This window comes from Patella vulgata, chromosome 8, assembly GCF_932274485.2.
Source record: "Patella vulgata chromosome 8, xgPatVulg1.2, whole genome shotgun sequence".
NCBI lineage: Eukaryota > Metazoa > Mollusca > Gastropoda > Patellidae > Patella > Patella vulgata.
Window position 1 is genome coordinate 9,806,994 of NC_065886.2, and position 144,179 is coordinate 9,951,172.

At 37.0% G+C, this 144,179-nt stretch overlaps 2 protein-coding genes and 2 long non-coding RNA genes across 4 annotated transcripts in view; all 4 read right to left on the reverse strand.

Moving 5' to 3' along the window:
* Positions 1 to 34,526: 34,526 nt before the first annotated feature.
* LOC126830967 (uncharacterized) lies at positions 34,527 to 83,881 on the reverse strand. Its single transcript, XM_050561564.2, has 8 exons — positions 83,669 to 83,881; positions 42,558 to 42,641; positions 41,785 to 42,121; positions 40,402 to 40,593; positions 39,194 to 39,483; positions 38,418 to 38,822; positions 37,470 to 37,813; positions 34,527 to 37,217 (listed from the first exon to the last, which is right to left on the reverse strand). The coding sequence occupies exons 2-8, from the start codon at positions 42,623 to 42,625 to the stop codon at positions 36,877 to 36,879; spliced, it is 1,977 nt and encodes a 658-aa protein (XP_050417521.1). The 5' UTR covers positions 42,626 to 42,641; positions 83,669 to 83,881; the 3' UTR covers positions 34,527 to 36,876.
* Positions 83,882 to 86,173: 2,292 nt separating this feature from the next.
* LOC126831016 (uncharacterized) lies at positions 86,174 to 89,142 on the reverse strand. Its single transcript, XR_007684089.2, has 3 exons — positions 88,960 to 89,142; positions 87,905 to 88,095; positions 86,174 to 86,975 (listed from the first exon to the last, which is right to left on the reverse strand). It is a non-coding gene; the product is annotated as an uncharacterized LOC126831016 (long non-coding RNA).
* Positions 89,143 to 95,152: 6,010 nt separating this feature from the next.
* LOC126831015 (uncharacterized) lies at positions 95,153 to 100,094 on the reverse strand. The gene is made up of 3 exons (XR_007684088.2): positions 99,933 to 100,094; positions 97,884 to 98,056; positions 95,153 to 96,695 (listed from the first exon to the last, which is right to left on the reverse strand). It is a non-coding gene; the product is annotated as an uncharacterized LOC126831015 (long non-coding RNA).
* A 30,996-nt stretch (positions 100,095 to 131,090) lies between these two features.
* Positions 131,091 to 144,179, reverse strand: part of LOC126830575 (BOS complex subunit NOMO1) — a 13,444-nt gene continuing 355 nt past the window's right edge. Inside the window, exons 2-14 of the mRNA XM_056102814.1 lie at positions 143,033 to 143,168; positions 142,090 to 142,190; positions 141,535 to 141,641; positions 141,308 to 141,380; positions 140,923 to 141,000; positions 140,322 to 140,396; positions 139,630 to 139,764; positions 139,011 to 139,100; positions 137,724 to 137,780; positions 136,606 to 136,805; positions 134,010 to 134,187; positions 132,601 to 132,742; positions 131,091 to 131,119 (exon numbers count right to left, since the gene is read on the reverse strand). Of these exons, the coding sequence (XP_055958789.1) occupies positions 131,091 to 131,119; positions 132,601 to 132,742; positions 134,010 to 134,187; positions 136,606 to 136,805; positions 137,724 to 137,780; positions 139,011 to 139,100; positions 139,630 to 139,764; positions 140,322 to 140,396; positions 140,923 to 141,000; positions 141,308 to 141,380; positions 141,535 to 141,641; positions 142,090 to 142,190; positions 143,033 to 143,168 (1,401 nt within the window). The remainder of the gene's footprint in view (positions 131,120 to 132,600; positions 132,743 to 134,009; positions 134,188 to 136,605; positions 136,806 to 137,723; positions 137,781 to 139,010; positions 139,101 to 139,629; positions 139,765 to 140,321; positions 140,397 to 140,922; positions 141,001 to 141,307; positions 141,381 to 141,534; positions 141,642 to 142,089; positions 142,191 to 143,032; positions 143,169 to 144,179) is intronic.

The following is a 144,179-nucleotide window of genomic DNA, read 5'->3' on the forward strand; positions in this document are numbered from 1 at the left end:
CTAACTCTAATAATAGATATCGGTGAACTAATGAACCCGCGGACTAGTGAACCGTGTATCTTATTACTCGTCACTTCAGTCAGTTATATAGAGGGATGACTCGTGTTTTCCTTTGGCGTTCGTCACTTCCGATTCAGGAAACCTGTATTACTCAGCTATCGTAGCAATGATCTCTGTGTTAAAATTATATTTAGACTCAGCTGATTTTCAAATTGGTGCCTGAAGACGGGATAAGAAGTTTGTTTTATTGTAATATAATGAATCTCGGGAACAAATCATTAAGCTAGCCTTGACCGTATTCTTGTGAATTTTAATGGTGACACGTGATGGTGGTCTGGAGTGAGAGGGGTCTAGAGTGTAGTAGACTTCTGTTGTGACCTCTTTCATTGACGTGATACGTTTTCGCAGCTTGGCTTTATGGTTGGCGGTGGGGTCTTTCCCGATTCTTTGGTAGGATTGGTGACTTGGAGAAGTCTGTTCACAGTACACGTATACCACGTTGTCACTGGTGTCAATAATCACTGTATTTTTGCCTTTGTCCCTAGGGATGATTGTGATATTGACATCTGCTTTCAATTGTTTCTGTGATAGCTGTTGGTATGTGGAGAGTCTGATGTCTTAAGGTTTAGTTGTAAATGATGCACCAATCAAAGGTCTTAAGTTTTAATTGTATTTAATTGTTATCCGTGTTACATTTTCTGTATATATCTGCAAACTATTAAATAAATCGTATATTCCTCAAATATGTCTACCATAAGCACGCGCTCCTATGTTCCTGATGGCTATCTTATCATACAACAATCGTTTGGTACCCTTTAAGGTATTCTGTTAATCTACTGTTTATATACAGACGACAGTTCTATAAAATATTCACCAACACCGATTCATTGAAATCAACCATAAATCCAATGGGATTTGATATAAAACATTTACTAATATTAGTTCAATGATATCAGCCCATGGGGAAAATAAACAAAAAGATATAAAAGAAATGCATCAGATATTTTCACATGTTTGTATATTTTATATATCTTGGGTTATCGGGTTTATGTAGAACAAATAGCCAGACAATTGTACAGATGACAGACATATCAAAATATTTATGACAACTTGGCTTACCATAACTTTTTAACTGGAGTCATGTGTGTGAGGGTTTTCGATCCTCCCACTATGCACGTGCGTCCTCCCCGCATTGGCCGATAAAGTTTCCTCTTGTCAGTGGTGCAGGACTGGGGGTCTGACAAGGACAACTGTCTAGTCAATCGGATGAAACGAATAACCGAGGTCCCGAGTATACAAGGAGTCCACGTAAAAGATCCCTTGGCAGTTGGAATTCCCTCATAGCATACTGCATGGCGTATGCCCGTCTTCATTAGCCCAGAAAGACGTTAAATTCCATTGCATTTTATTTCATTTACTGGTAAGCTGATACCTTTTGACTGATGAACCTGTGCCTAATTGTCATGAAATTGTTTGTCATTAAATCAGGCAAGTGATCATTAATCTAAACCAATGATAGTATGTATCGAAAATGGTTAAAAATTATACATTAATCATTAATTAGCAGGTGTGTAACTAGCTTTAAAAGATGTCACTTCTAGTGTAAAAGTGTCACTATTTATGCTGGTTTAATACCTCAATGCCAAAGGCGGATTTGGATGGCCTCGAGTACCGAGATTCGACCTCTAGCTTGCCGGTCACCTCTGACTTGCGGTTGTGGTTTCGATTCCCGGTGTTAACGTATGTGGCTTGGAGTATGCGCGCTAAGATAATGAAATAAGACAACTTGTCTGCGATATAACCATCGGTGGTAGCGGACGTTAAGCAATAAGAACAACAAGTCAATGCCACAAAATCAAACGGTGTTATGGCGGAGAAGTGTGGCTATTTAAAAGGATTATAGACTATATTATTATTACTGTCAATGGTTAACTATGTTAAAGATTAAAATATATGAGATAAGTTCGTGTGTCATCCTTTTACGAGTATCTTATCTATTATAGTTAGTGATCGAAGAATCGAAATGTAGACGGGATTAAAAGTGCTATTGAATATGCCGACGCTATTTCAACCAGAGAACTAAAGGACTGCGATAACACTGCGATGGAAGCTTAAATAAAGCTATTTCACGCACAGGACTAATTCATTTCAAGGACAACTGTGTTTCGTTTTTATCTCCTTCCGTTTGCATGTCGGTCACTACCCGAAAATAGGTTCGTGAGGGTCTATATCTAGTATATTTAAATACGCCGCAAAACTCTAGCAGCCACACACGACATAAGATTTAGATAAAGAGCTGACCGTTCTCTCTATAATAGTTAAAACATAGATAATAACTTCACTATATGAGCTGGGTTATCGTCGTTGGCAGAACTGTGTAGTCTGGATTGTCATTGCTACCGTTGTTACGATAATAAACAAATAAGTCTCGATTATCCAATTTTATATAAAGTCATTCCCTGTCAATCGTTTTTAAAGCTGTTGAATTTAAATACCATCCGCAGTTTTAAAGGGTTGATTATTGGCTTGACATGTAAATAAATGTCTAATTAATTATCTATAGAACCTTTGAGGCCACCAGAAAGATTTGCATTAGGCAGATTTACCTCTTGAATAATGCATAGTTAAATGACCCTTCTCTTATCTCCGTGAAGTGCTGCTTGCAATTGCTGGTCAGTTGGGGGCGAAGGGCGATACAACGACCCACATCGTCGCACATATCCTCGATCATAACGGAGGACTGATCATTGGGTTAAGGAAGTCCATGGAATGTGTGCGCTCGAGCTCATCATACTGAAAAGTGGGAAGATATTGATACCCTTTAGTCAGAGCCAAGTCGACGACAAACAGTGTGAACTAGCGCGGGCTGGCCATTCGAGCACTGTTGTTTTAGTTGAGGAAATGAAATAAAATGGGGTTTTACGTCCTACTATTTTGCTCCGAACTGGGCTAATAAAGACGGGCATATGCCATACAGTGTGCTATGAGGGAACTTTTGCCCGGACGGCGGCACTACGGCCTTCACTTATATCGAATTCCAACTGTCAAAGGATCTTTTACGTGCACGCCAATGTGTACACGGGACCTCGGTTTTTCGTCCCATCCGAACGACTAGACAGCTTTCCTTGTCAGCCCCTCCGTCCTGCATCACTGACAAGGGAGAACCACGCCGGAAAATCTGGATGATTTTTTCTCGGCCAATGCAGGGATCGAACACCCGACCACCAGGCTAGCGAGCCAGTGTCTTAGCCACTTAAGCAGTGAGCACATTAGCCGAATCGTTCGGCCGAATCAATCGGCGCCGAATTTTATTCGGCCGAATGGGTGGACACACTAGCCGAATGCTTCGCCCGATTCAACCTGCCGATTGCATCACCTTTCACGTCACCTTAAACATGGCGGCGTCTATGTCTTCAATCTATCACGTGACTTCTCGATATGAGTGATGATTGGCTAATGAATTCTATATTCGGCCGAATGCTTCGGCGAAGCGGACACACTAGGCGAATATAATTCACCCGAATAAATATTCGGCCGAATATATCAAACCTGTTTGATTCGGGCGAATCATTCGGCCGAATGACAGTGGACACACTAGGCGAATTTCGACGCCGATTGATTCGGCTGAACCATTCGGCTAGTGTGTCCACCGCTTTAGCCAATTCCCGTTTTAGTTGAGGAAGGCCATGGACTGTGTGGGCTTGAACATAAGATACTGAAAAGTGTGACGATCGTGATAACCTTGAATCAAAGCGGATTCGACTATGAACAGTTTGAGTACTAATGAACTCGTGCGCCCCCCCCCCCCGGCACAATGTCAGCAATACGAAGAGCTGTAACTCTGACGGTCTTGTCAAGGCGTTGTCACGCGTCGTCATATGGGTCATATTAGTAGCCTTTTGGTTGCAACGAAAACGTTGAAAGACAGCCCTAGTACGCGTGCGGTTTTGAGTTACCAAAATTATAAACGTGACTGTCGCTTGCTTCTTAAAATTATAATAGAGACCTTATATTGTCTTTATAATTTATTCACGTCTAATAAAATGAAAATAGATAAAATAAACAATAACTGATCGTATAAATAAAACAACTGTGCAGAAATAATGGTGGTGTAATATCAAAATATTATTCATAAATATATAACTCGCGTGTAAGAGATAATGACGTGATGTCTGAAACCCTATAAAATCTATTGTTGTAAAACAATTAAAATTCGATCGTAATAAATCGAACGTTTCAGATTAATGAAGGAAAACAAAAAAAATATAAATAATGTAATTAAAAAAAATGCATTATCATATCATAGAAATTTAAATATAAATAACTATTGACTCCATTTCCCATAAACCAGTTTTCGTTTATACTAATCAAATAATAAATTGATATTTGTCATTAAATGACGATTATTTTAATAACTTTGTACCTCCTAGGTGAACTTCATGTGTAGGCTACGGTTGCGACTACAGTCTGGACTATCCCGACCATGCTTTATCGTATTGTATGGCTGGTCACAACCACAGGTTTAACTATAGTACGAAAATTCGTGCAATCGAAGGTCCTCTTAGTAACGTGATATAAATCATTAAAAGAAGGTTATTTTACTTATAACTAAACAATAATCAGTTCATCGAAATATCGAAATAATATCAATTCTTATAACTGAATAATTCAAATGCTTTCAAATTCATAAAAATAATAAAACATTGCGCGTACAATAAGTTTAACTGTAAAATAAGGGATTCATTATAGCAGTTATTAGTATGATTTATTCAAGTAACGATAGAGTTGTTGTTGTTTATTACAAAGTTAACGTCCAATACATTGTACATGATGTTATGGACATATTGATTCAATTCAATTATTTACGTATTAAAGATTAATAGAGAAAATGACATAAAACATAAACATGTTCTTGTATATTTTTAAATAAAATAAAACCAAGTACGAACAATCCAAACCATAAGACAGAATTCGAAGTCCTAAAAAACGTTATAGGCAAAATAGTGTATTCAAGCAAAATAGTGTAATCAGCAAATGGACTGCTCCTCGTGTACAAATAAATGTTACTTTAAAACACGGTATTAAAATTCACATGTGAGAAGAGAGGGCGTGTCACCTTCTCTCCTGTCATAGTTAAATCAGGTTAAAACAGAAGTTCCGGCTATATGATGTACGATAGAACGACTTGAACATGGAATTTAACGGGTTGAAAATCCGAAACCGACATTAATAACACACCTACTTATTTATAATCATTTGATTGGTAGATGGTCGAATTCCTTTACTTACCACCTTGAGAAAATAGAGGCTTAGTTAAAAACAAACCCGGACTAATTCAAACCGTCAAGGTTCATATTGAGTAAGAATACAGTCCCCCAGTTAACACTCGTGTTTTGTTTTAAAAGAATTAATCGTCACCATTATTGTACTTAGAATTATACTAAACTGTAGTCCAAAATGGGGGTGACCTGTAATTGTACTTAGAATTATACTAAATGACATATAATAGAGGACTCGTCTGGTCTCTCTTCAATGCGTCAATAATATTATGTGTCATCGGCATTTTAGATAAGTTATTTTGTCATATTTAAAATTTAATATGTTTAGGAAAAATATTAAGCTAATCATAAATGCGTATATAGGTTTTATAAGATCTAAATGAATATACACACTACAACACAATGGCGCGTTCTCGTTGCTGAGCTGTTAAAGGACAATATTGTTGTCAGTCATTATAAAATATGTGATAGAGCTCGTTAAATACATCCCAAATATAATTTCAACACAGAGATCATTGCTACGGGAGACTTGTAACAAGCACGTGAAGAAACGGGAAGTGACGTCAAACATGACAAACATGAGTTGTCCTTCTATATAACTGACTAAAGTAACGAGCGGTAACAGACAAACGATCGAATTTCATTTCACTGATAATTCAAATATAATATATTGAGGTTTTAAAGCATTCTACCCTATTTAAAGGGCATATGGCTCTATATTTTGGAACTTTTAATGAAACTTTAAATTTATATTTATATCACAAAGATCTTGGTCCCTTTCGATACTCGCGAATACCCTGATTGTTGGTAAAATCGCATTTTTAGCTTGTGGACCCATTAGAAATCGCAATTTGTAGTCAATTTTAAAAACGTTTGAATATATCCCCGTTACACATCAATGAAAGTTGGGATCGAATTTCGTAAAAAATCTGACCCAAACTGCCGGACAAAATGACCGTTCATTGTACTCAAATAGTGTGACGGTATATAAATGAAATGAAATGAAATGGAGTTTAACGTCCTACTGTTCTGCTCCTAACCTGGGCTAATGAAGACGGGTGACGGTATATAATACCAAGGTTGTGGACACTCTAGAAGTCACAATTTTTATCGAGTTTGATGAAACTCGAAATGTATGATTATAATCCAAGGATATTGGTTCCTTACTATATGTGCGCATTTCGGACCTTAACTGTCTGGATTATCGCCCCTGGTTGTACGCAAAATCATGTTTTTAGTTTGTGGATTTTATCCCATTTTAATAAACGTTTAAATGTATCATCGTTACATCCTAATGACGTTTGAGTTTGAATTTGGTGAAAATGGGATCGAACTGCATGACACAATGGCCGCTCCTTGTACACAAAAAATGAAAAAATATGTAATACCAATTTTTATAAAGTTGTGGACCATCTAGAAGTCACAATTTTTATCCGAATTTGATCAAACTTAAAATATATCTTTATATCCCAAATATTCGCGCATTTCCAGACCATCACTTCTTGGATTATGGCCCATGATTGTACGAAAAATGTTTTAGCTTTTTCTCCATAAATCCCTTGCCAAATGTGGGTGTATCTTGCCTGGCAACCGCTGGTTTTATTATTAGTTTATAATTTGTGAATCAGTTATTACTATGTACTGCCGCATTGTAATTGAGGATATGCTTTTCTTTGTTCATTGGTTTTGCGCCCGAAACGACTCGTGTACAATATTTTAAAACATGCATTGTGTCTTAAATATTGGATATTAGGATCCCACATTTTCACGGTAACATAACAACATCAATATGGATTAAAATAGACCAATATTGAACTCTAATTTGTGTTTTTAATTTCGAACACCATATTCGGTTAGAGACTGAGTCCCTTTAATGTTTAGATATATAAAATTATTGAATCAATAATATAATCATTAGTTACCAACATATTGAAGTAATTGTTTATTCGTGTCTTACATCAAAACTACACATTAACTTTTCTGGCATCTTTTCAGTCGGTAAAATGTTCAAACGCATGAAGGTTCTGTAGCTGTTGATAATTCAGGAACTGCAAAATAAATGACCATTTTGTTTTCTTAGAAGCCCAGAGACTGATTATAGTCAATGTCGAAGAACAAAATTTTTCTAAAACTGATCCGAAAGCCATGATAAAGAGTTCATAATTAGACATAATTAGATGCACACGTGCATTGGGGCTGAATTCGGTGTGTGGACATGTGGACATTTCCTAATTGGTCGCTATATTTCGGATGCCTGCTTGTATGGACACCATGGACAGCCCCTAGTCTATCACGTCAATCGGAAGTACCAGGGCGCTGGGGTGGGGGGGGGATTCTCAGATATTCCTCGAATCAAGAATCATCTGTGTTCCACAAAGGGACACGAGCGCATGGAAAGAAAATATGCAATATATATATATATATTATGTGTTCATCTCCAACAGTTAGTTAAAGATCATCTGTCTCTAATAAGCAGTTTTGTTAGCTTGACAGGTCAGATATTGTCCAACAGAATAATATTTAGGTTTTTTTAGATTGCTTTGTAACATACCTGTCGGACAATCTACTTCCAAATTAAGCTGTCCGTCTGGAATACAACCACCGCAGTGACCATCACCTCTACCTTCAAATCTATAGGATGACCTTTCTATTATATCACAGTATCCATTATGACCCCTATATTTCCATTGACTCTATAATAAAATAAAACCAAGTACGAACAATCCAAACCATAAGACAGAATTCGAAGTCCTAAAAAACGTTATAGGCAAAATAGTGTATTCAAGTAAAATAGTGTAATCAGCATATGGACTGCTCCTCGTGTACAAAATACACGACAAACAGGGGTAACAGGTGTCGATTTATAGAAAAAACCCACAAATATTAAACATGCATTATGCAAGAGCTAAATCTGCCTATTGCAGGTCTTTCTTTAGGCCTGAAATGTTTTCTAAAGTATTAATTAGACATTAATTAACTGATCAAGGCCTTAATCAACTCTCGATGGCATCAGATTTCTCCGATATTAAATAGATTAGAATGGTTCAGCGATACTTTGATTTAATCAGATATGGAGGACCGAGACTTAGCTTCGATCAACCAGTACGGTGGTTGAAATTATTGCACACGTCTGTCAAACCTACAAAGGCTAATATCTTCGCTTGCAATAGAGTAATTTGAATCAAATTTTCAAATTATTCATTTTACATCATCTACTTTCGAACTATTATAGCAAGAATGGCTTGTTCTTTATCTAAATCTTACATAATGTATCTTTAATGGTAATTAGTTATATTACAAATAAATATATTCATTAAATAAGTACCGGAATTAAATCCCGTATCAATGATCTAAATGGTACTACAATCCACCGTCAATATTAGTGACAATATGCGTTTCTATGGCAATGTCCGTTCCTATGGAATAATGACATCAGATGTTACATATAGAGGCACCGACCAAATTAAAACCGATAGAGCCTATATGTACTGAAAAGATTTATTATGAAATGATTCTAAATTAACCGAAGATAGAAGATCGAATGATCATCAACATACTATGTAAGAAAGAAACTGTAACCTAGGAAACACAATTGTTATGCAACTCTAATTGCACCATTGTAAATCCTGCACTGTGGAAAAAAGCGGTGTGCTGAATAGATTACTAACCATGGTCACGCGGTTACCTCCACAAATTTGTTAAAACTAATATTTCATCTAATGCAGGTCAGTAGAACAATACAAGAGAACACTGCTTATTGCTTTACAGAATTTGTGTGTGTCTTGCGTAACGTGTTTGTCATACTTACTCAAGAACCGTACCCATAGATTCGTTTAAATATACCAGGGATTTCCCAGCTTATGAGGATATGAAGATATACTAACCGATGAACTCAACTTGAAACCAGTATCACGAACATCAACCAAAGCATAACCACGTTTGGGACAGGATTTGTAGTCGACTATGTTAGAACAAGCGTTGGCCACACCATATGGTCTTTGTATTGCACCGGTTTGTGTGGTAAACGTATGATCAGCCAGAACTTCCCCGGTCTACAATACAAGTAAATAAAATAAAACCAAGTACGAACAATCCAAACCGTTACACAAGTCCTAAAAAACGGTGTAGGCAAAATAGTATAATCAGCAAATGCCCTGTTCAACGTGTACAAAATACACGACAAACAATGGTAACAGGTGTCCGGAAGAGTGAGCGTACCCTGGCTGGTGCCTCACTCGCCATAGCTGCATTCAAACCATTAGACGAAATCGGGGTAAAATAGCCAGTGGACTATCCGTATGCAAAATGCACGTGACGAACAGAGTTGACATAATCGGGAAGATAGTGTACACGTCAATTAAATGCGGACATAAAGTAAAACACAATCAAATATATATGTTACACTCATTTTACTGTACAAGGGAATAAAAACAGAACAAAAGAACAAGGAATACTTTCTCCAAGTAGATGCAACACTATAACATGAACACCCGAGAGATATAGTTAAAAAGCGTCTGTGCTGGTGGAGCGGGCACCTGCAGAACTCTGTGTTAGTGTATAGGTTTCTCCCGCCAATCTAACAAATATTATAACACAATGAATACACGGTGACTACATACGTTAATATTCAGCCTGATTTTGTTCCACTCCGTCTCCCCGTGATGATATGGAAAGAGTCGTGCATTCAAATTGCAATTTTCCTTATACTCATAATGAGGAAATACAGCTTTGTTAAGGTGATGTAGAGTTACATATTCCTTTGGTTGTGACGATGACACTCCATAGCAATATATCTTCACTCTGGTATGATTATATATAACAGGATATAACCAATATTCACCATCAACATAAGATGGGTTACATCTCTTTATATCTTCACATGATGATATATCTATAATATAAAATATTATATATCTTCACATGGTGACATATTTATAATATAAAACATTATAATATCTTCACATGATCGTCTAACAATAATATAAAACATTATATATCTTCACATGGTGACATATTTATAATATAAAAAATTACATATTTTCACATGGTGACATATTTATAATATAAAGCATTATATATCTTCAAAAACACACTTTTATGGATAACAATTACTATGGTTTATTTCACTGCGACGTTTCAACAAGGTTTCACAAGTCGTTATCAAGCATATACCAGTGTGGTCCATGGGTAACTAATTCATGAGAAATAATTAATAGTCTTCTATGTTCTCGATCATTAAATCAAAGGAAATATTTTAATGATCTCAGGAAGATACAATTGTTTTAATAAATGGTGTATTGCTTGCCATAGAAGTATCGCAATAGGAGATAAAACAACTAATCCATTTTGATACACGAGTATCATGCACCAGCTGAGAAATTGAATAACATTTTGATTTTTTTACATTAAATAGGCTGACTAGATGGATATTTATAATTCACTTGAAAACGTGACTAGTATGTGTTACGAAACGTCTCTAAATAAAAGAGAAGTAGTTATATCCTTTTATACCATGTGTTGTGTTTTGTAATAAATAGTTACACAGTGCTTCTAGATGTTATTTAAAGATTTGATTTTGACTTGTAACGCTAACAACATCAACAGCTGTTCAGTGACGTGCTGAGGTTTGGTGAGTCCTGGGACAACTCATGCCCCCAGCAGGACGGAGAATATGGGAAAGGAATCTAATGGGCGTCCTCGCTAGAGATAAGGGGGCATAATTTATAGGTGATACCGTAGGGCAGGCGGCCCCACTATTTACCTTACAACATTGTTTTCCTGTACCTACATTACGTTCTGGTGTGCTGCCAAACTTTAGCTTGTGTCGTTAAAATGGAATTTAATCCCAATACGTAGAAATACGGTTCTCTCTTAGCAATTATAAGGACACGTTGAAACGAGTTTTTACTAGCGTCGCCTGGTTGTAATTCCTTCAGCGATGACGCACATTTAAATATAAAAATGAAACGGGGGTTTCACGTCCAATTGCTCTGCTCCCACTGGGCTAATGAAGACGGGCATTTCCCTCTGTACGCTACTGCAGCCTTTATCAAAGAAAAGCCATTTTTTGAAGCAACATGTCAGAAATACAATAAAACCTTCCAATATTATGAAGAAACGGAGCGACATATCTTTGTCTATAAGTTTATGTCAACTCTTGATCCCCCGCTACGTTTTCGTATGCCGATCTGTGTTGACATTTTCGTCACGTTACTGAAACAGTGTAGGACGCAGGATGTTTTTTCAGAGGGGGTCGGGGATCCTCAGGGTGAATTTAGAAGTTCGGGGTGGCAATGGTAATTTGTGTCGCAATTCTGGGCCCCTAATGTATCATTCAGTTCCATCCGATAAACACCCCAACCAACAAAATGGTCACATTTACACGTTCATAGAAGTTTCATAACACGTGGAAATGTTTATATATACTTTCATATTTGCATTTTCTTTAGTGGGGGATCCCTTACGTGGATTGTCCACGGGATTCACAGAAACTGGTGAGATAAACCTTACCGCTATCTATCCAATACTGAAATCCATCGCCGTAAACCAGATTCTGTGTCGAGTTTTCTATATTTGGTAGAGTTATACAAGCCCTGGTAACGCGATGATAGAAAAACGACCGATGTCCTCTACCTCGTGAGGTAATGGCACATTCTAATTTACAACTGGTATACAACACAGAACTTTGATCAGGTATAACGTAGTTGGATATAAATAAAATAAAGTAAAACTCTTTAAAAACCATCTTCTTCGTGTTTCAAATAATTATAAATCTATCCAAATGTTTTAAACACGCCTTGTATGTATACATACAAATGAAGATGAATGGACTATCAACACCTGGTCGACTCCAATATGGAAGCCTGTATCCAAGATTTGAAATCCTGCATGAACACAAGCAAGCTTAAAGACTAAATTCTGATAAGACTAAAATCATAATGGTAGCCGCTTGTCACTTCGATCGATTGACGTTTATCGAACTTATTATTTATTTATGTGTAATAATGTCTCGGAGTCTAACTTTTTGTGTATAGAACTAAATTGCGGGGCCTATAATAAGTGATTCCTAACGCGACAAGTGGATATAAACGTTACAAAATCTTTTCAACACGATCGATGCCATAACACCGACAGTGGTTGTCGGCTATCAGTTAAACAGTAGTCTACATTGCAATATTTAAAATTCACATATCTTACTACATCATATGGCTCTTCTATACGAAGGCCCATTAGTGCCAAACAAAAACCAAATATTAATCCGTTTGAACGAGTTAGTATGAAGGCCGATTAGTGCCAAACCCCCAAAAAATAATTAATTAATTCTTTCAAACGAGATACTAATTCGTTCAAACTAGATGATTAATCCGTTTGAACGAGTTAGTATGAAGGCCGATTAGTGCCAAACCCCCTAAAAATAATTAATTAATTCTTTCAAACGAGATACTAATTCGTTCAAAATAGATGATTAATTCGTTCAAACGAGATAATTAATTCGTTCAAACGAGATACTTATTCGTTCCAACGAGATACTAATTCGTTCAAACGAGATAATTAATTCGTTCAAACGAGATAATTAATTCGTTCAAACGAGATACCAATTCGTTCAAACGAGATACTAATTCGTTCAAACGAGATACTAATTCGTTCAAACGAGATACTAATTCGTTCAAACGAGATACTAACTCGTTCAAACGGATTAATATATATATATATATATATATTTTTTGTTTTTGCCACTAATGGGCCTTCGTACATATTTTTTCTTCACCAACTGGAATATGTTATCTGCCAAAAATGTCTGATAAAAAACATACTTACAACAATTTAATTTATTATGTAGGCTTATTATAAAACAATTATCCCGTGCTGGTATATATACAATATACAACTTATAAAATGCGTTATACATGGGGTTTGGGTGATCTAGTGGTTGAACGCGCGCGCGTAATATCACAAGATCTCTCATTGATTGATTCGATTCCCCGATTCGATTCCGTCGCCTGTCCAACGTTGTGGGTTTTCGCCTGGTACCCCAGTTTCTTTCCACTGGTAAAGATCCCTATGTGCAAGAGAGAGGGAAGGAGTGATGGAGTTTAACGTCCACTCGACACAAACTAGGTCATTTCGGGAATAACATATGGTTCAATTTTATTTAAAAAATTCGCTTCTGCGTAGGGGTCTTTAGCAGTGGGAGGAAACTGGAGGACCCGGAGAAAACCCACGAGGTTAGACACTACTCCATGTCACGTACAACCATTCGGCCATTCACCCTCACCTCACCCCCCCCCCCCAACACACACACACCCACCCATTTATTGAATCACATGTTAGTCTCGAAATGATTTAGTTGACACGTTAAACACTGTGTCTGTCTGTCTGTCTGTCTCTCTCTCTCTCTCTCTTTAAATTTACGATTTGCATGTAAAATAGGCCTATTTGTAAACTGCAGGTACTGTTCTTACGTTTACGGTGGTGGTATATATAATTTGAAATGAAATAGTAATATCCAATCGGGAAAATAAAATTCAATTAATGCGCGTATTCAAATTTGACCTTGAAAGTAGAGACTACATCAACTTCCGGGGAGCAAAGTCGACAAAGTCTAGCGAATTGCACGTATTCAAGTGTGACCTGGAATTTAGAGACTACAACAACTTCCGAGGCGAAACTCGGAAAGTCGACAGTACGACAGCAAGCCAAAATGATAGGTGGCTAATAGCGCGTTATGTTTAGTTCCTAATTTCTACTTTTCGAGTTGCATTATGGTTTGGTATGGGTGTTGTTGCCTTCTTACTGACATCAATAAAAACAAAAATATGACTAAGTCGAAAGTCGACAAGAGGATACACAAGCCAAATTGCATGTCGAAAATAAGAAATTAGGAAAAACGAGGGGCCCTATTATCGCAGTGTATTATTTCTTAATTTCCTATTTCGAGTCCATTTTGGCTTGTATAGCGTGCTGTCGCCTCACATTTTGTCGTATCTTCGACTTTTCGACTTTCGTGTGTTGAAGGAGCAAAACGTAGAAATTATGAATGGTAGTTATAGGCTTCTATATATAGTCATTACCACTGAAAGAATGTACCGTGGGCCGAGATATTCGCGACGCTTTCAATGCTAATCTTGATTGGGTCATAACATATATCAAGATTAGCATTGAAAGTGTCGAGAATATCCTAGAACTGACAACAAACCATGAGGACACCAAAGTAACCTACCTACTCCTCTTCGCATGGCCAATTAATGGAGGCGCTGAAACAAATTGTATTTTGCGTTCATGTTCGGGTGAAACAGACATCCCAAACATTCTCCTCGCAAACGATGATCCAAATATACACATTTTGATCGATATTGAGACTGGAAAAGGTAGAAAATATCGCAGAAGGCGACTTACATCAGTAGATGACGCTAGAAAAAAGATTTTCTGGCGACAAAAGAACAGACCTTTCTTTTGCTGCATTGTTGGAATGAAGATTTACAATGTGAATTGGGATCAGAAGCATATCCAAAGGATATGCAAGCTGTTGGTCAGCAACCAAGATAATATCTATCGCGCTCATATTATGAACTTCTGATGAAGACTGAACACTTTATTTAGAGACGGATAGTCCTAGAAATTTATGTTTTATTAATATATAACATGATCATCATTTATATCATTATGTCAATAAAATCACATTTTCTCCTAAGTCTAGACATCCGATGATCTAAGCAGTTGATTATGGGCATGTAATGTGAATACGTGTGTCGCTAATTTAAATAACATTTAAAGCCAAATGGCTCTTTATAAGATATTTTCATGGGTGTGTTTATGTCTTCTCCTCTGCTAAACAGCTGGATGCATGGCGTTTATTGGCGTGATAATTAATGTCGTAGATTGAACATCAAAGTAACTGGCAATTCAAAACTTTCAACATTATCGTATCTCATAAACTAGAACGGAAAGGGGCATTGTTATGTATGGACTAGTGGTAATAATTAATTCAGAAGGCACAAACCTTCATACACATTTACCTGACATGTAGGAATGCATAGTTGAAGTTGAAGTACAGCTAATTATAAAAAAAAGTTCTATCACAGTGGCCCAACAAATGAATTGTGTGCGCGGAACTGTGGGTAGGCATTCGCAGTAATAAAAACAAATCAAAGCTAAAGTTATTTTGCCGAATACCCCTTAAAACACCGACGCTGATTGGTTAATGGAATGACTTACATCATATTGTCAAAGCCGAGGTATGATCCCTGACGCGCCTGTCATTACAACCGGTCAGATCTTATGTAGTGGAACCATCGAAAGTATGCACAAGCGTCGGGTTAAAGGCGATATCTTGACCAACTATTCCAGTCTTGAGGATAGGTGTGGTCATCATACGCATGTATATATAGCCTCGCATTTCCAGACACTTTCTGATATGTGACATTAGGTTGTAACGAAAAGTCGGAAAACTGGATGCTCAATTACTGATTTATAACCTGCTTCGATAAGTAGTCCTAGTAATATAAGACTATTTTTTACACGAAACGAAAACTTATCAGACTGATGTAAAAGTATTTGTTTAGTGTGAATATCTAACGAACTATAAATTTCATTTGGTCTAAAGGATCAATTCCATAAACTAAATACATCAAGTGGTGGCTTTAGTTAATACGTCACAATAGATGGTCTCTGGCGCCATGTTGCCGTATATTTAGGGTAACTGGGGGTCACTTTGATAAAACACAGCGACATAGTGTAGATTTTCCGGCGTGGTTCCCCCTTGTCAGCGATGTCTAGTCGTTCGGATGTGACGAAAAACCGAGGTCCCGTGTACACATTGGCGTGCACGTAAAAGATCCCTTGACAGTTGGAATTCGATATAAGAGTAGGCTGTAGTGCCTCTGTCCGGGCAAAATTTTCCTCATAGCACACTGTATGGCGTATGCTCGTCTTCATTAGCCCAGTTCGGAATGGAACAGTAGGACGTTAAACCCCATTTCATTTCATAAATGATATAAACATATTGAGCCTACAGGGCCTACCCTGTTGTGGCAGAAAAAGTAACTACATAGGCCGGGCCTACCCTCGAAAACACCACTAAACATATGACATACCAAATGCGTTTTAATTGTACTGATGTAATTTTTACAGGGATCTTAAACAAGGTAACAAAATGTAAAAACAGCAACCGTGACAATCTGACGTTACAATAGCATAAAGAATTTGTTTTTCATTACGTTTTTTTTTTCAATACTCCAAATCATGTTGAAATGGAATCAACCGGAAGGGGCGGATACCCTGGCGGTGACGGGAGTCTAAAGCGGTACGAGTACTATCCGGGACCTCACGGCGCGAAGGCCCGGGCAGGTGGCTTATAGTTTTTAATACACCAATGTTTCCAAAGTAAATGGACTGACAGAATCCTACCCACCCAACTAGGTATCTACATTCACAATGTTCTTCTACTTTACGATAAAGTAGCAGTGTATATTTTAATACTTTATACTAACAATTTGTTTAGCATTTATAACCATCTCACGGGCTATAAGTAATAAAATTATCAACGTTTGAAATAAACATCTTATAGCAATGTAACACATACAAAATGACTTATGTCTATTGCAGTGGTTCTCAACCTTCTTTTGCCAACGGCACACCCTAGAACACGTGAAAATATAGCGGCACACCTGGCTAAATATATATGAAAAATATTTTAATTTGCAAAATAAAAACATAATAAGTCAGACGGCATACAACCGTAGACACCGACTAGTCATAGAAACATAGAATGACTAAATCTAAATAAAGAACAACACTGCTATGAACTTAGGAACACATGGTTTTTCGGTTTTCTTGGTGTGCCGTTTGAAATTTCGCGGCACGCTTAGGAAGACCTTGCGGCACACTGGTTGAGACCTACTGATATATTAACATGTACCAATGGATTTTCGCAGTCGGTATAAGATTGTACGTTTTGGTATACACTTCTGCAACATACAAGCTAGTATTTGTATCAACTAGACTGTATGTATAGGTTATTCAATTATTCACATGTTTCTATAAATAATTAGACTGTCAGTGTTTTTTATGTGTTAGGTTTAACGCACGGTGGTGTTGATATACTCCAGTATCAGATAAATAACCGTTTGTTCAAGTAGAACTCAATGTTTAAAAAAATACAGAACACTAAACACTACTGTAAGATGTAATTATAAAGCTGGTTTACCAACTACTGGTGGCACTCTGGTTATAAACAAAATGGCTGCCATGAAGATGGAGTATCAGTATATCCGGTGAAGGATATTTGTTATCCATTAACAGACAGTTAAAATAAGATTTGGAAAATATCAGGATTAATACCAAGTCTATCCAGGTATGTATGTCGTTTAAGAAATTCCAAATAAGTTGTAAAACATGATATCGGTAGTCGCAGTTCGTTGTGTCAAGTCATATTCTTCCCACTTATCCGTGCAAATTTGAGCTCCTAGAATAAACTGTTTCTTATTTTTAATACTAAAACGATTCACTGTTTCGGTTTAAAATAATCACCCTGAATGGTAGGAAAATTTGAAAAATAGTCTTGGGCCACATATGAGAGAAACGTTCTTTACACGGCGTATATTAATTGTTACAAGTATTAGATCTTGTATTTTATTACAATAGGTATCAGTGTGTGGTCCAGGTTATAATTTAGCTAAAGAAGTTTGAGTTACAGAGATCGGTTATAACCAGGCTAAATTAACGTGCACATAAGGTCCCCAGACAAAATTTTCAGTACTTGTAGCCAGTGGTTACTATGTGTACTTTACGGTAAGTTCACACCAATCTAATTAAAATTAAATCAGCCATCTTCACTCGAAGTCGCAAATATAGACCTCCTGTAAAAACGACTTTGCCAATCATCGAAAACACTCGTAATCCCCTCATACGCCAGTAACGTCACAGTGGCCGAATGCATATTCGGAATGTTTATTCCGTAATTACTAGTGTGCAGCCGGCGTGTATATTCGTTAACGCTTAGCTGATTCCTTAATCCCTAATTAAATAAAATAACTGACTACGGAATAATTTGTATTGTAATTTATTTTAATTTAAGATCCAATTTAGAATTTGTTTATAATACCATAACAAAGACAGTCCTTTTCATCGGAATAATTTGGAGTAAGCCGTCAGTAAAACTATACAATAATAGGCTTTCTATGAATACAACCAGATGGGTGTAAAATTGTTATCGAAGTCAAGAGATAATTAATTGTCGGCTTTTACGTAACGAAAAGGGGGATTAAGGAATCAGGCGTTAATGAATAATCACCCCGGTTGTACATGGGTAATTAAGGAATAAACATTCCGAATATGCATTCGTTCACTGTGGCGTCACTAGTACCTGAGGGGATTAAGAGAGTTTTCGATAATTGATAAAGTCTTTTTTACAGGAGGTCTATATTTGCGAATTTGGGTGAAGATGGCTGATTTAATTTTAATCAGATTGGCACGAACTTGCCGTAAAGTACATAACCAAAGGCTGTAAGTACAGAAAATGTCGTTTGGTCACTTGAGGTGCTCTTTAAACATTGCTGTTGAGCCAAAGAAGGAAGGCAATTTATTAATTTGGATACTTTCCTAAAAAACACTATCGATATGGCTGTTCCATTTACATTTTTTTAAAAATAAGTCCAGGGTATTTCTGTTCAGTTACTTCTTTTATTCTTATTGAGTTCACTAAAAGGAGGGGCCATGGTGGGTAAGGCGCCTGCTCGCCAACCTGGAGGTCGCGGGTTCGATCCCGGTGTTGGCCGAGAAAGTTCATCGGGATTTTCTGGTGTGATTTCCTCTTGTAAGTGGTGCCAGTCGTTCAGATGGTACGAAAAACCGAGGTTCCGTCTACACATTGGCGTGCACGTAGACGATCCCTTGGCAGTTGGAATTCGATATAAATATGTAAAAAAAACAACTACAATTCATTTCCATTGACTACAATGCTAAAATTTTAAAGTTCCACTAGTTGTAGCACATGACTACAATGTCGGCGGAAACTATGGTTTGCATCATATGTATTAAGATAACAATCCCTCGGTTCTGGTCCTACATGAGCACAGCCGTCAAAATTTCCCGGATATATCACTTTACAGAAATCCAGAATTTGATCAAATCTTTGACACGTTCTGCTTTTAATGTCAAATGTTTTCACTTGTACAGAATCATATTGCCATTATATAACCAAAAGATTTTGATTTAAAACTGGATAGGCAGTAGATAGTAAATTATTAGCATTGGAGATTAGGAAAAAACACTGATAGATTCGCAATAATTAATTATAGTTAGAAAGCAGTATAGATTCGCAATAATAAAATTGTAAGTAGTAAACACAACTTGCAGATTTGCAATAATTAAATATAATCAGTAAACGCAACTAGCAGATTCGCAATTATTATATATAATCAGTAAACACAAATGTTCCAATGCAATTCCAAGTCTGATACAAGAATCAAACAACAACAAAAAAAACCCATCTCTATTAGATACTTTTGATAACACAAATTTAAGTTTCACCCGCTCTTCCTTTCTCTTCCCGATCCAGATCTTCACAGCTTCCTAACGTCTTTACAGTCAGTCGTATCTTTTCGTCCAGCAGCTTTAACTCTCCTGGAAGAGGTACGGGTATTGGTGGAAGAGCTCGTTTCCCCACCTTGCCTTCGTCAATCATCTTTATGTCTCTCCTTGGCGGTACCGTTGGCCGACGATAGTCTGTCCATCCTATCTCGATACCTGGTTGTTGTATTCTGCGTCTTTGTCGTGCTTTTAGGCATACTAGTGTAGTAATAGCCATAACCACCAGGATACCAAATAATGCGGCAATTGTGAATACAGTAGAATAGGAAAGTGTAATACTAGTATTAACTTTTACGTCATTGGTAGAAGAAGTAGAAGATCCATAAGTAGAAGAATCCGAAAGAGTAGTGCTAGTAGTAACTTCAAGAACATTCCTCAAAGTAGAGGTGCTATAATAACCATTAAAAGAAAAAATATCCTCATAATAATCAAGAAAATAATCATTATAAAACATGTTGCTCTTGTGAAAGAAACTATTGGATTAAAAATGTAGACGTAGACGATATTCTCTCCCTCTCTCTCTCTCTGTAATGATTTCAGATTACAGTATTAGATTACTTATTAATAGCATTATATATAAAATATATGAGTTATTCAGATTAATTAGAGGTTTAATATATTTCTCCCGCTTTTACTCAAATTCCAAATGTCATGGGTTCTTTTAGTTGAACACCAGCTTATATATAATACCTCGGTTTCTCCCATCCGAACAACTAAACACTATTCTTTATCAGACCGGTTTAACAGAATAGACAACAATTCTTAACAATACCAGCTGCCTTAAGATAAAAATAAACCCATGAGACTATTACCACTATTCAAGATATGGCGATTATCAAACAGTGGTTGGTTTAAATTATAATTTAAACTAATCTATTTGTGTAAAGTTTGGGCTTTAAATATCCTGCCAGACAGTAAGCAACGCCCTAAAAAAACACAGGTAATTTGTTTAATGCTTCCTGTTTATAAGTTATATAAAATAATTCATTTACAAATCCATAGTTACAATACTTTAAAAAAAATTAAGACATTACTGTAGATGATTGTGTTAATAATAAGGGCGGTATTTTGTATGAATATGCATTTTTTTATGATAAACTTTATACCAAACAACCTGATTCACAAAAGTAGCTTTTTTCTTTCATTCAGTCAACTCTATCAGATAAGGATAGATTGTCACGTGATAATGATGAAATGAAATGAAATGGAGTTTAACGTCCTACTGTTCTGCTCCTAACCTGGGCTAATGAAGACGGGCATACGCCATACAGTGTGCTATGAGGGAAATTTTGCCCGGACAGCGGCACTACGGCCTACTCTTATATCGAATTCCAACTGCCAAGGGATCTTTTACGTGCACGCCAATGTGTACACGGGACCTCGGTTTTTCGTCCCACCCGAACGACTAGACAGCTTTCCTTGTCAGCCCCTCCGTCCTGCATCACTGACAATGGAGAACCACGCCGGAAAATCTGGATGAACTTTCTCAGCCAATGCAGGGATCGAACACCCGACCTCCAGGCTAGCGAGCTAGCGTCTTACCCATTTAGCCACGTGATCCCACGTGATAATGATAGATTGGCATGCGATAATAATAGAGTGTCATGATTAGACTCATGAAGAAAAAACGCTTCAAGCATAAGGCTTTATGCTTTAACACTAAAAACGGGACTTTCAATCCCCGCTCAAAAAAAAAATTACATGTTAGAGTCGACAGTTTTATAAGCGGTCGTTTTTTGCACAATACGAAGCTATTAATTATTACGGTTATCTCCTTTTCTGGCCATTTGGGAATAGGAACAACTGCTAGGGTATACCTCAGCTTCGATATCATCAAAGATTGCACTAAGATCACACAACCGCCTAATACTTTGTAGCTTTTCTCTCTAGTTGCGTTCTTCACACAAGTTCCCGTAAGGTCCAAAAAAACACCGAGAATCTTAGTAAAACCTTTAATGATTATAACATGCAAGTCCAAAGTCAGGAGAAGCTGCTGTACCAAAAGGTACGAGCTCTGATTTTTCTAAATTCATCTTAGCACCAGATGCCTTACAATATGTTAAAATAGTATTAAAAATAGACTGTACAGAATTAATATCTGTAAGTGTTATATTCGTATCATCTGCATGCTTATATATTAAAGAAACAGTTTGTGTATATTTAATAGGAATTCTCCTACAATAACGTAAGCATACAACGCTTCACGGTTTTGGACACTCCAGTCTGACTTAAAAAAGAATTTACAATTGTAAAATAAATAGTATCTAAAACATCCCAAAAATGTAAAACTCGGGCGTTAGTCCAGCCAAAGCTGGAGATCGATTGTTTTTAAACATTTCAATGCATTAGTGGTCTCATCATATAAGTAAAATCATTACAATCTATCATCCTCTGATAGTTAACTGAACTAAAGAAAAAAGCTTATTTTGTGAATCAACATCACCAGGTTCTTTAGTATAAAGTTTATCATAAAAAGATGCACATTCTTACAAAATACCGTCCGTATCATTAACACAACCATCTACAGTTTTAATTTCTGTTATTTTTTTCGTAGACAACTTCTTACTCACTGAGTCACCATGGCTCCAATGATGAAATAGACGATAGATTATCCGTCAATTCAACTTCGCACTTGAAGTAATCAAATTCGGTTAAGCAAATACTAATTAAATTACTAGTTACCTAAAAGTACTTAGAATTTAATATAATAGAAGAACTTTTACTATAAGCCTCGGGAATAAACCATATTTCAGATATGTCTGTTTTGCTCCATGTCTTTGTTCACTTCGCAAAGTACATCGGTGTTTTCCGGTTTGGTTCACCGCTGCCGGTGGTGCAGGACGGAGGGGCCTGGCTATTGACACCGTATAGTCGTTCGGGTGGTATGAAAACCTCAGGTACCACGTACACATTGGCGTGCACATAAAAGAACCCTTGACAGTTGAAATTTGAAATAAATGTAGGCTGTAGTGCTGCTGTCCGGGCACAATTTCCCATACAATACATTGTCTGGCGTATGCCCGTCTTCATTAGTTTAGTCGATGCAAAACATGACATTAAACCCGATTCCATCTCATTTCATTTCAAATCGGAAAATTTACCAGAAAATGTACATTCCCGGTAATATAACCGATCGACGCCTGAGACGGTAATCAATATGTGAAGTCAAATAATACATATTCCATACTAGACAGTTAGATTTTAATAATATGTATCGTATAACATTTTTAAAATAATGAGCAGTCCGGTGAAATTATGTACCAGACCAAATCTAATCTACGAGAAACCCAATCCAAATTAAAATTTTATATTTCTGTATATTACTGAAAACGTATCGCGTCACTATTAAACCAAATCGCACACCTACGCACACAATACTACCTACCCCACCCATGTCAGTATTAAACCATCTCACATATGTACAAAATACTACCTACCACCCTACCCCCATCCATGTCAGTATTAAACCAACTCGCACACATACGTACAAAATACCGCCTACCCCCACCCATTTTCATAGTATCAATTCCCACATCCCCCACTCACATGCACATACAAAGTCGGTATCAAACCTCTCACCCACATCACATACTCAGGGGCGGATTCAGGAATTTTTGCAGGAGGGGGTTTGCCAGGTTCCTGAGACAATGTATCTCTCTCCCACCTATCCCGCATGGTCTCTATCGTCAGTTTGGCGTATATACATTCACATTGAACTTTTTAAACAGAGAAATTCAACAACACGTTTGACGTCAATTTTTATTATGAATTAATACAATGACATTGTGATTCAATTTCATGGATGCAAAGCATTAATTGTGAAATCACATAATGTCTATATCATTATCTCGTGCTTTGAGTGCCCATCCTGTCCTACATCTGACGATAAAGGATAAAGCACACAGCCGAGAAACGTTTCTCATAAAAAGTGTTGATTTACAAAACAAAATTATGTAGCTGAGCGAGGGTGGGGGGTGTCGACCCCCAAAACCCCCTATGGATCCGCCCCTGCATACTAAGTCAGTATTACTCTAAGGCGTTTAGTAACTGGATAGAACAATAAACTATATACCACATATTTATGGAAATGCAGCTACTAGTTTATTTGGGTAACGTTTGAGATTATTCTCCCAACGTTATCAAGCTGATTGTAATAGAAAAATGTGAGGCAAAAGAAAGCAGCTACTAATTTATTTGGGTAACGTTTGAGATTATTCTCCCAACGTTATCAAGCGGAGAGTAATAGAAAATGTGTGACAAATATGCACAGAAAAAAATTATAGCAAGAAATATTGAACCCATACACGAGAACTGACCATAAAAACAATAGATATACATTGTCCGTCAATTTTACAGCATCCCTGAGAACACTTCCGCCCACCCCACCCCCCTCGTTGCTCTCAGCTAGTTACGTCCCTGTTATATAGAAGTTGAACAGTGTCTTCACGTAATAAGGTATGCATGATAAGACGATGGCATTTAAAAATTAAATTATCTTCAACACATAGATCTTCTCTGTAATTCCAGTAATCTAGAATTTTATTAGTTATAACTATACGTTGCCCCTTGCCAGGTTCCCCGCCCTGCACCACTGGCCCCCGCCATGTACTACTTTCCGATTTGTACAAGGACATAGAACAAAACAGACATATCTGAAATAGGGTTTATTCCTGTGGTTTATAGCATAAGTTCATAAATTATATTAGGGGGGTTGGATGGGCAAATGATTAGCGCGCGCTGTATCATACGGTCTGTCATTGGGTCAACTGGCGGGGTTTCGATTCCCCGGTTGTACGTGACAAGGAGTAGGGTCGCCTGTCCAACCTCGTGGGTTTTCACCGGGTCCTCCGGTTTACTACTACCGCTAAAGACCCCCACGTGCAAGCGAATTATTGAAATAAAATTGAACCATGTGTTAGTCCCGAAATGACCTGGTTTGTGTCGAGTGGACGTTAAACCCCATTTCTCTCTCTCTCTCTCTCTCTCTCTCTCTCTCTCTCCCCCCTCTCTCTCTCTCTCATAAATTATATTAAATTCTAAGTTCTTTTAGGTAACAAGTAATTTATTTAATATCTGATTAACCGTTGGGTCGCTTACCAAGAGGTCCCGTGTTGACCGAAAAAATGGCCTTTTGATACAGGACGGGCGACATGGCAACGTATAATCGTTGGGGTGGGATAAAAAGCGATCTTCCATGTACGTAAAAGAAACCTTTGCAGTTGAAATTTAATATAAGATCCATAATTTACCTGATTGAACACTGTATGGCGTTTGTCCGTCACCATTAACCCAGTCGGGCGTTAAAGCCCATTTCATTTCATTTCAATAGCTTTTGTGCTATTAAATGGAAGTGTTTTATATTTGAGAAAGTTTCTTATAAAAGAATGCTATTAAAGCGCTAAGCTACTTATCTTATAATATAGATATAGATATAATATTTTTGTTTAAGAGTGTCTAATGGAAGCAGGATGTTTACACCAATACTATAAAAGAAGGGTGGGTGAGGGTTTAAGAAACTATTGAACCAAACGCTAATGGAGTCACGCAGAAGAAACGAGAGTCGTATAATAACAACTGAGACGAATAGCTACTAGAGTCTTGAGGGTAGAACTCTTCTTGTACAGATAGCAACAACTGCGTCACGGGGTAATTTAACTCATCTTGCATAGGAACAACTAAGACCAAAAGCTACTAGAAACACCGACTATTGGAACAACTCTATATATGGTTATGGGAAAATTGGCGATTATTACCTGTATATTTCAGGTTATTACAGCCATTAAATATAATACAACGTTTCGATACACGTATTTTATACAAACTACAGTGCACGTAGATAGCTGTGATTCCAGTACGAAAATTCCTGGCGGTCCTATCATTGTGTCATCCGAGCGTCAATGTTTAAAAGAATGTATCGAAGATATCAATTGTAGAAAGGTGCTGCTATGTGGAGGATATTTGTGCTCTTTATATGAAGATGGGACGGATTGTGTTACATTTTCACCATTCAGTACATGTAAATGTTTTGCAAAGGTAGGCTTGTGTTGATACATTATATGTCTGGTATAATCACGTCTGATATTCTCAAGTACAATATAGAATTCAACCGCAACAAAAACTATGTGATTGACTTTTATTGCATTCCATATCTTGTTCGATATGCCTACTGTAACTCAACCAAATCGAAGCCAAAAGATGGTCGGCACCTAGGCAACAAAATATTTTATAATTTTCTCGAGAGAATTAATTGTCACGAATTTTACCCAACAAAATAACCGGAAAATGCCTCATGGTAGCCATCTTTATTATTTGAATTTCCGCAAGGGTGGCATTATCCGGATTCTGAATCTACAAATATTGAAATTAATCCATCAAAAACATTAGGCGGATTATATTCTTAAGTCAAGGCTCAAACTGGGGTTTGGCTGTCGGGCTACATGTAGTTTATGATTGATTCTGTGTAACTCGGATGTTACAATCATGTTTTCGATCTACAGTCCATTCCATTAAGATACGTATTAAACACCAGGGATGCACAAGCGGCGGGTTAAAGGAGATATATTGACCAACTATTCCAGTCTTGAGGATGGGTGTGGTCATTATACGCATGTATATATAGCCTCGTATTTCCAGGCACTTTATGATATGTGACACTAGGTTGTAGCGAAAAGTCGGAAAACTGGATGCTCAACTGATTTATGACCTGCTTCGATAAGTAGTCCTAGTAATGTAAGACTATTTTTAAACGAAACGAAATCTTATCAGACTGATGTAAAAGTATTTGTTTATAGAACGGAGGCTCAGTGCGCGGGGGTTTCCATCAAATGGACACTAAACCAGAACCAACTTTTCTAAAGTAAATTTTGCGTGGAATACGATGCCGAGTGGTAATCAGTCCGCAGTTGGGGCGTTGTCGAGATATTCGGGGTCAAAGGTCAAATGAGGTCATTTGCACTGAAAGAGAGTGCGCAGTCATTCTTGTATCATGACAATATGCTGAAAATGATCGAAAGTATTCACTCTTTCAATAAAAATGTAAACTGGCTAAATTCATCTTTTGTCTTAGTGACCCCGGAGGTCAAAAGGTGAAATTTTCCGTTTTTGCACTAGGAAGATTTAAAGCAATAAAATGTCAGCGTAAAATATAAAAAAAACTAAAGCGAAACCTGTTCTAATTAATAATAGGAACATTTAAAATGTATCTTTAGGGGGTCTTACCACCGAACTTTTACTTTGGAACGCCGAAACCTGTTTCAAAAATACGTAAAAACTTTCAAATCAAAATCTCTCCGAATTAGTTGGGTCTGGTTTTGTGCCCATTTGATGGACACCCCTCCGCACTGAGCCTCCAGACTATTAGTGTAAATTTCATTTGGTCTGAAGCACCAATTCCATAAACTAAATACATCAAACCAAACCAACGATTTTGAGAAGATTCATGTATGAATTCGATTAAAATACACGCAAAAAGATTCGTGTATATTAATTCATTAAAATGAAAATGAGAATTTGGCGTTGATGGATTTTGCTTGTTTAAAGAATAATGTAGTCGGATAATTTCGATCTGCATAGATTAATATAAATAAACAATGTTACATTGGACTGGCCAGGTTGTCAGCTTGCCTAATGGCAAGTGGGCCCCTGAGGAAGAAGGCCCCTTTAGACATTAGACAATATATTTAAAATATAAATTATCAAAAAATATAAAGAAAACAAAATCGGGAATATTCTAATTTCATCTTTTTGTTTCCACTTACATATTTTTTGAATTTTTTATTTATTTATGGGTATATTACAAATAGGTCTCATGGATTAAAAAACGAATAATAATATTTTACTGTATTCTGAGCATTTACTGTATTTGATCGAATCTAAAATGTGTTTTTTTTTCTAATAATATAGAGACAAAGTTGTACAGATAACGGTTGTTCCTGTCCGATTGGTTACTATGGAAACAACTGTGAAAACGTCATAGAAGGTAAATATCTACCGTCCAGGTAGAAAATATATTAGGGAATTCATCGACGCTATAAACATGTTGATAATGGATTACACGCGCTGTATGGATGCATTATTACATATATACATGTATATATATAATATATTTTCAGATTGTTCCCATGGATACCAACTAGGGTTTAGTACTCTGTATTCGACAACCAAAATATCTTATATTAAACCTATAAGTTCGAACAAGCCATTTCAAGTCATTTGTTACTTCGACTATGGTGGACTGACCATTTTCCAGAAACGAAATGATAAGTGCCTGCCTGTCAACTATAACAGAATGTGGAACGATTACGTCAATGGTTTTGGTTTTGTAACTTCTGAATTTTGGATCGGTTTGTCGAAAATTGAACAAATTTTACAAAATCATAATTCATATTTTCTTCACTTGACCTTATGGGAAGAGATTCCAAAAGGCTCAATATGTAATACTAGGTATCGAGGCTTGAGATTGGGAAGCAAGGCGAATAACTATACATTTCATGTCGACAGTAGCGTGGCAACCACAACACCATGTGGGGACTCCATCTTAGGTAACCTATCCATAAATGATCAACCATTCTCTACAATTGATAACGACAATACTGTCAATGGTTGTGCGACTATTATGGGATGTGGATGGTGGTTCAATCCTAGTACTGGTTGTACTGCTGCCAATCTAAATGGTCGCCATGGAAACATAACTTGGCTAAATGATTGGGTCGGAAAAGATATTTATCAGGTCTACATGTCTTTAATAAGAGAATAAGTCATATAAGGGCTGCTATATTTGGATCCCGACGTATAACATTAGGTTATTTCTTCGTTTGGATCACTACATATCGCGTTAGTTTATTCACCGTTTCCATCCTATTTACCTGAATATATTGTCCATTACATTTACCTGTACATGTTGTCCATCCTATTTACCTGTACATGTCCATCCTATTTACCTACACATATTGTTCATTCTATTTACCTGTACATGTGTTGTCCATTCTATTTACCTACACATATTGTCCATTTTATTTACCTGCAATATTATCCATTACATTTACCTGTACATTTTGTCCATCCTATTTACCTACACATATTGTCCATTTTATTTACCTTTACATGTTGTCCATTCTATTTACCTGTACATATTTTCCATCCTATTTACCTACACATATTGTTCATTCTGTTTACCTGTACATGTTGTCCATCCTATTTACCTACACATATTGTCCATTATAGTTACCTTTACATGTTGTCCATTATATTTACCTGTACATTTTATCCAACCTATTTACCTACACATATTGTTAATTATATTTACCTACACATACTGTTAATTATATTTACCTGTACATTATATTTACCTACACATATTGCCCATTCTATTTACTTGTAATACTGTCCATTACATTTACCTGTACATATTGTCCATCCTACATGTCGTCCATTCTATTTACCTATACATGTTGTCCATTCTATTTACCTATACATGTTGTCCATACTATTTACCCGTACATCTTGTTCATTACATTTACCTCTAATATTGCCAATTACATTTACCTGTACATGTTGTCCATCCCATTTTCATCCATCCTATTTACTTGGATATATTGGCCAGGTAAAAGGGTTTCTTGGTGTTAATAATCGTCGTATTATTCCTGTTAATAATTACTCATGATTTCTTGTGTTTAAGACAGAATAAAGGTTAAATATAGAGTTTAAGACTATACTCAATCAAATGTAATTTTATTTGAGAATTATTCATATCAGTCTATGTAAATGTATTATTTAATCAGAATAAGATATTGTAATAATTATTTTCCGCTTTAATTACTACAGACATTTAGAAGTTAAATCTACTGGGTTTATTGGCGCATCTTCCAGATTCACTAGTGTCATATAAAACAGGTGCGTTATATACTCTTCAAAAAAGTAGGGGATATTCAGAAACAATACAAAACTGCGGAAATGAACTACTGTTTTATCTGTTTTATTAGAGGTAACCAATGTATGTTAATAACAGGCCAACTGCCTACACATGAACATAAACAGTTTTATTAGAGGTAACCAATGTATGTTAATAACAGGCCAATTGCCTACACATGAACATAAACAGTTCATATGGACGACTTATCTGACGGCCCCATTTCACTCGCAAAGAGATACACCGTCAAAAGTGAAAATGGACGTTTTTGTTTTTTGTCTTAATAATGCTCCAGCAATTCGTCGTGGCATGCTCCTAATCAACCGTCCAATCACGATTTGGGGCAATCCGACCCACTCCTCTTGCAGTGACACGGCCAATTCTTGCAGTGTTGTCGGTTGAGGTTGACGTCGACGAACACGTCTCCCGATCAAATTAAACGTAACACACTAAAGCGAGAGAGAGAAATGGGGATTAACGACCACTCGACACAAACTAGGTCATTTCGGGACTAACCTATGGTTCAATTTTATTTCAATATTTCGCTTGCGCGCAGGGGTCTTTAGCAGTGGGAGGAAACGGGAGGACCCGGAGAAAACCCACGAGATTGGACAGGCGACCCTACTCCTTGTCACGTACAACCGGGGATTCGAAACTACGCCAGTTGACTCAATGATAGGGCTTATGATACAGCATGCACGTGCAAACCACTCGGCCATCCAACCCCCCTAACACTAAAGCAAAGATAAGCTAAACAGTAAATCTTATGGAAGAACCGATAGGAATGCAAACATGAATAGATAAACCAGCACGCGGCAGTTTTTACCAACCCGTCCTTGAAGTGTCAAATTTGACAATGAACCTCTCCCACGTGTATAGCGCTATTGCGTGTCGCATGTGCAGCTCAGTGGTTCTGTTGGTGCGATAAGTTCTTCATCTGTGAACTCAAAGCATGTCAAGTGTCCATGATTATTTATCATATCACAATCTGCATAGTTATTTGCATTTTAATATCCCCTACTTTTTTTTTGAAGCGTATATGCGAATTATTTTACATATTGTTTGGATTAAGGCATCTGTATGTTGGATGTGGTTGTATGAAAATCGACTTATTCTTCAGATACTGTAAGTCATCTGTCATTCAAACCTAAATCAATAATTTAAATTATTGTCAATCAGATAGCTGTTGTCACTGGCAAAACATCGGAAGACGTAGGCCTTATATAAGACTTATTATTAAGTATACCTCGCATTTGGGAAGACCAACAATTTTGAACAAGTTTTCCAATAGTTTTAAATATATACAAACATTTTGGTAGCGAGTAATTGATTTTTTATTAAAACCGGAAGTGATCCAATTAGTACACGTGGTTCACAACATTCCTTGGTCACTATGGATAGCACACAGATTTTGGGTACGATTAGCGTGGTAGTTTGTTCTCTTGTCGTCTTTTGGCTGAACATCTGGCCGACAAAAGGGACTGTTTATTAAGATATTATAAAATTATGTATTTAATACACGTTTAATACACTGAACGGTACTCCACGTAATTAACGGTTTACATCACGTGGTTACAGGGGTGGTTGTTTATAAATATATATTTAAAATTCATGCAGATCTCGGTGAAAATCGTTGATCTTCACCCTTAAGAAATAAAACATCCAATATCAGCTTTATGCAGATGTTAAGCAGCTGTATATTTCTTCCAAACAATTCATAGACAGATGGGGTCAATTTCAGTTGGAAGTGTGTGTTGGATAGGCGCGGGGGGGGGGGCTCTGAGGCCTTTTGTCCGAAAATTTTCTGTCGCCCGATTTTCAGAATGAATCAATCATTAACTGCAACGAATTTTCCACAAAACTGTGATGGTTGTTGTTTATTTTTAATTAATTACACAATTGCACAACAATATAAATTTACAAACTGGTAAGCAAGAACATCTTAATGTTCCCCTATTCTCTGATGTTTGTGCCCGAAAAATGGACGGTTCACCGAATCTGCCCCCTCCCCCTTCCTCCCGGCTCCCGAGCCCTTGATTTCATTTGGCATACTGTGTCAGTGAAATGGATGTCAAGTAATATTTGAAAGTTTAGTGATGATAAAAAAAAGATAATAGCGATATTTCTTTTGGTGACATGTCTGTAGCACTGGTAAAGGATCTAAATGTTTTAGTACCTTTTTACTTGTCTTTTTAACGATTTAAACGCTTTCTCGAAAGCTACTGTGACTTAACGACAAACTATATCGACCGAAAATACATGCAACCTTTAAAATTAAGGAGAGCGATATTGTTCATATCAAGCACCGCAGCAATGTAATTCCATCTGCTGTTATACCTCTTTAACAAATTTTAAATCTAAACTTTAAACATTTTTATTTAAAGGGGTTTTGAATTATCAAATTAATTCACCTTTTCCGTATTATCTATAATTTGTAGATTGTGTTTTTTATTGTTTACTGTATTGTAATAAATATAGTTCCGAATCTTGGTATTGGTTGTTGTGGTATGATATAGACCTGCACAGTGTGCATACACGAGACGGCAGTTGGTTGCACAATTACAGTTGAAATGAATACGCTAATTCTGAGTCAAATTTAACGGAACGGGTGATAACTATATAAACCCACATTACAAACGTAATTAAATGACGACATTGCGGTTACATTTGAATGACGGAACAGGTGATAACTATAAACACCGACAAACGGTAATTAAATCGTTCGTTCGTTCCTGGGGTTTTACGGCCACTTCCTCTAATAAGGATGATATCGTAGACAAGTCTTTCCTAAGAAACTTACCAGAGGAAGCCACAAAATAGGCTTGATCCAGCTCTTTTGGTTAAGACACAATGTCTTTGCAGGGCAGCGTCCAAGGTGAGTTTCATCCAAAGGAGAAGATCCGGGTGTAAGAAATGAAAGAATGACGAGCATGCGCAGTCTGGCCCGCTTTGCGATAAATGCTACGATCTTACGTAAGGTATGTAAGTTTAGATTTGACTGTCATCCGGGCCCGAGTGCTCGCCGCCTGTTCGACATAGGTTCGGGGATGAAAGCAATGTTGTCGTGCAGTTGGCCTTGTCAACAAAACAAAAAGCGGCCTCTGGGTAATTAAATGACGACATTGCGGTTACATACCAGGCCATTCCGTGATTTTTCTGATGTATGTGTGTTTATTGCCATGCATTCCACGCTGATCAGCAGTATATAATCGCTTGCGCGCTACTATCACCGAAAGTAGTGACACCGGGGCAAATTTATTAACCTTTCTGCAAATTAAATTCTAAAACAATTTTTTAAATTATTAACAACAAAAATATATGTGTTAGAAGTATATCTGGATATAAAAAAATTCTATTTTATTTTGTGTTTACGTCCATGCAGAACAGGTGGGGTGCATTCTTGGACGAATTAGTAAATTAAATGGGGTTAAACGGGATTCGCATGTTCGATCGCCAGCGTTGGCCGAGAGGAAACTTCATCGGGACTTTCCAGAGTGGTTTCCCCTTGTCAGTGGCGCAGACGTATTGTCGTTGGGACGGGAGGAAAGACCGGGGTCCCGTGTACACACTGGCATGCACTTAAAAGAACCCTTCATAGTTGGAATTCGATGTAAGATTTAATAGTAGTGTCTGTTTTGGATTATAAGAGTTAGTATTTGGTAATACTGAGTTTTGTGTATTGTTTAATATTAAGTTAGTATTGGGAAGCATTGGGTGGTATTGGGTAGCATTGGGTGGTATTGGGTAGCCTCGACTCGCCACTTTCAAATTAAAACATTAAATGGCGATCGCGTTTCAATACTTTTAAATCTCCGCCATCCGATAGTCTAGAGAGGGTGTTATAGACTTGTCATTTGAATAAATGTTTAAATAATAGTTTATATAACATTTAAAGCCAAAAAGGACCTGAGGTAGGCAGATTAAATTCTTACATAATGCGTCTGTAATCCGTTTTCTGTTCACGATCTCACTTATCAATTGGAAGGTGGCGCAGTGAATGGAGCACGGGCTTAATAAGTTCCATGGTTATAGCCCTGAATTTTCCGGCATGGATTCCCCGTGTCAATTAGAATTTGAAATAATAAGAGTTGCCGTATCTGTTCCCATTTGCTTCATCGCACGCGTCTTCATTATTCACGTTGAACAGGTGGTCGGGGCCTATTTAAGGTTTTATTGGTGAAGCAAGGTTTTCGGTCTTTCGGTGTTCCGTGAACATTTCCAGAATTTGATTTCCGATAGCATGATAATACGCTTACATTTTTATTACCAAAATATAACAGAATTAACATATTTATATTTATAACCGTGTCTCAGTATCATTAACAGTCCAAAGAAACATCCAAAGTCGATCAAAGGCCAAACAAACCTTCACAGTCACCTGCACCTGACGATGTTCTGCTTTGTAATTTTCGTGCTTTAGGTGGTGGTGGAAATACGTCAACAATACAGAACTTTTGAAACAGAAATCGAAAGTGGTCTTTGATCATAATGGCAGCTACGTTTCCCCAAACAATCCACAAGGCTACATAGTATTTTTTCAAAGCCCGGATTTCAAAGCAGGATGTTTTATTGAGGGGAAGATCGGTGGTAAAAATAAATCACTGCCAGATGACAACCCATGGGAATATGTACTTAAGATATAAATTATTTCAGTAACAACGTTTACCGTTAAAGTGGTTTATTTCTCAAAAAAACTAATTAATTCATGAAATCATTGAATAGCATTTCTCAATAAAATCATTAATTAATGAAATCTTTGAATACAGTCAGGTCTATTCAAAACAATAGCATTTCTAAATAAAATCATTAATGCATGAAATCTGTAATAAAGCCATGTCTATTCAAAGGTTACAGAAAAGTTAAAACAAAAACAAATAATTTTAAAAGACGACATACCAGTTTTGACAAGAAACCAATCAAATATTTCATTAATAAAATTAAAATTAGAAAAAGTCCGTGTATTACCATGTTTATATTAAGAACAGCATGAATAAAAACAGGGGAATGCACGGGATTTTTCTCGTTTTCTTTTATCTAGTGACAGGCAATTCTATTTTCATTTGTGGGATATCCTCTCGCCGTCTCATATAATAACTTTTCATCTTTAACGGAATTATCAGTGAAATGAAATCCGATCGTGTGTCTGTTATTGCTCGTTACTTCAGTCAGTTTGTCGTGACTTCCAGTTTATTCAAGCGTTTGTTATATTACACATCTCTCATTGCAATGATCTCTGTGTTAAAATTACATGTGGAATATGTTTAACCAGTTCTATCACATATGTAATAATGACTGACACCAATATTGTCGGTCATTCTGCTTAGTGTCGGTTCGCAAGAGGAGCTTATTGTAGACAGACAGCCCAAGTTTAGTATATTTCATTTTCTTCACAAAAACATATACAGTTTTAAATCCTCAAAATCCAAGACGATAAAAAATGATACCTAAATCTTTGATATGAATATTTTATTGTCAACAAAAAATCACCAATGATGATGAACAAACAGAATGAAAACATATAAGAATTATACACAAAAAAATTAAAGCACTTTTGCTAGACAATAAAATTTGTTTTAAACAAATGCAAAGATGTACAGTCGTTTAAAAATTTGACGAAAATATTAGGTTAATAATATAAAAAAGGGCATTTAAATGACAAAAATTGGACGGAAATGTTAAATTCAAAAAATAGACAATAAATGATAAAATTAAAATAGAAATGCAAAAATATTGTATAAACATTATAAACACTTGTTTATTTTATATTTCTTTTATCACAGACGTGTGTATATGTACAGACCATCAAAATATTCCCGATGGCTCATTACTGAACAGGAGCCATGGTGGTTCAGCGGGTGAGACGTTTGCTGGCTAACCTGGAGGTCGGATGTTTGATCCCGACAATTGGCCGAGAAAGTTCATCGTTATTTTCCGGCGTGGTTTCCCTTTGTCAGTGGTGCAGGACAGATGATACGAAAAACCGACCTCCAATGGACACATCGGCGTGCACGTAAAGGTTCCTTGGCAGTTGTAATTCGATATAAGAGTAGACCGTAGTGCCGCTGTCCCGGCAAAAATGTCCCTCAAGCACACTGTTTGGCGCATGTTTGTCTTCAATAGCCCAGTCTTTAGTGGCCTGCTAAAACATTAATATTATAGTTATGTCCCCTGAAACTTCTAAACAATACATTATTCATCTGTTATTTGACGTAAAAAGTTATAGAACAACTGCAGTCTGTATATTATAGTGTTTGTCAGCATGCGATATGGACCAGTCATCTTGGAATTTTGGCGTCATATAAAATAACGAAAGCTGTCATTCGATGCGCAATTGGCCAAGGAACAAGAATGTCAATGGTTATTTTATAAGTTTTTCCCCCCCGAAGAATGTCGTTCCAACCAAGAAGAAGCTGAACAACAACATTAGGAAAAAGATGAGTAACGGTTTGTGCCGAGATCCCTGTCCATAAAATAACATTCCATCTTGTTTGTATTTCTAAGGATATTAATAACAGTTAGTCTAATACGATACAATGACCAGATAAGATAATAAACTATTGGACACTTCATAATGCTGATAATATAGTAAAGGCTGCAAACGAATAAAAAACAAACAATAGGTAACTGTTGCATAAATAATAAAATATCTTACCAATAATTTTGCTTTTGTAGATAAAAAAAATAAATAATTCAGTTTCAAAGCCGCCCCCCCCCTCCTAAAAAAATAATAAAATAAAATAAAATAAAATAATAATAAATTAGCTTCAACTTGCGGTTTCAATGACAATATTATCTTTTGCTATAATTGTTCACGTTTTCAAAGCGGATAATAACTGATTGAAAGGGTAAGATACATTTTGCACGACATTAATGTTTGCTTTGAACGATGATAAAACACTGAAAATGTTAATATCAAATTCAAGGCGACAGACATTGCGATTTATACGAACGGGATTGGTTTAGATTATAACATGTAATATTATGATTATGATTACGTAAGGCGGGCAATGCATGAGGTCGTGATTTTTACAGTGAGTGGGACCGTTAATACACAGGATGCTATGACATCACATCCGGTTGATAATGATGAATACAACAGGATTAATACACTGCTTCGTTCAAATATTCCTCAGTTAGTTCTTTGTTATCTTTATGACACTGCAATAAAACTTCTGTGATATCCGGTCTGCCCATGGCGCTTAGAGCCTCTGCCAATTCATTTACTGCGGCATCTTTCTTATCTTTCAACTTCCGCTTCCAGTATAATAAAATCTTGTACGTTACGTCCGCCATGTTAAGACCGTTAGATATGGCGTCGAATCCAAGTCCGGTTATGGTACTATCTGGTAAATCGAGGTGTACGGCCAAGGTCAAACCTTCTGGTACTCGTCGGGATAAATTCATTAAACTCTTTCCGGTTATAACTCGAGCCTCTCGATCGACTGAAAAATAAAGATGACGTACTGTACGCATATTGCAATTTTTAGTTGTATAATAATGCATACTAAATTGTGTGTATGAAAAATGAAAAGGGATAAGAACCGCATAACAAAATAGTACACTAATTGTACAACATGGCGGCCATTCAGGACAAGAATCTATTCTCAAAGTAGAAAGTTCTCTATGTGCAGAATGGCTATTGAAGAAAGGTTTGATAGCATTTAGCCAAATTAATATTCAGTGAGTCAACTTACTTATTCTGGGTTTTCTAATTGGTTTTGTTAATCTGTCCATTACAGATGTCGATATGGTCTTTATTTTCTGCATTGGTGGTGCTAGAGGTTTCTCTTCTTTGATTGGTTGTAATTCAGGTAGGTCAAACGTCACTCGGATCTTCTCTGGTTCTGGGACATATTCTGGTTTGAAGAAGGCTCGAACAGTTTCTTCATCTATTTCAAACTCAAATCTTATGGTCATTTTCTGTTTTAAGTTTTCGTCCTCAACACCATTTGGAATCAGCTCAACAACACCCGTTAGTGTTCTCTCCTCGTTGTTCAAAGGTTCAAAGTCGAACTTCCGGTAGCTTTCTGGTAAATTCCTGAAATCAAAACATGTAAGTTTTATAATTTGCCCTCCATAAACCTGAAAGTTGTGCCAGGGGCTTCTCATAGAGCAAGCGTTGATCCAATACGGATAGCTGTGAGTTTTACGAGCAGACCAACAGAGAAACAGCTACAACTAGTTCTGCCAAATAGAAGATTCGTGTTACTAGAATATATAAAAGATTGGATTTGGACGTCATTCTAAGATTTGTCTCTTTAGTGTCATTTTGGTGATACATTGTTCGGACGCCGAGTCTGTTGAGATGTACATGTATAGCGTGGTATGCAAAATTCAAGTAAACATTAATTTTACAGTCAGTATGGGGACTTAACAAGGAATAATTCTAACCCAATTTCAAGGACACGGTAATGGGTCAGCTAGTATACAGATTTGATGGTGCATGGTTCTAATCTACTCACACAGACACAGTAATGGGTCAGTTAGTATAAGGACTTGAGGGTGCATGCTTTAAATCCCTTCCGACAGATACAGTAATGCGACAGATAGCACGGAGCGTGATTTTTCGTGATTCTAAGCAATCCCCAAGAACACTAAAACGCGACAGTCAGTATACGGACCCAATCCCAAGAGCTTCTTACCTGTAATAACGTAGTTCTTTGTCATCGAGTAAATCAGAATCATTGCTAACTTTTATGTCTGATCCCACGCCAATATCCCACGTAAAACCGTCATATATTTCTAAAATATCAGCTTCGGGAGGTTTTACTTCTGGCGGAGCTCGGCGTCCATAGTATCTCTTTTCTTCTGCCTGGGGTATCACCTTGACTTTATGTACGACCTTGAACCCTCTGTCTTTTCTATCGATGACCCTTGATTTAGACTTGGCGTCCGTCAAACATTCCACCACACCCACCCATGATTTTTCCTGTAGCGAAAGATACATCAGGACCTGAGCAACATCATGGTCACTGCGTCCGTCAACAACACGTACAGATTCTTTTAATCTTTGCGTCCTTTCTGGTTTGGATATTGCAACACAAAAGCTGAAAATTATAAAACATAGTACATGTACATGTATATAAAACGAGTATAAAAATTGGAAAATACGCATATATGACAACAACACAAACGCAGACTTCAGGACTTCCTTGGGAAACTGTACAAAGGGATATTAAACACTGTCTGTGTTGCACAACTTGAAAAGTTGGGTCGCCTATCTAACCTCGTGGGTTTACCCTGGAGTACCCGGTTTCTTCCCACTGCTAAAGTTCCATACCGAAAGCGAAGTATTGAAAACATTATTCCACAGGTAACCTATTTTGTGTCGAGTGGACGTTAAACCTCAGTCTTCACTCTATGAATGTACTGTTATATAATTTTTTTAAAAAAAGCATTAATTATATATACAACTGACCTTCCTAAATGTCTGACCTCACATGATACTGTAGTTCTAGTAAATTTATAATTCGATTCAACTGGTTCCCACTTGCCATCGTTTTTCAATAATACACCAACATCTGGTTCCTGTTCTCGCTCAATCTCAACACCAGAGGGCAGTGGTAGTTTGATTGTAACAGCTCGTCGGAAGTTACAGGGAATGTTGGGAGTAATATCTATGAATTCCGTTAACGTGACCAGGTCATTACATTCACGGTAATATTGCTGTTTCATCGATTGTAATTTTTCAGGGGATACTGGCGTTATCTGAAAAAAGAAATGCACGGCAATGAAATAGAATTGGTTTCCATCGGCACAGCACAAACATCGTACTCTGCGAACACTTCATGCCACATCCATCGGTATAGTACAATACTATTGATTGTAATTGTTCTGGTGATACAGGCGTTATCCCAAAACGGAAATACATTCTTCGATGTATTTTTTGTTAACAAGTCTTTGATACCATAATTACTAGCTTTATAAAAGCACATCGTTACAGAGACCTTCAATATCTAAAGGAGATCACTCTAATAGTAAGGAATTACACCATAATAAAAATAACTATTCTATTTCATGTATAGTATACGACAATATTGGATTATATTCAGCTTCCATCCACGCAAAACATTCTGGTACAAACAGTACACCCATGACATGTACATTGACACTACACAGTGGGGAACAAACCGTAAACTCCATAGGCAATGTCAAATCAATATGGTCCAACAACTTTTCATAGTCGATATGTTAAGAAGACCCCATTTCTGTTTTGGTAGTTGGGGGATATATAATTAGCTTTTACACAGATATACGGATTCAACCGAGTCTGAAATTCCAAATGATGATCAGAACCATTGCTGGGTTTAGAGGAAAAGAAGTACCTAGGCTATTCCACTTATGGGACCCCATCCCTATCCCCCATCCTCACTGCTATAGGTGTGGTTGTAACACAATTGAGCAAAGATGGGGACGGTAACGGATGTTCAAGACTACAGGGGGGTTTATGCCAGAGTCAAAACATACATACACCCTGTGAGAAGACCCCCTAGATCCCGGGCCTTAAGCTTGAGTCTGTCATTGACCAGGACCATTTAAACTGAACCTTTCGATTGAATCTGACAACTACAGAGATAATCAAGATCTATTATGATTTGCTTGCATAATTGAGACAAATGTACTCACCTTAATTGCACACTGTATACTTGACTCGATCGATTTCTTTGGGAAACGACAACTGATATATCGACTGATACGTGCGTTATATAAACAACCCTGTGGGGTAACATTAAATATTTCTTTCTTGGCTGTAAACGTCACAACAAATGAACCCAAACGATTGATCTCCAGCTCTACACTAGGTGGTGTTGTATCACTCTTAAAAAAGAAAGGGAAATGGCGTTTTAGTGTCGCAGTACTTGGATTGTTCAACATCATTGATTTGTTTTCAACTGAAAAACTGCAAAACAATGTCGACGCCAGGAAAATCAAAAATGTACAAATTGGTGTTAAAGCTGAACTTCGATTACAAAACTACAGAAATAATCAAATAAAAATAAATTAACACCCTAAATAATCGCCATACTTGTTTTCAAGTTGTAGAACAATCATGGACGATTGTACGGCGTAAAAAAACAAGAGGCAGGCCACGCCCACATCCAGTTCACGCCTTGTCAACCACACTGTCCACATCCGGCTAGCAATATTTCAGCTGACTGATTGACGTTTTTTCACTATCAGTTTACTGAAAATATTATTGCTAGACAATTATTATGTTTTGATCAGGTACATATTATTTTACTAATTAGACGAAATAAGTAAACCACGGTGTACTTTTGCTCTAAAAAATATGAGAAAAACTGCCTTAGGCTACCCCAAAACAATAACAAATCTATTTGATTATTTCTGTAGTTTTATAATCGGAGTTCAGCTTTAACTGTTAGTCTTGTATCATAGAGTGAAACTGGTAGTTGGGATATAATTTTCGACTTTCCCAATAATAGATTCTGCGACGGCTGCCAAGACTATATATTGTTTGTGGGTTACAACAAGGGAGAGAGAGATGGGGTTTAACGTCCACTCGACTCAAACTAGGTCATTTCGAGACTAGCATATCGTTCAATTTAATTTCAATAATTCGCTTGCGCGTATGGGTCTTTAGCAGTGGGGGGAAACCGAAGAAAATCTACGAGGTTGGACAGGCGACCCTACTCGTTGTCAAGTACAACCGGTTAATCGAAAGGGGTTACAACAAAGTTTGCCATATCTAGAAATTGTGGCACTGCACAATCGACAAATTAGCATAGTGTTGTATACAAATATTACATATTTTGGTATATATGACTATCCATACAACAAACACTATGTAAGTTTTGATCCCGGACAATGACTTCGTGCGTCTTCAAAAACGCAGTTAGTAGAATATATAACAACCCGTGTACGTTTCTAGTGGATAAGATGTTTCATGCACATACGTGTTTATTTACTGCCGGTTGCAATCAAATTTGATTCAGGACTTTTTTTTTAAATTTGACCTCCTCTATTAAAACTCATCAATGCTCTATTTACCTTCTGCAGAAATCCGATATCCACCCAATCAGTTTCTCCCCGCCATTTTCCCTTTACATTTATCTCTGAATGATCACTTTTGGTTGGGTAGTAAGGTAACTGTACAATAATTGGTGTCTTCATGATATGTACTGATGACGTCAGCTTAAACACTTCACTTGTTATACTCTCGTCTGCTGACAACACCGGAGAGTTCCGCCATCTTTGTGACGGCGGAATTACCTGGCACGTAATGCTCTCCTTTTTGTTGAAATCTCCTTCCGGCACGGTTAGCTTGGCACCAAGGGGCAAGCCGAAGTTACCTCCCTTTTTACCCGGTTGATAAGAGGCCTTTAAACTGTAAAATTCAAATTAAATTTATGTCAACGGAGAGTTGGTCTGGCATATTCCCTTGGCGAAATCCACGGACTGTTACACTCTTTGGCGGGTGTGTATTTAGAGGGATAGATAGTACTGTGGTTTCCGATGTGGTTTATCTTGTCGGTGGTACAGGACCAAGAGCCTGAAAAGCGTCAGAATCTAGTTGTTTGGATGGAACGGAAAACCGAGGTCCCGGGTACACTTTGGCGTGCATATAAAGACCCCCTTGACAGTTGGACTACGAAATAAGAGTAGGCCGTAGCGTCGCTGTCCGGGTAAATTTCCTTCCTACAAAGTCATTAGTCCAGTCGGTGAAAAATAGGACGTTAAGCCCCATTTACTGTATTTGTTATATTAGGTTGCTAAATGCTAGAGTTTACGTTTCCTCGTAATTTAATCAAATGTATACTTACTTTGCCTCTTCTACCATTTCGGGATGCTCTGTTCCCGTGGAAACATTACAGGCGATATCTTTCTTCATAGCGCTTCTTGCGTTACTGAAAAGATAAAAGTAAATCATTAATACTATTGTGAACTCACAACCAGGATGTCTCCGCGGTTCTTTTCGAGCCCTTACTTCGGCCGTTTTAAAACTAACATATAGTATAGACATATAATTTGGTTGTGAATCATAATAACGATGATACCCTAATAACAAACATGGTTTTCTGTCAAACTAACCAATTTCACACACAAACAACACAGAAACGACTACTGGCTTTCCATTTGACCACTCCTGACTCCATTATAGAATAGGTAATATTCAAATTTGGTAAAACAGTAACCGCTTATAACCATGTAAGTGATTCTTTGTCGGTGCGATACCCAAATCTAATAAATATTATATTATAAACTAATCCTTCTGATCCCTAGAAATTAATTCGTCTATTAATAGCGTATACAAGAATGTGATTTATATATTATTATTGATCTAGCTATATACAATACAGATATACCCACGATGAGATTATATTCATTGACACTTTGTTGTTAATAAAATTAGTGAATGATATCAAGAAAGTTGTCTGTTATTAGATAGTTTAACTAACTGTCCTCTAAAATATAATACCCAACAGACCTTTAAGCCGCTGACGTCATTAACAGTTTTCGGACAATATATAATTAGTATGTAATATTGTGTAATTAAGACAACAATACCAAAACGTCAACGGTAGATAAATCCCCCGGTTTTGATTCAATTTGATTAATAAGAGACCCATTAACATATTTTATCCCAACACTTGATATAATAATATACTCTACAAAGTATGCTGAATGTTATGTAATTTCAAATTCATCACATCTTTGTTAATACTAAATAGAATTGAAATATTTTGGACTCATATTCCTTAGAGCAACCCCCACCCACCCCCCTTCCGCACGCACACGCATGGCGTTTAAAAGTCTTTAAATCATTATTCTATGGCTTATTCGTATATGCCAGAACAAAAAGAAAGAAAATTCGCGAAAATTCACAATTTCATTTCAAATCGATATTGAGCTGAAACTGTTTATACATACAAAAGACAAAGTTTGCATGAGTTAATTGTCGATATGATCATCTGAAATATTTTCAGATTCTGACCATAATTACAGACTTTACTTTCAGACCCAGACTCTGGACAAACTTTCACCCCCTGACATGAATTTCAAATGTTGAAACATAAGTACAAAGTATGTTGGTCCTATACTCCTCGACTTGTCTTTCTTGTTAGAGATCAAATTAATAATACACCGATTTTGTACTCCACAACAGATCTTTCTTACTGTGGATAAAATTAATAATACACCGATTTTATTATACCCCTCGACAGATCTTTCTTACTGAACAATGATATAAGGTTAAGAGTTTAGTTCACCTTATGTAAATAAGAAACTAAGTTAAAAGAAATAGCTGACTAAAAGGTTGTATATCATAACGGTTGAACGAGCTATGTCTACCATTATGAGGTCACTAAGACCCCCATTTTTCGCTTCACGTATAGTGTATATATTGCACATTAAGAGATATTAAAATCGAAGTTTTACCTTAATGGAACACCTGTTTTGTTTGATGGCTACACCTTTACACCTTTCTCTTTTGAAAATATCTAATAAAAGGGCTAAATGGCGACGACGTGTAGCATAATAGTATATTAAAAACTCATTTTATAGTTGATATTATGGGCGGGAAGTCATGTGTTAATTTCGTTTTAAAAGTTCTACTTAGAGAGCTTTGTGTGACTTGGCGCAAGAAATACATATTTTTATTCAATAGATTCATGATTTCGCAATGAAATAAAGCATGTTCTCATGAAATTTGACATTTATTACTTGCATGGAATATGATAGAGTTATATGTTTAAATCACAAACCACCCACGGTTATTATTAATCCCAATAATCCCGATCGTACATCAAGAAATTATCGGACAATGTCTATTTTGCACTCGGATTAATCCACTCAAGGCGACTAAATCAACGCGAAATGTGCTTTATGCTTTAACAACCCGAAAGACCCGATAATTAGTAGATTCATTCCAGGCATGGATCCAGTCGGATTACAAAAGAGGTCCCAATAAAATTTTACCTGACATTTATCCTCTGGTGGCGATGTCCAATAATATCCTAGTAAATACTGAACGGATTTCAAACTATTTTTGAATGATATTCCTTTTAGTGCCCTAACTTTGTTTACAGGGGATTCAAGATTGTTCAAATGACCATAAGCAGATTTAATATTAACTCAAGTTATGTGGTGGGGCTCGGCATTTCACATTCTTCTGAAATAATTGCACCACTAATTTGGGAATATGCTTATTTCTATATTATACTTTATAATATATTTTAATGTTAACTTAAACATACATTATGCAAGAGATAAATCTGCCTATTGCAGGTCTTTCTTTAGGCCTCAAATGTTTTCTAAATTATTAATTAGACATTAATTAACTGATCGAAGCCATAATCAACTCTCGATGACATCGGATTTTCCGATATTAAATAGATTAGAACGGTTCAGACATACTTTGATTTAATTTAAAAATTGAGTAGCGAGACTTAGCTTCGAACAACCAGTACGGTGGTTGAAATTATCGCACACGTCTTGTCAAACCTTCAATGACTAACATCTTCGCTCGCGATAGAGTAATTGGAATGAAATTTTCAAATTATTCATTTTACATATTCTATTTTCGAACTATTATTATAGCAAGAATGGCTAAATCTTACATAATGTATCTTTAGGATTAGAGTACACGCTAAATTAAAAGAGATAAACACCTAACTCGAAATTAAAAACAAGAATTAGAATTAATTTCAATCAATTTTGATATTTTTATCTTATCGTGAAAATATGAGGTCATAACATCAAATATTTAAAATGCAATGAATATTTTAAAATCAATACACGACCTCGTGTATTCTATGGACAGAGTGGTTTTTAGCGCCATTTATTGTTACGAAAAAAGAAATCTTATTTCAGGAGACTATGATTGATTCACAAACGACAAAATAATAATTTTTAAAAAGCGGCATAGAATCGATTAAGAAGGCGCAAATGTCTGCCGTTTAATTCGATACTGTATTTCACCGAACATAAATGATTAGAAATTACCATAAATGTTTAAAACATTTAATGTAAATCATTGTATATACACTCATATTACATTCATGTGTGCTTTTAGATCCATTTCGTCTATCATAAGGTTCAAAAGAATAGAGATACACGCCCTTTAAGCAATCAACTCTTGGTTTAGAAATTCCAAAGGCTCTTGAATGCATTATCTTATTATGTTTACCAAAACCATGAAATTGAAATTTTATACATACAAAATGAAATGAAATGAAATGGGGTTTAACGTCCTACTGTTCTGCTCCTAACCTGGGCTAATGAAGACGGGCATACGCCATACAGTGCGCTATGAGGGAAATTTTGCCCTACTCTTATATCGAATTCCAACTGCCAAGGGATCTTTTACGTGCACGCCAATGTGTACACGGGACCTCGATTTTTCGTCCCATCCGAACGAGTAGACATTTGTCTTTGTCATTATACATACAAATTAATAGTAAATGAAATGAAATAGAGTTTAACCTCCTACAATTCCTCACCAAATGGACTATTTATATGAAGACGACAAATAATAGTACTGGAATTTACCATGAAAGCATGCCAAAGCCAGCGAACTATTGACAGGGAGGTATCAGCTTAGAACCACCTTGAGGGTTCATCGTGTTACTGGTGTCATAACCACACGACCATGCCGTCACTATTTATATATGTTTATGTGGAAAACAAACTCATAAAAAAACAACTTTATAATATTAAAACCCGGCAACTCAGGAATGATTTTTGATTAAAACTTACGTTGATTTCTTTTTAATGGTGGATTTTCGTGACGCCATGTTTAATGTTTGAGAAGAAGATACGTCGTGTGGTAATATGTCTATTAGCTCAGTGATAAATATGCCCTTTACTGTACAACTGTCTCTCGATATTAAATCCTCAATATTCCTTCCGTTGTCTAGATGTGTCAAGATATTAATCCTCAATTTTTCAATTTTGTGAAATATGATTGTTGCATTAATAGTTCAGTCCTAATTTGCTTCTTTTTCATTAAATCCTCAATATGCCTTCTATTGTCCAACGATGTCATAGGTATCATTAAATATTTCAAATTTGTGAAATACGATCTTTGCACTTTATCAATAGATCGATTTTCTTTGTCTCCTTGATACTGATATTTGATACTGATGTTTGATGATTTTTTCAGTCAGCTAAAACAGAATACTTCAGTCCAATCGTAAATATCCTCAATTCAAAGAGATTCACAATGAAAGCACATTTTACCGGTAATCAATTATCTTGTAAATAGTCATACAACTTGAAATACTCGGTGATCATACTTTTATCTTGTTTTTCCACTTCAACTTGGAGTCTTACGGTATTTTGTTACTTTGTTTAAGCCTTGAATGGTTTTAAAATTCCTTTAATGCTCTCCAATAACGTCACAAATTAGTTGAAAAAGATAAAATGTACACAAAACAGATTCACATCAGATCTGAAATAGTATCAGGGTTCGTTGAATGAATAAAACTATCCTGCCGTGTGTACTATACGCGTTGCTACCTGCCACTAAATAAAGTTACGTATAATTTACACGGGCGATTAAAGCAGAAAATTTTAATTTCGTTCGCGTTTTTTTAACTTCAATCCTCGCCCTTAATTTCCTAAACCCGGCAACTGTTTTGGATAAGTTAACAAAAGATCACAATTAGTATCCGTGTTTCGTGAAGGAAACTGACTATTCTTCTCTGTGTACTGCACGCGTCACTATATAGAGTGACTAATGTCAAGTATCTTGTGTTCGTGGAAGAGTCAGACTATTCTGCCGTGTGTACTACAAGCGTTACTAACTATCACCAAATGACGCGACAAGCCAATGTCAATTCAACAAGTATTTAATCCTTTCTCACAAAATAACTACACGACGTAATCCACATTTAATCACTCAAATATCTTCAAGTTTGAAAATGCCTATAATCCGCACCATTTAATCCCTTCACGTCAAGTAGAATTCTAAAATACCGACGAAGTTAATCTGTAACTTTTAAACAAATGACTTTTATCTACTGTGAGATAATCTTATCAAGTTTTATACAGGTAGCATGCTATATCTTATCAAGGTACGTTAGGGATTGTTTTACCTATACTCGACACTAACAGTAGATTGTCTTTGATCATACCGCCAGGTACATGGTAATACAGGTAATACGACCCTGCCTATCAGAGACAAATCTGACATATCAAATTACGCTGTTTTTATGAAGTTAATTTTTATGGCAAGCCTCAGTGGTTATGTAATACGAGCTTTATTGGAGCCATGAATTAATTAAATATCCAGTATTCGAATACCTATCGATATTTAATCCATTTGTACTGATAATATATCAACGTAGTTTAACAATATACAGTAAATAACTTAGATTATAAAACACCACACGGTCTCGTCTTTAGTCAGATACCTGTTTTAGCCAGACAATTGGACCTGTTTAGTCAGGTTATTCGACCTTTAGTCAGGTTATTCGACTTTTAGTCAGGTTATTGTACCTGTTTTAGTCAGACAGTTAGGCCTGTTTAGTCAGGTGCCTGTTTAATCATGCAATTGGATCAACCGAAATGTCGAACCCGATGTACTTTAACTATCCAGGAACTTGCTGAAACCAGCAACGTGGTCTTCGATTTACAAATAACCGGAAACCGATCTTATTCATTCACGAATTCTGAAAACAGAATCACTTCCAATTAAAATAGCCGAAAAACAACCAGCCGGATTTATTAATTTTAAAAGGTGTAACACGGTATCATTATTTCGTTCTACACCACCATTGAGTTTACACAATGAGAGTTAACTTTCTTTGGTGATTGACAGTTTCCATAGACGCCGGGTTCATTTCAGAAAATGAATGAACAATTTACACATACGTCCCGATTCAATTCTTAGATAACCTTAAACTAAACACAAACAGTCGTGTTTTCATAAGCTAGTATTTTTACTACATGTTTGAAATAACGCACCATTTCAATCACACCACATATCCAAGATGGTTAAAAAAATTCCAAAAAAACACATACGGTTTACAATCAATTCACAATTCCTTATAACGGGAATCTTTTTTCAACTAACAGTTTACGTGACTTTTGAATCCGGGTCCACGTTGCATAATAGATTATGTGATTTTTTAAAAACCATCCATTCTCAAACAATAATTAACAAACTACTGCCGGGACTCACAATAAATTCACAGTTCCTTAGATCTTAAGATTGTCCATGATCATAAAATAGTTAACAAATTACTGTACGAGTAATCCAGTAATATAATGAACAATTCTTACAATTTGTGCGAATCCCGTTTACACTCAATGTCTGTGTCTAGTAATACGTTTTTAAACCGTCTAAATGGTCTAATGATTGATGTTATAGTAGAAGGGACAAAGGGACCAGGGGGTTAGATCTTGAGTGCATGTTGAAACAGCTACTATAATAGATTATAACAATAATTGTCTAGTTGTCGAACCGTGGAGTATTGGTCACCATAACAGACTATTATATTCGTAATATAACGGTACTTATCGACCTATAGGTAACACATCACTGATCACACCCAATCTCTAATATCAACATCATAACACCTATACACATTACTTATAGTTCATGCACTAAATATACTCTTAAATGAAATGAGAGAGAGAGAGAGGGAGAGAGAGTTTCGATTGCCCGGTTTTACGTGACAAGGAGTAGGGTCGCCTGTCCAACCTCATGGGTTTTCTCCGGGTTCTCCAGTTTCCTCCCACTGCTAAATACCACTACGGGCAAGCGAATTATTGAAATAAAATTGAACCGAAATGACCTAGTTTGTGTCGAGTGGACGTTAACACCACCATCCTTCCCTCCTTCCCCTTCTCTCTCTCTCTCTCTCTTTTTCTTTCTCTCTCTCTCCTGAATGTAGTGTTAAATGTTACAGAAAATTTAACAAATTCCTTGCTGGCCATTCACAAGCCTTGTGGCTATCTCGAGTTTCAACAGCATGACCTTAAACCAAATAGTCAAAGCTTATTTACAGAATATAAATCGAAAATTGGTATTGACTAATCTTCAATATACATGTACATTAACACCCATACAAATTGCGTCTTGTGTATGTATTTTGTCCACTTTAATGTTTCAGACCATTGACTCGTAGAATGTTCTCGGAGTGGGATATAATAGATATACCACTAATTTCAATATTAACGGCTAATGACTCAATATATTAATGAATACATTTTGAAATGCTTCAACAAAATTTCATATTCCGTACACGACCACCTTACGTACCCAAGAGCTACTCTTTCATATTTCACATCTTACGATTGAAGAGTACCGCAAAATTAATTTATGCTAATGTATTAATTATACCAACCAAAAAGATCTACATGTTCGAAGGCTTATTTTTTAACAGCTGACGTTTGAATTTATCATAAAAAACAAACATAGTTATGTTGCTAGATCTTATATTCAGTTAATATAAATATAGAACAGTTTTAGATGACATTACTGATAAATTTCATAACTTAAAGATAATCCGCCAATGACTTCAACTGTTATATACATTATTATACAGACATTTCGTCACACGAAAATACAATAATCAACTCTCTAGACCACCGGGTGGTTTGGATATTAAGTGTATTAGGACACCAGCGCCATATGGAAAATCGAGACTTCGATTATTAAAGTTGCAATAATAATAATAATAATAATAATAATAATGATTTTATTTTCTGAGGGAACATATTTAGTACAGGAGTTCTAATTTTCAACGTGTCGAGAAAACGGTATTCTTGTCAAAAGTTCAATTATTCTTAACTTCGCTCAGAATAAAGTTATTTGACAGAAACTTTCAAGAATATTCATTTTTCAGCTCTTTATCCAAATCTTATATAATTTACCTTTACAAAATAAGCAAACAATAATATAAAAAGAAATGATCGCCTTCAATGAAATGAAATGGGGTCACTCGTTTTACTTTTCTGCAGCGACTAGGGGTTATGAAGACGGAACACCTTCTATGAAACGGTAACTGCAGGAGTACCTGGTTATACCAAATCTCTTCAAATTTAAATGTCGACACTTTTGCTTAGCGGGATTACGTTACTCATTTGAGCAATTTCGTTTTTCTATTATAGTGATAATCGCGATGATGACTCGCCCCGACCACTTCAGGAAATATTCAGACTTGGTTGTCCAGGTAATTAGAAATGGGGATACGCAAAAGTGATAAATTAATACTAGACCTTGAAATTACTCACAGACAGCTCGAGCCTCGTCGATCCCTCCGAGTTCAAGGATGACACACGAATAACACATACAAGTCAAAATATCGAATGCAAACCAGTTAGGGATTTAGAATAATAGACTCCCTAGGCATTGCGTGTAGGAAACGCTTATGAAAGTGTTAAAAATGATATACATCTGTGACCAAATGTTGTGGACCTTCACCGTGCAAAGCTTATGGGTAAATCCAGCACTGAGCAAAGCTATTGACAACCCGATATTTTAAACAGTAATATTATCGCACCAGTTAATCAAATATTCCGTGGTAAAATAGATATAATGCAACTCAAAAACGTAAGAAAGAAGAGTGGAGTGATGAGATTGGAGATTCAAGTACTCTGTGATACATAATACGAATCCGCTTATAAAGTCAACAATACTCAAGATCAGAATACTCTTCAATAAATTAAAGATGCATTATGCAAGAGCTAAATCTGTTAAATGTTATATACCTTATAAATTATAGGCATCTATTTACATGATAAGCCCACAATCAACTCTCTAGACCATCAGAGGGTTGTGCTATTGAATAGAATCACCATTTGATAATTAAAAGTTAAAATAGAAAATAAAGACTTTGTTTATTATCGTAGCAATGGTACCTGACAATCGACCGGAATCAAGTAATTTGACTGAAAGTTTTAATATATTCATTTTTCATTATCTATTTTTGAACAAGTACAACAAAAACAACCAGTTCTTTATCTAAATCTTACATAATGTATCTAAGGCGATAAAAATCGGATGGCTTTTCGTTTTGAACAATTCAGCTTGAAATCACGATTTCTGTCCCGGGAGAAGACGTTTGGGCAAAGATAACTTGGTTCAAAATTTAAAAATCACATACAGCTGAACAACCTAGAAAATACACACACAATTAAAATACAATAACTGCTATATGCAATGAACCCGTGCATTTACGACAACGAATAGAAGTAGATGATGTTTTTACCTTGTGTTCATATTGATGTTATCAAAACTGTAATTGGTCCAAAGAATTATAAAGATAACTTTAAGTATTGTTTCATTAAATAAAATATATCGTTAGAAGTGGATATCTTCCTCGTGTCCCTACGTATAAGATAAAGTCAGAAAGACACGAATATTAAGAGTAAGTAAAAACGCCATAAAAGATGATATCAAAATATAATCTCTTCCTGGTACAGCAGATAAAGTCAGAAAGACAGGAATATTAAGAATAAGATAAAATGCCATAAAAGATTTTATTAGAAAATAATCTTTTCCTGGTGCAACACTTCTCAACGATAACATCAGAAAGACATTTTGAAGACATAGTAAGATATATCTTAATCGATATTACTTGAATTCAATCAACATTACTTCAATATTATTTCTATCGATTGGTTCAGTGTCGGAAATGTATACCGGATAAACAGCCACACAGCAATTGATTTTGGAATTAGTGTTTCATATTTAAAACGTGCTTGTTTATCATTCGAAAATGATTTTAATGTTGATATTTGCTTATATTCATAGATTTCATTCGCGATATCTGAATAGGATTGTGAAACATTCTTGGTCTGTTCAAATAAAACTATGAACCGAGTTGTTTACTTTTTTTAGCTCTCCCGGAAGCGTACAAAGGGAAATGTCTTATATGTATCAAGAAATGAAATGGAAATGCAATGGAAATCAAATGGAAATGCAATGGAATTGGAATGGAATTGGAATTGGAATTGGAATGGAAATGGAATTGGAATGGAAATGGAATTGGAATGGAAATGGAATTGGAATGGAAATGGAATTGGAATGGAAATGGAAATGGAAATGAAATGGAAATGTTCTGCTCCGACAGGGCTTATATATAATGAAGACGGTATATACTCCATACAGTGTGCCATGAGGTCAATTTGGCGGGAACAGCGGTGCTACGGCCTACTCTTATATCAAGAATCGATCTTCTTCTATTAGTGTTTAAAATAGACAAGTTGTCTTTTTTTATTATGTTTAGCGCGAGGATCTTTCCTGTGGGAGACGACCGTAGTACCCGGAGTAAACACACGCGGTTGAGAAAGCTACATACGCTCACATCAGCGATCGAATCCACGACCGTTGAGATGACCGGCAAACTAGACCTTGAAGCGTGAGACTCTAGACCACTAGGCATCCCAAGCCCCAGTAGAAATCCTTAAAGTAATCTTTTTATAGAGGAACAACTGTTATTTAGTTTTCAAAAATAAATATTTATTTTTTCGTTCCGTGAAACAGCCATTTTTGTAATTTTGTAATTGTTTTTAACAAATGCGTATACATATAGGTATAACATGAAAGAGTATACATAGCCTATAGGTATAACATGCCAGAGTATACATATAGGTATAACATGACAGAGTATACATATAATTAGATGATGGATACCGCTCAACAAGATTTGACTTCAAATATAGACGTTTTAAAAAAAAAGAAATTTATTTTAAGTTAAACTTACTTTTCAAATTTTGACAGTAAATCCTACTGATCGATATCTTTTCACATTCTCGACAAAGGAAAATCAAAGTCTTCAATGGTTAAACGTTGTTTTTTTTTTAAGAAATCCGGGTACAATTGTTTAGATTATAGAAGATGATAACACGGGTTTTTAAAACCAATTCCGTGTATAATTTTACATAGGACAACTCCACAACACAGAATAACTACACAACATGGGCGAGCTAAACCTTATACACCAATGTCACAATGTCCGATAGGTTACATCTCAAACTTCAGAATGACCACTCCAGGACAATATGGCTATCGTAAGAAACGACCCACATATATACGTATCATTGTTAATAAGCCGGTGAATCAGCGATTAGTCAACTTTCTTAAAAGTTAATCCAGATTATGGGCATTACGGGGGAGAGTTGCGCCCCTTGTCGAATATGTTCGTTACGAATGAATGATAATTAAGTAAAATACGGACAGGGGTTATATTTATTTCGACACATCGAGGCATTAAATAAAGCTATGTATAATACAAAAGTTACGCGTCGAGTTCGCTAATCTGGATTGGGCCTACTAGAGATTAATATGAGGATAGTTACGTCCCCTTGTTAAAGGTATTTAATGTAATGTCATTGACTCCCACACAGTAACTAAGTACTATAAAACGAATCTCTGTATACACAAATAACAGTGGCTTATTTCAACATACTTATTTGATTCGAGAAAAAATATGATTTGATATATTGAGTCAGACAATTGCCGAGACATGAATTAGCGTGGTTTATGATTTTTGTAATGCGAGAGATCATTTTTGAAATAAAATGAAATGGGGTTTAACGTCCTACCAACCGGCCTAATAAAGACAATATATTTGATATGAGGGAATTGTTTTGAAATATTACATTACAGGAGCTAGACCTCGAACTACATAAGAATGTTGGATTATCATTAGGTGTGCTATGTTGTGTGCATTTTAATACTAATATTTTGTAATTCACTTAAATATGGCTTAACCATTTAATCCCTATGTAGCTCACTACTCCTCTGATGTTTTCGTAACATGTATGGCTTCCCTTTTGTTTGGTTTAATGGTATGTTTACCCCTATTATCAGTCCTTTATTATTCCCTTGATGTACCCTCACCTAGCCAATCACATCATATATGGTTTCTCATTTGTCATGATTGGTTGTCCAATTAAAATTATTTACCCCTATAATCCGTCATATGTATATTGCCTTTGATCATGTTGTTTTTTAATCCTTTGATCTTGTTGTTGTCATGCATGGTTTCTGAATTGTTGTTATTGCTTGTCTATATATAATTGCTCTACACATTTGTTACTGTACTTGCTTGAAATCGTTGAGAGAATACTCTTCGAAACGTCGCCCAAATAAATCAGTAATTGTTCTTCCATAAGTATGTGTTATAGTTTATTACATATTACCCATACTATAATTTGAAATTAAAAACAAGAGTTAGAATTCAATAGTGGCCGATTTCAATCAATATCGTTATTATACCGTGAAAACATGGGATCCTAATATCTAAGACACAGTGAACACTTTAAAATCAGTACACGATGTCGTTAACTCCATGAACAAAATGGTTTCGAACGTAATTTATTATGAAACAGGGAAAACATACCCCAGAAGACAATTCGGAAGTTATTAAAAATGAGGATAATAAGGATAACAATTTTACCCTTGTCGAGAATTAGTAGGACCGAATTAAACAAATTCGGAATCGTATCACCCGTCTATGGGGGGACGGGTGTTGAATGGTTAGCGCGCGCTGTAATCATAAGGTCTGTCATTGAGTCAACTAGCGTGGTTACGATTCCCTGTTTGTGCGTGGCAAGGAAATAAAATTGACTATTTGTTAGTCCCGAACGCTCTAGTTTGTGTCGAGTGGACGTTACACCCCCCCCCCCCCATCCCCCTCTCTCTCAATCGTCTATGACTATAGTTGATTATCTTAAATTGTCGAGAATTACCACCATTACTACTGCTGACACCAATATTATTATACAACGAGATCAGACACGGAGGTCGTTAGTTTGTTTAAACAATCATAAAAAAACTCATAGATTATCACAACAGATTTACACAGCTAGAATGGAGATTAATACTGACCACCGACAAATTAACCTAATCTCAACTGACTATACTTAAATTTACGTACATTTGCGATCTGAAAACCAACCAAAGCAAGTGTATACGTACTATCAATATGTAATGAGGCAAGTGTATACGTACTATCAGTATGTTATCAAGCCAGCGTATTCCCGCTATCAATATGTAACCAAGTTAGCGTATTCCCTCTATCTATATGTAACCGAGTCAGCGTATTCCCACTATCAGTATGTAACTAAGCCAGCGTATTCCCACTATCTGTATGTAACCGAGTCAGCGTAAACCCACTATTAATATGTAACCAAGCCAGTGTAAACCCACTATGTATATGTAACCTAGTCAGCGTATTCCCACTATCTATATGTAACCGAGTCAGCGTAAACCCACGATTAATATGTAACCAAGCAAGCGTATTCCCATTATCGATATGTATCCAAGCCAACGTATTCCAACTATCAATATGTAACCAAGCATTGTGGCATTACATGTCTCACAATGCATTGTATGTCTCACAATGCGCTGATATGTTTTAATCATTCGTGTCTCTCATTCCGCTGAGCTCTTTTAGTCATTTAGTGACATTACGTGTCTCACCTATTTTAAATGCAGTTCGTGGCATTACGTGTCTCACACTGCGATGAGATATTTTAATCATATTGTGGCATTACGGCCTGTCATTGCACCCGATTAGATTTTATTACATACTTCGAGAAGGTATTTGTTGAGTAATAAAACCTTCTAGTAGTTTATCGAGGGCTGGCCGTCCTTACCGCACGGTACAAATATTATCACCACTAGAAGCAACAAATTCCAGAACAAGCCAGAACTCATACCAAAATGGCCGCTTTATACAAATGAGTATTTAGGGGAATACTAACACGAACCCTAACCCTAACCCTTTTAAGAGAAGTAAAAACTAAATTAGACCCAAGTTGAGTCTTTTAAAAAGGGTTAGGGTTCGGGTTAGTTATCCCCAAAATTCTCATTTATATAAAGCGGCCATTTTGGACTCCGGAAGCACCCGAACCTCGATAAACTACTAGAAGGTTTTATTTCTACCGTAAGGACGGCCAGCCCTCGATAAACTACTAGAAGGTTTTATTACTCAACAAATACCTTCTCGAAGTATGTAATAAAATCTAATCGGGTGGTCATTGCGCTGTGATGTTTTTATTGTTATAGGACATTACATGTTACACATTACACTCGGATGTTTAACCTCTGTCTAAAATAACAACCGAAGTCTGTAAAATAACCAACATATTCATTCGAAACTTAAAAAAACTGATTAAATACTGAGTCATAGCAAAAATACGTAGACATCGAATATAGCGACCGGAAATACTGGCTACGTGTGTTCTATTGTCCCTGGCAATACAGGGGGCATTGTTAGCGACATGAATGGAATTTCAAAGGCCAAATGTAATTAAGGACGTGACTAACTACGGACGAGGTACATTCGTAACCAGTATCTCAAACGTCACAACGTAACCAGTATCTCAAACGTCACAACGTTTTTTTTTTCATTCCTCATGAGCCATTTCCGACCTCTATTCCATGTTTATGTCAGCATTATGCTAGCGATAAACAATACCGAAAACAACAAAGACATGACACGTTGGTAAAATATTTTTCGAGAGATGCATGTGATTGCTTTCCTTCTCGCATGAAAAGTCTATTTGAATATACCGACCGGAACCGGAAATGAAGTTTATTGTCCATGATATGCAACGTAGGAGAAATTGTTAACAAAATGGATGTAATTTCAACATCTAAATGAAACTTGAGAATATGACGAACTACGGAATGGGCGAGAGAGAGAGAGAGAGAGAGAGAAAGAGGGGGGGGGCTTTTAGCTGTAGGAGGAAACCGGGGAACAGGGGAACTAGGAGAAAGCCCACCAGGTTGGACAGGCGAACCTACTCCCTGTCACGTATAACAGGGGAATCGAAACCTCGCCATTTGATACGGAAGAAGCACATCCTTAACAATTTGCTCAAAAGTCGTAATGTGGTTGTTTCATTATTGATAATGATTTTGTGACAATTGTTCTTGTTAGCATCGAGTATGTGATTGACAAGACGGAAACTCTAAAGTGTTAAATATTGTTTCATACTTCTAAGAAAGGTGGATGGTAACCCTATTCATTAATAGCTCTAATTCTCCCGTTGGAGGTGTTACGATTGAATGTCACTTGTTAATTAAATCCGAAGTTATATTATTCAATTTGTACATCAAATGTGTTAACAATTAATAGAGCAGAATTAACACGGTTGTGATATTGAGTAACGTAGGATATAGTTTATGTTATTAGTACATACACAGACAGATTAATAGAATGAGTGAGAAATGGGGTTTAACATCCACTCGACACAAACTAGGTCATTTCGCGACTAACATATGGCTCAATTTTATTTCAACAATTCGCTTGCGCGTAGGGGTCTTTAGTAGTGGGGGTGGCGGAGGACCCACAGAAAACCCACGAAGTTGACTCAATGACAGCGCTAACCCATCGGCCACCCTACCCCACATATCAGCATGTGGAGATGGCAACAACCAATCTCAATAAAATAGCAATCCCACTCTTGGTATACAGAGGTCTGCAATGAAAATCATTTATATCCATGAGAGGAATAGAAATCTTTAGATGCGTCATTATGTTCGTCTGGGTCAGTGTTGGTTTACTGTTTAAGAATTAATCTAGCGAATGGAAACCATATTTACTATATTGATTTCTTATTGTCGGTTCAGTAAAATAAACAAATATGACATTGATCTAGGGTTAATAAAAACGGGTATTGATGATTCCGCCCTGCATCACTGACAAATCAAAACCCCACTGTAATATCTCGAGGAACGTTCTCGGCCAACATCTGGATACAACCGCTGTGTCTCCCAAAGGACGTATGCCCGTCTTCTTTGGTCGGGTCGTTGCAGAAAATAAGACGTTAAATTTGTTTTCATTTCATTTTCGCAAACAGCGAGCCTCTTTCTCAATCAAGTAGAAAACTTAACGGGTCCAAGAAACCCCCAAATCCTGGGAGCACATTTAGAGTTAATTGAAATGGGTGGAGATGTTATCATTACAGCATATCATGTCGTGTGTACGATACGTTACAAGGATGATATTTTATTTACAGCATATGCATTAGTGGCCATTGTTCAGAATAGCAAGTTGCTTCCTTTTCGGTAATCCACGTTGTATGATAACTGTTTACAGAAACACCTGATGTCACGTCTCACGAACAGTGGGGAGTGGGGAGGGGGTAAGTGTTTATATATTACACGAAACCACACTAAAATGGCATGCACCGAATACTGGTATTCAACAATAATTTAAAGTCAACTTACTGTGAGTTGGGTGGCCGAATGGTTAGCGCGTGCGCGTTGTATCATAAGATATGTCATTGAGTCAGCCGGCGTGGTTCCGATTCCCTGGGTGTACGTGACAAGGAGTAGGTTCGCTTGACCAACCTTGTGGGTTTTCTCCGGGTCCTCCGGTTTCCTCCTACTGTTAATTAAAAGACCCCTACGCGCAATTGAACCATATGTTAGTCTCAAAATGACCTAGTTTGTGTCGAGTATGGGTAGACGTCTCTCTCTCTCTCTCGTCAACTTACACCAAGGTGATATTGCAGACAAAATCATGAAAGTAGACGTAGCTTAGGGTTTATGTTACAAGCTTGTATAACGTCGAACCTCATTCAAGCCAATACATGATATTCACAATAATTTACTACAAGTTAATCGACTGTTTATTTAACATCCGCTCCCGCCGAGGTGATATCACAGACAAAGTCAGTTGATTAACTTGACATTGTTCATATAGGTGAGACTAGCTATTGTATGTGATAATCACTATGGATTGTCTCTAGATCAAATATCTAAACGATATGGTGGTAATGTAAATAATACAGTCACCACTTGACTGGTTAGACTTACTAACACACATAATAATAAACTAACAATGGCTTCTCAATAAGCAGGGGGCATATGTTGCGTAACATTCACTATAATATCGAGGTCCGACTGGGGAAAAAATCATCGGCGATGTGGAAATAAACAAATTTTCTCCAGATGGCTCCCGATGCTCGGAGAAAAAACGTCGGAAACACATCTGGAAAAACTGAAAATTTTCTCAGCTCTCCCGAGGCCTTCCGATGGATGCACATGCCTCGTGGCGCCCAATAGCTTTCCCAGGACGCGGGGAACATGTTTCCCGACGCCCCAATGATTCATCAATTTCCATCGGTAGGACATCCCCGTGGTCACAAATGCTTACTGAGGGGACATGTCGTAGTTGTAGACCCAGATAATCGTGTATCACCCGTAAAACAGCGACCACAAATTCGTGGGTGGTGGAATTCAGCCAGTGAATAACAGAACTGTCACACGTTACATCTCGCTGATGTGGGAACGAAGCCCCACCGCTCAAACATCGCCGCCCGCTCTTAAATATGATATCGGGAGCCCAGTCTATTGGATACAAAGTTGGCCACCAGCCCAGTATTGCAGTTGCCTTCCATTGGCGTCAAGGAGAGATTATCAATTTCAACAAGTAAATAAATAATATCATATTCACTGTGACTCCAGTTAGCTTTGACCTAGATTTTCGTTGAATGGCTGAGCGTTTAATTCCGATGGCAAACGAGAGAGAGAGAGGTGGGTTTAACGTCCACTCGACACAAACCAGGTCATTTCGGGACTAACATGGTTTAATTTTATTTCACATAATAAAGAAAACCCACGAGGTTGGACAGGCGACCCTACTCCTTGCCACGTACAATCGGGGATTCGAAACCACGCCAGTTGACTCAATGACAGATCTTATGATACAGCACGCACGTGCTAACCATTCGACCATTCAACCCCCTGATGGCAAAACGAACTTCCACTAGAAGAGAGGAAGGGAGCAAGGTATCGTGTACAAGTGTCCACAAAAAGTCTATAAGCCTTTAATGTGCGCGATCCGTACACGCACAGCTCAGAGATGTATTAACAGATTTTGCTCAATTGGTGCATAAATTTTAAATTGAAATGACATGGGTTTAACTTTTCTGCACCAATGGGATAATAAAGATGGTGGCAAAAGTCATGCATTGGGCTATGAGGTAAACCGTGGCCGGTCAGCAGCGTTTCCGTTTGCTCGCCAGCTAATTCTATGGGTAAACGGGGACAAACAAAACGCTGACTCTTGCCAGGCCCTGCGTCCCACACCAGTGACAAGTGGATACCACGCTGGAAACTCCTGGGGGACCTTCTCTGCCAATACCGTGATCGTACCCCGGAACTCCTGGGTAGTTACTCACCAAGCCTCCGACTGAATGTAATTTGGACTGAAGATAAAACAGTTTAAAAGTCAATAATAAATGTTACTAAATGCTGACTAATCTAGACTGATATTTACATTGGGTCTGTGTTAAAAGGATTACCATGTGGTCATTTGTTATCAGAGGTTACACTTAACTTTCACTTTCATCCTAACACACGCCATAAAATACCACGTGGTACACTGCTCTATAAATACCATTAATATAAATACCTAATCTCTTATATCATCAATATATTATATACACCCAATTTCCTATGGAAGACTAAACAGCTCTTTATTCAGTGTTCTCAAGTCTTAGTTCTTAATTCACAGTCCTTAATTCTTATTTCTTCATTTGTTGTCGTATTCCGACATTTGTACACTAAAATTAGTATTGGTGTCTTAAAATCAATATTTGTTTTACAAATCAGACATTTGTTATAAAAGATTTGTGAATTGTATTTTGTTTAATTTAATTTTAGTTATATAAAGATAAAATTTATTTTAGAAAATTAAAATATCAGTCTACATTTACATTTCATCAGAGACATTCAACGAAAAACAAATCTCGAACAACAAATTTCCAAATACAAGTCTTGCAGAACATTTCTCAAAAAACATTTCTCCAAACACATTTCTCGTAATTCATCGAACCGGAACATTATGACGAAATAAGCGGAAATCAACCGAGTATACAATACGTCAGCATGCAATAATGGAGAATCAGCAAGCATACAATAACAATACAATTTACCAATCTTTTAAGATACAAATGTTAATGTTAGTGAATAAAGAGCTGTTTTTTCTTCCATAAATTCCTGGCGTGTGTCGTGAGGTGGGGGTCAGGGTTCCACCACCACCATTCCTCGAAATAACATGGAACAAACAAACGTCCAAAGCATTGTCTCCGTATTGGCCTCACTCCACGCCTATACATATAATTATTTGCACCTAAATGATATTGTCTCAGTGCCTCTGATTTTATAAAATTCTCGAGCAATCACGAGGTTAACATTCGCCCCCTTTCACATTGTATAACTGAACGCCTGGATTTGTCGACCGAAAAGGGGACTGGTGTTTCAGCTAGAATAAACCGGCTTCAAACTCTTGAGTGAATTAAGGGAATCTCTGTATTTCTCAGGCCGGGTTCGGTGTAGCGTTGCCTTGTCGTTCAGGTGGTACCTCAAACTGTGGACGCTGGTTTGTCCACACTTAACGGTTGGAATTCAACGAAGAGTAGCCGGTGAAGCCGTAACCCGGAAAAAATTCATCTCCCAAGCATGGCACGCTTGACAAACAACAAATAATCGTGGGTTAGATTCAAAATATATTATTTAAAAGAACTTTTTGATTTCTATTTTCCTCGGCGATCCAATCTTCATTCTTCATGTGATAGTAGCTTATTGTGGATTCCTAAATATAATAAACGTTCTGGTGAATATGCTCTCTGCATCAGAGCAGCTAAAATATGGAATGATCTTCCAAAAGCTGTTCGAGAGGTCCTCTTTCATCCAGCGATTTAAGTCTAACTTTTTGAACTCTTTTGTTGTGAATGCCCCCCACCACCACACACACACCCACACACAGACACAAAATCTGATGAATGAACGAATTCGACAAATTCAATTAATAGTCCATAGACCTTCCACATAGTAAAAATCACAGATGACTTTTAATTCAAATATTACAAACTAAAATTAATTTCTTATAAAAAAATAGACTTACCACTAATCGAGATGTTATTGAATGGCCACAACACGAGCATATATTAAATATGTTTAACGCAATCAGGTATAAATGTCCACCGTGGAGTTGATCTCTAATCAACCTAACAATATACTGACTAGGCTATTGTGTTAGTAGAAACCAGTAGAAGTGATTGCTAAATCTCTTTTATGGCTTTATTCACAAAAACAACCATAAATACCTACCACAATCATTGACTATATCAATACTAACACCTTAATGGTCTACACTGACGTCCGCCATTATAATATAATATGGCGGATTTATGTAGGACTTAATAATGAGAGGATGTTTTGTTGGCTGACACTTTATGAATACAATAATGTTTTTCAGTAAAAACAAATAATAATGGTTTTCCTCAAGGACAGCGTGATGTTTTTCCCACAAAAAGCTTAAAATATATCTCTGAAGCCAAATATGTATGCCTAAAAAGAAAACATCTGCAACGATTATAACGAATGAACCCAGAAACATACTCTGCACTAACCCATTGACAAATCATGACACCTAAATAGCGAATTTGTCCGTATTGACGGTCTGTGAGTGCGCTACCTTAGATGGTGTCCAAGGTTTGGATATTTATAAAACTTCTTTAAATGATCTGATCGAAAATATGCCATATCAAACGACCGTGGGATTTAACGATAGATTCCTGAGCTACTTGTACATTCTCTTCCTCTTGAGTGACAGATGATAGCAGGTGTACTCAGACTGTGCCTAAGACAACTACTAGTCTACGATTCCTCATTTACAGTGAGGTTTCAAAATTCCATTCACAACATTTCATGGTCTATCGATTGTCCGGTTTACCCCTGGAGTAAGGTTGACAGGAAATTCGGAAAACAAAATAAGGTACAAACGAAATATTATATTTGTCGTTAAACTTAGAACAAATAGAAAATAATGAATAAGCTGTGTTTATAATGGTGTGGGGTATCATAGAATTTCCTCAATAATTACAACTTTAGTAAACAGTTGGTGTAGTTTAATTCGTTTTATCTGCTTGTCAACAAATGTTCGGGAAGAATACAAATACAACTGGATGCAACAGTGCCATAGAAACCGATAGGAAAAGGACAACAGACGCAATTGTCACTATATTGGAAATACAGGTCATTATTATAATTTCCCACATAGGCATTTATAGCCACAGAAGGGCAACAGAAACAGTTTCCGTCGTGTGTTGAAAGTCCAGTCATCCACAGAAAGTGAACTAGGGTTACTGGCAGAGCCAGCGTCACCATATACAAGTTTAAACTTAAGATAACTTAGAAACAATTCGCCGTATAGCATGACAAGCCCAGATGTGATTAAAAAAAACACAGATTTTATACAAATTGGACAGAAATAATCTATGAATCGTTTTGTTTTCTGATAACTGTAGCCAGTGCCGGGCATAAGATTGTCTTCATATTGTGGGCAAAAAATGAACAGACATGCGAAGAACAATTGCAACTTTCTTTGCAGCACGTTTAGTCTGTCAATTTAAGTTGACTTACCTTATAGATTCTAGCGCTGCTTCCGCCATCTTTATCCAAAATAATTCGTTGTGTTAAACAGATATCACTGTTGTTATTTGTAGGCTAATCTATATATATCTTGTTTACTTTAAACATCAGTTTTAATTAGGAATAGATGTCAATTATGCAGAAAGTCCTGTTTTTGCTTCAGTATGTCAAACTAGCAGCATATCGAACCCAAAGGTATCCACTGGTACGAGAATCTAAGTCCATCTAAGACTCTAAGAAAGATGAACCACAGGTGTCGAATGTTCAGGGTAGACAGTTAAACCGAATTAATAGACTGGTGTTATCCACGTGGAAGACTGATTCGTGTTGTGATTTATTTTCAAACACACTGTATATCATTTTAAGCTGTGCATTGGTTGATTAATTAATAAGTCAAGCTTTGTCCTAGAGAGAAGTACGGGTTCAACCATCACACACATTTAAACTCTTAACCGTTTCTCTACTGAACCAAAAAGGACGAACTCAGGATCCCAGAAGAAATAAGAATAAGGAAACTATAATCCACAATAACAAGACTCCGCCATTTTTATTTTTAGCATTGCAGTTTAATTCTCATATACATCCTACGACACGAGATTGGAAGCGATCTATCGCTGGCGACAAATCTCACGGTCAAATAAAAACAACCGAACTAACGCAGCTACACTTTGAGAAGGAAACCACTCACCAATCAGCTAACATTTGTCTTGCTGTTCCTGGACAAATTTAACACAGAATATGCATTAAGGCTTTTTTATGGAACATGACCCGTGTTATCAGTTTAATTGTTTATTGACTTATGAATATATCTTCCTGCACGTGGGTAATCTGGGCTCTTACAATTAATCTCTATGTACATAGATTTATGGTGCGTTTTAAAATGTGTTGTAAAAAGGCTATCCACGTACAGCTTAATCTTTCTTATAATTTATAGAACATTTCAAATTTGATTGAGCTTTGGGCGGTAAAACAAAATAAGACTATTAGAGTTATTAGTAGTTTACTGGGCAATTTAAGTTGTCATGAAAACTCTTGAAGGTTATAATTACTTATAATAAAACGACTTTTAAAGCAAAAGGGTGGTTTTCAGTTGTGAAACATTTCATTGCAATAAACCTGTTTAGATAATTAGATAGTCGTTCGGGTGGGCACGTAAAAGGTCTCTTAGCAGTTGGAATTCGATATATGAGTAGGCCGAAGTGCTGCTGTCCGGGCAACATTTAACTTGGAGCACACTGCATGGCGTAAGCCCGTCTTCATTAACCCAGTCGGAGCAAAACAGTTGGGCGTTAAACCCCATTTCATTTCAATCATTTCAGTTCATATCATTGTTAATTCCTGTTTTTCTGAATCAGATAATTTACGATCTAACTTCGACACTTTTATCTTTGTGTAAATTATTACTTGTACCCGATTACCTAATATACACGTCACTTGTCAGGAATGCTATAACACGATAAAAATAATTACAGTTGCGCGGTAAATATGCATTTTGTCACGTTCAGTTAAAACAATAATTAAATGGATGCAAGTTTTGAACAGGTCTTTTAATGAGATTGTGGGGATAAAGCCACCAGCGAACTAATACTTTGTTAACTTAAAACTTCGACCCAATAAATCAGTAGTTGTTTTGCATAAGTATGTGTTATAGTTCATTTCTCTATTGAGTTACAAATATCTCTATCATTTCTTTATCCAATTACGAAATGCCCCTAAGAGCCTGAAATTATAACGATATATGTCTAGATATCGGGATTGTTTGGGATGTGATTGGCCGACTCCAGATCTACCGACCAATTAAAACCCATAATGCAGACATTTGCATCTTCCCGGAGATACTGCAACTTTTAAATGGAGAAATTGTTCAGTATTTAGACAATCAGTACTTTATCGCTATTATGCCCTCTGCATAAGTCATGTCTCTGATATAGGAAAATTCAGGGTATTTCTAATTGTTTGGTGCTTTTGTCCGGAAAATTCAGTCTTTCTCCTAAGCTATCTGACTATATGTAATTAAGCACCTTCACAAAGAATTATCTGACTTGTATGAGTGTGATAGAAGATTTATTATTACTTTATTGGTCTACGATAGCGGTGTGGAATCAGTACAAAACCAATATTTACTTTAAATGTTCATAAATTCAAGTAAATATGCGTGATTTGCATATTTCGGAAAATAAACGATTTCTAATCCGTTTGGTTCACGACAAATAAAGATGGCTGCCGTCTAGTGACAAAGAACAGTATAGATCGATCGACTGGATTTTCAATTCGTCATATCTTTGTAAATAATGAACGGAATTGAATCATTTTTGAACTGATATTCATTTTAGAGATTTAACTTCCACAATAGTGTAGTTTGGCTTCGATTCTATAGTGCTAAAAATTACCTATAGAGCCAGAATAAATCGACCTGAATATTTATTTTAACCAAAATGAGATTCTTTTAGTATAAGTTCATTCTAGTAATGCATAGTGTATGGCCTTAAAGATACATTATGGGAGATTAGGTAAAGAGCTGGTAGTTCTCACTATAATAGTTAAATACTAGATAATGTAAAGGCAATTTGCTGAAAATTCCATTCAAATTGATCCACTATGAACCGAGAAATAAGCGACTGAAATTTTCCCCTAGCCTCTGTCATCATTACTAAAGTCAGTACAATAAACAGCATAGTCTCGATTATCCACGTAATCGTTAAATCGAGAAGGAAAGCTATGAAGTAAATCGGCTCACAATCCACTTAAGATCGCAAGCTAGCGCTGCCATCTAGAGTTGATTATGTCCTGGATAGGTTAATTAATGTCTAATTAATAATTTAGATAACATTTCAGGCCTAAAGAAAGACCTGCAATAGACAGATTTGGCTCTTTCATAGTGTATGTTTAAGTTTTATTTTTAAAATTTATTCTGAACTATTGGACCTTTAAAATTAGACAACTCTCTAAAGAGAAACGTTAAATGGCTATAAATCATATAAGAGTTGGTCGATCGAAAACGTCTTTAACAAAACTGTTGTTTTTAATAATACAAGTTCTATTGATTGTGTATGGTCTTAATTTCTATTTTTAGCTTTCGTCTGCTATAATGTGGCTTTAAGACCCCCTCTCCGCCATCTTTTAAAAGACCTTGAAAAATTGAAATTTTGAAAAAAACTGTATGTTGTTCTATTTTATCTAATGTTGTTCCATATTAGGGAGCCAGTGGTGCAGGACGGAGGGTCTGACAAGAGCAGCTGTCTAGTCGTTCGTATAGGACGAAAAACCGTCGTTACGTGTACACATTGGCGTGAACCTAAAAGATCCCCTGGATCCCGTCTCCTTTAGCCCAGTTGGAACATAACAGTAGGACGTTAATCCCCATTTCATTTCCTTCCATTTTAAAGTTGTTCCATATCAATATGGGTTATAATGGCAGGTGTAAAATTTTATGTTCTATATTATGGCACTCCATACATGATATAGTCACTCAAGTGTCTGCGATAACAGATACGAATAGCATGTCAAGTTGGGTTTAGTTGGGGTATTAGTAAATACTTCAGCTGCACATACTGCAAAATATAGCCACTCTCTTTTGATAGCATGGGGATTCTTTCGTTCGCCTTATTGCCATAAAAAACGAGGGGCCCAAATATATGATTATTTACCAGTAATAAAATTATCATTATTAAATGCAAACGCATAAATGTGAAATATGAGTGCAGTCAATTCTATGATAATATCTTGCTAAATGATAACAATGTTATCTATAAATATAGAAGGGACGGGGTGGGGACGAGTGGTCGAACGAATGTGCTTTAGACCAAGTTGAGTCAAGTGGCGTTGTTTCGACCAGAAGGACTATTATCACCTGCCCTGCAGCCTCTGGGGGTTTCTTGGGGTCCTTCACCCCCCACCCCGCCCACTGCATATTATTGATATAAAAGAGTACCTTATGATATTCAGTAGACTTTAAACCAAATTTCCTCTCTTTAATAAAGTTAAAAATAACCCCGAATACACCTACGTAATAAAGATCTTTAATTCGTTTCGTGAATTGAATAGATCGATCCATCTCTGTATAATAAATAATAGTCAATAAGTCTGTATTTACCTTGTTGTAGACACGGATTAACATCATATAGTTTACCTAATCAAACCACAGAGTCAATCAAACTAATTAAAATAGTCTTCTACACGAATTGGTGACACTTAAATGTTTAGTTCTTACTTCATATCTAACAAAACATATAAGTTAAGTAAATATATTTATGACGGTTGTTATAAACAAAACGTTGTCTCCCGAGTTCTCGATATGTGCCATAGCATAATTAACCTGTTCTACGTGGACTATGAAGTTTAAAGTATAAACGCTGTTTTTTACCACGCGTTCTACATGGGAAATAACACTGTTTTTACCAAATGGTCTACATGAACTATAAACACTGTTTTTTACCACATGTTCTACATGGTCTATAAACACTGGTATTTACCATATGGTCTGCATGGACTATAAACACTGTTTTACCACATGTTCTGCATGGTCTATGAACACTGGAATTTACCACATGGTATATGCACACTACTTTTCATCGCATGTTCTACATGGTCTATAAACACTGTTCTTACCACGTGTTCTACATGGTCTATAAACACTGTTTTTACCACATGCTCTACATTGTCTACAAACACTGTTTTTACCACATGCTCTACATTGTCTACAAACACTGTTTTTACCACGTGCTCTACATGGGCTATAAACACTGTTTTTACCACGTGCTGTACATGGTCTATAAACACTGTTTTTACCACATGTTCTACATGGTCTATAAACACTGTTTTTACCACGTGCTCTACATGGTCTATAAACACTGTTTTACCACATGGTCTACATGGTCTATAAACACTGGTTTTTACCACATGGTCTACAAGGTCTATAAACACTGGTATTTACCACATGTTCTACATGGGCTATAAACGCTGTTTTTTACCATATGGTCTACATGGACTATAACATTGGTTTTTACCATGTTGTCTACATGGACTATAAACATTGGTTTTTACCACGTGGTCTACATGGACTATAAACATTGGTTTTTACCACGTTGTCTACATGGACTATAAACACTGTTTTTTTTACCACATCGTCAACATGGACTATAAACACTGTTTTTTTACCACATCGTCAACATGGGAAATAAACACTGTTTCTTTTCCACATGGTCTAGTTTTTTTACTGTATTTACTACATGGACTATTAATACTGGTTTTTACTACATGCCCTACATGGACTATAAACGCAAGTGTTTACCACGTGGTCTACATGGACTATGAAATATATATAAACACTGTTTTTTACCACATGGTCTACATCTAAACGTGCTATATCATAAGGCCTGTCATTGAGAGAACTGGCGTGGATTCGATTCCCCGGTTTTACGTGACAAGAAGTAGGGTCGTCTGTCCAACCTCGTGGGTTTCCTCCGGTTTCCTCCTATTGCTAAAGACCCCTATTATTGAAATAAAATTGAACCGTGTGTTTGTCCCGAAGTGGCATAGTTTGTGTCGAGTGGACGTTAAACCCCATTTCTCCCTCTCGTATGATTATGTGTTATGATCCGCTTAACTGTTTAATTTCCTGACAAATAATCGATTTATAATTACCTCCATACGAGATTGTTCAAAAAGGCTTAAATGTATTTTTATTAGATCTCGTGGCCATTTGATTATATATTTACAAAGTAAAGTTAAACAAATAAACGAATTAGCTTATCTCACCAGTCAGAGATTAAAGTGTCATTTGCTCTTTCAATATTCTTCCGTCTTTGATTTTAATATTTCATTTCAACAAACTTCAAATATATTTGAGTGTTTCGTAATGAGTTGTTGGGATTTAAATGATTACATGTTGAAGATACGTGGTCACTTTTATTTGCACTGCACTTGAAATCACTAGGAGGTACCTGCAGGTTTGACGTAAACAGTTTATGCGTAGTTATTTACATAAAATTGAACTATGAAACTTCCACAAATCGTCTAATGTAATGTACATTTAGATAAATGAATTAAATATTTTTTGGGGAGCCACCAGAAGGTTCAGTTCCTTGGGAATATTCAGCCTGGTATCCGCGTGTCACTAGTACAGGGCGAAAGGTCGGGGATAGAATAACGTTCGGGTGGGACAAAAAAAACGAGGCTCCGTGAATACGTTAATGTGCACGTAAAAAAAACCTTGGCTGTCTGAATCCGTGTACAAATGTGGACGTGGGACTGTTGATCAAAAGAAACGACTAGACACTCATAATCCATGACAGTCCATCCATATCTAGTGAGAACTCTACTTAAAAAAATTCCGAAGGTTCTTCTCGATCTATGCCAGGATTCTAATTGACAGGCCAGGGTTCTACAACTCGACCACCACTACCCCTGTATATTGGTATCTGGCTTATTGTCAGAATATAACATTGCTTGTCAGGTGATAGGATGTATTAAAGTGTAAATCTGATGTGTGTGCTGTAGATTACAAGGTTAGTCATCTATGCTAAATTCGTGATACGTGGCAAGAAGTTAGGGTTTCTTGCCTCGCCATCCCGCCACACACAACAACAAAGTACGGGCATACTATGGACCAGAAACCGAACATGACGTGACAGCTACCATCTTTGAATTGTGACGTCATAACAAAGTCCGTCAATCGATGCGCAATTGTACAAGGAACAAGCATGCCAGAATTAATAACGAAGATCGTCAAACTCATGAACAAGAAGAACAACTAGTATTCCTTGTTTATAAATGGAAGTGAACTTTGAAAATTATAACATTCGCAGAGCAACAACGCTAAGAAAATGAAAACCAACACAATCTATACCAAATCTAAAAATAATACCCGCTGTCTCTTAAATCGTATTCAGAACAGTGTCACTTCGGTCTAACCAATTGTTATTAATTTATTAGTTATGCAAATTCTAAATGCGCCATTTAAGATGTTAATCAGAATGTTCTAGTGTTAACAGGAAACGGCTACTTAATGTACTCTATTTTAGAAACAGTTTTAATACACTCGGTTAATGATTACATTAGGATCTGATTTTATACCACAGTATTTTGAAATGTCCTGATATAATTTGATTAGTCGTTTGATTAGTCGACAGTTTTCATATCCATTAAAGTAGCCATGTGGTTATTACTTTAATAAGAGAGAGAGAGAGAGAGATGTGGTTTGACGTCCAATCGACACAAACTAGGTCATTTCGGAGCTAACATATGGTTCAATATTATTTCAATAATTCTCTTGCGCTTAGTGGTCTTTAGCTGTGACCAGGGGACTCGGAGAAAGTCGACTAGGTTGGACAGGTTTTCTCCGCGTCCACCGGATTCCTCCCACCTGGTTCGACAGGCGACCCTACTCCTTATCACGTACAACCTGGGACTCGAAACCACGCGAGTTGACTCAGTGACAGACCTTATGGTAGAACACGCACATGCTAACCATTCGGCCCCTCCCCCTTCAATAAAAAGACAAACACAAACACATCCGGTCTTCACAAGGATATGGCTAAACGTCCTGGGGGGGGGGGGCACTTCCCAAATTTGATGAAATAGCCTGAAGATTTTGTCTGGATGTTTTAAATTTAAATATCGACAGACTTGTTTGTATCTTGATAATCGTGACTATGAATTACTACAATAACATCGTCAAGCATATAGGCTTGGTTTACCCAGACACTTGGGATTTGGGGTTTTATCTGATATATCTTTTGGGCGAGGATAAACAGTTTTAACAGTCAAATATTTAGAATTAACCAGTTTTGTTCCCTAAAATATATTTGAGACTTCTCGTTATATAAATCTAGATATCTTCCAGTATTTATTTAATCCCTGTGAGTTAGATATACTATATAGCAAAATGGATCGTAAAGGTCAGTCAAATTCGAAATTCAGAATATTGAATTGTTGCTAAGATTCCCATGTATCTCTAAAACATCGAGACTCCTGTACCCACACACAGCGTTGGTTGTGCCGCGACGTTGCATTACTTAATCATACAAGCAAATAGCAAAAACAGTAGCGATCCATATCATTTTCTTAACGGCTCACGCCCCACTTATTTTTGCGGCATCATCTCATTACTAGGGTGACCCACCATAAATAAATATCTCCAAATATCTCGACAATTACGCCACAATATTTATATATATGCCAAGCCTCAAATCAGTTTCACACAATTATAGTCACTAAATAAACGATCATGTTGTACTTAATAAGCTATGACCATTAATCATCTATAAATAATAGACTGAAAACTGGTTCCAAGTTGCGTCCATAACATCCAGACACTTTTGAGTAAAAGATAGGTTACGTGCCCTTGTTTTGAAATTAGTCTCGCTTCAGCAGTCTATCGACCATTCTACGTCTGATTGACAGGTCGGGATAATCAAGACTACTTTTTTACGAAACATAACAGAAAGCTAGAACAAGAAATTGAATTTAGAAATAAGCACTTTAGACAACTCAACAATTGTTTTAAGAAACTTGTAAAAGTAAAATGAAACTACTGCTAGTATCATGTTCCTGCTAAAGAAAGTGATTCAGAGATAGTATTTGTACTAAACCAAAAGATGCCGCTCTTAACGGTACAGTTAATGATAAAGCAATTTAAAAAATAAAACAAACGTAATTACTGAAGCTGCTGTAATAATCAAGAAGCTAAATTTTACTGCTATTCAAAATCGTCAACAATAGATTTTTTACGGCTGTAATAGTTGATATATTTGTAGAGAATTGCACGTGCCATGGCTATTTATCGACTCAAAGCGAGTGCGGGGTAGTCAGAAATCAGTTCGAGACACGCAACTGAAGCGTGCACATTTAGCCGTGTCGAGACCAACTTTCTGTAAAGTGCACGGGTCATCCTATCATTACTAAACTATACAAAAACTCACAAAAATAGAAGTGCTCCTAATTATTTGTTTATAAGTGTGTGGGTAAGACAATGGCCGCCGCGGTTGCTTAGCGAGTTAGATGCTGACTCGCTAACCAGGAGACCTCTGATTAGCTCCAGCTGTTGGTTGAGAAGGTTCCTCGGGATTCCCCAGCGTTGTGAAGGACGAGAGGCCTGACAAGTAATACTAGGACTCTAGCTAGACGTTCGGATAAGACGGAAAACCGAGGTCCCGGGTACACAATTCTATGCACATAAAGAACCTTAACAGATGGATTTCGAAATAAAAGTAGGGCGTAGTGCCACTGTTTGGACAAAATTGCCCTCATAATACACTGTATGGCGTATGCCCGCCTCCATTACCCCAGTCGGCCCAGAAACGTAGGATGTTAAACCCCATTTCATTTCATTATTGACTGGCGGCCTTTTCCCTAACTCCATGATGTTTGTAATACTACGCCACTGCCCTCACTCTCCTCGCGCACTATTATTTCTTGTCTCGCCAATAATAGCACACACTCCCAATACCTATTGATACGAACGATTAAGTTTATCAATCAAGCCTCCTGGATGGCTTTTATAAACATATTGATTGTCAATTACACTCAATCAAAAGAACCAAGATCAATGAGCTTTTAATGATGCCGTGCAAAATCGAAATAAATCCGCCACAGCAGTCATTTTACATAACCCATGATACTTCAGGGAGGTGTCGTTATTGATGTATATCGTTCCCTTGAGGGAGAACTTATTATGTCGACACTGTTAAGAATGATCTTGACGTATAATTGTTGTTGTTTATTTATTGATTATTGGGAGATTACTGGTAGTGACAGAGTGGAGACAATAAGATCGATAGTTCAATAACCTATGTGTATGATTATATTCTGTACTGTTACCCTCATTTGTATTCATAACCAGACTCCCTGGTGTCCCAATTATTCACTTTATATGGGCAATATTACAAAACTAGGCCAACCTTAGGGTCCCATTAAAACCACATGTTGATACTAACATTAAGGAACCAATATAAGGTTTTCAGGGTAAGGAGCAGAATTTCTTGGGTTCATTCCCGGTGTTGGCCGCGAATCTTCCTGTATTTGTTGGTGAAACAGTTGTCCCACCCACCAAATAAAACTTCCATCATACTGGTGGTTCAGTCGCGTAATTGAACACCTATACAGTCATAATTTACTCTGTATCAGTATGCATTTTTAGTGGTCTGACGTGTCTTGTGTCCCAAGTCCGTATTGTGTGCGCCTATTCGCTAAATGTTGTTAGTTGTTGTGGTTTATAAAATGTAATAGCATCCGACGTACAACTCACCGTGTGTGAATTCAGACTCTCTGTGACAGACAACTCAGCGCCATTGAGCAGTTTACTGGATAATGGGTGCTATATAAATACATTATTATTATTATTATGTTAGATAGAAACACCCCAAATACGTAGTCGTTCACCTGATATCAGTCAATTTGATCCGCCTAAATATAAATTTTAAGCTACGACTGGATAATGTGTCTTGTTACGTGTTTCCATGGGCAAGGCATTAGATTAGATAATGATGTTGAAAGGTTCCTTCAAACACTGTCTCTAACAAGACACTAATGTGCCTTTAACTACATGGATGGGGTTTCGAATCAGCCCTTTCGTCCTAAACTTGTCTTGCCTATGAATCACGACTGCTTCTTTGGGCAATTCTATCGGGAAACATTTTTCGACGATATCATTCTCAGTGGAAGCGTAGGTTAACCCCAAGCTAGTAGTAGTAATCTGTATAACATAATGACTTATGTCATAGAGGCGTCCTGCCATATTAAAATACGTGTTAGTGATTGTAACATAAACCTGTCGCTATCAATACCCGGCTGGAGATCTTGGTAGTATTCCTTATGTCATTGCGTAACTATAACTTGTTGTTGGCATGTCTTATCTAACTTTCTTTGTCTGATAAACTATATTGAATGTTAAACCTTCATATGATGCTTGATACATTAGACAGGTGTCTAATGAGCTCCTTTGTCTCGAATACGTTTATAAACTCAGAACAGAAACGAATCTTCAGGCGGGTCCAGGAGGCCATGCTAGGCGGGTGCCTAGATCAAGGTACCTAATGGATACGAGAGAGGTCCAGGCAGGGCTAGGAGTTAGGTCCGGCCAGGACTGAGCTAAGGCCATGGGCGCCTTGGCACGAGACGGTACGAGACGACAGCTTCTGGAGTTAGCACACTCATGCTAAGCCAAGCTAATTAAGTCATGACTCCTTCCATATAGTTAGTTCTACGGTCGTTTACATCACGATGTTTGTACCTAATATTGTAAGAAGCAGAATAAAACTATTATTAGATGTATATACCAGTGTTGTCATCCAAGAACCCGATTTAAGAATCAATACTGTCACATATTAATTGATGCCGTAGACCAGAGCAACGCTTGAAGTCTTATACCACTAGACGACCACAGGCCACAGATTTTAGTATTCACAGGTAATTCTTTTTCTAAATCCTACCATGGCGACGGTTCATAAAATGACATTAGTGCTATGTATTATAATTTAACTGGAAATCTGCAGTTTATCATCACGCGTCATTAAATATCATGGTGTAGTTACTAAATTTAATATATTGCCTTTCAAGCTAGTAGTGGAACAGGAAAATGGCTAAAACAAAATTGTATATATATTATTTGTTTTAAAATGCGTCATGTTGTTTTTAAAAGATTATGAATTATCATTGGTTGTTTTGAACACATATTTTGGCTTTTAAATTTAGTAGTAGCTAAGTATTATCAGGCTAATAACTGCGAAGTGAAATGTTTTATGATTGTTTAATTATCTGGAATAGAGTTAAGCGTATCCTAATTGAGAGATATAGCTCTTTAATCACACGGTATTAACGGTTTTATCTCTTATAATTTTTTTTGTTGTTATTTTGTCTATATATATTTATGCCCCGAGGTTTACGGGAGACCCGATATTTACGGTAGAGAGTTTTATTTGTAATACCCCAAAGTTTTATTGGGAAATGCCCCGATATGTAACGGGAGAAGTTTATGTTAAGTGGTTTAACCCCAGGAGGGTTGTGCTCGGATTTAAGAGCGAACGTATCGTCTTATTTTGTGTTGTGTTTAAAAATTATAGAGATAAACCGTTAGTTCTTTCAAAAATATCTTATTTAAGATTGGTTAAATGTGTTCAGATCATTCATTATTCTTGAGATAAAACAATATGACTCCCTAATTTCAATTGTATCCATGTAAATAATACTGTAAATATCGTTAGATCGATATCTAAAGTCAAATCTGTTCCACTTGCTAATTTGATTAACTATTAATTAAGTTCACTCCATGATATATATGATAAGCAGATGATAAAACTTCGGCACGGGTGGCAGTTAATACTCTTCATATGCACATGTCATAACACGCCGTTTTGCCAGACGGTATGGAAAATGAAAAGACTACCGGTCAATAAGAAGAGCTGAACTAAACGGAGCAGGGAATATTCTGACCCCTCAACATTACTGGAACGAGGAAGGGCATCATATGTACCCCACCCCTACAGTTGGCTACGACAGTGCAGTAGCGGCCTAAGAAGATAATTACAGTAGTTTGTGTTCGCGATTCCACCATTTATGTGAATAATAAGAGTAGTCTGTGTTTGTGATTCCAGGATCTCGTTTGTTTTTTTTTTTCATTGACTCGCGTGTGTGACCGATTGTGTGTATATAACTTTTAAGTTCGTGTGTTTTTCATTGACCTTTTCATTTTGTTTAAAGACATTTTTGGATATTATGACATTTTACATGTATATATAACTTTTAAATTCGTGTGTGTTTCATTTACCTTTTCTTTTTGTTTATAGACATTTTTGTATACGACATTTTACGAGTGTTGTTTGTTTTTATATATTTTTTCATTATTATTATTGTTGTTTATATCTTTATAAGAGTAGTAATTATCGACTCCATAGGTATCTAATTTTGTAATAGTCTTTAAAAGTTATTTCATATAATTCATAACTTTATTCAAACAAAGAGAGGTATATAACATAATGACTTATGTCATAGAGGCGTCCTGCCATATTAAAATACGTGTTAGTGATTGTAACATAAACCTGTCGCTATCAATACCCGGCTGGAGATCTTGGTAGTATTCCTTATGTCATTGCGTAACTATAACTTGTTGTTGGCATGTCTTATCTAACTTTCTTTGTCTGATAAACTATATTGAATGTTAAACCTTCATATGATGCTTGATACATTAGACAGGTGTCTAATGAGCTCCTTTGTCTCGAATACGTTTATAAACTCAGAACAGAAACGAATCTTCAGGCGGGTCCAGGAGGCCATGCTAGGCGGGTGCCTAGATCAAGGTACCTAATGGATACGAGAGAGGTCCAGGCAGGGCTAGGAGTTAGGTCCGGCCAGGACTGAGCTAAGGCCATGGGCGCCTTGGCACGAGACGGTACGAGACGACAGCTTCTGGAGTTAGCACACTCATGCTAAGCCAAGCTAATTAAGTCATGACTCCTTCCATATAGTTAGTTCTACGGTCGTTTACATCACGATGTTTGTACCTAATATTGTAAGAAGCAGAATAAAACTATTATTAGATGTATATACCAGTGTTGTCATCCAAGAACCCGATTTAAGAATCAATACTGTCACATCTGTTATTTCACTCTCCTTGGAAGCCTGCGTTACCACAAACCAACGAACGAACGACGTGTTTTTATTCTGCTCTACCACCCTAGGTAAAAGCGTACGTTAACCCTAAGCTAGAAGTAGTAATCTGCGTACTTCACTCTCGGTGGAAGCGGTCAACTCCAACTAACGAAATGTCTTGTCTGCTGTAAGCACCTTACGCGGAAGCGGGCCTTACAATCTGGATAAATACAGATCAATATTTCGTTTCGTTTTTTTATACTTTCGATGGCCTACACTACATGAAGATTTGCCCAGTTGTTTTGGGAGGTCGCGTTAGAGATCATACGAGCGGCTTTTAACCCTATGACGTCAGATATTTGATTAACCAAACAGCATTGATGTTTCTAGTGGATTACCCATAACAACCCGTTCCATTGGCTAATCCCTCACAACATCCAGAACACCTGAATGATAACAATTCTTCTAGATCCTAATGTAGTAAAGACAAGTAAAACGAAATTTTGAACTATAAAAAAAGGAAACGAAATATGATCTTTGTTTGAATCAGATTGCGGGCGTTAACACACAGCTAGCAATAGTAGTCGTGATATTGTTCAACATTCTATCAATCGGCCAACAACATACGGTCAAGTGTTGATAAAACAATGTCGCACACAAGTGGGTAAATCAAGCCTGGTCCAACAGATAGTTAACCTACTAGCATATATAAACATAAACAGGTTTTTTATAGATCAATTGACCTCTAGTTGAAACAATGCTGTCCGTATTATATCAACACTATTACGATATACAACAGGATAATAAAGTTTAGGACATAAACAAAATTTTGGCGGTTTTTTTATCGGTTGTCTTCCTTCACCGGTTGTAAGCTGTCTAATAATTAAAAGGGAGAGAACTTGGGGTTCAACGTCATTCCGAGACTAACATAATATAGTTAAATTTTATTTCTACAATTCGCTTGCGCGTTGTGGTCTTTAGCTGTGGATGAAAATATGACAATATGAGATCCAGGAGAAAACCCACGAACTTGGAAAATGAAATGAAATGAAATGGGGTTTAACGTCCTACTGTTCTGCTCCGATTAGACTAATGAAGATGAATACGCCATACAGTGTGCTATGAGGGACATGTTGCCCAAACATCAGCGCTACGGTCTACTCTTATATCGAATTCCAACTGTCAGAGGACCTTTTACGTGCACGCCAATGTGTACACGGGACCACCCGAACAACTATACGTTGTCCCTTTCCATGTCCTTCCTCCTACATAACTGAAAAGCCGAATATGACGTGAGTTAAACGTCTCGTCAACACAATCAAAGCGGAAAAGACCTTGATACCTATGAAAAGTTTAATCCAAAACAACAATGTGAAGACGATTTATCCCATTTTATGTTTGAACGTTGTAAAACGAAGCATATAAGATCGGTTTCTTTCGATACTATTGATTTGTTCTATTTAAATCGAAATAATTATTTAAGCTTGTCAAATACCAGTGATCCTCATATTTTGTACCTCAATTCCTATGTTTATCTATTATGTTACAAAATATCGCAAAAGTTTGCTCTATCAAATCTGTTCTAACATTATATATTATTTATTATAAATTATTTATGTAATCTATTAGTAATGTCACCAATTCATGATTTATGATGTAAATATTGTTGCACATATATTTGTAACTTTCGAAATACGTTTCTTGTCAGTATGGTTAAAAAAAAACATTGATTGTGGCTGACAATTGTATTTTATCGGCCTAATCCATAGAACATTTGATCTGTCATGTTTTAATTTGTCACACCTTCATAGTTTATAGATTACCATAAAACTACTTAACTGATCAGATTATTCTGTGTCATGCACCCAGCAATTAGTCATTCAATATTTTACATGACATTAAACATCGAATCAAATGTAAAATGTGAGATGTTAACGTCCACTTAATAGGGCAGGATTAACACGGTCGTGATATTGAGTAACATGAGATATATTATATGCAATTATTACATACACAGACAGATTAAGAGAGAGAGATAGAGAGAGATAGAGAGAGAGGGAGAGAGAGAGCGAGAGGGGGGGGGGTTAAACCATTATAACAAGAAACTGTCTTCTCATTAATGAAATGATAGAAAGACATGATCTTTCACACGGCCACTTGTATCAAGTAATAGTAAATACATAATCAAAAGAGAGAGAGAGAGAGAGACACACACACACATACACACACACCCACCCACACACACCCATACACACACACACACACACAGAAATGGGGTTTAACCTCCACTCGACACAAACTAGGTCATTTCGCGACTAACATATGGTTCAATTTTATTTCGATAATTCGCTTGCGCGTAGGGTCTTCAGCAGTGGGAGGAAACCGGAGGACCCGGAGAAAACCCACGAGGTTGGACAGGGGACCCTACTTCTTGTCACGTACAACTGGGGAATCGAAACCACGCCAGTTGGCTCAATGACAGACTTTATGATACAGCACGTACGTGCTAACCATTCGGCCATCCAATCCCCCAAAACATGAAGGAGTGGGACTACATTATATACACCTGGGCCTCACTATGGCGTGATTCATTAAACGGTGGTTTTTGTATTAAGTGAAGTTTGTGTGGGTCTCTCAGTTGTTTAGTAAAGTAAAATGAAATCGAGTTTAACGTCCTACTGTTCTGCTCCGACTGGGGTAATGAAGAATTACATATGTCATACAGTGTGCTTCCAGCTTGGGTGAGATCGCAGACAAGTGTTTCCAAAGAAACTAGCCAGAGAAACCAAATAGTAAGCATAGTCCAGCTTGGATAGGAGTCGCGAGATTGATTAGTAGGCCTATTCGATTGGCTTTTGCAGGGTGGCGTCCAAGGTAGCATTTCAACCAAAGGGGTTGCTCCGGGTACTAACAAGAAAGCTGGCGAGCGTGCGCAGTATACCCAGCGTTGCCATTAGTGCTATGATCTTGTCGAGGCTAAGTTTATAGATATGACTGGCAGCGCACCTAGGTCCAGGTGGACCAAGCAAACATTCACCGAACCAGGCATTGCCGTGCCATTGGCCTTACCAAAAGCCAAAACGGCCTCCTCCAGGACCCCCGGCATCCTTTCACGTGGGTATGTCCGACTAACAGTAGCCCTCTCCATGATTACTTGTGATAAAGCCCAAGTCGTTAGACAGTAGAACACTCGTCTTGTCCCTACGAGGACAACCCATAACATCTTGGATACCAAACTCGCGAAATAGTAGATTAGATCTCATGTCTGCCTACCCTGGGATCCGGACAGCACACTGTGGCCTACTGTTACCTCGGTTTACATCCCAGCCGAACGACTATACGTTGTCTCTGGCCAGGTCCCCCGTCCTGCATCACTGACAATGGGGTGGGTGGTTGGACGACGCCGGAAATACCGATAAACTCTCTCGGACAGCGTAGGGATCGAACACGGGATCTCCAGGTAAGCGAACCAATGTGTTTAATATAATACAAGTCCTTCTAGAGTTTGTAGTAGGAATATTAATTAAAATATTTATTTTAATATTTCCCTCTTTTATTCAGGTGCAATTCCAGTATGAGAAGTATTATTCAACTATACGAAAACCCCATATGAGAAGTGCTATTTAGCTATGTGGCATTTTCATATGAGGAGTGATATTCAGCTATGTGAATTCATCATATGAGAAGTGATATTCAGTTATGTGAATTCATCATATGAGAAGTGGTATTCAGCTATGTGGAATTTTCATATGAGAAGTGATATTCAGCTAGCTATGTGAATTAGTCATATTATTTGAAAGCCTCATGTGAGAAATGGTATTCAACTATACGAAATCCTCAAATGAGAAGAGATAATCAACTATGTGAAATCCCCATTATAAGGAATGGGATTCAACTATTAGAAGTGGTGTCAGGTGTCTATAATAATGCACGAAATGTCATGCATTATTCACACTTATTGTCAAAAAATATTTTTGTCTAGACATTAAATAAATCTACAACTATTCGTGTTTATTATCATTACCAAGACATAAAGTTGTTAAAATCATCCTCATATATACCTAACAAGCAAGCAAACAGTAGTGACCCTTGTGGGATACCTCTTCATAACGATGTTCATTGAATATTCAGCATAATGCTAAGACATGCCTTATCGAGGCCCCATCGTAAAGGTCTTTTGTTAAATGCAGTATATAAGTATTGTGTACATTACCATGATAATATGTCCACAAACGATAACAAAGGTCGTATTATAACATACTGTACAACTGACAGCTTTATTAATAAGATCAACCTTGTCCTGACATGTAGGGACAAACGCCGTCGATATATTATGTATGATGAAAATAAATATAAAGATCACATTGTTATTCGGATTCGAGAAATTTCATATTTCAGAGAGAGAGAGAGAGAGAAAGAGGGAGGGAGAGATAGATTATTCCCCTTTATATATCGAGGGAGGGAGAAGGAGGCTATAAAGGGATAAAGGGGAGAGAGATATGGGGTTTAACGTCCACTCGACAAAAACTAAGTCATTTCGGAAATAACATATTTTTAGGTTTTATTTCAAAAATTCGCTTGCGCGTGGGGATCTTTAGCCGTGGGAGGAAACCGGAGGACCCGGAGAAACCCCATGGGGCAACCCTACTCCTTCTTTAACGTACAAACGAGGATTCAAAACCACGCCACTTGACTCAGTGACAGACCTTGTGGTCCTAGGCGCACATGGAAACCAATCGGCCACCCAACCCCCTTCTTTCATATATTACATTTCAAGCCTGGAAGTAAAAGTTAGGAAGGCTACTTGATCATCAAGCCCAGCGATTGCAAAATTATGATTGATGGGACAAACAACCTTTTCCCGATCATATTGTCCAAATGGTGCTATTATGATAACGTTAAACAGTTTGAACATGTAGGAATCCCACCACGGCAGTAAGAATACCCTCTTACCACCGGTGTACACATTGACAAATAAATAGTCAATATTATATTGTTTAAGTTGAACTATTCTGTAAGTCAAGTTCTAAGTATGAAATGTACTAAATGTGTATTACTGAATATTACTTGTTTTTTAAAAGCTCAGTATGAAGTGGAGTAACGGTGTTACAATGAAGTTCTCGTGTATAAGTTATAGTGTTGTTTGCTGTACCTCTAACCTCGTGGGATTTCTCCGAAATGACCTAGTTTGTGTCGAGTGAACGTTAAACCTAATCTCTCTCTCTCTCTCTCCCTCTCTCTCTCTCTCCCTCTCTCTCTCCCTCTCTCTATCTCTCTCTCTCTCCCTCTCCCTCTCTCTCTCTCTCTCTCCATCTCTCTCTCTCTCTCTCTCTGCTCTACCAATCCAAACCCTAAAATCAACATATAAGAATCCTACATATCAAATTTTGGCATATTTAGAGATATACACAGAAAACAACTGAGAATAAAACGTAACATAATCACATGTTAGTTTGATATTATTTCATGCTTCGTTATCTTGTCATTGCTAGTTAACAAAGGAGAGAACACTCGACGAAACATATCCAGAAATAAACATCATATTATGAAACTGTGTCTTGTTTTAAAAGCCACTGTGGCAATGGTAAAAATTATGTCAAACCATAAACAACTTTTTTTACATCCTCTACAAAATCTAATCATATAAATAAATAATGTCCACTTTCCGAGACATGTAGGTTACCCATTGGTTAGAATAAAAGAGGTACCGACTGTAATAATTGTTAATGTGTGTGAAACATGTATATTTAACGTCCGCTACCGCTAGGTTGATATCGGATCAAGAATAATCGAAATTGAATTTCTGGAAATCTATATCGCCGTATCGGTAAAGAAACGAGAACCAATTTCGTATTTGTAGAGGGCACGGCTCAGACACTATTGTGTGATAATAATCATTAATCATATTTTAAGTGAAAGTAAAAAAATGACATAACTTACCTCAGCCAGTTAAAGATGTTTTCTATAGCATATGGTTACTTGGCTGTTTTAAGATAAAAATGATCACTACCGCGACATTCGATAAATCCCTAGATTGCTATCACTTTATCGCCATATTGATTTCAATGAAACCGGTTAGACACACAATATATGTCGTCTGCTATAAGTTGTCGTTTGGTCGATTTTTGTTTGACTTGCCGCCTGTGACGAAGGGGAATAAACAGCGATAACATGTTATTAACACACTTATAATCCTACTACTGTTTATGGAACGACTGCACCGACAAAAATCACGTAGTGGTAAATGACATGGGTTTTGACATGTGTCATGTAAAAAGCGGGGTATTAATTCTACTACTGGTGTATGTAATGACTACACCGACAAAAATTACGTCTAGGTAATTTCAAGGGTTGCGACATGTGCCGTGTACGAAGCAGGGTATTAATAAACCCCTAATCCTACTACTGGTGTATGGAACTGCACCGACAATAATCACTTATAGGCAATTCCATGGGTAGCGACATATGTTTTGTACGATGTAGGGTATTAATACACCCATAATCCTACTACTGGTGTATGGCACGACTGCACAGACATGGGTTGTGAAATGTGTCGTGTACGATGCAGGGTATTAATACACTCATAATCTTACTACTGGTTATGTAACGACTGCACGGATTATATCACTTATGGGCAATTCCAAAGATTTCGAAATGTGTTTTCTACGAAGCAGAGTATACCGGGATATTGATGTATGGAAGGAATGCACCGACAGAAATCACGTCTAGATAATTCCACGGCTTGTGACATCTGTCTATAGTAATCCTACTACTGATGTATGGAACGGCTGTACTGACAAAAATCACTTATGGGTAATTCCATTGGTTGTGACATGTGTCGTATACAATACAGGGTGTTAATACACCCATAATCCTATTATTAGCGTATGAAACGACTGCACGGACATAAATCACTTATAGGCAATACCACGGATTGTGAAATGTGTCGTCTACGAAGCAGGGTATACTCGTGCTATTGATGTTTGATGTACGGAACTAATGCATCGACCAAAATCACGTCCAGATTATAGTTATGAAGTTCATATTAAAAAGAAAAACACGATTACACGGATTGTGAGATGTGTCGTGAACGACGCAGTGTGTTAATACACTCATGTGTCGTGTACGAATCAGGGTATATCATTCTATTATATCATGTTATAGTATTCATTTCTGTTCATTAACCATCATATTTTGTAAACTTTGGTATATTACATATCATGGATATCTGATTTCCTTTATTTATAAGATCTATAAATTAGCGTATTGTCAATGGATAATTCAGTGAAATCTTTTTGCTCAGGAAACAAAAATTACAAGGATTCCTTTTTCTGTATTTGAAAATGGAATTTATGTTAATTGAAGGAATTTCTGTAAATTACAGGAAAAACAAATGCGGATAGAATTTTCCTGGTAATTTTTGTTTCGGGAATTTTTTACGTTTTTTTCACGGATTTTGTTTGTTACAGTGCAGGAACATAAACGTTAAAATTAACATGTTACATTAAGACAACCATTTTGTCCTTCTGAAAAGTCAATATCATATATTATCAAAAACCAGATGGGGTCAATAAGTTCTAAGCACCTAAATTATCGTTCAATTTGATAAAAGTTATAGAGTACTTTGTCACACAAATCCCCCATTTTTACACGGATTGTGATTGAAGCTTGACGTATTCCTGCTACTGATGTATGGAACGACTACACCGACAAAATCACGTCTAGCGAAATTACACAGTGATCCATGAGGAAATTTTGCCCGAACTGCTCTTATTTCGGATTCCAACGTGTATACGGGACCTCTGTTTTACGTCCCATCCGAACGACTAGAAGATGTCCTTGTCAGACGACCCGGGAATTTCTCGACCAACAACGGGATCGAACACATGACCTACTTATTCACTGATCCACATCGCCTCGACACAACCACCCCCATACACCACCCACACTACCCTGCACCAGTTGTCTGTTATGAGAAGTCCAGGAATGAGGAAGGAGGATAACTGGTATTGTAGCAAGTTTAAGAATATAATATACTCTTAATAGACAGATAAATAGATCAAAAGTTTTGATCTTGATTGCCGACAACCATAACGTTAGGGGCCGTGGCTACCAGTACTTGCCAACCTAACAGGAAATGAAATTAAAAGGGGTTTAACGTCCTACTGTTCTGTGTCGACATTCGCCATACAGTATGCTAAGGACTATAGTTGTCCCTTGCAAAGCCTTATCTCCATCATCAACAACGAGGGAGGAACCAAGTATGAAAATAGTTCGTATACAAACGTACAGTGTGAGTTTGTTAACTATGTGAAAGTACCAAATGAGAAGTTCTAGAAATAATAGACAGCGCGTATACGGTCATTACAGGTCTATGGTTATTCGTGACGCAATACTGTTCAGTTTGTTTTTACTTTATCATAAGACAAAATGGTAGAAACCACATTATTGAAAACAACTTTATATTTCCGAATTCTTATACAATATAAAGCAAACATAATATAAATTAAAAATGGGTAGTTTTAAAAAATTTATGTCATTTTTACATTGTCTCTCTCTTCTTACTTTTAGGAACTGTTTTTTTTTTTAGGAACTTCTATTTTATTATAAATTGAATTTTTAGAAACTTCTTTTTATTATAAATTGTATTTTACTTTGTTATTGTTAAGCGCATCTGAACACTTTGGTGAAAGATGCGCTATATAAATGTATTAAATAATAATAATAAAAATAATAATAAATTTTAATTTAGGATATTTCATGCAATACATGATATTTTATCATAAGACACAATGGTAGAAACCACATTATTGAAAACAACTTTATATTTCCAAATCATAATATAAAATAAAAAGAAGCCATTTCAATTTAGGATATTTCATGCAATACATAATAAAAAATATAAAAACAATCGGGTCTACGACTCATATTAAGAATGTCCACTTGACCCTCTAACACGTCTCTGTTTTGAGAAGTATAAAAGCGGCGTCAAAATTACCAATAATGAACATATCTCCAATAGGCCAGGGTTTGGTTAGATCGAAATCCCCAGTCGTTTTCGACAATCCTACGCCTAGCAGCATGGGTAGTTTTATTCGGTCCTGTCATTATTCCAACACTTACGCCATCACCAATTACGTCACCAATTAGGGGACTGTAAACATTTATCCAAGAAGGAGAAAACCCTAAATAAAAAGACCATCGACTTCCCCATTCACCAACTCCAATAACTCCTCCATAAAAATACCTAAAGTAATATAAAAACAAAAATCCAATCATTTGAAATTTTACCAATTTCTGAGTGGCGCGAGGGATTTGAAGTTAAAAGACCATCGCCTTCCCCATTCACCAGCTGCAATAACTCCTCCATAAAGAAATTTTGAAAACAAAATCCAATCGTCATTTGAAGTTTCACCGATTTCTGAGTGGTCCGAGTGATTTGAAGTTAAACGAATCTTACGTGTACATTTCTAAATGTCAATTCAATGGCTTTTCTGGTCTGTTCTCGGCCATCCATTCAGTTATCCAGTGAATAAACATGGTTAATGTTGTGTAACTACCTCAAGTTATGTGATGCCCCTTCTAAGTTTCAAAAATCCCTGGGAGACACGGTGGCTATGTAAGTAAGAAGCTGGCTCGCTAGTCAGGGGGCTGGCAAGGACAGTTGTCTAGTGGTTCGCATGGAACGAAAAACTGGGATTCCCTATACACATTGGCGTGCACACGCAAGATCCCGTGGAAGTTAGAATTTTATATAAGATTTGGCCGTAGACAAAATTTTCCTCATAGCTATATCCCATGGTGTTTCAGTGAGTCTGAGTGAGCGAGCTGTTGCATTGTTAACCTGGTGGTCCTGTGTTTGATTCCGTCCATATGGACTTTCAAACATGGTTCCCGTTTTCAGTGGTACCCTCGTGGGTTTTCTGCGGTTCCTCCGGTTTCCTCCCACTGCTAAAGACCCCTGCGCGCAAGCGAATTATTGAAATAAATTAAACCATATGTTAGTCCCAAAATGACCTAGTTTGTGTCGAGTGGACGTTAAACCCCATTTCTCTCTCTCTCTCTTTCAGTGGTACATGACTGAGTTCCTGGCAAGGGACAACGCATAGTCGTTCGGATGGGACGATAAAACGGGGTTCAGTGTACAAACATAAAGGCCAAATATATTTAAATTACCATGTCGGCACAGAACCTCCAGCATCCTTTATGACGTCAGCGACGAAGATATGACTTTTGTCTGTATTAGGGCCTGTTGAGTAGTTTGAAGGTCTACCCCATTTTGTATGTCCAATAAATGATCTGGCTTTTTCAGCTATTTGAGTTCCAATAGGTGATGGTTCTGTTTCTAGAGCTTCACATCTACTGAACTGCAATATAATACATTACAATTTAAACCACAAATCATTACAATTTAAACCACAAATCATTAAAATTTAAACCATAACATAATACATTACAATTTAAACCACAATTTAATTCATTACAATTTAAACCATAATATAATACATTGCAATTTAAATCATAATAAAATTACAATTTAAACCAGAATATAATATATTAGAATTTAAATCATTATATTGTTTTTTAAAAAAAAGCCGACGCTAAACAGTAACCCGGGCGATACGTGAATGGGGGATTGGGGGTGCAATGACGGACATTCCGTCATGACTCATGGCTTTGAGGATAAGTAAACTAGACACTCACCGTTTCCGCCAAGTTAACTGAAAGGCCGCAACTAGTCGGAAGGAGAAATGGTGTGTAACGTCCATTGGATACAAACTAGGTCAATTCGTCACTAACATATGGCACGTACAAGCAGGGAATCGAAACTACACCATTTGACTGCTTGGCAAGCCTTATGTTCTAAAGCATATGCGCTAGACAACACCCCCCCCCCCCCTCGCAATTGCGGATACTTGATGTCCTGTGCTGATGTGCTAGTGATGTTTCGGTTATGCACGTTCCAACCGGTCATGCTTATCATCGACAAGAGTCGACAAGGTCCGAAAAGAGAGTTTCTGTTGGCAGTAGCACCCAAAGTATTCCAAAAGTAACAGAGAAGGAAAGAGGTGTTATAGATATGTACATTCTACTCGTCATATCTAAAAATTAAATGATTTTATGGACAAAATTATGGATAATTGAATTTAATTGAATGACAGACCCTGTGATACAACGCACACGCGCTAACCATCCGGTCATCCAACTTTAAAAAAACAAAACTAGCTTACCGCTTGCAAAATCAAACAGCACACAATGGTAATGCTCGAAATCCCCATTTCGTCTACGGGTAAAGCTTCTTCTGACGACTTGGTAAGGCTTCTTCTAACGACTTGGTGAGGCTTCTTCTGGCGAGTTGGTAAAACTTCTTCTGGCGAGGTAGTAAATAAGCTTTCCGCGACTTGGTAAAACTTCTATTTATATCAGTAATTCGGTGTTTCTTGCCAAAAGTACTGGACCAATAGAATGGCAGCATCCTCATCATACATTGTTATTGTCAAGTACTTCCCGTTCACATTCTCAGTAATCTTCCTCAATTGGTTTAAATTTAGCCCATAATCTTCCTCAATTAGTTTAAATTAACCACCGTACCATGTAGTAACTACTTCAGTTTTCAAATTGTTAAAATAATTGATTTAATCTGTCCAACAATCCTTCCTATTTATCCATTGATCATAATTATAAATTGTCTAACGCGTTCGCTTTAGATAATAGGGTCTGCCATTGAGTTACGTGGCGTGGATTCAATCCCATAGTTGTACGCGACAAGGTGTATAATCTCCTGCGCAACTGCGTGGGATCACACCGGGTCCTCTACGCTCAAGCGAATTTTTGAACTGAATGTTAGTTCTGAAATGCCCCCCCCCCTTCTCTCTCTCTCTCTCTCTCGCTCTCTCTCTCTCTCTCCCTCTCCATAAATAGGTTGATGTTATGTTGTCACTAGTACTTTTATAAATGCGCCGCCGGGGCTCAATAAGTGAGACACTGGCTCGCGAGTCTGGGGGTAGCAGGGTAGCTCCCGGTGTTGGCCAGGGAAGTTCATTGGCCAGGGTTTCCCATGTCAGTGGTGCAGTACGGGTAAAGAAAAACCGAGTACCCGTGTACTCATTGGGGTGCAGGTAAAAGATCCCTTGGTTGTTGGAGTTCGATATAAGAGTGGGCTGTAACGCCACTGTCCGGACAAAATTTCCCTCTTAGAACACCATGGAGTACGCCCGTCTGCAATATCCCAATCGGAGCAGAACTGTAGGACGTTAAATCAAATTTCATTTTATTTCATTTCTTTTTATAAATGAGCCACCGTGTGCACATTGGTGGGCACGGAAAATAAGCACAATGTAATCTGGAAATGGATGAAGAATATAAGTAAACACGGCTGTTCGAAATCTAGTCCCGCGGCATTGCGTATATGTACCAGTCTCCATTTGCCCCGTAGGTTCAACAGTTCGATATGTTATAAATCCAATTTCATGTGATGCAATTTGTTATCAAATAAAATCTCGGAAAACTAGGGTATTAGGGTATTCATAGCCTTTGGATTTAAATTGTCCCGTATCTAGGTTTAAAAGATTTTAATGAGTTCAAGCAAAATTGGTATTATGACCACCGGCAGTAATAAATTATTGTATTAACTTTATTAAACTTTTCTTATATTCTAACATTATGCTGCAATCTTTGTCAGTAATCTTTTCATTGTGTACCTAGGGCATTTTCTTTCGTGTGATTACAGTCTCGTATCATTTAGTTTTCGTTTCTTGTTTCTTTTGTTACACACTTTTTTATGTTATTTGAAGTAAATTTTATTTACTCCCTGTTCTAGGTGATATTCCAACTCGAAAATTTCTTGCCATTTCTTCAATTTTTTATTTAAATCGCGACAACTTAGTGACATACTATCCGATTAAAATGCAGATCTATATTTCTATTTATTTATACTTTCGATGGCTTCCGCTGCATAAAGATCTGACCGGTTATAGTTGGAGGTGGCGTCAGGGGTCATACGAGCAGCCTTTGACCTCATGACGTCAGATATTTGATTAACAAATCAGCGCTGATGTTTCTAATGGGGTGCCCACAGTTCCGTGCACCGTACGTCAAAAATTCGCCGCAACAGGCCGTTTCATTGGCTAATCTCTCACATCAACCAGAACGCGGATATAACAACACTGCCAGATCCTAGCCTAGAAAACACAAGTATATAACGAAAGATTGAACTATAAAATCGAAACGAAATAGGATCTGTGTTTTATTCAGATTGCGGACCATAACGCCTACAAGTTCGATAAAATCCATTATTCTCTTGTAAATTTCATATAATACATATAGTGACATCAGCTATAATATTTATTGATACAAAAATTATTTTTATCTCATTTTAACTGATAAATCTGGATAGCACGAGTAAATGAGCAGAGCAGGGCGAGAGCAGATTTTCGAATTTCGTTTTCCCTCAATTATGACTTAAGCAAGGCTGACACTTGCACGATTCCGTGGCACGCATTGGCACGACTCGAGTCGTGCCAGTACGGAAACTAGTCGTAAACTGGCGTGAAGTGTGCGTAAACCCGTCGTGACTGCGTGCCATGTCGGGACGTGTTTACGCATATGCGCAAACTGTTCGTGAACTCGTCGTGAACTCGTCGGGACGATGCGGGAGGAAGCGTGGCAGTGCGTGGCAGTGGCTAGAGCAGCTGCTGCCAGATATAGGCATCTTCTCTTCCCTGCAATGATTGTGTCTCTGACATTCAGCATGATGTCTCTTCCACAGCCAATTCAAAAATGACCAGGAGTTGGGGAGGCCCCCTTTTTATATGGCGTGTCCAAGACGGCACGACAGCGTCCGAATTGCGCAAACTCGTCGTGCCAATGCGGGAAGTGCGTAAACAATGCGTAAACTATGCGTAAACTCGTCGTGCCAGTTCGTGTCAATGTGGACACTGATGGGCACGCATTCGTGAACTCGTCGTGAACTATGCGTGAACCAGTCAGTGAACAGTGCAAGAGCCTCCCAGTTCGTGCTAAAAAGGAACCAAACCTCTATTTATTTCAATATTTTCCATAATTTCATCAATTTCTAAGTGTCCCGAGTGATTTGAAGCTGAACGAACTTTAGGTGTAGATTTATAACAAACGTATTATGAGCAATTCAATGGCTTTTCCGGTCTGTTTTCGGCCCATTATTCAATTATTTTGATTTATCCAGTGAATTAAAATGCTTCATTTTCATTAAAGATGCATTATGTAAGATTAGATACAGAGTTATGCATTCTTGGTGTAATCTACATAAACAATATCAGAGTGTATATGTGGTCAATTGCATCTTTAAAGTGTCTTAGTAACCTCTTCTGGCAACTTGTTTAAACTTGTTAAAACTTCTGGGGGCGAATCCAATTTAAATAAGTGTCTCCAATTATAGCCACACTTGAATCTGGCTTTATACCAAATAATCCCTGATGTTTTGCCAATAGAACTACATCAACATTTTTATATATTTTTTATGTCAAGCACTTCCCAGTTAATGTCATCAATAATCTTCCTGGATTAAATTAAGTTAACCCAGTGTAGTGCATTCAGTTTTCAAATTGTTAAAGCAAAAATCTCAACTTAAAAAAACCAACCTCACAACAATTGTTAATAAATTCCTTATCATCCATTGATCATAAAAGGGGAATTCGGTGTTGATTTGACTAACGCGTGCGCTTTAGATCGAAGGGTCTGTAAATGAGTCCAGTCCCAGTCTTGACAAGCGAATTATTGTATAATAGTTCCAAAATCGCCTTGTTTGCGTCAAGTGGACGTTAAGATTGAACTTCCGGTGAAAGCAGCGTCCAACAAAACTTTATTAGCGCTTGGCAAAGAACAAAAAATAATCTTTCGGGTAGGATGAAAAACAGAGGTCTCGTGTGTACATTGACGTGAACGTAAGGGAACCCTTGACAGTTAAGATTTGTTCATCACAGATTTTGTACGCTTTTCTGCTTCCGAAATTTATAATTAGAGTGACAAAATGTATACTCCAGCGGTTATAGGAACCGAATTAGAAGGGAAATAATTTCTCTCCATACCGCGTAGTGATATTTGATGTATGAAGTCTTCTGATTGGTCAGACTTTTACAGAACTAGGTAACATCAGATTGACTGATCAAGTTTTTTTTATGTTTGGTTTAGTGGCCAAGAGCAAGTGAAACAACACGAGGGACGCCAGTCCAGAGGTGTTGTTTCAATACATTACGCAATGACTTAAGCTCGAGACCATTAAACGACTTAAAATACAGACACGCGCACGTGCTTTGCAATGGAAATACGTCACGCGAGTCCTAAATATTAACTAGTTTAAAAAGATATATGCTTGGAACATTATTTGAAATAATGGTACGTCAACATCAAAGGAAGATGTCACATCTGTATTTTAAATAAGATTAATGATTCAGAATACGTATTTACCTACGGCAACTGTATACATTTTAAAACAATAATTTATTCAGAAATTAAAAGGCATTAATAAACAGGCATAGCCTATATGACCTCCCTCCTAGATACAAGAATGGATATGTAAAAAAAATAAGTGAGTAAACAACAAAACAATACAACGAATACTTAATAATACTTAGTCAACAACATTTTGTATATACATATTTACACATTTGCTACGCAGTTTGATCGATATTGATGTTACACTCTTTTTAAAACTTTCGCTAATGTCAAAAAACAAGTGGATCTTTTCAAAGATAGCTAACGAAGTATGACCAATGCTTACACCGTATAACAGATTATGTGTATTTTGCGTGCCTTAGAATGTAAGGAGCAATGTAAAAGAAAATGGTTGGTATCTTCGAAGAAATGACCGGAATCACACGCGGGGCTGTCCAAAATAATTAAGCCTTAAATATTTATGCCCATTTAGGTCACTGCAAACTGAATAAAAAAAGGAATACCTATATTTAATGTGATGATTGTAATATATTACTTATCAATTTTGTATTGGAATTATTATATTATTTTGTTAAATATTTAACTATACCCGCCGGCATATAGATCCAGAGACAATAATTGTTTGAAGACGGACACAGATTTCATAATTTTTCCCAACAGGTTGTTTCTGGTTGACATACTAATGCAAAATATTTAAATTTCAAATCTTCGTGTCTACTGGTTTGAAAAAATATATCTACAAATTCCCCACCAAGCGATGGCTGGGCTGTCAAAATTAACAAACATATCTCCAGCAGGCCATGGATTGGTGAGGTAGAAATCCCCAATTGTTTTCGATAACTCTCATCATGGTAGATGCACTGGTAGTTTTATTTAATCCTGTCAGTATCCCAGCATGCAAATCTCTTCCATTACGTCACCTATGTGGGGACAGGCAAGATTTAGCCAACATGGAATGCTACTCTCATACAGTAAAGAATTTTTGGAGAGAAATTGTTCGTTATTAAATCCTATTTAGTTTATCGAATAAACACTGCTATCATTAACTATTGATGTTTTTCCATAAAGGGAGATAACTCCTTGTACCGTGTGGGCTCAGCGTAGCAATTGAAAAATCCAGGGGAAGGATCTAAGTCACATTTTTGTCGAGTAAAGTTAAACCCATTTTAGGTTCTACTCTGGTTTCGTCCAGGATCGGGTGGGTGACATAGTATATGGTATAAGTTCGATGTTTCTTCTAAATAATGGTTAGTAAATACATACCAAAAATTACGTCCTCTCTCGAGCTGTGGTGGCTCAGCGGCTAAGGCGTTGACCGAGAAAGTTAATCAGGATTTTCAGGCGTACCCCACCCCCACCCACCCCTAACACTTGTCAATGGTGCAGGACGGGCCGCCTGTTAATGGTCATTGTATTGTCGTTCAGATGGGACGAAAAACAGAGGTCCCGTGTACACATTGGTGTGTACGTTAAAGAACACTTTACAGGTAATAAGAGTAGACCTAGGTGCCGCCCCTCCCTTCTCTCACCGTTCAGCCTAACCATGATATAGGGAAAAGTTAATGATAGACAAAGAGACAGGAATTAACAGTGAAGACCATGGGAACATCTTTGGCTCAGGGGGCCACCAACCCTGCGATTTAAGCACAATAGTTCAATGAATACCTATTGGCTCTGTGCACATTCTAAACGATGTGTGTTACCAGGTGTTCTAGAGAGAGAGAGAGAGAGAGAAATTGGGATTAACGTCCACTCGACACAGACTAGGTCATTTCTGGACTAACATGGTATAATTTTATTTTAACAATTCGCATGCGCGTAGGGGTCTTTAGAAGTGGGAGGAAACCGGAGGACCCGGAGAAAACCAACGAGGTTGAACATGCGACCCAGTTGACTCAATGAACATTAAACCCCCATTTCATTTCAGTTCTAGAAAAAATAACCAACACAGTACACGATCTCGTTTTATGTATCATAAAATAATGATGGAAGTAAAATTTCTGAAAAAGTTTATTTCAGAATAATTCTACAAGTTTAAGCTGAGATAATACATAAAGCAAACGACTTCTATACATATTATTATTCTTTTATAGTTATAGAAAAGTATATAAAAACATGACTTTGTTATTTAACATTTAAAGACATACCAAAATTCATGTTTTACAGTTATAGAAAGATATACAAGACAAACAAGAGCTTGTGATTGACATTTAGCATTTAAAGACGTAACAGTGGACCCTATTCTTGGAATAGATATTAGTTCGAACATAACATCCAACCCAAAGCATGTAATCTTTGGCGTACAAGTTTCTTTCACCAGAATTTAGCCTATGAAGCATATTGCACGAATTTTGAATTTTTACTTGAGGCGACTAGATGTTTTCGAAAATTTGATCTGGGTAAATGCCATTTTAAATCCATTGTTGGATTATAAAACCAAATGGACCCTCTCCCTTTAACTTATGGGCCATCTCCTTTAACTAAAACTCGCTAAATTGGAGATTAAAACGAAATAAGTTCACTAAACAAAAAAGGGCCGATTGCAGAAGCAGAATCTAACACTGATTTCAGTGTAAAAAGGGCGCTTTTGTGAAGGGGGACATAAGCCTGTTGGGCTGCGTGGAGGCCCAATCGGAATATACTAATTATATTTTCAAACACAAATTAGTTTTGAATGAGTATAGACCCCCTTCTCTCCAACCTCCAACGGTTATCTTGTTTTATTAAACATACATCATGCAATAGCTAAATCTGCCTATTACAGGCCTTTTCTTGAGGCCTGAAATGTTATCTAGATTATTAATTAGACATTAATTAACTTATATAATTCTTAATCGCTAGCCTGGATTAGGATCCGATTTGCTGCTCAAGTTTCATTTATGATTTAATCGAGGCTATGTTTTTTTTTTATCTTACCGACTTTAGTAATGATGATCGAGGCTAGGCTGAAAATTCAATCTCTAATTTCTCGGTTCAGAGTCGATCAATTTGACTGAAATTTTCAGCAAATTCTCTTTATATTATCTAGTTTTTAACTATTCTAGTGAGAACTTCCATCTCTTTATCTAATCTCCCATAATGATGTATCTTTAAACGAATCAAAGATTCAGTAAGACAAGGTGATTTTTTTTTAATTAGTCTAGAAACCCTAAAAGGGTTTCAACTATCAACGAGACAAGACAGATTAAGGCAAAATATTTCAATTTCAAATCTGCATTCCTAGCTGTTTTAAAGAGTATATCAACAATAACAGTACAACCCCACCAAGGGATGGCTGTGTTGTTACAATTAACAAGTATATCTCCAGTAGGCCGGGTTTTGGCCAGATCGAAAACCCCAATCGTTTTCGACAACGCTATATGTTCCAGCACTAGTAGTTTTATCCCGTTGTGTCATTATTCCAACATGCCCACCTGCGCCAATTACGTCACCAATATTGGGACTTCTAACATTTCTCCAACATGGAGAAACCCCTAAATGAATAGACCATCGACTTCCCCATTCACCAGCACCAATAATTCCTCGAAAACCATACCTAAAACAAAATGTCATTTTGAAATATACCTGTAAATACTTCTCAAATAGTTCTGTAGCTTTTCCTTTCTCCACTTGGGGGTTGGGTTTCTGGTCAAAAATGGATTTAATATCTTCTTCATTTCTGGTGAAAACCGATTTGATTTACCCCCCGTTTATGGTTAACAATGAAAGGGTATCCCCTCCCCATCCGTGCCTTCTGGTAAAATATGATAGGATCTCCCCCGCGATTCTGGTCGAAAATGATAGGAACCTCCACCAGGGTTTTGATAAAAATAAATTGCAGGATTTCTCCCGCGTTTCTGGTCAAAAAAAAAAATTCTTCCCCTGCGTTACTGGTCAAAAACGTCGATTGGTCGAATTTGTTTTGTGATATGACGGAGTGTTTTCATTCCAAAATAAAAACGAAGGTGAATTTTGTGTGGAGATGTATATAGCTTAAAGATGCATTATATAAGATTTAGATAACCAGCTGGTCGTTCTTGCGCTAAAATAGTTCAAAAATGATTAATGAAAATTGTATATATATATATATATATATATATATATATATATATATATATATATATATATATATATATATATATAGTTAATGTCGGAGAGAGAGAGAGAGAGAGAGGGAGAGAGAGAAAGAGAGAGAGTTTATCTTCCACTCGACACAAACTAGGTCATTTCGGGACTAACATATGGTTCGATTTTATTTCAATAATTCGCTTGCGCGTAGGGGTCTTTAACAGTGGGAGAAAACTGAAGGACCCGGAGACAACCTACGAGGTTGGACAGGAGACCCTACTCCTTGTCACGCACAACCGGGGATACGAAACCACGCCAGTTGACTCAATGACACGTGCTAACCATTCGACCATCCCTTTTTCCGTGGTGTCTAGTCATTTGGATGGGATTAAACCCGAGGTCCCGTGTTCATATTGGCGTGAACGTAAAAGAACCATTAACAATTCAATTTCAAAATAAAAGTTATAGGCCGTAGCGCCGCTGTCCAGGCACAATGTCCCGCATAGAACAAGATATGACGTAGGCCATAGTGCCGCTGCCTGGGCAAAGTTTCTCTCATAGCATACTGTATGGCGTATGCCCGTTTTCATTAGTCCAGTCGATGCAGAAAAGTAGGGCGTTAAATGCCAATTCATTTCATTCTTGTCGGTAGTAGGTTCATAAATATTTAAATTACCTTGCGGGTACAGATCCCCCAACTTCATTCATGACATCAGCCACGAAGATATTACATTTGGGTTCACCTCTTAAACCTTGGTAGTTTGATGCTTCACTCCATCTTGTGTTACCGATATATGATCTGGCTTTACGAGCTATTGTACTACCAGATACAGCATCACATCTACTGACCTACAATATATACAGCATCACATCTACTGACCTACAATATAATATATGCAGGAGGCTACATAAAATTAATTGTAAAACAACACTTTCTATGAGGAAAGTGTAAAGGGCGTGTGCTTTATAATTTACCATCAGATCGTACGATGGGATGGGCATTCAAAGCGCAAGATAATGCTATAGACACGGAGAGATCGGTCGGTAACGTCGCTGTCCGGACACGGCGTATGTCCGTGTTCTTTTACCCTTGTATGCAGATATGTTTGACGTTCAACGGCATTTCGGGGGGGGGGGGGCGAATGGTTAGCACGTACGTGCTGTATCATAAGGCCTGTCATTGAGTCAACTGGCGTGGTTTCGAATCCCCGGTTGTACGTGACAAGGAGTAGGGTCGCCTGTCCAACCTCATGGGTTTTCTCCGGGTCCTCCGGTTTCCTCCCACTGCTAAAGACCCCTACGCGTAAGCGAATTATTAAAATTAAACCATCTGTTAGTTCCGAAATGACCTAGTTTGTGTCTCTCAACGGCATTTCATTTCATTTACGTTCTCTGTAAAAGCTGTCATACTCCCAACATCATTGTATTGTACATAAGCTATATAAGAGTAGGTCTTAGCGCCGCTGTCTTGGTAAAATTTCCCTCATAGCACACTGAATAGAAAATGGCGTATGCCCGTCTTCATAAGCCAGTTGGAGTAGAACTGTAGGACGTTAAACCCGATTTCAATTATTGTCCTTGGAGATTCTGAACGTATAGTCAAATATCATACCATCACAACACCCGACAATACCTGTAGACTGTGTAATGGCATCATTATTTCCTTCAAAATGTTTAAAGATACATTATGTAAGGCTATACTATTTTAAAAAAAATAGATAATGCAAAATGATATAATGTGGCATAGATTATTTATCAGCGTAACAACGGTACTGACTTGTTTTTCTGGGCTAAGCCATATTCGACATTTTTTAAACATGCATTATGCAAGAGCTAAATCTGCCTATTGCAGGTCTTTCTTTAGGCCTGAAATGTTTTCTAAAGTCTTAATTAGACATTAATTAACTGATCCAGGCCTTAATCAACTCTCGATGTCCTCAGATTTATCCGATATTAAATAGGTTAGAATGGTTCAGCGATACTTTGATTTAATCAAATATGGAGGACCGAGACTTAGCTTCGATCAACCAGTACGGTGGTTGAAATTATTGCACACGTCTGTCAAACCTTCAAAGGCTAATATCTTCGCTTGTAATAGAGTAATTTGAATGAAATTTTCAAATTATTCATTTTACATCATCTTCTTTCGAACTATTATAGCAAGAATGGCTAGTTCTTTATCTAAATCTTACATAATGTATCTTTAATTAAATCATTAAATGGTGACCGTGTTTTAATTCATTTAAATCTCCGCCATCCTACGATTTATAGAGTTAATTATGGGCTTGTCATGTGAATAAATATCTAAATAGTTTCTATAACATTTGAAGCCACAAAATAGGTCTTCAATCGGGAGATTTAACTCTTACATAATGCATCTTTAAGGATTGCCTGAACTGTGTTTACTCCTGGTGAATTACACCTCTCTTTTAAATTTGTTGGTATAAAGAGTTGATTATACATGCAGGACTGTCGTGTGAATTAATGTATAAATAATAACTATATAAAATTTGAAGCCAAAAAATAGACCTACAATAGGCCGAATTAGCTCTTGCATAATGCATGTAAGCTTGCCGTGTGCATAAATGTATAAATCATAGTTATATAAAATTTGAAGTACAAAAATAGACCTACAATAGGCCGAATTAGCTCTTGCATAATGTATCTTTAATGTTAATTTTATGAAGTGGCTGCACAGACATTTCAAAGCGAAAAAATAACTTACCGCTTGCAAAATCAGACAGAAAATAACAACAATGCATTGGTCCCTCATTTCTTCTGTTGGAAGCTGCTGACAACGTCTAAAAACTTCTTAAAATAAATGTCTGCACCCCGAGTTACTACTTTCAGCTTCTTTGGTAAATCAATGACAATAACTGGATTACATGCTTGTATTTATATCAGTAACTTGGATTTTTCTTGCTAAAATCCCCTGAATTTACTGACCAATAGAATAGCACGAACCTTATTACAGACTTTCAGTGTCAAGTACTATCTCATAAACATCTTCAATATTCTTCCGGAATAAAGACACGCTATTTAAGATGTAAGTTGTTAAAACAAAACAACAAAATAAAAAAAAAAGATTCATTTGTCGATGTCAAGTACTTTTTCCCGTCAGCGTCCTCAAGAATCTTCCGGAATAAAGTCACATTAACCCGTAGTAATGTTGGGCATAAAATTAAAAGCTCAATATTTTTAAAATGCAATTCTACATGAAATCGTGAATTTGGTCTGTATATAAAACATGAAACGAACAAGTCATCTAAAGTTGGACAGGTGACCCTACTCCTTGTCATAGTAAAGCATAGTTGCATAGTAAAGCAACCCTACTCATAATAAGACCTGTCAAGTCAACTTGTAGTGGTGTTTATATGCCATGTGGCTCTACAAATCCCCTGTCTAGTCATTCGCATGAGCCGAGAAACCAAGGCCCCGTGTATACATTGTTGTGCACGTAAATGATCCATTTGGCCGGGCAAAATTTCCCTTATAGCACACTGTATGACGTATGCCCGTCTTCATTAGCCCAGTAAGAGCAGAACAGTAAGATGTTAAACCCCATTTCATTTCATTTTTCTACAAATCTCCGAAGAATTTGGGGGATCACGTGGCTAAGTGGGTAAGACGCTGGCTCGCTAGCCTGGAGGTCGGTTGTTCGATCCCTGCATTGGCCGAGAAAGTTCATCCAGATTTTCCAGCGTGGTTTCCCCTTGTCAGTGATGCAGGACGGAGGGCCTGACAAGGACAGCTGTCTAGTTGTTCGGATGGGACGAAAAACAGAGGTCCCTTGTACAAATTGACGTGCACGTAAAAGATCCCTTGGCAGATGGAATTCGATACAAGAGTAGGCCGTAGCGTCGCTGCCCGGGCAAAATTTTCCTCATAGCACACTGTATGGCGTATGCCTGTCTTCATTAGGTCAGTTTAGGAGCAAAATAGTAGGATGTTAAACCCCATTTCATTTCATTTCATTTCATTTCCGAGTATTTGATGATGCATTAAACCATAGAACTAGAATACTATTTAATTACCGGTGATGACTTTAATACCGACTTTTCTAGAATCTCTCCAACAACTGAACGGTTACAAAACTTTTTAGCCTTACTAATCTGAAATACATGTTAGATCATCCAAATTCTTAGGTTTTATACACTTATGAGAGTAAAAACAACTGGTTATAGATCACTTTTTGACCATATATTTATATCCCCTAATCTTTATGACTATGTTAAAGACTACGTCTCAATCCACGATGGGGATATACTGTCTGATCACGCAGCACTTCGTCTGTATTGACTATTAAAACCAGCATTATCCTTAGTGGTTTAAACCCTCTGATATTCATATTCAACAATATCAGGTAGAATTAGACTACAGATTAAAATGTGTTGGCATTCTTATAGATGAAGCAGGCATTTGGATGGGGGCGGTGTTGGATGGCAGAATGGTTAGCACTTCCGAGCTGTATCATAAGGTCTATCATTGAGTCAATTGTCGGCGTTTCAATTCCCCGGTTGTACGTGGCAAGGCGTAGGGTCGCCTGTCCAGCCTCGTGGGTTGTCTCTAGGTCCTCCGGCTTCCTCCCATTGCTAAAGACCCCTACGCGCAAGCGAATTATGGAAATAAAATTGGACGATATGTTAGTCCCGACTAGTTTGTGTCGAGTGGACATTACCCCCTCACCCCCCCCCCCTCTCTCTCTCTCTTTCGCTCTTGTAGATGGTATAAATTGTAATTGTTTTCTTTGTAAATCACATTTACAACATATTAATGATTACTACAACCAACTTATTGGGGTTAGTATATCACCTGCTGAGCATACAATTCCCAAAGTCTAAGCATAATAAGAACAGTAGCCCCCCAGTTCCCGACTGGAAAGATCATGTCGAAAACAGTAGAAACGCGTCTATATTTTAGCACAACATATGGAAAGACAATAATCATCTTCGATCGAGAATCATTACCGATATATATGTAATCGTACAGGGGTCCATTCATTAGACGCTGATATCCTGTGAGGGCTAAGCAGGATAATATAATAGCAGACATCTTATCTGAATCTCTACTAAACGATAGAACTAGAGATTTTTTGGTAGAAATTGGCATCATCAAGGGTAAAGCAAAACCCATAGCCACTAATTGATGGTATGTCGGAGCTTGTGATATTGCTAAATGTTTTACACATAAATATAAAGAATTGTATTTCTTACGACAATGCTAATGTGGAAAGATTAATTCGCGACATTTATTCCAACAGCATGCACTTTGTTACAGAAATACATACAATACGAAACATTATATCTCTAAATATATAATGTTTCTGAAGCTAGACAAACTGAAACATATTTAGATCAAAGTATTGATCATCTTATATACTCCTCAAATATAATGTATATCATGTCCATTCATCAATGTTATTAACTGCCGTGATTCAGCATGATGGCCGAATGGTTAGCGTGTGCGCGTTGTATCATAAGGTCTGTCATTGAATCAGCTGGCGTGGTTTTGATTCCCCGACTGTACGTGACAAGGAGTAGGGTTGAATGTTCAACCTCGTGGTTTTTCTCCAGGTCTTCCGGTTTGCGCCCACTGCTAAAGACCCCTACGCGCCAGCGAATTATTGAAATAATATTGAACCATATGTTTAGTCCCGAAATGACCTAGTTTGTGTCGAGTGGATGTTAAAACCTCATTTATCTTTCTCTGTTGTCCATAATCATTTTGTTGGTCAACGATTACATCCATACCTAAAAATCGTAGACAATACTTGAATAGCTCTAGTAACTACAGAGGAATATCACTGAGTAATATTATAGGTAAATTAATTGATTTGATATTATTAGATAGTTATCCTCATATATTTAACTCCTCACAATTACAATTTGGTTTTAATAGTGAACACTATTATTAATAACCATAATTTATGTGATATATATAGGCATAAACATCCGGACCAAGTTCAATTCACAAGACGAGCAGTCAATAACAACAGACTTCGTACGAGTCGTATAGATTATATTCTAGTGAGCCGGTCGGTCAAGACAAATGTCAATGTTTATATAACACATACAAAGTTTTCCGATCATAGCCAAGTGATTCTAAAGGGGCCCATACATGTTCAATAATTCCGTCAATATTATTGACCCAATATATTGACTCAATATATTGACTCAATAATATTGAACGTGTGTGGGCTATATTCATGTAAAATATTGTCAGTAACCATCATTGCGTCAATATATTGACGGATCAAAAATATTTTGATTTTTATTGATGGTTCATCAATATATTGACGGATGGTCAATTTATTGAATGACAATATTGATCGTGTGTGGAGAATCTGTCAATAATTGCATTAATATTTTCATTCCATCGTCCACCTTGGAAGAGTAAACATGGCATCCATTTTGAAAAATGACCAAAAAATGATGAAATTATTGATGGAAATATTAAATCGTGTGTTGGCGATTTCTGTCAATATTATTGATTTAGGATATGATGGTACACTCGGTAAAACTGCTCAGGGCGCACAAAGTGATGTTTAAAATACTTTTTACAAGTTAAAAGAAAAACTTAGTTTAAAAGGTTAATGATTAATAGCACTGTAAATATATTTAAATCACTGATTAAAAGCCATGTATTAAAATAGTGTGTTTTGCGGTATCAGTGTCCGAAAAGTTTCTGATTCTGCCGATCCTATAAAGATGGAAGTTCGCATTCTTGCAGATGGTAGAAACCTTACTGTTTCATTTCAAATTCTCATCCATGTGCACTCCAAGAATAATGACAAAGTTATGCAAAGACAGTTCTGTTTTCAAAAAGAAGATAGACTCCGTTTTGTCATCACTGAGCTTGGGAAGTTAGACTGCATCCAACTACGAAGGTCTTCTATACATACCTCTAGTTTCTTCAGGGTTTTGTTGTTAGCACTACCTCCACATAAAGATGTGGTCATTCGCATAGATATGGTAGTCGAAATCGTTGCCAATCTTGTACGAAGTGGTCGCCCATGTGAAAATGCCGTCCCATTACTCAGACCTATAGCAAGACACTTTCCCCAAAGAATTGTTCCAACAGGGGCAAAGAAGTGTATCTCTAGGTCTTGTGCTGTCTGTGTTCCTGGCCAAGAGTGAAATGGGTGTACAACAGGGAGTAAAAAGAAAGCACCCTGGTTGAGACTCTGTATAACAATGTAATGATTGTAATAAAACACTTTGTGTTGACCCTTGGTTTGAACTATATCATACTGCCGAGAACTACAAACTTATAGATAAAAATTAAACAGATATTATTAAACCAGAAATTAGAAAACATTAACAAAATAAATGAGAATTAGACAAAACAATATATTTCAATTATCATTAAATGGTTGAACTGTTCTTATCTATTTAAAAGCGAACCTATCCGATGGCATTGAGACTTGGTTATGATATTTTGATGTTGATAGATATCTAATTAATAATTTATATAACATTTAAGGGCCAAAAGAAAGACCTCCAATTGGTAGATTTAGTTCTTGCATTATGCCTCGTTTAATGTTTGTTCTTTTTTTGCTCTGAATGTTAGCAATAATTGTGCTGTTTTGGGTAAATACATAGTTAGGTTGTAATATAGATCTACCAGTAGTACTACGGTCGACCGATTGTTAAAAATCAATTTAGATATTAGTAGGGTAATGTTGTTCTATGATATGCTCCTATGTGGGCCTTATGGTAATAATTTATTATTATTATTATTATACATTTAAAATTGTTAAATATTTTAACGTGTTACTAATAGATTATAGTCTTAAAATTTTTATAACCCAAATTGCATACTCTGATAGCTACATTTTAATATAGATCTAGGTCATAACCAGTAGGTCTAATGCATTTGTTCAAAATTTAAATAATGTAAATATTATTACTGTTATCGTATTGTTGTAAGATATGCTCTTATATGAGACCTTTAATGGTATAAGGTTATAAATTATTATTGATATTATTATTATCATTATTATTATTATTATAAATTTAAAATTGTTAAATATTTCAACATGTTACTAATAATAGATTAAAATCTGAGAATTCTTTTTTATATTAATTTTAATTACCCAAAATGCATCTGACAGCTATATTTTATATAGGCCGTAACCAGTTGTTCTAATGTATTGTTTTAAATTAATGTAAATATTATTATCGTTGTAAGATATGCTCTTATGTGAGCGATTAATGGTATAAAAATCATTAATATTATTAATATTATTATTATTATTGCATAAATTTAAAATTGTTAAATTTAACGTGTTATTAAAGAATAAAATCTGAGAATTCCTTTTCATGACAGCTATATCAGTTTTAATAGAGGCACCCAACGTCATGTATGTGTTCCCAAAAAAACAATTCAGTTGACCAATTCATATATGACGTTCTGTATCATACGGTCAGTCGTTGAGTCAACGGGCCTGGTTTCGAATCCCCGGTTGTACGTGACAAGGAGTAGGGTCGCCTGTCCAACCTCGTGGGTTTCGATTGCCCCGGTTGTACGTGACAAGGAGTAGGGTCGCCTGTCCAATCTCGTGGGTTTTCTCCAGGTCTTTCGGTTTCCTTCTACTGCCAAAGACCCCCTACGTGCAAGAGAATTATTGAAATGATATTGAACCATATGTTAGTCCTACTTCTCTCTGTATTATTGCTCTGTCCGGATTTTAAATGCCTCTAATAGATTACAATTTATTGGTGTTTGTTGTTATACGCTATCAGAACCATAGCCTTGATACGAGGCGGTGGGGATGGGCATGGGGCTGGCTTATTATAATACGTTACCAGTAATATGTTCGTGTAAGCATACCCCGTCCCATGTACGACACCTAACGTTAATTATATCTAAATTATAAGGGTGGTTTGAAAGTGAATTTCAGTCGGATATTAATGGGGTAAAGGAAATAAATGGGCCGAACCACTGCAGTGGCAAAGTCCTGCCCACGTTGAATTATCTACGGGGAAAACAAAAAGTCAATGCAATTCACGACTCTTTTTTTATTTTCAATCTTGCTGCCATATATCTGAAATATTTTCAAATATGTCGCCTTTTATTATCAAATCAGCTACCACTTTCTTCGATTGAATTTTTTTAGAAAATCTAAGAAATTACGATTCTCTTCGGTGTTACCTTGGTGACAAGGGCTGTCTCCTCTGCAAAATAATTAAAACAAAAAATTAGACAAGTGGAATTATTTGTTTCGTCAAGATATTAGTTCATAAATGCCTTTTTGGTGGGCCTCTTTTTAATCCGATTGAATCCAAACCGGGAGATGATCTACAATGGGGGTGATGGATGGCCGAATGGTTAGCACGCGCGCTATATCATACGGTCTGTCATTGAGTCAACTGGTGGGGTTTCGATTCCCCGGTTGTACGTGGCAAGGAGTAGGGTCGCCTGTCCAACCTCGTGGGTTTTCTCCGAGTCCTCCGGTTTCCTATCACTGCTAAAGACCCCTACGCGCAAGCGAATTATTGAAATATACTTGAACCATGTGTTAGTCCCGAAATGACCTAGTTTGTGTCGAGTGGACGTTAATCCCCATTTCTCTCTCTCTGATCTACAATGATGTATATCTTAGTGTGGATTAAGCCATAAAAAAATGTGCTATTGTGTAGAAAACTGCGTGAGTTTTGTGAATTTCACATGTCAAATTTCAAAACTATTGATTTATGTTGTGGACTTATGATACTGACAACATTACCTTATATAGCACTCTGTTTTAACAAAAGAAAAGATAAAGAAAATATCTGACAACTCACCCGTTTCCTTTATTTACTAAAGCCTTGATCAAGTCAACTAGCTGTTGTGACTGAAAGAGATAAAATTATATGATTATTATTTGCCTGTTGGACTATAATTTTGCTTAATTCACAGTATCAACTGGATGTCTGATCATTTACAATATCTGCTGGATGTCAGGTCATTGACAGTATCGACTGGATGTCATGTCATTCACAATATCTACTGGATGTCATATCATTCTCATTCACAGTATCAACTGGATGTCATATCATTGACAGTACTACTGAATGTCATATCATTGACAGTATCTACTGGCAGTAAGACCATTAACAATATCTATCGACAGGTAGATCATTGACAGAATCTACTGATTGATGGTAAAAAGGCACACCAGATAGGTGCATCACATATCTTTCACGGTATCTACAGGATGTACTATTAGTTACATTCACAGCAAAAGAGATTCTTCATACATCTTTCACGTTATCTGTGGGGTGTATTGTTAGTCAAAGAAACATATAGATTCTTCAAATATATTTCATAAGTCAATCATGTTTACTGCAAAGTCTATGTTTTTAATGTAGCATATCTGGGGATAAAAAGACATTTAATGATATGGATACTTTTGGATCACCATGTTTAGTTTTTAATTGTGGGTGGTCTTTACCCCTATATTTAATCTTTATCCATATCTGGGATTTAACAACTTGCTCCCATCCATGGACATTCTAACAGGTGAAATTAAAATCGCTGGACTACCTCGAGTTATCGGTTTCAGTGAATTATATATGCTGTTTTGTTTGTGGGCGGGGAAATGGGTATTGTGTGCGGTGAAATGGGTGTGTATGTTTTCGTTTTTGTGGATGATTTAGGATTCAAATAGTGTATGTATCGTTCGTTGTATAGCAAGAATGGGTAGGGATATTTATAGAAAGTACTATTGTGCTCAATCATGGCTTATTTGCACGAAATGATTTACTATATTGATTCAAGAGAGAAATTCAAACGAAATCAATGCATTTAACCGTAAAAGTAATCTTATTAGTGTGCCCAGCCATAACTCTAATCAAATTATTGTTTTCAATCATAACCCTAAACGAATTCAATTCAAAAACTGTCGAGAATTTCTTATGCCGTGGTAACATTACTCAATGGAATTAGAAGTCAGAAAATACATGATCAGATCATTTAAAATAATAAGAAAATAAAATGAAATGAAATTGGGTTTAACGTCCGCTCCGAACTGGGCTAATGAAGACGGGCATACGCCATACAGTGTGCTATGAGGGAAATTTTGCCCGGACAGCGGCACTACGGCCTACTCTTATATCGAATTCCAACTGTCAAGGGATCTTTTACGTGCACGCCAATGTGTACACAGGACCTCAATTTTTCGTCCCATCCGAACGACTAGACAGCTGTCCTTGTCAGGTCCTCCGCCCTGCATCACTGACTAATAAGAAAAAAATTATGAAATGTATCCTTAACCAATCTATGATTGGGAGAAAAAACCTGAAAACGTCTACATGATTAAACATTGTAATAATAATAATAATAATAAGAAGAAGAAGAAGTCACTTTCATATTTCTACCGGCACTTAATAACAATATTTTTACCTGCAAATTTTGCTTAAATCGCTGCGGCGTCGGCGATGATCGTGATGAAAATGACGATGACAGGGTGACTATAATATCAAGGATAAAAATTTCGAACTTACCCTAGCGACTTTACAAAAGAGCGACTTTACAGAAAGCGTCTGGAACGAAACCAAGATTCTGGAAAACGCTGTCAGATCGTCTGTAAAACTTAGCTTGTTGTCGAGTATTTATACGTTTTTCTGAAAATGGTTCGTCACTTATCCCCGAGACATTTCTTAAATTAGGTAAACAAATCGATTTTATCTGATTGCATTTAAGATTTTTAATATCGATACCTTAGTTTAATCTTTAGATATGTTTTTTAGACATTTATAATTTTGTGTGATTTATAGTTTAGAGGACGGTTAAGTAAACCGTTTGGTACATTTGTATATGGATTTGCTTGTACCGGTTGTCAATCCGTAGAAATAATATATAGAGTCTTTTTATATTGTTAAAATAAAAATAATGTGAGTTGTAAAGAAATGGAACAAAATTAGTCCTACTGTTCGGAACCGATGTAACACTATTAGTGATAACAGAATATCAGTCTTGTAACTGGTACTGTAACAGTATTAGTGATACCAGAATATCAGTTTTGTAAATATAAATTCTATTTACATCAAGAACAAGAACATAAAACAGACACATAAATAAAACAGTAATATTAACACAGTACATGACGATACTCGTATTACAACAGTTCCGCCTTAACTGTCACGACAGAATCCATACACCCGTATCCGCTATCCTTCTTTGATCTTCTCTGTCCTTCCGTCCGGCCAACTGTCAGCAAACTTATGGTTATATACCTTTCAACAATATAACTTTCAGGGTCTTATAAGGAACTGGGTCTACACGTGAAGGCTGTGTATTTTTAGTGAGGTGGAGATGGGGTTGAGATCTGAATAACAGATGTTAAAACATAGTTATGACTTTACCCTTTAATGTTTTTAACCAGTATGTAGGAGAATGTATGCTTTTCTTAAACACTCTGAAAATTGAACATGTATTTTCGGATAATTTATTCTCTCACTCTGAACAAATTAAATTACAGTAACTTCATAGTTATGGAAATATCAGAGGACCGAATGATGATTTCACGTGTTTGTCCATGTGTAGAATTTACTGTTTCTTTATTGTCTATTTTGTTGTTCGCGATTTTTGGTTTCCTACCTCCATGAAGAATTCCACTAAAATCCGCCAGTTGTATGCCACTGGTCCGTTAATAAGTACGCACGGCACTTGATCAATGACCAGTTATTCTTTCAACTATTAATTGTCCATCCACACCACCAGCATATACAGACTTGACGCCGCTGTTGCCCCCACAATTGCATTGGAAGACAGCCTTCTGACACATACGTTTTACAAAATGAAATGGGGTTTAACGTCCTATTGTTCTGCTTCTACTGGGCTAATGAAGGCGGGCATACGCCATACAGTGTGCTATGAGGGGAAATCTGTCCGGGCAGCGGCACTGCGGCCTACTCTTATATCGAATTGCAACTACCAAGGAATCTTTTATGTGCACGCCAATGTGCACACAGGAACTCGGTATTTCGTCCCATCCGAACGATTATACGTTGTCCAGATATACATTGTACTTCAAACACCTTTATTTATTTTTTTAAAACTGGTTTTAGAATTTAATTTGCAGAAGACTGAGAAGGAGCCATGGCAATATGGTAGACTTCGGGCGCCTCTGAAGAAATGAATTGAATTGAAATGGTGTTTAACATCCTACTGTTTTGCTCCAATGAGGTTTTTTTTTAGAAAAGTTATCACTCTAGAGTCGGAGTATCATAATTTATTTTTGTTTCCGTGATAGACATAATAAAAGTGAATTTGATACCCTAAAAGGAGATAATTTAGAGAAGGCCATGAACGCCATGGGTTAAGGCTAGAACAAGGACCATGTAAGTTGGCTGGAATGGGGACCGCGCCTGGGGACCGCATCAGTCTCGAGTTCAGGCCAGAGCGGAATCCAGACTGAGTCCAGCCGAGCTACGACCAGGGTTTTCTAAACACAAGTTAACTTTAAGGAGTCAATTTAATTTTAAGGAGTTTTTTGTACTCTATATGCCTACAAAAATAAAAGTATTAATGTATTAGCTTGATAACGTTGAGATAATACTCTTAGAAACGTCGACCAAATAAATAAGCAGCTGTTTTTCCATAAGTATGTGTTTTTGTGTAAAAATAAAAGTATTATAGGAATTTAAACCTGTCTTCCAGAACATTTATGGATTTATGTGCATGTTGTTTTAAGAATCTGTCCATTTTTTTGTCTTCTCCTTTTAGGAAACTATCCATTATTTTAGTAGCTTGTTATTATAGAAAACTATTCATTATCATGTTACCTTTCACTTTTATTTGGGTTTTTTTTATACAAATATTGCTTTTTGTCATTATGGTAGCTTGAAAAATTTAAACCATAATATTAATTTATATATACCAAGCCTTAAATCAGTCGCACATTTATAGTCACTACACAAACGGCCATGTTGTACTTAGTAAGCTACATGGCTCAGCTTGAACTCAAATCGAGTAGAGACAAGCAACTTAAGCGTGCACACTCACCGTGTAGAGTTCAACTTTCAGTAGAGCAAGTAGCCTTAGGTGTGTATACTTTCAGTTTTACACGATTCTTTGTATACGCAAGCGCTTTCAAGAAATGTCAATCTAAGTATGTTTCGCCGTTAGCTGTAAATTTAATTGTGAAATATTGTCAAAAATCAAAGCCCATGTGGTGCGTTTAATGATGCGTCAATAACAAGCACATGTCGTGTTTTATATCCAGTTGGTTGGAACACAATACGTGACATGATAGCCCTTCTCTTTGATCTGGGGTCTTCGGACAGTTTATTAAAGCAAATCAGCTCGTGTAATATTGGCATTAAAGTATCCCATTATAAACTAACGATATTACTCTAGGTAGATAGCCTAGTGCTTCTCGCAGATAATCATTGAGTCAACTGGCGTGGTTTCGATTCCCCGGTTGTGCGTGACAAGGAGTAGGGTCGCCTGTCCAGCCTCGTGGGTTTTCTCCGGGTCCTCCGGTTTCCTCCCACTGTTAAAGACCTCTACGCGCAAGCGAATTATTGAAATAAAATTGAACCATGAAAAAAACGTTGTGTTATCGACTGCATATGTAACATTACAAGTATAACTCTAGGCATGACAGTAAATGTCAGTCATCTTGTACAGAGTTAAAAGAAGGCTTTCGCAATACCATGGCGAACAAAATCCCCCCCCCCCCCCAAAAAAAAAAAAAACCACCCCAAAACAAAATAAAACAAAAATTCAATATTTATATGTGAATGGGGATGGGGTGTCAGTCACTCCCACGGAGTAATATTGGGCTGTGTAGGGTCGATTTGTAGCATATCTGACCCACGGTACATGTATATGTTTGACACTGGTTGGGCATTATGATAATGATTATAATGCTGAAAACCGTATTGAAACCGCGTGATTTGTTGCCATTTGCGCGGGGCGTAAAAACCCAAAACCATGACGTGAAAGTGCGTTATTGCGTCCCTCTCACTTAGCCTCTGATTGGTCCACTGGACCGGGTGTTAGTATTTTTATATTGATTTCCATGTCTTGTTTGTAAAACACATGACACTGAATTAAACAATTTTACTACTATATATATCGTCTCCATAGCGTTTTTTAAGAAATGTCAATCTAAGTGTGTTTCGCCGTTAGCTGTAGGCCTACGTTTAATATTATGGTTAACAATCAAAGACTATGTGGCGCGTTTAATGATGCGTCAATAACCGAGAGAAAGAGAGAAATGGAGTTTAACATCCACTCGACACAAACTAGATCATTTCGATACTAACATATTGTTCAATATTATTTCAATATTTCGCTTGCGCGTAGGGGTCTTTAGCAGTGGGAGGAAACCGGAGGCCCCGGAAAAAATCCACGAGGTTGTACAGGCGACCCTACTCCTTGTCACGTACAACCGGGAAATTGAAACCACGCCAGTTGACTCAATAACAATGTGATTTTGTTCTTTATTAAGTGCTAGTTTAGGGGCTAGAAGTTATGATTACGTTAAGTTTAAAATGTTATAAAATTACAATTGCCCTCTATACATTATAGAAAAAATATTATTTTGTAATTCATCAATTACAGATAAAATATTGATAGTGTTGGATCACCTACTCACGTGTAGGCTACAGTTCTCCTACACAATTAATATTCCATACAGGCCATACTTTAATTGATGTTTTTAACAGTTGAGGTATTAACCAGTATTAGAGAGAGAGAGGGGGAAGGAGGGAGGGAGGGAGAGAGAGGGGGGGAGAAATGGGGTTTAACGTCGACTCGACACAAACTAGGTCATTTCGGGACTAACATATGGTTTAATTTTATTTCAATAATTCGCTTGCGCGTGGGCGTCTTTTAGCAGTGGGAGGAAACCGGAGGACCCGGAGAAAACCCACGAGGGAGGTTGGACAGGCGACCCTACTCCTTGTCACGTACAACCGGGGATTCTAGCCACGCCAGTTGACTCAATGACAGGCCTTATGATACAGCGCGCACGTGCTAACCATTCGCCCCCCCCCCCCCCCAAACCAGTATTAACTGCAGCTGATATCAAATGCCGTACTTGGCAATTTATCATTGCATGAACTTATCATTGGCAGACTACCATTGCTATGGTTAGGGCAATCATTATTGAATAAACGCACCATTGCTATGGTTAGGACAATCCTATCAATGGTAGACTAGCATCAGTAGGGTTAGGACAATAACAGACCTTATCAATTACGAAACTGGTAATTAGCTGGCTATCGTTGGGTGAACTTATATGTAGCCAATACCAGCACCGCGGACTATAGGGTGACAGAGATGGGCTCAACCGGTTTGACAGTGGTATTGCGAAAGTCTTCTTTTAACTCTGTACAAGATGACTGACATTTACTGTCATGCCTAGAGTTATACTTGTAATGTTACATATGCAGTCGATAAAACAACGTTTTTTTACATGAGAAATAGTAATAAAGAATTTAGTCACGTTATGCCTCCGGGTACTATATTATGTACGCCTACCTATTTACAATAAATAGGAAATATTTTTTTATCCAGGTGTACTTCAAAAAAAGGTGATATTGAGAGCTAAGTAACTCATCCGATCTTATCCCTATACTGCTGATATGTTTGGGATGGAGGGGGGAGAGAGAGAGAGAGAGAGAGAGAGAGAGAGGTGGGGCTTAACATCCACTCGACACGAACTAGGTCATTTCGGGACTAACACATGGTTCAATTTTATTTCAATAATTCGCTTGCGCGTAAGTGTCCTTAGCAGTGGGAGGAAACCGGGGGACCCGGAGAAAACTCACCAGGTTCGACAAGCGACACTACTCCTTGTCACGTACAACTGGGGGGAATCGAAACCATGCCAGTTGACTCAATGACAGACCTTACGATACAGTGCACACGTGCTAACCATTCGGCCATCCAATCCCCGCACCCCCAGTTTGGGATGGACTGAGAAGAAGCCTTGGTACTCTGGGGCCTCTAAAGAAGTTAAATGTTCTCAGGAGTTTGGGGACCCTTTTCAATCTTCAATACTCTAGAAAGTACCATTTAGTTAGTTTTTCAAAAAAGTTATCACCCTAGAGTCAGAGTATAAAAACCATTCTAATCAAGTAATTTTTTTATCATAATTTATTTCTGTTTACGTGATAGAAATAATAAAAGTGAATTTGATACTCTAAAAGAATATCCTTGATTGATGTTAGGTTATGAAACAGAATAAAAAGATACAAAGGTTTCATACTGGAAAAGAAAATCATGGCCCAAATCATCTACAATCTTCATTGTTAATGCTAGGTTGGCGCTATCATGATTCCAGCTACGATTAAAATCGTGCTTTTAATCATGGAGTAATCGTGGTGATCAGGTCTTATCGAGGTCAGTGGTAGCAATCGTGTAGGTCATATAGAAACGTATCTATACCTACCAGATTGTGGACACAATAGGGACAATCCTATCACCATGCATCGCACGACAGTTGGAAACCTAGCATTAACAAGGAAAAACAGGCAGGAAAATCCCAAGGAACTTTCTTCGTGGTAAACCCCAGAATCACACCTTGGACATCCTGGTTAGTGCGCCATCGTTATACTGATTGGGCCATCTTGGATTGCTTGTGTTAGTTACGAAAAATTGAGATTAAAAGTTTGAGTTTTCAGTTGACTAAACAAAAGGTTTTACATTCAGACAATAACTCAACTGTATTAATTTAATATCCTTGTCTAAGTTCATCTTTATTTGAATTTACAAAAACAAATTCTGCATATATATATAAAATAGACACACACACACACAATTAGAAGTTCATCTATCATACCACCATGACTTTTTACAACCAAAAAACATCACAAATGCATCTTTTTCATTATATTTCAAACTTACAAAAAATGGTATTTAATTTGTATGATAAAACATGAGTATGTCATTTATCCTTTCATGCATTTACAAAATGAGAAATATTTTACCATTTCAATGTAATAAATATTTACAACTTTAATATACATAAACTATAACAAATATTCATAGAGAAACAGCTACTGATTTATTTGGACAATGTTTCGAAGAGTATTCTCTCAAAGTTTTAAAGCTAATACAGTAATACAAAAATTATGAAATGGGGTTTAACGTCCTACTGTTCCATTTCGAACTGGGCTTATGAAGACTGGCATACCCCATACAGTGTGCCTTGAGGGAAATTTTGCCCAGACAGCGGCACTACGGTCTTCTCTTATATTGAATTCCAACTGTCAAGGGATCTTTTATGTGCACGCCAATGAGTACACGGGACCTCGGTTTTTCGTCCCATCCGAACGACTAGACAGGTGTCCTTGTCAGGCCCTCCGTCCTGCATTACTGACAAGGGGAAACCACGCCGGAAAATTTGGATGAACCTTCTCGGCCAATGCAGGGATCGAACACCTGACCTTCAGACGAGCGAGCCAGCGTCTTACCCACTTATCCACCGTGACCCCCCAATATATACAGAAAAACTATAAAAACATTTCATTGTTATAGTTTTTCTGTATATATTGACCGCATAATTTTTGTATTAAGTAGTAGCTTGATAACGTTGAGAGAATTCTCTTTGAAACGTCGCCGAAATAAATAAGCAGCTGTTTTTCCATAAATATGTTTCATAGTTTATTGCTCTATCCAGTTACTAAATGCCTCTCAAAGATGATTTAATATACATGTATACATTAATGTTTTTAAAAGAAAACCAAACAAAATGCAATGCTCTTATTTATAAAAGTTTCATGATTATATCAATCCGATTAAAACACAGATCTTTATCTCGTTTCGTTTTTTTATTACTTTCGATGGCCTACATGAAGATCTGGTCAGTTTTAGTGGAAGGTTGGGTCGCAATTTAACCTACTTTGTGTCGAGTGGACGTTAAACCCCATTCCAATCTCTCTCTCTCTCTCTCTCTCTCCATCATGAATATATTACTCAAATATAACAACTGGAAAACATCAGCGGATTTCAGTGTATGACCCAGACCACTAGAGATGATTGTGAAGCAAATGGCTAAATTTGTCAAATTGTATTCATAATGTACAAATAAAAAATAATCATTACAATATAATAATATGAAACAATGTACAATTAATTTAATGATTTATAAAAGATCTACATATAATCTACACAAAAAAATACATTATGCTTTCCGAGGTTTAATTTTCTTTTTAAGATAAGGTTCTGGTTCTATGGGTTCATTATAATCTTTACTGGGCTGCTGTTCTGCCATTTTAGTGACTGTGGTCTGCACCTGTACAAAGGCTTGATTCAAAAAAGGTATTACCTGCAAACGAATGAAGGATACATATTTTTAAGAAGCTGAAAAATATGTAAGAATATTCTAGCACAATATTTTTTAAAGTCCAATAATTATATTTGATGGAATGCGTTCACTGTTCCTTGTAGATGACAACATGTTTACAATCTTGAACAGGAGAGTACTATGGAATCATGAAAAGACATAGTGCATTGCACATTCCAGAAGGAAAATTATACACAATAGGATTTATCTGAAAAAAAAGCCAACAACACCCCAACAACATTGTGCTTTAAAACATTGATCATATCTTATGTATATACCAATGCTATTTTTTTCATAAGCCCAGAGATAGGAACAAGCCGCAGAACCTTGAGTCTGACAGACTGAGTCAAGTAAGTCCCAAGTTGCTGAATTTATTTCCGAGTTTAATCCAAATTCTTCACAAAGTCTAAGCCCTGTTCAAGTCCCCAGTTCATCAAATGAGTCAGCAATTCATGGTGTAAGGCGAGTTGCCACAATCTTGAACAGGAGAGTGCTATGGAATCACGAAAAGATATTGGTGCATTACACATTCCAAAAGGAAAATTATACACGACTGGAGTGATCTGAAAAAAATTCAACAAAACCCCCCAAACCAATGCTAAATTTACAAGTCGAAAGTGGGGTCTATAATGTAACTTTAGTTTTGAGTTCCCGTCTCTCTGCAAAAACCCATACTGAAGTTATCTAATTACCTTCTGATAATGATACCCGGCAAAAATGAGTAATAGACTTAGAGGAAGAATCATAAATGAACCTCGACTTAATTCTTGATCACCACTACGCCTCTGTAAATAAAGACAGTATAAATATTTTATAACATTAATAATCAGAATTTGCATCAATAATCTTGTTTTTCATCCAACAATACGAAACTGCACACTTGAACTATTTCCTTTGATTATGAGATCCAAGGATGAATATGTCCAAGAAAAAGATAGAAAAGCTGTTTAATATTCTGTTCTGATGTAAATAAACCCTATATGTACGAAACTGGTCTCTGTTATAACGAACATAGCGTTACAACTGTTCTACTCTGACTGGGCTAATGAAGATGGGCATACGCCATATAGTGTGCAATGAGGGAAATTTTACACGGACCGAAGCGCTGTGGCCTACTTTTATTTCGAATTCCAACTGCCAAGGGTTCTTTTATGTGCTTGCCAATGTGTACACGGGACCACCGTTTTTCGTCCCATCTGAACAACTATATGCTGTTCCTTGCCAGGCTCTCCATTCTGCAAGAGGGAACCATGCAAAATAACAGGCCTTCATTGGTGACAGACATGAAATGGGGTTTATAAAGTCCTACTTGTCTGCAATGACGACAGGCCTACTCCATACAGTGGCCATCCATAGGGAAAATTTATCCGCAGACAGTGGCTCTACGAGCTATTCTTATATCAAATTCCAACTGTCAAGGGATCTTTTACAGTTTAAATTTGAAATAAGAGTAGGTGGTGGCAGAACGTAATAATATTCTTATAACAAAAATTAAACTAACCTCTGGATTAAAAGTAAATGTAAAATGTTTATAAGTTGAGTTGGCTGTAAAAACTATTTCTGGTAATTCATAGTTATATAATGTCTTTGATAGGGATGTTTCTATGCGTAATATATAACCCTAAAAAATAAATTAATGTAACGTATACAGATATCTATTTGGTTAATATACCGTATACAGACACACACATAATACACTAATTTTCCATGGGATCCCGAGACAGGGCCGCCATATTGCATGGGAATGTTGGGCAGTTGCACGGGAACCAATGACCATAAAGGCTCCATGCTAATCTAATTAATTTCATCAACAATTTACATTTCAATTCCTGCGAGGGTAGTTGTGTACATAGGGGGTCTCAGTGCACAGATTTGCCTTGTGTGTGTGTTTGTGTGTGTGTGTGTGTTGGTTGGGGGGCAGAGGGGAAATAATGCTGTTAGTGTTAAAGACAGTCCTGGTGACTAGGTTCAATTCTGTTATTAGAACAATTTCAGCAAAAATCATTGGTGGTGCTAGCTGGTTTTGACTATCTTCTGAAGTGGATGCTGCATCTTGGCAAATTTTCATTTCATCATATATTTTTAAATAATTAAGAGACCAGAATCATTTTGGGTTGAAATTCATATGAGAAATTCAACATACACAATAATATAGTTTGCAAAAGAGAGAAAGAGAGAGAGAAATGGGGTTTAACATCCACTCGACACAAATTAGGTCATTTCGGGACTAACACATGGTTCAATTTTATTTCAATAATTCGCTTGTGCGTAGGGGTCTTTAGCAGTGGGAGGAAACCGGAAGACCTGGAGAAAAGCCACAAGGTTGGGCAGGGGACCTTACTCCTTGTCACACACACAACCAGGCAATTGAAACCACGCCAGTTGATTCATTGACAGACCTTATGATACAGCGTGCACATGCTAACCGTTCTTCCATCCAACCCCCCAGTTTGCAAAAGATTAATAAGGTCTATCAAATGACGATCAGCGAGTTTAGTTAATAAAATGTGTGCTGAAGTTATTTATAATTATCATATTCAACTTACCGAATTGTCAATAAGTAAAGAAGGTAGATAAAAGAAAACTGATTTAGATAAAGAAATTGTCTGGATCGGATGATCAGGATTCTCTTCACGATATAAAGACACCTTAAAATACAGAAATTAAATAAAATGAAATGGGGCTAAACATTCTACATTTATACTCCATCTGGGCTAATGAGAGAGAGAGAAAAGAGGTTTAACGTCTACTCGACACAAACTGGATCATTTCAGGACTAACGTATGGTTCAATTTTATTTCAATAATTTGCTTGTACGTAGGGGTCTTTAGCAGTGGGAGGAAACTGGAGGACCTGGAGAAAACCCACAAGGTTGGACAGGCGACCTTACTCCTTGTCACGTACCACTGGGGATTCGAAACCAGGACAACTGCTGACAGACAACTGCCTACGAGGACAACTGCTGGCGAGGACAACTATCGATTTATGTCCTTTTTGTTAAAAATAACCAATACTTAATAATTAAATATTCTTTATTATTACTGTACGGGTTCAGTTTACTTAACACAACAGCTATAATAGCACTTACTAAGTGACTGACTATATGACACTCACTGATACAAAGTTATAACAGGTGACTATTATGTGAAATCATTTTACCGTATTACGACAATACATAATTTTGTAGGAATATTACTAACATAAATTTGAATACCGCGCAGAAATTTAATATGAAAAATAAAAAGGTGCACCTAATTTTTATTACGTACGAATTGGAATATTTTGGTGTGTGATCTAAAACTGCCTGCTTAAATAACAATAAGAGTTATGTCCCTGTATTTCGATAAAAATTTTGAAATCCCATCACTGGTGCAATACCATGTAAATAGTCCACCACATGGTGACTGTTAAACTTACGGACAATGTTTAATACACGCTCTGCACAGTCTCTGTACTGTTAAGTTATGTTTTGATAATGATTATATATATATGAAATGAAAAGAAACGACTCACCTTAATAGAAGAGAGATATTCATCGGATGTTTTAATATTACCACTAACATCCATCTGGTTTATCTGACGGAAGGCGATTATATTTAATCCCAATATATCATCTTTATTTACCTGAAAAAAAAAAAAAAATTGCAGTCGGTAAGATATTTATTCTCTCTGAAATGTCTGTGTGACTTCTTCATAGTATTAGCATTATTTAAAGATACATTATGCATTTTTTGGCTTCAAATTTTATATAATTATTATTTATATATTTATTCACACGACAAGCATACGACAAGCATACGTGTATAATCAACTTTTTATACCAACAAATTTAAAATGTAACTCAACAGGAGTGAATACAGTTCAGGCATTCCTTAAAGATGCATTATGTAAGAGTTAAATGTAACTCAACAGGAGTGAATACAGTTCAGGCATTCCTTAAAGATGCATTATGTAAGAGTTAAATCAGCCATTTGCAGGTCTTTATTGGTCTTCAAATGTTATATAAACTATACTGACGTCCAAAAGAAAGTTTTGTTTAGATTAAAAACATTTGATAAAGCATTACTGGGTTTGTCTCTTGCGTCCAAACTCAACATTTCTAAGCCAAATAAAAATGTGAAACAAATTGACATTCTACCCTAATGCCGTATACCATGGAAAAACGACATTGGTTGATGCAGCACAAAATGCACAGTGTATACTTTCTTTTGGACGTTAGTATATTTTATGAGCTGCCAATGGTAAACACAGAGCCTTGGGTTCTTTTCATCCCATCCAAAAAACGAGAAATATAAATTGACTAGCTTTTTGTCATGTAACTTGCCAGTACCTCCATCCAGCATCAATGATAAGAGGACTCCGTCCAGCATCAGTGATAGGAGGACTCCGTACAGCATCAAGGATAAGAGGACACCAGATTGGAAAAAGTTTCTAATCAGCCAACACCAGAATTGAAACTGGAACATTGTGTTTTGAGAGCAAGCATGATACTCAATGATCCACCACGGTATCCGTAATTTAAAAAAACGTTTAAAGAAGATTTCACACTAACCTGAAGAGTCTTCGATTTAGGTACAGCTCTTTCTATGTGTTTGTTCACATCACCAGTCTTTAAACCAATATTATATGTACACTTTGGCTAGAAAGACCATAAATATTAATGAAATATTATGACAAGTATTACCATTTATTGTGCACATAGTATGTCGGACCCTGATTATTATTAACTGTAACTCAAGTTTATTAAAAAATTTCCTGAACAGGACAATAATCCTCTCCCTAACCTTGAAAAATGCATATCAAAGTGTTCTGTAGATTTCTTCTCAATCTAAAGTGATCCGTAAAGAGAGAGAGAGAGAGAAATGGGGTTTAACGTCCACTCGACACAAACTAGGTCATTCCGGGACTAACATATGGTTTAATTTTATTTACATACAGTAGAATCTGTATGAGCAGCCACTCCTATTCAGCGACATCTCCTTGTAAGCGGTCACGATAAATTCCCCCCGTAGAAGTTCTGTTGTTTCATCTCTTTATTCAACGGTCACTCCTCTAACGCGGCCAGCGGTCACTATTTTACTAATAAATTCAACAAAACATTGCCCATTCAACGGCCATTGTTGAATGATACCATCTTGTCGTTTTTTGTAACACCCCCGCTAATCCCGTGAGTAGTAGTTAATTAACTGGACCCCCACTGATCAGGTAAAAAGAAATGTAAAAATAACAATCAACCCGGGATTATCTGTTAATTAATCTTTTGTTTTATTACACGACTAACCTGATCATTGTTTTCACGCGTAACGACACATTATTTGATCCTGATTGAATAAAATAAAAGTACCAAGTTTTGTCACGATCATCTAGTATCTCTCTTAGCGCCTCCTATAATATTACATACAGAGTTACACCCCCTGTAAATAGGTGATAAAATTAGCGATGTTTTTTTGTTCATGTGCTTTTTTGATAAAATAAAATTAATTCATCGATTTTCTTCACAAAAATGGATAAATATTATCAAATGCATCACAATGGTAGACAGTAGTATCGAAGGTTGGTACAAAATGACAAGTTTACAGAAGTTATGTCCGAGATTTGAGTAAAGAATTTTCGTTCGGTGCAAGATTCAGCGAAGGTCAAATTTACCGCTTTCAATGCATTCAAGCGTAATATTTAATTTGTCAGCACAATTTTCGTTCGGCGCAATATTCAGCGATTGCCAAATTTACCGCTTCCAATGCATCCAAGCGTAATATTTAATTTATGTCAGCACAAAAAGCAACAAGATTTTATTAAGAGGCCACTCCCGTTAAGCGGTCAGTTGTGAAAATTCCCTTGGGTGGCTGCTTAATGCAGATTCTACTGTAATTCGCTTGCGCGTAGGGGTCTTTAGCAGTGGGAGGAAACCGGAGGACCCGGAGAAAACCCACAAGGTTGGACAGGCGACCCTATTCCTTGCCACGTACAACCGGGGATTCGAAACCACGCCAGTCGACTCAATGACAGACTTTATGATACAGCGCGCTCACGCTAACCATTCAGCCATCCAACCCCCCCCCCCCGATCCGTAAAGAGATGGAAGACAAAAATTGACAAAGAGAGGGAAATGGGGGGAGAGGGAGAGAAATCGGAGAGAGAGAGAGAGAGAGAGAGAGAGAGAGAGAGAGATTGGGTTTAATGTCCACTCGACACAAACTAGGTCATTTCGGGACTAACATGGTTTAATTTTATTTACATAATTCGCTTGCGCGTAGGGGTCTTTAGTAGTGGGAGGAAACCGGAGGACTCGGAGAAAACCCACGAGGTTGGACAGACGACCCTACTCCTTGTCACGTACAACCGGAGAGAGAGAGGAAATGGGGTTTATTCAGTAAGCTAATTACCTTGTTGTGGTTGTTGTTTTTGTTAAATACTGTTATTTTAATCCATGTTGATGATTTCACTATGAATTTTGTATATATTGATCTTAGGTTTACTAAATGTCATCGTGCTTGATAACAATAAGAAAATAAAACTAGTGATTGTATCCTATGAAAACTGTGTTCTTTTGACCTTATACAAGTTGTGACACCCAGATCCCCCCCCCCCACAATACTTTTAAAAGCTGTGTACCTGTAATCCACGTATTCTAAAACTACCATCTTGTTCTGTTTTACTCTCTTCCTGATTGGCTGAACAATCTCCCATACCCATCGCTTCTATAATAACGCCAGGTTCAGCTTCTCCATTTAATGATGTCACTTTACCATAACAACTAAAACATATATTTTATAAGTTAAAGACTTAGTGATGGCTACAGACCAGAAAAAAAGAGACTGAAAGAGATGGGGTTTAAAGTCCACTCAACACAAACTCTACTTGACACAATGACAGACCTATGATTTAAAGCGTAGTGTTAAACCAATCTGCCATCCACTCCCTCCTCCCACCCAAGTTTCATGTTAATCCTACTCTTATTGGTGGGGGGGGGGGGAGAGAGAGAGAGAGAGCAATGGGGTTTAATTCAATCGACACAAACCAGGTCATTTCGGGACTAACATATGGTAGGCTCGATTTTATTTCAATAATTCGCTGTGGGAGGAAACTGGAGAAAACCCTACTCCTTGTCACATACAACCAGGGAATCGAAACCATGCCAGACCTTATGATAAAACACGCACACGCTAACCATTCGGCCATACAAAGCCTTAGGCTTTTTTTTTTAACAGCTTCACCCCTAGATAGTTGCTTGTATGGTCAGCAATACAGCATTGCTTTGTTGGTTTATCTCCATTATTCCCACTTGTCGTAACAGCCATTGTCTGGACCTCTGAATGTAAACAAGTCAAATGGTAGAAACTTGCTCGCTCGTAGTCAGAGTGTAAAACTAACCTGTAGGCTACTCTAAAACTTTTGATGTTAATTTTCTCTGTTGTTCCTTCCTGGACTTCAATAACTTGTGACGCTGGTTCAAATTTATATTCTTTCATCATAGGGCGCAGAAAATACTGGCCAGGACTCTAGATAAATAGAAATTATTATTAAATTAGCAATCCTGAGATATCGCTATGAACAAAGTAATTTCAGCTTAATGACTTTTTACAGTGACATAGTATGTAATATAATGTCTAGATGATCAAGACTACATCATCCACATGATCACGTTTGCTCATTTAGTCATTCTAAAGTCTGGGTAATCTGGATAGTATATAGATATACGCGACCCTTGAGGTTGCACGGGTGGATGCACCGGCTAGAATAAAATCATTAACGCATGTGGTTGTTTGTTGGTCATTAAGAATGATATACATATCAGACATTTGAGTCAATGACGGACCTTATGATGCAATACGCATGCGTTAACCATACAGCTCCCCCAAACCCTCTATATGGTGAACAAAAGTAGGACCTTAAGCCCCATTTCATCTCTCATTAGATAACGCATTATTTATAAGAGACTTACAAGGGCTGTGAAGACCATTAATCCATCGGAACCTGTGATATTATTACTTCTGTATTGGTTACCACCACTTAATGATAGGAGAACATCAGATAATGGTTCACCTTTCTCATTCAAAACCTGAAAAATAATAATCAAATCGTTTAATATTTTATCACCATTCAAAAAAACAAAAACATCAACCCGTAACCACTAAATCAGTGAAAGTTCTGCAGCCTATAGCACTATACACTGGGTTACTGTGGCAGCTGTTGCCCAGACATCTTGCCACCTTACAAACTGGGTTACTGTTGCAGATGTTGCCCAGACATCTTGCCACCTTACAAACTGGGTTACTGTTGCAGATGTTGCCCAGACGTCTTGCCACCTTACACATTGGGTTACTGTGGCAGCTGTGGCCAAGATCGTATACCATTCTTACATTCGGATGATAATTGACCGCTTATATTCAACCCTGTGATGCCAGTCATATGAATATGGCGTAAACAAGTAAAGGCTGCTGCTGGAAAACCACAGCCACTGTTATCGTGGGTACTACATCATGGCTGGAAATCTGGATTCTCAGGTGCCAAGGGTTAATTGAAGCGTTACTGAGATGATATTCAACCTACCTTCAGATACAAAGCCTGGCCATTTTAATTGGTACTTAGAAACACAATATACTTTGACAGATATTCAGTCTTACATCAGAAACCTGGTTATAACTACATCTCGTTAACTTACCTTGACAGATATTTCTCCTAATTTAAAGGCTCTGAATGATGCAGTTTTACCTTCTTCTTTAGTCATAACATAACCATCTTTCTCTGCTGATACTTTATATGTAATATGACTGTGTAATGGCCCAACTCTACAATAAACAAATATAAATACAAATATATATCTACACTGATTTATTGAGAGAGAGAGAGAGAGAGAGAGAGAGAGAGAGAGAGAGAGAGAGATGGGGTTCAACGTCCACTCGACACATACTAGGTCATTTCAGGACTAACATATAGTTCACTTTTATTTAAATAATTCGTTTAATCGTAGGGGTCTTTAATAGTGGGGGAAAACCGGAGGATGCAGAGAAAACCCACGAGGTTGGACAGGCTGCCCTACTTCTTGTCACGTACACCCGGTGAATCAAAACCACATCAGTTGACTCAATGACAGACCTTATGACACAGCGCTCATGCACTAACCATTCACCCATTCAATATCCCCCCTCCCACCCCCAGCAAAAGTTTTAGAAATATTATATTTACTTGAATTTTCCAGTAGTATCTGTAACTAAAGTGACAGGTTCCATCGATCCATCTACCGCCTCCACTACAATAGATGCTCCCTGTATAGCTGGTTTAATATCTCCATTAATAAATACTCCCTTTCTTCCATCAAACTTGGCTACTTCCCCAGGACAATCATCTAGAATTAACACAAGAATGGAGATCAGTATAAAGTGTGAGTCATTAATATTGGGTTTCTACACATTGATATGCTACATGTATAAAATTATACTATAACAGTCCCTAACATGAAGATTAGCACCAAAAGATATCATTAAATTAGAAACTTTCACAAACGTCATGGTAGGAGAAAAGAGAGAGAGAGAAATGAAATTTATCGTCCACTCGACACAAACTAGGTCATTTGGGGACCCAGAGAAAAACCATGAGATTGGACAGGCGACCCTATTCCTTGTCACGTACAACCGGGGAATTGAAACCAAGCCAGTTGACTCAATAACAGACCTTATGATACAGCGCGCACATGCTAACCATTCGGCCATTCAACCAGCGAAAATAAATAGTGAAACCAACCTCCTGATATTGATGTTTCTATAGAAGGTGGATAAAATAAAACTTCTGCTGATTTCACAGATATAGTCATCTTCTCACCAGACCTGAATCATACAATATTTAAAATATAATTAATTACAGGAGCTGTTCCAGATTTCACTGGCTTTGTTTCAGATTTTAGTAGTTCTTGTTCCAGATTTCAGGAGAGTTTGTTCGAGAATTCAGAAGGGTTCCTTCCTGTTCTTAAATGAAAACTAAAAATTTTTTTTACTTTCAGCTGGTATGAATCATGTGGATAAGGAATATCCACCATTTAGACATGTTAAGCTTGACAAATTTAGGATGGAGTTGGTAACATAAAAGGATTTAGACATGTTTATCTAGACAAATTTAGGACTAGTTGGGGACTGTAAATGATTTAGCCTGTTTCTCTAGACACATATTTAAGTTGGTGTTGGGAACCACAAATGAATATCCTAATGTTCTGTTTCGACTGGGCTAATGAAGACGGGCATAGGCCATACAGTGTGCTATGAGGGAAATTTGGCTTGGACAGTGGCACTACGGCCTCCTCTTATATCAAATTCCAATTTTCAAGGGATCTTTTAAGTGTTCGCCAATGTATACACGGGACCTTTATTTTTTGTCCCATCCAAATGACAAGACAGCTGTCCTTGTCAGGCCCTCTATCCTGCACCACTGACAAAGGTGAAACCACGTTGGAATATCCTATTGAACTTTCTCGACCAAGGCAGGGATCGAACACGAGACTTCCAGGCTAGCAAGCCACCGTCTTACCCACTTACCCACCATGGCTGCTGAAGCATAAAGGATTTTTAGACAAATCTAAGATGGAGTTGAGAACATTGAAGGATGTAGACATGTTTATCAAAAACATACTTAGGATGGAGTTGTTGGAAAATTAAGTATTCAATATGGTTGATCAGAAGATATATACTATTAAAATTTTTACTTCAAAAGATAAAGCAGCAATTCTTACCTTGACCAATGAGAGAATCTGTAAGTAAAAGGTCCTTTAGCAGAATCCTGTGGTTTGGCTTTAGGATCAATATCCTGCTTTAATGGTCCAATCACAAGAGGTGTATCATCCATCGAAGATCTGAAAGAAGAACCCTAGCCATGCATTATAGTAGTTCGATAATTAGGTCATTTTAAGACTAAAACATAACAATATTATTCTAATTTACTCCTTGAACATGTACCATATATCAATATATACAATTTACATCCGCAATGTTCATCAGTCAAGTAACTCTACAGAATAGGACAAATAAGAGAAGTAACTCTACAGAATAGGACAAATAAGAGAAGTAACTCTACAGAATAGGACAAATGAGAGAGAGAGAGAGAGAGATCCCAAGGACTAGACCCTATTCCTGGTCAGGCCCACGGTTCTACACCACTGAAAGGTTGAAACCATGCCTTAAAATCATGAGGAATTTTTTCAACCAACACCAGGATCGAACCCGAGACTTCCTGGTTAATGAGCCAGCGCCTTACTCACTGAGCCACTGTGCAAAAGGCAAGTGATCTGTGATTTGTATATAAATAATATTCCCTGCCTTGTCAATAACTGACTACTTACTTGATTGTAACCACCATATCATTAACAAGTTCGTCTGTTTTAATACTACCAGTAACACGATGTTGTGTAGCAGTCAATGTTAACATCATAGGGTTCGACCTGCAAAATACAGTACAAAATACAGTACAAGAAGGGAAATAAAATGGGGTTTAACATTCTACCTTTTGCTAATAAAATGCAACAAAATGGGGTTAAGGTCCTACTGTTCTGCTCCAACTGGGCTTATGAAAGACAGGCATATGCCATACAGTCTGCTATAAGGGAAATTATGCCTGGGTAGCGACACTATGGCCTACTCTTATATCGAATTCCAACTTGCATATCAACGTGTACACGCGACCTCGGTTTTTCGCAACATATGACCGACTAGACAACTGTCCTTAACAGACCATCCATCCCGCACCACTGACAAGAAAATGATGATGCATATTCAGTGTGCTAAGAAGGAAATATTGCTTGAACAGTGACATTTCCGCCTAATCTTCATCATACACCAATCGTCAAGGGTTCTTTTATGTGCACACCAACTTGCATATAGCGTTGCATTCAATATGAACGACTAGATATTTTTCTTTGCCAGGACCTCTATCCTGCACCACTGACAAAGGAAGATATTATTGGATAATCCTGAGGAACTATCTTAACCAACACCAGGTTCGAACCAGGGACCTACTGGTTAGTGAGCCTCTGACTCGCTTCCCCTGATGATTAACCAACCCAGAATGTTGTTATGCATCTTAAGTAAAGCACAACGAGAACTTTTTGCCTGTACTTCTTGAATCTTAACCCTTGAAAACTTTTTGCCTGTATTTCTTGAATCTTAACCCACAAAAATTTTTTGCCTGTATTTCTTGAATACAAGAATATTTTGCCTGTATTTCATGAATACAAGAATTTTTTGCCTGTATTTCTTGAATCCTAACCCATGAGAATTTTTTGCCTGTATTTCTTGAATCCTAACCCATGAGAATTTTTTGCCTGTATTTCTTGAATCCTAACCCATGAGAATTTTTTGCCTGTATTTCTTGAATCCTAACCCTTGAGAACTTTTTGCCTGTATTTCTTGAATCTTATCCCACGAGAACTTTTTGCCTGTATTTCTTGAATCTTAACCCATGAGAAGTTTTTGTCTGTATTACTTTAATCTTAGCCCACAAGAATTTTTTGCCTTTAGTTCTTGAAATCTTAACAGGAATTATTTTGTTTTATAACTTACGTGTCATATGTATAAACATCCTTTTCAAACTTATGACATGAGTCTGGTGTTAGACGATAAACACCTGGTTGAGCCAGACAGAAACGATTGGTTCCCTTATTCAACTGGAATGATCCAACTGATCCTTTCTTCTTTTCATGAGCAAAATTCTAAAAGTGAAATCAAATAAATATAAATAAATTCTAAAATAGAAATCACATAAATATGAATAAATTCTAAAATAGAAATCACATAAATTCTAAAAGTGAAATCAAATAAATATAAATAAATTCTAAAATAGAAATCACATAAATTCTAAAAGAGAAATCATATCAATGAATTCTAAAAGAGAAATCAAACGGGTCCATGATTAAACAGTTTAAAGCTTAGCAGACTATCAATTGGGCAGAAATGAAAAATGAAATGGGATTTAACGTCCATCTATTCTGCTCCGAACTGGACTAATGAAGATGGGCATACGCCATACAGTGTGCTATGAGGAAAATTTGGCAAGCACAGCGGCACTACAGCCTACACTTATATCGAATTCCAACTGTCAAGTGATCTTTTACGTGCACGCAAATGTGTACACAGGACCTCGATTTTCGTCCGATCCAAACGACTCGACAGCTGTTCTTGTCAGGCTCTCCGTCCTGCATCACTGACAAGGGGTAACCATGCCGGAAAATCTGGATGAACTTTCTCGGCCAATGCAGGGATCGAACACTCGGCCTCCAGCCTAGCGAGCTAGCATCGTACCCACTTGGCCATCGTGACCCCCTCAATTGGGTAGAAACTTACTATATCAATGGGATGAGATACGCTACACTTCAATATATAACCAGTTTGAGTGAAAGTTAAACCTGTGACGTCCGAGTCTACTACATCAAACTCTGTAGACTTTTCCTTCCAGCACCAAGTGTCTTGTAAAATCGTTACTAAAAAAGAGAAATGACACTTAAAAAGATACTCATCTCAAAATGAACTATATCAGAAATATAATATACAGTAAATGGGATCATTTTATACTATAAATAAAACCTGTCTAAACTGACCTTTAATTGCGGTCAGATTAGACAGGGTTTACTGTCATTTTCCCCAATTAGAAAATGTTCAAATTAGGCCACAAGAACTTCTGTTAGATCGGAAACACCAGTTAAAATTGTTCTTCATATTAATTTAAAAATGAAATGAAATGAGGTTTAACATCCTACTGGTCTGTTCCGAATTGGCTAATGAAGACAGGTTCATTTGAAAACAAAAAGTACTTTGTTGCATGTTTAAAAACTTTAAGTTTTAAAAATTTTTTAAACGAAACAGCTCTCGCAAGACCGAAGTGGATATTTACTTATCAAGAACCCAAATAACAAAAAATGAAATGGGTTTGGCCTTAATGGAAAATATGTGACCAGACTTATCTAAACTACGTTTATTTATCATAGAGAAAGGACAAACCTTTATATTTTCCTGGCATCACATTATCCAATGAAAATGTATATCCTTTACCACTATCCTTTACCTATAATATAATATATTAAAAATATAATCAGTATATAATTAATACCTTTATCGTATTTAGTTGCGTACATGTAAAGGAAAAGGCCAACTTCCACAGGGTAGAAGAAAGCTCAGGAGATTGATTATGTACTGTTGATGTTTCCGTTTTGATTTCTTAATTATATGTTAAAAAAATAAATCTATCATTTGAAATATTCTCATCAATTAATATTTTATAAGGAGAAGATATTTATAAGTTGTTAGAACTTTTCTTTAATCCTTTTGTATTGTACAAAGGCTTAGGTTCCACCAATTACAATCAACATGAAACTTGGCATGCTTATTCCATGGAGAATCACGATTCGATTGACAGACTCAATTGTATATATCCTCTTACCTGTACAACTTGTTTACTGTCCGTTCTACCAACAACATCTAATGATACATCAATATTACCACATTTCTCTATAATATAATATATAGGTCATAGTATATCAATATTACCACATTTCTCTATAATATAATAATATATAGGTCAAAGTATATCAATATTACATTTCTCTATAATATAATATATAGGTCAAAGTATATCAATATTACCACATTTCTCTATAATATAATAATATAGGTCAAAGTATATCTATATTACCACATTTCTCTATGATATAATATCTATATAAGGTGAGGAAAGTTTAAACCCTATTTCTATGGAAGACCAAATGGGACAATATTCATGATTCTTGTTTCTACATTCCAGTTTGAACATTTTAGACACGAACGCAACATTCTAAACTAATGATTCTTGTTTCTACATTCTTATGTCAACATTTCATGCACAAAATCAACATTTTAAACAAAAAATTGACTTTATGTTTCATTTTCGGCGTTTTATCGGTAACTTTTATATATCATTAAATATTAAAATTAAAAAAATAATTTCTTAATTTTACACGACAAAGAAATCAATTCATTGGTTTCTGTAAGTATCTAAAAAAAATCTGGAATTTGAACTCTTGTGAAAATATTTCAAAAAGTCTTGAAGTTAAAATCTTGAAATGAAAATGTCCAGAAAAATATAATGAATTATCAACATTATTACACCAGAGGGCGTTAGCGTATGTGTACAACCTTGATACAGACTATAGATTAGAAATCAAAAGTAGACTTTTCCACGAGTGGAAGTGGACCCCTGTTGTGTTTACAGTAATTAGTTGCATGAAACAGAAATTAAGCTCGAGATATAATAACAATACAAATAACTTCTATAATTTAAACAGCTAGAAAAATTAGGACAAAGGCCTTTCTTACATATTCGCTGTTCTTTGTTTACTTTTTCATATGTTTACAATTACAAATTAGACCTACACGTGTTTCGAATATGGCAAAAATGGATGATAATGCTGTGTTTTAAATGGAATCTATTCACTGTTATTTGTTTATTTTTTCATATTAACTATAACTATAGGATAGTGTTTGCAAATTAGACCTACGCGTGTTGCGAATGTGGCAAAAATGGATGATAAATCTATAGTTTGTATCAAAGTTGTACACATACGCTAACGCCCTCTGGTGTAATAATGTTGATAATTCATTATATTTTTCTGGACATTTTCATTTCAAGATTTTAACTTCAAGACTTTTTGAAACGTAGAAAATATTTTCATAAGGGTTCAAATTCCATAACTTTTTTTAGATACTTTCAGAAACCAATGAACTGATTTCTTTGTCATGTAAAATTAAGAAATTATTTTTTTAATTTTAATATTTAATGATATATAAAAGTTACTGATAAAACGCCGAAAATGAAACATAAAGTCAATTTTTTTGTTTAAAATGTTGATTTTGTGCATGAAATGTTGACATAAGAATGTAGAAACAAGAATCATTAGTTTAGAATGTTGCGTTCGAGTCTAAAATGTTCAAACTGGAATGTAGAAACAAGAATCATGAATATTGTCCCATTTGGTCTTCCATATATTTCCCTCTATATAATATCTGAATGCCGATATTGACCCCACTAATCTCCCCTCGAGCAGCTCAATGTTCAGAATGTACAGATTGCCAGGGAGTATATAAGAAATCGCTCTTACCCATACATACAACTGTTCCTGAAACCTTGGCACGGAATTGTGAAAATCGGATATCTTTGATTGGTTTATTGGTAACCGTGACAACTTGTTCTGCTGGAGATAGATGCAGTCCTGCTTTAACTTCCTGTTCACTCAGATGAATCTAATAAAAACAAAACAAATACATATCTTTATGATGGAGGCAGTGTTCTGATATTTACAACTCTAAATAAATACAGGCGGCTGTGTTAAAAGAGCACCAACATCTCAAATAGAATGTTCTTATAGAGTCTTTATATGATTGCCCTACACATTTGTTACTGTACTTGCTTGAAAACGTTGAGAGAATACTCTTCGAAACGTCGCCTAAATAAATCAGTAATTGTTCTTCCATAAGTATATTTTACAGTTTATCAACTAGAATATGTCAGGTTTGAACCCTCTGAGGCTGAACATTGGAAACTGTACCTAGTTTTTCTGTTGGGACAGAAAAATGGAGGTCAAGTGTAACATTGATGTGCAAGTAAAAGAAAGACAAGGCACAATTCCCTTGTCTTCCACGAAGTTGCTCACCCTAGTAAGTGTGAACTGTGCTTGAAAAATCCCAATGTTCTACTTGGCCCACGTCATGATGTGAATCCTGTGTCCAGTGCTCTGACCACTCGAATACCACAGCCTATAAGTTATAAGTTTGTGGCTCTAATAGGCCGGAGAGGCAAAGTGTCTAAAAGATATCCTTGTTCCCAATTCTATTCTGGCATTTCCAAATCACAAGATGTTTTTGAAATTTCACCTTCCACACCAATGGCTTTTGAAGGTAATAACAAGAATTTCAAAACTGAACAAAAATGAAATGGGAGTTTAACAGCCTACTTTTGTATTTTGTACATGAGGGAATTTCTGCCTGTCTGGTAGTGCTTGGTATGGTCACTGCAGTCACAATACGATACGTTTTGCGATTCAGGTACTACGATACCATTTCATAACCAGGTCAACATTTACCAAGAAAAACAACAAGATAAATGAATAACTGATATTTTTAATCCTGATCTTTAAGGGGCTTTCATCAGAATGACTAGACGATATTTCTTTCCAGACCCTTTGACTTGCACCATTGACAAGGGAAAGGGAAAGCAGGCTAGAAAATCTTACAGAATTTGTGACTTCGTTTTCTGTAACCCACTTGAACTTGCAGCACTGACTAGGGGAAAGCAGGCTGGAGAATCTCACGGAATTGTCTCAGCCACAATGGGGATCGAAAGCAGGAGCTCATGGTCTGTGAGCCCCACGTCTCCCACTAAAACTCGGGTATTGTGTAGTTAAGTTGTTTCAGTGGGAGTTTCTGTGTTTAATGTTTAGTTTCAAACACTTTTTGGCAAATTGTTCAAATTCGTTGAACGACAGGATACCAAATTTGTAGTGAAACTTACCCCAATAATATATTTTCCTGGTTTAACTTTTGTACAGAATTTACCGTCTGCTTCTGGTGATAGAGAAACAGCTTCTGATTTCTTGCCGTCCGGATGGTAGATGATTCGTCTCTGAGAAGGAACAGACGATAAAGCTTCGGGTAGCCTATCAATAATAACTTGACCGCATAGACTGAAGCTGAAACACAACAAAACAAATTAGGTATTGAAACATTTCATTCATTCTGCATTTACTTACAGAGATGGAGGGAATACTTGATTGTCGGTATCTGAGAAGGAACAGAAGCAAGCCTGGAAATAAGGCACCTGTCACAGACAATGTCAGGCACAAATTAAGATTTTGTCAGACACAAAACCTCTAGCACCCGTCATTTTGTCCGACATTGATTTGTCTTTTTAATTGATATTAATACATGTCAGAAATTATCAGTTGAAAATTTCAGGTACTGTTTCATAAGTGCCTGACATTTTGTCAGGTACATCTAAGACCGTTATTTCCAGGCCTGACGATACATTCACTTACAGTCAGGAAGAAGGGATGATTGATTGTCATCCTACTGCTCCTATACTGGGCTAATTAAGACAGGTATACACCATACAGTGTGCTATGAGGCAAATTTAGGTAATTGTGAAGGGTTTATTATAAGAAATGTCTATATTAGGTAATTGTGGAGGGTTTACTATAAGAACTGTCTATATTAGGTTATTATGGAGGGTTTACTATAAGAGCTGTCTATATTAGGTAATTGTGGAGGATTAACTATAAGAAATGTCTATATTAGGTAATTGTGGAGGATTAACTATAAGAAATGTCTATATTAGGTTATTATGGAGGATTTACTATAAGAAATGTCTATATTAGGTTATTATGGAAGGTTTACTATAAGAAATGTCTATATTAGGTTATTATGGAGGGTTTACTATAAGAGCTGTCTATATTAGGTAATTGTGGAGGATTTACTATACTATTCAAAAAAAGTAGGGGATATTTGATTTTTAAGTGTTATTAAAGTCACCTAATGAAACTGACGAAGAAACAAATGACAAAATGAAATGAAGTTCACATTCATCGATTTATTCCAAATGATCGTTAGACTAAGTAAGGCACAGACTGACCATTATAAGGGTAAAATGATACCCGGGGTCAAACAGCAAAGTTACCACAGCATCACAACCAAGTCAGTAACGGGTAAACCCTCCTCTGTTTGCCAAACAAGCATTGATCCGACGTGGCATACTCCTAATGAGACGTCTAAGGTCATTTTGGTCCAGATTGTCCCATTCCTGTTGCAACGCAGCAGCAAGTTCTTGGACATTGGCAGGACGTTGTTGACGTTGACGTAACCTCTGTCCAAGCATGTCCCAGACATGCTCGATGGGGGAGAGGTCGGGACTCAGTGCTGGCCAAGGTAATGTGGTGATGTTCTGTTGTTGGAGGTAACCTGTAACGATCCTGGCCCTGTGACATCTTGCGTTGTCATCCTGGAAGATGAAACGGCGGCCATGACGTCGTGCGAACGGCACAACATGGACTGCCAAGATGTTGTCCCGGTAGTACTGGCCTGTAACACGCCCTGCAACAACATGTAAAGCCGTTCTTCCAGCAACAGTGATGCCTCCCCACACCATAACAGAACCACCCCCAAATCGATCATGTCTGATGACGTTAACGTCTTGGAAGCGCTCGTTTCGACGACGCCACACCCTCCTACGTCTGTCCAAAAAATCAACAGTGAACCTTGACTCATCTGAAAACATCACATTGCTCCAGCGTCGATTATCCCAGTGTTGACGATCTCTACACCAACGACCTCTTGCCTGAATGTGATGATCTCTCAAACAAGGGATCACGCGAGGACGTCCGGCGCGAAGGTGACCCCTATGCAGTCGATTCCGAATCGTCTGGCCACTCACTCTCACACCAGGGTCTGTTTGAAGACGAGCGCTGATCTGATTTGCTGTGATGACACGATTTCTCAAGGCCAAGGTACGGATAAATCGATCCTGGGCTTGAGTTGTCGCCCTTGGTCGACCTGAGCGTGGTCTGTCCTGTACAGATTGTGTATCACGGTATCTGGACCATAGCCTGCTTATGACAGACTGAGAAACATTCATCGTCCGCGCCACAACCGCCTGTGTTGTGCCGATCTGTAGCATGCCAAGGGCACGTAACCTTTCATTTTGGGGAAGCCGACGCATATCAAAATTTGTTTTCTGGTCACTAAAACAATTAAACTGATGTTTCCACCCTGGAATTCAATGCCACAATGACTGTAACATTCAAAGTCAGAGTCGTGCAAATCTTGGGTTGGACCCCCATGATGATCCCAAGCATCACCTGCATTCCATGCAGTAGCTATTGGTGCGTTTGGGCGTCACATGTAACTGGAAATGTTTCTTCTGTTAGGTTCTATAGTGACTTTTTTCGTAGTCATTTGCATATTTTAGTATTATGCCCCCAAAATCAAATATCCCCTACTTTTTTTGAATAGTATATAAGAACTGTCTATATTAGGTTATTATGGAGGGTTTACTATAAGAAATGTCTATATTAGGTTATTATGGAGGGTTTACTATAAGAAATGTCTGTATTTACCTTGAAGCTACTATATTTGGTAATTGTGGTGTACTAGGGGTTATCTTAAGGGTGATATCATCAAAGTAGATTGATGAGGATTGTACAGATAGTTTATAGGTTCCTGTTTTCATGTTCTCTAGATGATAGGTTCCATCCTGACTCGTCATTGTCTGTTCATTACCATTGAGTAAAATCTTAGCCTTTGCTACTCCTGATCCCTGAAATTAGATTCAATAACTGTGAATAAACATATAAAATAACAACTTACACTCAATCTGATTAAAATACAGATCTATACTTCTGATGGCCAACACTACATGAAGATCTGACCAGGTGTACTGAAACGTCACGTCAGGGGGCGTATGAGCGTTTTTTGACCCTATAGCGTCAGACATTGATTAATCAATCAGCATTGACGTTTCTAGTGGTAAGCGACCGTTTCATTGACTAATCCCTCACTTCAACCAGAACGCCGGTAATATAAACAACGTTTCCAGATCCTAGTGTAGTAAACACAAGTAAAACAAAATTTTGAACTATAAAAAAGTAAACGAAATAGGATCTGTGTTTTAATCAGATTGACTTACACTGTAACCTGGTTATCATTTCAACTTGTGTATTAAGCATTGTTTTCTTTTACATTCATTCAATACCAAAACTAGGGTAAATGGACAATGTTAAATGATATCTGTATTACAGTGTTAACTCTAAGGTTGTGTTTATAAGACCTTAACATAGATACAAATTTAAACTTACATTCATTAATATCAAAACTAGGTTAAATGCACAACGTTAAATGATATCTGTATTACAGTGTTATACCTAAGGTCTTATTTATAAGCCCTCAACATAGATACAAATTTAAACTTACATTCATTAATATCAAAGCTAGGGTAAATACACAAGATTAAATGATATCTGTATTACAGTGTTATACCTAAGGTCGTATTTATAAGACTTTAACACAAGATTCAAATTTAAACTCTAAGAGTCTTATTTACAAAACTTTAAAGTGGAATCAAGTCTATGCAAGCCAGATTACATTGTCCCCATTAATCAGATCTTAATCATACTAATTGTTGTATATGCAATGATTTAAGCTCTAGACAGAAGGTCAATAAACATGAATCTTTTACCTTTTCCGAGTCTAAAACCCGACCACTGACAGAAAATCCAGCAACGTTGAACTGTTTCTGAAAAAGTAATAAAATAAATTTACACACTCTGAAGTATATCGGGGGGTTGGATGGCTGAATGGTTACGGTGCGCGCCGTATCATAAAGTCTGTCATTGATTCGACTGGCGTGGTTTCGAATCCCCGGTTGTATGTGACAAGGAGTAGGGTCCTCCGGTTTCCTTCCACTGCTAAAGACCCCTACGCGCAAGCGAACTATGTAAATAAAAATAAACCATATGTTAGTCCAGAAATGACCTCGTTTGTGTTGAGTGGACATAAAACCCCATTTCTCTCTCTCTCTCTCTTTGAAGTATATCTATTAGTGTATTGTTATCAATATCATAGATAAATTCTGCATCTATCTCAAACGACATAAATGATTTGTGTGTTTTCATGAACAAATAATCAAATAAGACTATTTATGGAGAGAGAAAGAGAAATGGGGTTTAACGTCCACTCGACACACATTAGGTTTGGGTCTAACATATGGTTAAATTTTATCTCAATAATTCGCTTGTGTGTAGAGGTCTTTAGCAGTGGGAGGAAACCGGAGGACATGGAGAAAACTCACGAGGTTGTCATGTAAAACCAGGGAATCAAAACCACACCAGTTGACTCAATGATTTAATCCCCCGCCCCCCACCCCCCACTATTTATGGAAAACAATTACGGTGGACTCTGTCAATTCCGACATTGTACTGGATCGATACAATATGCCAGGTTAGACAGCATGTCGGAATATTCAATTGCCTCAATGATACCGGAAGTATTATTGTACCTTCGAATACCAGAAGTTTTATTATAATGTAACCTCGAATACGCAGAACTTAAAATATGATAACGCTTTCTGTACATTCAAGATTTTATTACATTATATCAAACAATTTACTATGAATATATATAATCATTGACTAAATAGCACTTGTCATCCAAGCCTTACGATTGACCAACCAATTGATTGACAGGTTGTGTTTGTTCACGCCCTTAAACCACTCTGTTGGAATTCATCTTTGCCCTTTAAAACGGCCAATTGAATGTTTATACCAAGAGTTTATAAAATTATCAAGGTAATAAACAAAGACCAACACGTGTTTTATGCTTACAGATAATTGATTGGTCATTGCTTGTCGTTTAACACTAATTGAAGGCCACATTATCCAATGTTTTAGCTCGAATTAATATTGCCGATACAACATTTGCCCTTGTGACTAACATGTTAAGATATCTAAAAGATATCTATACTTACCTGTAATTGAACTGATTGATGTTGAACTTCAAACTCTAATTTCTCAGGTAAAACATCAAATGTAATATGTTCACCTTTATAAAATGGAACCTGAAAACACAAAAATATTCGTCAATGTCACAGGAACTAATGACATAGAGATTGATAGAGCAAGAGGAAAGAGGTTTGATCTCCACTTAATAAAAATAATCCTTTATTTAGCAATGATATAAAAAGAGGGACTTGGCTAATATCAATACTTGTGCATAAAGAAAAATTCAGGGGAAATCACGATATTGGCTAATGGTAAAGATAGAGAGAGAAATGGGGTTTAACTCCATTCGACATAAACTAGGTCACTTCAGAACTAACATATATATGGTTCAATTTTATTTCAATAATTCACTTGCGCGTAGGGGTCTTTAGCAGTGGGAGGAAACTGGAGGACCCAGAGAAAACCAACGAGGTTGGACAGGTGACCCTACTCCTTGTCACTTACAACCGGGGAATCGAAACCATGCCAGTTGACTCAATAACAGACCTTATCATTCAGCAAGCATGCGCTAATTACTCATCCACCACCCCCCACCCCGGCTAATGGTAAAGAAACACATAAAATCAATGAGATGCCTGAACTTACTATATAATATTTGCCAGTTGGTAGTGAAGGGAAGATAAATCTACCATTTTGTTGTGATGTCACGTAACAGATAGGCTTTGATGCCTGGTTTCCGGTAAAACCTTTAAGTGGAGATTTCTCACAACCTGTCACATCCTGTAAAACAATACCAGTCATAAGATGCAGAAATTTTACTTTAAACATACATTATGCAAGAGCTAAATCTGCCTATTGCAGGTCTTTTTTAAGGCCTGAAATGTTATCTAAATTATTAATTAGACATTAATCAACTTATCCAGATCATACTCTCGATGTCACTGCTAGACTGCGATTGGAATATATTTTATGAAGGAGAATTAAACGTAAATATGGATTATCAAGACTGTTTTTTTTATCATACCGACTTTAGTAATGATGATCGAGGCTAGCCTAAAATTCAATAGCTAATATCTTGGTTCAGAGTGGAGCAATTTGACTGCAATTTTCAGTATGTTCTATTTACGTTATCTTTGTTTTAAACTGTCAAGTCTTTTTCTTATCTCCCATAAAAGTGAATGAATGAAATATAGTACAAATTAGACGATTTTTACGAAATTTTAAACAAAGATTTGATATTGTATGACTACAAAAGAAATTAGTGCTAGATACACAAGATTAAATGATACCTTGGTTACAGTGTGTCCTGTATAAGATATCAAAAAATACTAGCTTACCTGTTGTTTCACTGTTGATGAGAAGAGCAAGAAATTAACCCCCTTTATATATTCTCCATCACTCGATACCACTCCCTATAAAAACAATTATACATATATGTATATAAATAAAAGCTCCTCTCAATCATTCCATATAATTAAAACCCCTTTCAATCGACAAGAACCACAATACTTTGAACCAGACTTTTTCGAAATTAGCAGAGTTTGGGAACGAAATGAAATGAAATGGGGTTTAACGTCCTACTGTTCTGCTCCTACACTGGGCTAATGAAGACGGGCATACGCCATACAGTGTGCTATGAGGGAAATTTTGCCCGGGCAGCGGCACTATCGCCTACTCTTATATCGAATTCCAACTGCCAGGGGATCTTTTACATGCATTCCAATATATACATGGGACCTCGGTTTTCGTAAACCGAATGACTAGACAGCTGTCCTTGTCAGGCCGTCCTTCCTGCATCACCGACAAGGGGAAACCGCGTCGGAAAATCTGGATGGATTTTCTCGGCCAATGCAGGGTTTGGGAACGAGCTCTTGGCCCCAAGATAACTTAACTTGAACAATTTAAGACCAACAAAATTAAAATGTTGAATGAACTTACTGAGACATCATATCCTGATATGACCAGATTATTACCAGCATTACCATTATCATTAATAACCTTGACAACGCTCTCAGGCTGAAATATACAAACAATAAATATACATTCTAATTAACATTGCAAAGAAGAAGAGAGCGAGAGAAACGTGGTTTAACGTCCACTCAACACAAACCAGGTAATTTCGGGACTAACACAATTTTATTTCAATAATTTGCTTGCGCGTAGAAGTATTTAGCAGTGGGAGGAAACCCGAGAACCCGGAGAAAACCCACAAGGTTGGACAGACGACCCTACGCCTTGTTAACATTGCAGCAATTCATCCTGTACATAAACATACCACATAACAATAGCAACTTTTAATGACAAATTTTCAAATAGTACAAACCTTTTCAAGCTTCCATGTTTGATGAGAGGCCTTGACCTTGTATTCACCTGGCAACACCTTAGTAAACATATATCTGTAAAATAAAACAAATAAATCAACCAACACAGAATCTGTAAAGCTCAAACAATACTTCAGATAAAACTTCCTTATGCACTACGACCTACTATCTAAATGTCAGTGGATCACGATTATTGCGTTGAGTACAGCAGACGAACATATTTACTTACTCTCCATTATCAGATGTTTTAACTGTCTGAATTATCTCCCCTGAATTAGATTTCGCCAAACTAACAGAAACACCTGATGGTCCAATTGTCTGCCCTTTACTTATTACCTGGAAATAAATAAAATACTTACATTTTGCCTACACTTTGAATGGTTAAAAACGATATATGTCAATACTAATAAGATTATATTTCTTATTGATCAGTAAAAATAAAATGGGGTTTAACGTCCTTCTGTTCTGCTCCGAACTGGGCTAATGAAGACGGGCATACGCCATACCGTGTGCTAGTAGGGAAATTTTGCCTGGACAGCAGCACTATGGCCTACTCTTATATTGAATTCCAACTGTCAAGGAACTTTTACGTACACGCCAATGTGTACACGGGACCTTGGTTTTTCGTCCCATTCAAACCACTAGACAGCTGGCCAGCATCTTACCCACTTTGCCACCGTGATCCCATGATCAGTAAAAACATTACTGGTAACTAGAACAATGTGCATCACTGATTTAAACGTTAATTTTGATAAAAAATGTTATCAATGAAAAGATAACTCACTTTTCCTATAACAGAGAAACCAGTAAATAGAAAGTTTATATCTTCTCCTTTACTACATTTATCATTAGTTCCATCTACTTGTAATTCTATACTCTGTGGTTCTGTAAAAAAAAAATGTATCAACCATTCTTAGTATTATACATGTTAGGCACAATCTTCACCCCTCGCGCAGATTGATCTGCACTTATTGAGTAAAATGTAATCATTAAAATGACCAATACTAACGCACTGATCCATGGTGAATACCGAGTAAGATTAGGTGGATTATCATCGCGGTAATCCATTAAATATTTCGGATAAAGTTCACTTCGCGCGCGCAGATTACTCATCGGAAATTAGACAGAGATTCGTGCATGCGCGGGGCTAATCTGTCCGAGGAGGGTAATCTGCGCTCAACATACACAAGAGAGAGAAAAATGCTGTTTAATGTCCACTTGACACAAACTGGGTCATTTCGGGACTAACATATGGTTCAACTCACACAGTTCTTCTCCTGCTAGGATTCTTAACAGGTATTGTATTGTTCATACAGAAACATATAAAACTAAAACTATTTGAGGACAAAAGGGGGTGGGGTGATTTAATTAGTAAACTTAGGTAACAACAATATGTCATTTGACCTGTTAGATATGGTCTATTGCTGAGATTTATTTTAAGATTAAATGGATAATCGAGACTATGCTGTTTATCGTACTGACTTTAGTAATGATGAACGAGGCTTATGGGAATTTCAGTCGCTTGGTTCTCGGTTCATCGTGGATCAATTTGAATGAAATTTTCAGCAAATTGGCTTTACACTATCTAGTTTTTAACTATTATAGTGAGAACTGCCAACTTGTTACTGAATCTCCCATAATGTATCTTTAAATGATATTATAACTATAATTTGTGATCGTACACTTGTACATGTATATAAATGATTTATTACAAGCCTAAAACCTACCAAAACTCCATCCTTTGGGTGGTTCAACTTTGAGAATAAAATCTCCTTTATCATAGAGGGGTATGAGATAATAACCAGTATTTGGTGCACAATCTGTCTGATATTTTATACTACCATGTGGTGTATACAACTTCACCTGTAAAAATATACACAAAAAAATACTACAGTATAAATAAACAATTTCTTTTAAATGGGGTTTAGCGTCCCACGTCTCTGCACTAATAAAGAGTGCTACGAGGGAAATTTTGCCCCGATAGCAATTGAATACCAACCGTTAATGGTTCTTTTACATGTACGTGGGAGCCAATGTGTACACAGGACCTCAATTTTTCATCCCATCATAGCAACTTGGCACAGTTTCTTGCTAGCCCCTCTGTCCTGCACTACTGACAAGGGGAAACCACGCAGGAAAATCCTCTGGGAACTTTCTCACCCTGGATCGCCCTGTTAGTGAGCCAGTGCTGTATGCATTGAGACACTGTTGTTCCCAAACTAATATTCGTACACAAATTAGCAGAACAATTTCAGAATCTGTCCAACCCTTGTTTACTAAACTTAAAATTCAGATAAGATGCCTGTAGTGGAGTGGGAGGAAAATGAAGTTTGTTTACAAATAATGTCATTTCAGTACTAATTCATGCTAAAAAAATGTTTTCAATAGATCAATTGCATGTTGAGGTCTTTAGCAGTCAGAGAGAGGAAACCTGAGAAAAGCCACAAGGTTGGGCAGATGATCCTACTCTTGGGATCGAAATCACACAAATTAACTGTGTGATCGAAAGCGTATGTGTTACATGTACATGTAGATCACCAAACAGTAAACACCCTCTGTAGTTTAGAAGTGTTAAACCAAATCGGCCTGCATAATGATATTCACAGGTCCATCAGTATTAAATGAGCTTCATCAATGCCTTACTTTTCTACACCAACCGGGGTAATGAAGATGGGAGATATAAGTACATGTACCAACTTGGTTTTTAAATATAAACTAATCCTAGTGATGGAAAGATTCTGATACATTTATCTTATCAAAAATGACGGTTCCAAAGTTGATCATGTCCGACGATGTCTCAAGGTCGGACACAGCTCATCCAAAAACTTTTGAACAACCATCTACGAATCATTCCCTGTATTGAAGTTTTAAAGA

What these genes read in the sequence shown, in the direction of transcription:
- LOC126830967 (XM_050561564.2), bottom strand. Translation starts at nt 42,625, where the DNA reads ATGAAGAAAGATATCGCCTGTAATGTTTCCACGGGAACAGAGCATCCC. An exon ending in GAAATGGTAGAAGAGGCAAA is followed by an intron (nt 42,122 to 42,557) that starts GTAAGTATACAT and finishes TGAATTTTACAG; the next exon opens with TTTAAAGGCCTCTTATCAAC. An exon ending in ATATCGGATTTCTGCAGAAG is followed by an intron (nt 40,594 to 41,784) that starts GTAAATAGAGCA and finishes TTCTTTTTTAAG; the next exon opens with AGTGATACAACACCACCTAG.